The sequence below is a fragment of the Mangifera indica genome, chromosome 17, assembly GCF_011075055.1.
Source record: "Mangifera indica cultivar Alphonso chromosome 17, CATAS_Mindica_2.1, whole genome shotgun sequence".
NCBI classification, from domain to species: Eukaryota; Viridiplantae; Streptophyta; class Magnoliopsida; order Sapindales; family Anacardiaceae; genus Mangifera; species Mangifera indica.
Window position 1 is genome coordinate 669,191 of NC_058153.1, and position 138,321 is coordinate 807,511.

At 33.4% G+C, this 138,321-nt stretch overlaps 23 protein-coding genes, 1 long non-coding RNA gene, 1 other non-coding gene and 2 pseudogenes across 48 annotated transcripts in view; 10 read left to right on the forward strand and 17 right to left on the reverse strand.

Moving 5' to 3' along the window:
- Positions 1–3,839: 3,839 nt before the first annotated feature.
- Positions 3,840–5,559, forward strand: LOC123200729 (probable sarcosine oxidase). The gene is given in 2 exon segments (XM_044616079.1): positions 3,840–4,948; positions 4,951–5,559. Coding segments are annotated over 2 exon segments (1,320 nt in total). The 5' UTR covers positions 3,840–3,987; the 3' UTR covers positions 5,310–5,559.
- A 7,270-nt stretch (positions 5,560–12,829) lies between these two features.
- On the forward strand, positions 12,830–14,684 carry LOC123199918 (probable WRKY transcription factor 17). The gene is made up of 3 exons (XM_044614960.1): positions 12,830–13,635; positions 14,103–14,228; positions 14,333–14,684. The coding sequence occupies exons 1-3, from the start codon at positions 12,911–12,913 to the stop codon at positions 14,508–14,510; spliced, it is 1,029 nt and encodes a 342-aa protein (XP_044470895.1). The 5' UTR covers positions 12,830–12,910; the 3' UTR covers positions 14,511–14,684.
- Positions 14,685–16,105: 1,421 nt separating this feature from the next.
- Positions 16,106–19,476, forward strand: LOC123199987 (exocyst complex component EXO70A1-like). Its single transcript, XM_044615053.1, has one exon. It carries the CDS (start codon positions 16,741–16,743, stop codon positions 18,763–18,765), a length of 2,025 nt encoding a protein of 674 aa, XP_044470988.1. The 5' UTR covers positions 16,106–16,740; the 3' UTR covers positions 18,766–19,476.
- Positions 19,477–22,858: 3,382 nt separating this feature from the next.
- LOC123200120 lies at positions 22,859–24,147 on the forward strand. The gene is made up of 2 exons (XM_044615252.1): positions 22,859–23,467; positions 23,564–24,147. The coding sequence occupies exons 1-2, from the start codon at positions 23,151–23,153 to the stop codon at positions 23,919–23,921; spliced, it is 675 nt and encodes a 224-aa protein (XP_044471187.1). The 5' UTR covers positions 22,859–23,150; the 3' UTR covers positions 23,922–24,147.
- Positions 24,148–25,430: 1,283 nt separating this feature from the next.
- On the reverse strand, positions 25,431–31,138 carry LOC123200532 (coatomer subunit beta-1-like). Of its 2 annotated transcripts, XM_044615732.1 has the most exons (6): positions 30,982–31,138; positions 28,137–30,203; positions 27,172–27,681; positions 26,689–26,774; positions 25,709–25,914; positions 25,431–25,594 (listed from the first exon to the last, which is right to left on the reverse strand). In XM_044615732.1, exons 2-5 carry the CDS (start codon positions 30,183–30,185, stop codon positions 25,710–25,712), a joined length of 2,850 nt encoding a protein of 949 aa, XP_044471667.1. In that variant the 5' UTR covers positions 30,186–30,203; positions 30,982–31,138; the 3' UTR covers positions 25,431–25,594; position 25,709. The 2 variants fall into 2 exon arrangements, with proteins under 2 accessions (XP_044471667.1, XP_044471666.1); XM_044615731.1 differs by having other exon boundaries at positions 25,431–25,914.
- A 1,824-nt stretch (positions 31,139–32,962) lies between these two features.
- On the forward strand, positions 32,963–33,832 carry LOC123201180 (annotated as a pseudogene).
- Positions 33,833–34,912: 1,080 nt separating this feature from the next.
- On the reverse strand, positions 34,913–34,993 carry TRNAL-AAG. The gene has a single exon. It is a non-coding gene; the product is annotated as a tRNA-Leu (tRNA).
- A 1,358-nt stretch (positions 34,994–36,351) lies between these two features.
- On the forward strand, positions 36,352–40,880 carry LOC123200923. Of its 3 annotated transcripts, none has more exons than XM_044616309.1 (3): positions 36,352–36,680; positions 37,754–38,254; positions 40,752–40,880. In XM_044616309.1, exons 1-2 carry the CDS (start codon positions 36,484–36,486, stop codon positions 38,217–38,219), a joined length of 663 nt encoding a protein of 220 aa, XP_044472244.1. In that variant the 5' UTR covers positions 36,352–36,483; the 3' UTR covers positions 38,220–38,254; positions 40,752–40,880. The 3 variants fall into 3 exon arrangements, with proteins under 3 accessions (XP_044472244.1, XP_044472243.1, XP_044472242.1); XM_044616308.1 differs by lacking the exon at positions 40,752–40,880 and adding an exon at positions 38,472–39,829; XM_044616307.1 differs by lacking the exon at positions 40,752–40,880 and having other exon boundaries at positions 37,754–38,441.
- On the reverse strand, positions 40,049–42,968 carry LOC123200922 (nucleolin-like). Its single transcript, XM_044616306.1, has 2 exons — positions 42,535–42,968; positions 40,049–41,514 (listed from the first exon to the last, which is right to left on the reverse strand). The coding sequence occupies exon 2, from the start codon at positions 41,476–41,478 to the stop codon at positions 40,234–40,236; it is 1,245 nt and encodes a 414-aa protein (XP_044472241.1). The 5' UTR covers positions 41,479–41,514; positions 42,535–42,968; the 3' UTR covers positions 40,049–40,233.
- Positions 42,969–49,125: 6,157 nt separating this feature from the next.
- On the forward strand, positions 49,126–52,710 carry LOC123200808 (uncharacterized serine-rich protein C215.13-like). The gene is made up of 6 exons (XM_044616192.1): positions 49,126–49,267; positions 50,111–51,337; positions 51,550–51,600; positions 51,672–51,770; positions 51,918–52,082; positions 52,334–52,710. Exons 2-6 carry the CDS (start codon positions 50,135–50,137, stop codon positions 52,493–52,495), a joined length of 1,680 nt encoding a protein of 559 aa, XP_044472127.1. The 5' UTR covers positions 49,126–49,267; positions 50,111–50,134; the 3' UTR covers positions 52,496–52,710.
- Positions 52,711–54,674: 1,964 nt separating this feature from the next.
- On the reverse strand, positions 54,675–57,429 carry LOC123199950. The gene is made up of 2 exons (XM_044615005.1): positions 57,148–57,429; positions 54,675–56,914 (listed from the first exon to the last, which is right to left on the reverse strand). Exon 2 carries the CDS (start codon positions 56,420–56,422, stop codon positions 55,163–55,165), a length of 1,260 nt encoding a protein of 419 aa, XP_044470940.1. The 5' UTR covers positions 56,423–56,914; positions 57,148–57,429; the 3' UTR covers positions 54,675–55,162.
- An 887-nt stretch (positions 57,430–58,316) lies between these two features.
- On the forward strand, positions 58,317–62,528 carry LOC123200389. Of its 7 annotated transcripts, none has more exons than XR_006498539.1 (8): positions 58,322–58,549; positions 58,781–58,880; positions 59,032–59,129; positions 59,579–59,665; positions 60,264–60,443; positions 60,530–60,586; positions 61,556–61,725; positions 62,357–62,528. It is a non-coding gene; the product is annotated as an uncharacterized LOC123200389 (long non-coding RNA). The 7 variants fall into 7 exon arrangements; XR_006498537.1 differs by having other exon boundaries at positions 60,267–60,443; XR_006498541.1 differs by having other exon boundaries at positions 60,327–60,443.
- Positions 62,529–63,629: 1,101 nt separating this feature from the next.
- On the reverse strand, positions 63,630–69,879 carry LOC123200595 (plasma membrane ATPase). The gene is made up of 16 exons (XM_044615854.1): positions 69,776–69,879; positions 68,297–68,416; positions 67,936–68,172; positions 67,074–67,835; positions 66,872–66,994; positions 66,682–66,786; positions 66,457–66,601; positions 66,164–66,328; positions 65,583–65,821; positions 65,442–65,474; positions 65,260–65,341; positions 65,001–65,161; positions 64,709–64,882; positions 64,407–64,589; positions 64,061–64,242; positions 63,630–63,972 (listed from the first exon to the last, which is right to left on the reverse strand). The coding sequence occupies exons 1-16, from the start codon at positions 69,830–69,832 to the stop codon at positions 63,876–63,878; spliced, it is 2,865 nt and encodes a 954-aa protein (XP_044471789.1). The 5' UTR covers positions 69,833–69,879; the 3' UTR covers positions 63,630–63,875.
- An 11,069-nt stretch (positions 69,880–80,948) lies between these two features.
- LOC123200597 (COP9 signalosome complex subunit 5a-like) lies at positions 80,949–84,935 on the reverse strand. 2 transcript variants are annotated; one of them, XM_044615856.1, is made up of 6 exons: positions 84,423–84,929; positions 83,567–83,848; positions 83,319–83,466; positions 83,015–83,097; positions 81,587–81,664; positions 80,949–81,450 (listed from the first exon to the last, which is right to left on the reverse strand). In XM_044615856.1, exons 1-6 carry the CDS (start codon positions 84,840–84,842, stop codon positions 81,361–81,363), a joined length of 1,101 nt encoding a protein of 366 aa, XP_044471791.1. In that variant the 5' UTR covers positions 84,843–84,929; the 3' UTR covers positions 80,949–81,360. The 2 variants fall into 2 exon arrangements, with proteins under 2 accessions (XP_044471791.1, XP_044471792.1); XM_044615857.1 differs by lacking the exons at positions 80,949–81,450; positions 81,587–81,664 and adding an exon at positions 82,647–82,903 and having other exon boundaries at positions 84,423–84,935.
- A 553-nt stretch (positions 84,936–85,488) lies between these two features.
- LOC123200596 (protein KAKU4-like) lies at positions 85,489–91,079 on the reverse strand. The gene is made up of 13 exons (XM_044615855.1): positions 90,701–91,079; positions 90,401–90,462; positions 90,211–90,320; positions 89,899–90,014; positions 89,669–89,790; positions 88,698–88,877; positions 87,867–88,137; positions 87,623–87,702; positions 87,474–87,522; positions 87,130–87,193; positions 86,419–86,507; positions 86,140–86,233; positions 85,489–86,049 (listed from the first exon to the last, which is right to left on the reverse strand). The coding sequence occupies exons 1-13, from the start codon at positions 90,954–90,956 to the stop codon at positions 85,707–85,709; spliced, it is 1,836 nt and encodes a 611-aa protein (XP_044471790.1). The 5' UTR covers positions 90,957–91,079; the 3' UTR covers positions 85,489–85,706.
- Positions 91,080–93,439: 2,360 nt separating this feature from the next.
- On the reverse strand, positions 93,440–96,136 carry LOC123200598 (endoribonuclease YBEY, chloroplastic-like). Of its 4 annotated transcripts, none has more exons than XM_044615859.1 (7): positions 95,644–96,136; positions 95,285–95,536; positions 95,112–95,207; positions 94,629–94,803; positions 94,444–94,512; positions 94,260–94,360; positions 93,440–94,146 (listed from the first exon to the last, which is right to left on the reverse strand). In XM_044615859.1, exons 2-7 carry the CDS (start codon positions 95,501–95,503, stop codon positions 94,099–94,101), a joined length of 708 nt encoding a protein of 235 aa, XP_044471794.1. In that variant the 5' UTR covers positions 95,504–95,536; positions 95,644–96,136; the 3' UTR covers positions 93,440–94,098. The 4 variants fall into 4 exon arrangements, 3 of the variants coding, with proteins under 3 accessions (XP_044471794.1, XP_044471793.1, XP_044471795.1); XR_006498646.1 differs by having other exon boundaries at positions 94,100–94,146; positions 94,444–94,508; XM_044615858.1 differs by having other exon boundaries at positions 94,100–94,360.
- Positions 96,137–96,798: 662 nt separating this feature from the next.
- Positions 96,799–100,143, reverse strand: LOC123200599 (receptor-like protein kinase 5). Its single transcript, XM_044615862.1, has 2 exons — positions 97,478–100,143; positions 96,799–97,329 (listed from the first exon to the last, which is right to left on the reverse strand). The coding sequence occupies exons 1-2, from the start codon at positions 100,101–100,103 to the stop codon at positions 96,887–96,889; spliced, it is 3,069 nt and encodes a 1,022-aa protein (XP_044471797.1). The 5' UTR covers positions 100,104–100,143; the 3' UTR covers positions 96,799–96,886.
- A 4,184-nt stretch (positions 100,144–104,327) lies between these two features.
- Positions 104,328–109,355, reverse strand: LOC123200604 (annotated as a pseudogene).
- Positions 105,983–109,053, reverse strand: LOC123200837 (protein KAKU4-like). Its single transcript, XM_044616232.1, has 6 exons — positions 108,816–109,053; positions 108,523–108,584; positions 108,333–108,442; positions 108,023–108,138; positions 107,793–107,914; positions 105,983–106,276 (listed from the first exon to the last, which is right to left on the reverse strand). The coding sequence occupies exons 1-6, from the start codon at positions 109,051–109,053 to the stop codon at positions 105,983–105,985; spliced, it is 942 nt and encodes a 313-aa protein (XP_044472167.1).
- Positions 109,356–109,420: 65 nt separating the features above from the next.
- LOC123200838 (endoribonuclease YBEY, chloroplastic-like) lies at positions 109,421–112,209 on the reverse strand. The gene is made up of 7 exons (XM_044616233.1): positions 112,068–112,209; positions 110,944–111,005; positions 110,583–110,834; positions 110,410–110,505; positions 109,924–110,101; positions 109,582–109,682; positions 109,421–109,468 (listed from the first exon to the last, which is right to left on the reverse strand). The coding sequence occupies exons 1-7, from the start codon at positions 112,207–112,209 to the stop codon at positions 109,421–109,423; spliced, it is 879 nt and encodes a 292-aa protein (XP_044472168.1).
- A 778-nt stretch (positions 112,210–112,987) lies between these two features.
- LOC123200601 (receptor-like protein kinase 5) lies at positions 112,988–116,436 on the reverse strand. Its single transcript, XM_044615864.1, has 2 exons — positions 113,749–116,436; positions 112,988–113,600 (listed from the first exon to the last, which is right to left on the reverse strand). The coding sequence occupies exons 1-2, from the start codon at positions 116,372–116,374 to the stop codon at positions 113,158–113,160; spliced, it is 3,069 nt and encodes a 1,022-aa protein (XP_044471799.1). The 5' UTR covers positions 116,375–116,436; the 3' UTR covers positions 112,988–113,157.
- A 2,661-nt stretch (positions 116,437–119,097) lies between these two features.
- On the reverse strand, positions 119,098–123,858 carry LOC123200605 (mitochondrial import inner membrane translocase subunit TIM17-2-like). 11 transcript variants are annotated; one of them, XM_044615871.1, is made up of 11 exons: positions 123,504–123,858; positions 123,249–123,310; positions 123,059–123,168; positions 122,519–122,625; positions 121,867–121,916; positions 121,559–121,723; positions 120,712–120,982; positions 120,468–120,609; positions 120,311–120,359; positions 119,968–120,030; positions 119,098–119,782 (listed from the first exon to the last, which is right to left on the reverse strand). In XM_044615871.1, the coding sequence occupies exons 9-11, from the start codon at positions 120,324–120,326 to the stop codon at positions 119,124–119,126; spliced, it is 738 nt and encodes a 245-aa protein (XP_044471806.1). In that variant the 5' UTR covers positions 120,327–120,359; positions 120,468–120,609; positions 120,712–120,982; positions 121,559–121,723; positions 121,867–121,916; positions 122,519–122,625; positions 123,059–123,168; positions 123,249–123,310; positions 123,504–123,858; the 3' UTR covers positions 119,098–119,123. The 11 variants fall into 11 exon arrangements, with proteins under 11 accessions (XP_044471806.1, XP_044471805.1, XP_044471813.1 ...); XM_044615870.1 differs by having other exon boundaries at positions 122,519–122,630; XM_044615878.1 differs by having other exon boundaries at positions 120,468–120,547; positions 122,519–122,640.
- LOC123200840 (protein KAKU4-like) lies at positions 120,689–123,770 on the reverse strand. The gene is made up of 6 exons (XM_044616234.1): positions 123,533–123,770; positions 123,249–123,310; positions 123,059–123,168; positions 122,779–122,864; positions 122,519–122,640; positions 120,689–120,982 (listed from the first exon to the last, which is right to left on the reverse strand). The coding sequence occupies exons 1-6, from the start codon at positions 123,768–123,770 to the stop codon at positions 120,689–120,691; spliced, it is 912 nt and encodes a 303-aa protein (XP_044472169.1).
- A 3,139-nt stretch (positions 123,859–126,997) lies between the features above and the next one.
- Positions 126,998–128,140, forward strand: LOC123200603 (rust resistance kinase Lr10-like). The gene has a single exon (XM_044615866.1). The coding sequence runs from the start codon at positions 127,034–127,036 to the stop codon at positions 128,138–128,140; it is 1,107 nt and encodes a 368-aa protein (XP_044471801.1). The 5' UTR covers positions 126,998–127,033.
- Positions 128,141–129,197: 1,057 nt separating this feature from the next.
- Positions 129,198–129,908, reverse strand: LOC123200841 (cuticle collagen 34-like). Its single transcript, XM_044616235.1, has one exon. The coding sequence runs from the start codon at positions 129,906–129,908 to the stop codon at positions 129,198–129,200; it is 711 nt and encodes a 236-aa protein (XP_044472170.1).
- Positions 129,909–134,538: 4,630 nt separating this feature from the next.
- On the forward strand, positions 134,539–136,562 carry LOC123200607 (profilin-1-like). Its single transcript, XM_044615879.1, has 3 exons — positions 134,539–134,789; positions 135,513–135,650; positions 136,243–136,562. The coding sequence occupies exons 1-3, from the start codon at positions 134,667–134,669 to the stop codon at positions 136,375–136,377; spliced, it is 396 nt and encodes a 131-aa protein (XP_044471814.1). The 5' UTR covers positions 134,539–134,666; the 3' UTR covers positions 136,378–136,562.
- Positions 136,563–136,766: 204 nt separating this feature from the next.
- The window catches only part of LOC123200842 (endoribonuclease YBEY, chloroplastic-like), a 5,654-nt gene continuing 4,099 nt past the window's right edge, over positions 136,767–138,321 (reverse strand). Inside the window, exons 11-13 of the mRNA XM_044616236.1 lie at positions 138,217–138,267; positions 137,595–137,783; positions 136,767–137,155 (exon numbers count right to left, since the gene is read on the reverse strand). Coding sequence (XP_044472171.1) covers positions 136,988–137,155; positions 137,595–137,783; positions 138,217–138,267 — 408 coding nt within the window. The 3' untranslated portion in view covers positions 136,767–136,987. The remainder of the gene's footprint in view (positions 137,156–137,594; positions 137,784–138,216; positions 138,268–138,321) is intronic.

Here is a 138,321-nt window from a genome sequence, read left to right on the forward strand (position 1 = left end):
CCTGTGAAAAAAAAATCTTATTTCTATATCTTTTAAACACAATATAAATATATTAAATGAAAAATAAGTAAAATTAAAACCGATTAAAATATCACAAATATCAAATATTAACCACTTTAATATGCATAATAAAAACCTAAAAAAAATTTGAAAAACATAAAAAAATTTAAAACTATAAAAATATGTTAGTATTTTAAATAAATATATTGATATAAATGGACAGGGATAGAGACAGGAACATAGATGAGGACGGGGACAGGAAGGAACACATGTATTTTTATCCCTGATTACGAAAAATTTGTTCATCTTCATCTCATTCCCTATTTCTATCAAGAAATCTCTTCTTTGTTAGAGTTGGGGAGAATTAAGACTCCTAAATTCGAACAAAAATTATTATCTCTAATCAAAATTGAATTTGGTCTAATAGCATACATACCCATGTAACATTGATAGAGGTGTCATGTCGACGTCAAATAAGAGCTCACAAAGTATTAAGAGTAATATTATGTATACTTATAATAAATATCAAAGTGAAAATCAATTATGATATTTTTTTTCTAATTCAAATAATCTAATTATATATTAACACGTTATTATTGATGCGAATTAATCATAAGTGAAGAGGTATTAAATGCCAAAACAATCAGAATTTATTTATATCAGGAAGAGTATTCTTTTTTTCTCTCTCTTTATTATTTCACTATTAGGTTAGAGAAGAAGTAATGCAACAAGTTACACTAATTCAAAGGTCAATTTGATTATTTCTTAATAACTCGTATGACCCCGACAAGAAATTTCCAAGGGATATGATGGCCCGCATTAAATTCGGTCCGATAACAGCCCATGGCCGTGTGCAGCCCCAGCCAATACCCAGAAAAGCTTATCCCCAAATCTATTTTGCTCGCCATGACAATGCTAAAATGTTAAAATGTGCAGGTTGAGGAGCTACTAAGTGCGCATGACAATGCTACCAATCTCCATCGAAATGGCAAAAAGAAACAGGAGCTTCACCCATCCTCGAGTGATTAAAGGTTTAGGGTACAGTGAGATCCTATAGATGTAGAAGCATTACACAGACCCCGAATTCAGATGGGCCAATTTTAACTTGGAAGAACAGGCCGAGATGAGCTTAGTACCAAGGACTAACAATGAGAAAAATGTCACCGAGCTAAAGAAAGAGTTTCCACAACTGTTGTCCATTAAAGATTCGATTGTTTAGTATGTCTTTGAGCCTAAAAAGAAGACTTAGATGTTGTTGTTAAGTTCAAGGATTCTGTTAGCTGAATTTTCTTTCCATTTACCATAAGAATGAGAAACATTTTCAGCTCTTATCAGCCATAAATCAACTAAAATTGTTGTTTATCCTGGTGCTAAGGAGCTTTTATCATACAATCCCAAAAGATTCAATCACTTAATTTTTCAAGTAAAGGTAGATTCAAATTGAATCGAGCTCGAATAAAGGTTAGCTCGAGTTTGATTTGAAGCTAGAATGATTAGCTTGATTGATGAATGGTAACACCCAAGAAAAAGATAAAAAATCTTCAGAGAAGTTAAAAAAAAATTAATTAAAAAAAATAATCCTTCGAGAAAAAAAGTAATTATCGAAGAGATGAGTTTCAGTGTTGCAAGACCTCGACTTCAATGAATTTTGTTTATTCAAATCGAATATAGATTAGAGTTTAACTCGCTCAGTTGATGAACAATAATTAGAGAAGAAGACAATGAAACACTGTATAAAATGAATTGTCAAAAAATAAGTAGAACAAAAATTATTAAAGAATAATAAGAATAGTTGTTAATGAGACGAGCTTGAATGCAAAGACATCGACGAGACCTTATTCTTAAGTTGAGCTAGAACTTTAATTCTAATTCAATTCATTTAAATCAAACATAAAATTGAATCCGAACTGATTCTATTCAAATCCAGCTCTTCATGCTCTCATATAGCAAAAGCACAGCCACAAAACTTAAGAAGAAGCAAAAGCTCTCTTCTGTCTTAGTCATGCAAACTTACATGTTGCTGATATTCTAAGGGTGAAAAGAAACCATTAGCCAGCTTGAGGCTGAATGCCTGATAAGGGTACCCAGCTTGGATATTTTTACCTGAGAAAAGAAAGCTCTGATTAAAGAAAGAAGTAACATGCAAGTGGGTTAGCTGCTTCTTTCACTTGAATCAGCCAGGCACTAGGTCCAAGTGGAAGATGAGTCAGCAATTTGTTGGATGTATTTGTCATTCTCAGCTGCAGCATCTTCACCTCTGACAAGACTCCAAAGTATAGCTCAACTCGCGGACAATTTCCTCCAAGATTCGCCCTCATGCAGAATCTTCAAAACTATTCGAGGGCCACGTGAGAAGATTTTTCTGGCAACATAAGATAAGACGAGGTGACAGACACAATCAAATTAAGGCAGAAAGTCTTATTCGACCAAGATATAGTATAGTTTTAAATTTTTAGTTTCTTATTTTTTAAATTTTAAATATTTATTTATAATATTTTGTTTTAAATTTTATTTAAAGTTAAGAATAAAATTAATATTTATTAATTTTTTTTAAAATTGAAGTTATATTACATTTTATTTCCTAAGTTTAAAAAGTTTATAATTTCTTTCTAACTTAAAATTTGAAAAATGACAAATCTCTCTTAGATTTGTTCCCCTTTTCTCCAACCTTAATTTGCTATCTCTAATAGTTAGTCGTTGCCTATCAGTTGTCCTTCCTCCTCTTTTATCTCTCATTCCGATCACTTTTCTTTCTCTCTCTGACTGTCTTCAATTGAGACGACAACACATCGTCTTCATCTCTTATACGAAGAAAACAAGTCTTCATCTGAAAAACAAAGATGATGTGTTTTCTTCTTAGATGAAAACCGTTCGTCTTTATTTTAGTCAAAAAGGAAAGAGAGAGTGATCAAAAAGAGAGAAAAAACAGGAGAGAAAACGACTAACAAATTAACACTAAAGAGAAGAGAGACAAACTCTAAAGAGTATTTATTAATTTTTAAATTTTAAGTTAAAAGAAAATTATAAGTTTTTTTAAATTTAAGATGAAAATATAATAAAATTTTAAATTTTTTAGTAAATAATGTTTTTATTCATAATTTTAATTAAAAATTTTAATAAATATTTATTTGTAAATAAATATTTAAATTTTTAAAAATTAAATATTGAGAATTTGAAATTTTACCATATAGCTGATGCAATAAGTATTGCGGCCTCAAGTTAATGACGCAAATAGGACAAATAAAGTCATTAGAATCAGTCGCCCACAATCTTTAATATCCGTGTTTCACATGCATTATGCAGAAAGGCGCCGTCTTATAACATCACTTCAAAGGGATAAAAATGCATTGAAATTTTTAATATGAATTAAAGGTCACCAGCCACCACTCAAGGTGGATTAGACTCAATCGGGGTTAATGTTCGATTCCAGCTCAATAAGAATATAGACGCTTCTTAGCTTAAAAACTCATTTGAATTGCTAAAAAGGAGGAAACTTGATTATGAAGAAAAATCATTCAAATACCAAAAAAGAAACGTAAGAGAAAAAAAAAAAATACTAACAAAACAAACTTTAGCGCCATGATATCAACAAGATTATAGCTTAAATAAACCGAAACAGTAATTCAAATTCACACTAATTTAATTTAATCAAATCAATTTTAAGTTAAAATTTTAACTTGATAATTCAAATTGAAAAGGACTCCTTTATCTATTAAATAATGTTAACTTTCATATTAATAATATTATTCACGCTAGTGACACGGTTCAAACTTGAATCAATCCAAACTCTGAGTTGTATCCAATCCACCCTGATGTTACAAAGGCAACGAACGACACGTCACAGATTTAACACAGCCACTAAACTTTAATCGCCTACAGAACATTACAAAAGGAATTAAATTTGACAAGCAAAAGACAAAGCACTAAAGTACCAAGCCAACATGAAAATCCAGGCTCTCTCTCCTTGAAAAGCGACTTTCCCGTCACATGATCGACGTTCCAGAGCTTGGTGGTTGGCTGCTGAATAATATTTTTTCGAGCAATAGAGAGAGAGAGAGAGAGAAGGAGATGGAATCCTCCAAAGAATTCGACGTAATAGTTGTGGGTGGTGGCATCATGGGCAGCTCCACGGCCTATCAGCTGGCCAAGAGAGCTCAGAAAACACTACTTTTAGAGCAATTCGATTTCTTGCACCACCGTGGCTCGTCTCACGGCGAGTCAAGAACCATCCGTTCAACATACCCAGAAGATTACTACTTTCCTTTGGTAACCGAATCTTCTCAGTTATGGGAACAAGCCCAGTCCGAAATAGGCTACAAAGTCTATTTCAAAACCCAACAATTCGACATGGGTCCGTCGGAAAACAAGTCTCTCCGTTCAGTAATAGCTAGCTGTCAAAAAAATAATGTTCCACATCAAGTCCTTAACCGGCGCCAAGTCTCCGAGAAATTCTCCGGCCGGTTTGACATACCGGAGAACTGGGCTGGGCTGGTGACTGAGCTCGGTGGTGTGATAAAGCCCACAAAAGCAGTGTCCATGTTTCAAACACTAGCCATTAAAAACGGTGCAGTTCTTAGAGATAACATGGAGGTCAAAGCTATAGTAAAAGACAATGTGAAGGGCAGTGGAATTATCGTAATAATCAGCAATGGTGAGACATTCTGGGCGAAGAAATGTGTGATCACGGCGGGGGCTTGGCTGGGAAAGCTGGCGAAAAGGGTCAGTGGGGTGGATTTACCGATTCAACCATTGGAAACCTCCGTGTGTTATTGGAGGATTAAAGAAGGAAACGAGGAAGATTACGCCATTGGTGGAGGTTTTCCAACTTTTGCAAGTTATGGGAATCCATATATATATGGAACGCCTTCATTGGAGTATCCGGGACTGATTAAAGTGGCGGTGCATGGTGGGTATCCGTGTGATCCGGATAATAGGCCGTGGGGACCCGGGTTTCTTTGAGTCAGCTGAAGGAGTGGATAGAGGAGCGGTTTCAGGGTCGGGTCGATTCAAACGGGCCTGTTGCTACTCAATTGTGCATGTATTCGATGACCCCAGACGAGGATTTTGTGATTGATTTTTTGGGTGGGGAGGAGTTTGGGAAAGATGTGGTGGTGGGTGGTGGGTTTTCAGGCCATGGGTTCAAGATGGCCCCGGTTGTGGGAAAGATTTTGGCTGATCTTGTGCTTCATGGAGAGACAACAGGAGTCGAGCTAAAGCATTTTCGGATGGCAAGATTTAAGGAGAACGCTAATGGCAATGCTAAAGAATTTGAAGACCAAGTCAACTGCTGTGCTGCCAATCACCAGTAAAACATTTCATCAGTCTCCCTTTACCTGAAATAAAATTTCAAGTCCATGTTATTTTACTATGAATAACAGTATAGTATTACAATAATGTTGTTTACAAAACATTATTGTAATACAAACTGATATGATATAATATTAATGTAACATTGATGTGGTGGATGCTTTAGACCAAAGGTATCCCCACATCAATCTATATAATTTTTTTGTGCACAAGAATTGTGTATATAGCATTAATGATAATATATTCTCTTAATGTCCCACAGTTTATATTTATTATTATATATATTTTAAGTGCTTAATTTTCAGATTTTCTTCTTATTAAATCGAGTAACTTTATTGTTTCTTATGAAGATATTAATCTATTATTTGACGTTTAATAATGTAAAAAAGGCATAACATAGACATTTTTTTATGTTAAAAACCATATGTCATCATCTTGGTACTTTGACATAAATATTGTTTACTATGTCTTTCACACAACTTTTTTATTATGTTTTAATAATAAATAAAAAATTAATTCTGTCTAGATTTTATTTAATTTGGCATGTTTTATGAGTTTTATGAAAATAAATTTGGAAAAAAAGGTAAAGTTGAAAATAAAAAAGGGTTTAAAGTTATATAATTTCATATCAACCGAAAATTATCTCGATCATCTAATCTAGATTAAAACTAAAATTTGTATAATTAATTTTTAACAACATTAAAAGTTTAGTTCATTTCTTTGTGACAAAATAAAAGTTTAATCCATTTGGTAAAAAAATTGATAAATTTAATTCAGTTAAAAATAAGGTTTGATCATTTTAACAGAAAAGAAAAAATTTGAATTGCACCCACAGTGAAAATAATGTTGTAGTTGTGTATAAACCAACAAAATCTTTTCACTTTTAAGATCCCGTAACAAATGATTGTAATTATATACAACTTTTTTGGTTGGGTTTCTTTCTACTAAACAAATAATCAAAATCTATTTTGCTTGTTGAAATAACCAAGCAAATCTAAGATTTTATGAAATTAAAAATGGAAAATCGCAGTAGCCTGGTTTACCTGAATAATCGATTAATCTGAGCACAGCTAGAAGCAAAAAAACTGATCGTACAGAAAGCTGGACGCTCGTTTGTGGGCTAATCATGTTTAATGCACCAGCCTTCCTCATCTTGCCTTCAAACTGAACAGAGAACCTACATTTATCAATCAAGCAAGAGGTGCAATCATGCAAAGCTGAGAAGTGTATTTAAACACCATAACTTATGCATGTATCAATTATGCTCATATTTAAAGTTAGAGAATAAGATTTTAAGATTGTAAGTACAAGATTTGAAACTTTTAAAGATTTATTGATATTTTAGCCAAATTAAGCCGTGAGCTCGCAAACTCACTGAACTAACCAACAGCAAGCTCGAGCTTGACTTGACATTAAACAAGTTGATCTTGACTCTTGAACTGAGTTGCAAGCTGCTTGTGAGAGGCTCGGCTGGATTTACATCCCTATCCTCAGTAAAAGAAAATGTCATGCAGAACTGAGTTGCAAGATGCTATTACCATGCAAGAACAATGGAATCATATGATGCTATTACCATGCAAGAACAATGGAGTCATATGATGCCATTACCATGTAAAAAGAAAGAATCACTAACCAAAGTGGCTTGTAAAAAACAAAACTAGCTAGAAGTGCATGCAGTACAGTCCAATAGACTATAATACCAAGATGTAAGGCAGGTTGTTGCATGAGTGCCCGGTCACAAGAGACCGTGGAAGATTTCATTTATATACAAGATTGTTTTAGCCCAAACTATACAAGTTCTAAATCTATGAAAAAAGAAAAAGAAGAAGAAGAAAGAAAGGAAGAAAGGAAGAATAGAATAAAGCCCTACCGTAGGCCGTCTATCATGTCTGTTGCAGGTCATGTAAATCTTGGGAAAATTCTTGATGTGGTAAGTGACCTGAAACCAAGAACTGAGGAAAAGTGAAATTAGAACATATGAATAACGCGTCTACTGAATTCTATGGCATGAAGAACATGAATAAAAAGACATGTGTATTAGTGTACAATCAACTTTATCCTCGTCTTTGTCTTCTAACCTACCACTACTACCACCAGGATCAGTATCTATCACAATAGCAACTTGATCATTGTTGCTTGGTTTCCCCTTCAAAAACCGGTAAACCTACAATTCGTAAAGGCATTGCTCTGGCTTCCTTGACATCAACATTTTGAGTACTCTCCCCTTCATCATGGATTGAGGCATCTACGTTAACAACCCGCAATTCCTGTCAAAGTAATTCAACCTCATGAGCCAACAGTGCTCCAACAGTGTTTGATTCAGGTACAATAGCCAATGATGAAGGTTCACTGGCTACAACAGCAACTTCAGGATCATGTGAATTCTCAGTTGAATTTAAATCCAGAACTCTCAGATTTGCATCAACATGAGCCACATTTCCCCTTCAGGAGTTAAAGATCCAGTTGGTAAAGCAGCAGCAGAAGCCGAAGCTGCATCTACATCAGCTTCATGCTGCTCTGAGTTAATAGACTTCTTTGATGATTTTCCTTAGCCACTACTGCCCTTACCATCCTTCTTTTGACGAAATTGTTGAAGCTGACAACATGTAACTCTCAATTGAAACAAAAACATCCAATAAAAACTGTTCAGTCTATTTGGTAGCTAAGATATCTAAACTCAAGTGACAATTTACTTGTCCACTTTCACAAAATTAGGAGGGATCCTATACTCTAATGTCATGTATTTTCCAGTTAAACAGCTATAAACAAACAAGTTTTTCGCAACCTAAACAACGTCAGAATATGCAACATTTTCTCAGAAACCACACGGTAACACTAAAAAATAAGAACTAACTGATTCACGACCGGCAGCGAGCAGATGGTACGGTTCTTGTTCTTGTCCATCCAATCCACTCCGTTTTCACTCCCGCTTTAACTCAAAATCAAATTAACTCCACCGACAAGTCTCTTTCACCGTTTGATCCTCTCTCCCTTAATATTCTGCATAATCAATAACGAATCACTCCACACATTTTCTCAACAACAAAACAGCCAAAAAACTAAACCAGACTGATTAATAAACAAAGAAAGTATACCTCGCTTCGATTTGCGCCACTCTAACTCATGCGTCGAGACGATTAACAGTCCAAATATAAAATGAAAATTTATTTTCATTTCTGATTTGTTCTGTCTTTGATCTGACGCCGGCTTAGTTGTCTGTCGCTGGTCAAATGTCAATTTGTTGGCCAGAAAAACTTCAATTTTTTTGTCACTGTTGTTAGGTTTGTCTCACCGGTCACGTAACTGGCGTTTGGCGTTGCAGTAGCAGAACCGAACGACGTCGTTTATCGGTCCAGTGATCATAAACCCATAACAGAAAGCCTGGTTCTGGACTCTGGTTTAACCCTTCCTTATTGGGCTTCATTATAACTATTGATTTTGAGCTTAATTGGTTAGTCTGGACCTGGAAATTTTATTATAAATATATATTTTTTAATTTTGTCGATAATTAAATATAAATTCGTCTACAAACAGTACATGCACATAATAACACAAATAATATATTATAATGAAAAAAATATTAATGTATCAAAAGAAATATTACAATTACAATGAAAATAACAAAATTAAAAGTAAACGTGATGTAAATTGGATTGAGTTTGAGTCATTGTCTCACTTGGTTCAAGTTTAGTTTCTCGACTCGAGATTGACCTCTCATCGGCTTTTTGTAACACTCAAATATATCTTGTTAACGATTATTTTAATTCAAACAATTTTTTTAATGTTTTCTAATAATATTATTTACGAACAAAAAATATTATTGAATTAGTCTCAAATTAACTGCTAACTTGAATCAATTCAATTTAAATACACTTGATAATGAAATAAGATACTATCATTATGAAGATGATTAAGATAATGTTGTATTTGATAAATGTTATCTTAACAGATAATAATAAATAATGCGGAAGAAATATCAAAATATTTGAGGAATCTGGCGTGGCCAAAAATTATCTTCAGAAATATCGACTCAAATCCTCAAGCAAGATATTCCAACTACGCTTAGCGGCTACAAACTAAATAATAACATGGCAAAAGTAATCCAATAAATAATAACATTAGGGGAAGGTATCGATCAAATCGAGTTTAAATATCTTTAGATAATTTAAATTTAACTCAAATTCGTTGAGTTAAAGTTAAATATCATTCAAATTTGGTTTAGTTTCTAAATTTGACATTCGAAGCTTAATTTAAGTTTATAATTTGAATTAACAATGACATCATTATGGCAATTGATTGATCTGACTAATTTTGAATTTGAATTCAAATTTAATATAAATAATTTTGAATTAAATTAAACTAATTTTTGAAATTCTTTTAATTCATTTTGAATTTAATCCAACATCAACCTAACTTATTATAATAGGTGTGGACTTTTTGAACTCAAACATAACCTATCTTGAAATAGATGTGAATGGGTTGGCACTCAAGTTCTAATTGAAACATTAGATAATTTTAGTCTTATTTTTTTATTGTTTTTGACTTTTTTAAAAGTAGGGTAAATTATATTTCTTCAAACTAAAAAAAAAAGATATTCTTATTCCTCTATATATATATTTTTTTTACTCCTACCCGCTCTTGTACTTGTTTATTCCTTATACAAGGGATGCCATTTATTTATTTTTTTATCCCCTTAAGATATTCCCAAATTTAAAGTCAAATTTTTATGTAATAGTATTACAAATTTATGGTAAATAATTATTTTCTACATAAGATTTATTTAAAAATACTTTTTTTATCTCTAATTAATATAAAATCGAACGTGATTTATATTTTAATTGAGTCAAAACTGATTATATAATATTATTTTAATATATATTAATTAAAATAATATCGTTTTATTTTATTCAAATAAATAAATTCATGAGTTTAGTATATCGAATGTCTCCAAACTTGAACTTATATTTAAATTTGATATTACAAAATTCTTAAGTTTAAGTTTAAACTCAATTAATTAAAATTTGTTTTGAGTTCATTTAAGTAAAATGAATAATCAAACTCGAGCTTGAATCTCTTTCCTAAACTCTCAATGTTCATGAATCAAAGTGATAATATATTATGTATACAACTTTTTAGTGATATAATTAGATGTGTCAAATTAGGCCTAATCCATTTTTAATTATATATAAATCTTAATCTTAGAATCTCAAATCAAACACGGAAGCCAAATCTAAATAAAGATATGTATAAGATTAATTTGAATTTAAAATAGTTAATTAAAAATCATTGTAAAATTTTGTTTAACTTAAACTTAAATCGAATATTATAATTAAAACTCCAATTTAACTTAAATATAAATTTGATTTTTGGGTTGAATCTGAGTGGAGTTTGAATTGGCTTGAATTTAGTTTGATTGATTTGAATTTTGAATCAGCTCGGATTACATTCGACGTATATGAATAGGTGACTAATTAGCAAGATAATTATCATAATTAATTTCTTAAGATCTATTACTAATTACATTTGAAAATTTAATAAAACAAATAAATAAAGTAATACAATAAGCATTATTAATAAAGATTAAAATAACTTGGTCAATTTGATATGAAGTAAAACACAAATATAGAAGATCAAGTGAGTCGTGGAGGACTTGGTCAGTCAAGCACACGGTTTTTTTTTTTTTTTTAAATTCCAGCTCGTAGACATAATCTAATTATTTTTCTCATGTTTGTAAGAAAGAATTACTTTGGAAATTAAATATCTTCATTGAACTTGGAAAAATACTCACGAGAAAAGAACATGAACATGACATTAATTGAATCATTCAATTTGTGATTATTATTAATACAGAAAATTATGCCAACACACTCCAAATTGAGGAGAGTTGATTTAATTTTGATTTAAATTTATAATACTAGCTTAAGTTTGTATGATCGAATATGAATCTTAAAAAATTGCTTAATTTAATTTGATTTAATTTAAACTTGTTTTGATTGAATTTGAGTCAATCTTGAATTATGAAAGTCTATTTATTTTTAAAATTGAGTTAAACTCGAATTAGATAGAATCTGACTCAATTTAGTTAACAAGTCAGACAGATAATTACTCGAATTAAATAGAATCTGATTCAATAATATTATTTTATTAATTAACCTCAAACTTAAGCCCAAAATTAAGTCACAAATCTAATTCGTAAACTCGAGTCATTAACTTAGAATCAAATTTCAAACTTAAAAACTGAATCAAATTTAAATTACCCTTAATTTAAATATAATGAATACAAACAGTTTTATTTTTCATTCCATGTAAACTTAAGTAAAAAAGTGTTACAGTTTGGTGCGTATTTTCCCAATAAATTTCTTAATGACAGGATAAACAATATTTTCCAGCAGAGCCAGATCACAAATACGTAGTTTTAATGAAGAGTTTGACCGCTGCTGGAAAAGTTGGAGTCAAAATTTCAATCAAAGAAAGATACTTAAAAGTTTTCAAACATTAAAAGAAGTAAATGCAGCAGTGAACCCTCCAAGGTAAAACACAGCCGTTGGATTATAAAGAGAAATCTGACGGTCCAGTAAGAGTTACCAACAAGAGGAAGAAGAAAATTTTGGTCAACAGCTTCTGATTTAAAAATGTTGACGAGTGCACGTGTTCCCCACGTTTAAGTCAGCTTCCTTGAACTCGCAAAGAGGTTTTCGCAGATGAAAAACTTGTATTGGGGTTGCTCCAATTCTAAACAGTTAATCCAATTTAAATAAGAGTTTTTCTGGTTAAAAAAATCTCATATTTAATAAATTCACAAAAATTATAATAGAGTTACATAATACATAGCGACGATATGTATTAAATATTTAAACTATTTTTAACCGCCTCAGATTATTACAAATATTTAAATATATTTTATCTTTTATTATTAAATATTTTAATAAAAATATTTTTATATATAGTTATTAATATTTTATAATATATAATATATATTTTATATATAAAATATGATATGTATTATAAGATATATCAAATTAATATGATAATATATATATATATATATATATATATATTATAATATAAATTAATATTTTTTAAAAAATATAACATAGAAAAAATGTATTTACAAAATTTTTAATTATTAAATATTTATGATATTTTTAAAATAATAATAATACATTAATTAAAATTTATATTTTTTATTTTATTTTAACAAATATATTTTATATGATAATAATTTTAAAAAAAACTAAATTTTCAAGATGAATAGTATACACGATTTGACGAGGATGCACTTTCAATTCCGTCAATTACAGCGGTTACGAAAATTCAAAAGCATGAAGCTTCTTTTGACTCTTTTATTTTTAATTTCAATGAGAAGGACCCACCACCCACAATTTCTGATTTGTTTACATCAACCTTGAAAAGTTCAAATTCATCTCAGCCGTAGGATACATCTTCTGTTTTGACTCTGGACTTTTCTTTGTCACCCGGTCATCCGGTCACCTAATCGACTTTATAACTCCCACGTCTCTTGGTCGTTTCACTCTTACTCTCACGGGTTGAATGAATTTCTTGAGCTTCTTCTAAACCTTCTCTCTGTAAAAGCTTTGTTAGAATGGCGGTGGAGCTGATGGGCTTTCCGAGGAATATGGACGATCAGACGGCTATACAAGAAGCTGCAGCACAAGGACTCAAGAGCATGGAACACCTGATCCGTCTCATGTCTCATCATCAATCGTCGAATCACATGAACTGTACTGACCTTACCGATCTAACCGTTTCTAAGTTTAAAAAGGTTATTTCTCTCCTTAACAGAACCGGACACGCCCGTTTCCGACGTGGACCGATTCACTCTTCATCCTCTTCATCTTCCTCTGGAGCAGCAGCGCCAGCCTCTTTCTCTGTTCCTCACGCTCAACAAAACCTAACCCTAACTCCTACTCTGTTTACACCACCGGCAACCGCGGTTCCTTCTCCGGCTAGTTTTGTCCAGTCACAGCCGCAAAGTCTGACTCTCGACTTCACCAAACCTAGTTTGTTTAACACTAATGTTAAACCCACCGAACTCGAGTTTTCGAAAGAGAGCTTTTGCATGTCTTCGAACTCGTCGTTCATGTCCTCTGCTATTACCGGAGACGGCAGCGTTTCGAACGGGAAGCAGGGAGGTTCTTCGATCTTTTTGGCTCCGGCAGTTGCAACTGTTTCCGCCGGAAAACCACCGCTCTCATCACAGTCGTACAAAAAGAGACGCCACGATCATCTCGAGCACTCTGATGATCTCTCCGGAAAGTTCTCCGGATCTACCAACGGCAACGGAAAGTGCCACTGCTCTAAGAAAAGGTATGTGGTGTTCTTTCACTTTCAGTGTTTTTAAGCATAGATTTAGATATTTCGCTCACTTTTAACTGTTAACTCATGTCGATTCTGTCAACCATTTTAACTCGGAATTTTAAGGCGTTAGTAATTGCATAAAATCAACGGTGGGTTTAGAAAGTGATGCCCAGAGTTTAGTAGGAATCGGTCGAGTGAATCTCAGATTCGTTCTGAGTTGAATCGGCCGAGATTAGAGGTCAACGAGTTGGGTTAGCGAACAGTTACATGTTAATGAATAGGCCCCGCTTGACAAGGACAATAGACTCTATCAAAAAATTGTGAACTTTGACTGGTGACACTATATGCACACGGCACACAATAGTACTTACGGCGCACAAATCAAACAATTAATTTAAAAACACTAGTTAATGAATTAGATATTGGTTAACTATTTTAATTAAATAATCGGGATCTTTCTTTTTTTTCTTTCACAGAAAAAATCGGGTGAAGAAAACGATTCGAGTCCCAGCGATCAGTCCTAAGATCGCGGATATTCCACCGGATGAGTATTCTTGGAGAAAGTACGGTCAAAAGCCGATCAAGGGCTCTCCTTACCCACGGTATTTAGTCTACAACCTCATCTCTAACCGTTGATCTAACGAAGTGAAATCCACGTCAAGCGAGGAAAGACTGTTACTTAACGTGATTTTAATTTCTGTTACAGCGGTTACTACAAGTGCAGTACGATGAGAGGGTGTCCAGCGAGGAAACACGTGGAGAGGGCTCCAGATGATCCAACGATGCTAATTGTAACGTACGAGGGGGAGCACCGTCACGTTCAAACTGCGATGCAGGAGAACATTGTTCCAGCAGGTGTTGGGTTGGTCTTTGAGTCAACGTAAGAAAAACCAAAAAAATTAAGGGGAGGTAAGTGGGTGGATAAGAAACTTGACCTAGACTTGTAATATCGAAGTAGTTGAGGGGGTACCATGTAAATTTTCTTTTTTTAAAAGGAGAGCCAGCCTTCCTAGTGGTGTTTAAAATTAAAGCAGATAAAAAATTAATTAATTATTTAATTAATTGTCATTTGGTAAATGGATGATGTGTCACTTTGACTTTATTTCTAGTCAACTAAAACGGCTGGGTCCATGACCGAGCACCATGATTTCTAATCAAGGTCTGATTGTGATTGCATATTTTTCTGTGGTGTTGAACATTCAAGGGTGATGGATGAAACTTGAACCCATTATTATCATTTAAGGAGGGTAGATTTGGTAGTTAATGCAGTTATCTGCCACTATTTATGATTCAAAAATAATAATATTTCAAAACAAATCAACCTCTATATTCATAGCTAGAGTTGGATTGGATCATAGTAGTTTGAATTTAAGTTAAATTAAATTAAATTAAATTTGTTTCAAAGTATATCTTATTCGGGGTTAACCTTGTCAAAGTCAGCCCCATTCATAGCTTTGAGTAGTGGGATGTGGGTCACGGGGCAGACAGACGTTTATTTGATCAAAGATGAGATTCCTGTCCATCAAAAGAATTGAGTAGACTTTGAGTGTAATGGCAAAAGCTTCAACTTTGGACATGGTGAACCTTATAGGGAATTTGAGGCCACTTAAAAAGGATCAATTATAACGCCAAGAATCAATCCCAATTCCAATTTATGTTTCCAATTATGTGTAGCCAGTGATTTTGACCTCTAAGTTGTCCCAACTTGCAACCTTAAAAGCTTCATCATTGGATTCATGTTCTCTTCTTCAACATGATACAAGAGGCCCAAAGTCATCTATATCCTCTTTTAATGTCCCCAATCTAAATTACTCTTTAATGGTAGAAACCCACATTCATTTCAAGGTGACCGAATTAGTTGGTTGAATTTGTTCAACTAAATTCTAGCAATCACCCCACTATAAATCAATGTTTAAAGTTGAATTAATTATTAAAATAGACTGATCCCTTGTTGAATCAAGTGAATCATGATAGGTCTCAAATCATTTGTTAAGGTCAATTTAATCAAATTTTTATTTTAATGTCAGCATATATAATTTTACAATTGTATGAACTCAGTTAGAGTTTCAACAATTGGAAGGGAATGCACCATATTGCTAAACCATATTTCTATTAAGTTATAATAAATATCAATTTGAATATTAATGATGAAAGATTATTATGTAATTTTATAATTTTAAATTAAAAATAAAATATCATTTAATTATATAATAATATATAATTATTGATATTTAAATTAATACTTATTATTAGTATACCTTACATTTTCATGTAATTTGAATATTTGTTAAAATTTTCATAAAATTAATCAAATTGAAATGAAACTTTTTGTTATAGGAGTTCTACCCTATATCAGTAGGCCGTAATTCTATTTATTTAAATATTATTTAAATATTTATTTAATTTACCTTCAATTAGAGTAATGATCAGATCGTTCTAGGCCCACACGGAGTTCTCATCAGTCTGAAAACATTGCATGCTAAGTATTCCCAATGAAATTTGATTTGTTTTTTTAATTTGCATGGAAGCTAGGTGTAAAATAAAGATTTGTCCAAGTTTCTTACAAACAACAACTTAGTATTTACTCAAAATAAGAACAAATAATGTTGGCTGGTAAGACAGAGCAACACGATTCAGCCAAAACAAAAAGCTTCCTCCCTGAAGGGGAAAGACCCATATGCAGAAGAAGAAATAGCTTGGCAATGCTTTTACTGTCCTGCACTTTGACTGTATTGGATCCATTGGAAAAGGCCTTCTCTTTCTCTTTTTCACACTCTTATTTTTCTCATCTTTAGGGTTTATCCCTCTCTTTTCTCTCACTGAATCCGCTTATTCCACCGAATCTTCTCTTGCGGTTCAAGTTAGTATACTACTCAAAGACTAGAGTGAGTAGTTTAGTTTAGTTTTCTCTCGTTTTCTGGTTCTATAACAAAATAGACTATCCGGGTCTTGTTTGTTTGGTGGTTGTTGATCCTCTTTTGTTGGGTCGAAGTTTGGTGGTGGGTGAGAGGCTGAGAGCAAAATAGAGGAACAATGAAGTTTTCTTGTTATATGGGTCCTGGTTAGTTTTGCATTTTGCTGGCTTTGATTTTAAGTTCTGGGTTTCAGATTCAAATGGCGGATACTGGCATTGAGAAATTGTTCTCTGCGAGGAAGGCCTTGCAGCTAAGCTTAGAGAAATCAAAAGTCTTAGGGTTAGCTCTTGAAAAAGCAGGGCCAAGATTACATGAGATTAATCTAAGATTGCCCACTTTAGAGGCTGCTGTACGGCCCATTCGTGCTGACAAGGATGCGCTTGTTGCTGTTGGGGGCCACATTAACCGTGCTGTGGGTCCTGCTGCCGCTGTGCTTAAGGTTTTCGATGCAGTTCATGGGTTGGAGAAATCATTATTATCGGATCCTAGGAATGATCTTCCTGGCTATCTATCAGTGATGAAACGCCTCGAAGAGGCGTTGAGGTTTTTGGGTGATAATTGTGGATTGGCGATTCAGTGGTTGGAGGATATTGTCGAGTATTTGGAGGACAATCGAGTGGCTGACGAGAAGTACCTTTTGAGTTTGAAGAACTCCCTGATGGGTCTTAGGGAGTTGCAGAATGGTGAAGGAAGAGTTCGCCTTGATGGTGGGCTTTTAGATGCTTCATTGGATAAATTAGAAAGTGAATTCCGGCGGCTCTTGACTGAACATACTGAGCCTCTACCCATGTCATCACCTTCAGCACTAGGTGAACAAGCTTGCATTGCCCCATCACCTTTGCCAGTGACCGTTATTCAGAAGTTGCAAGCAATTCTTGGTAGGTTGATTGTGAATAATAGACTTGAAGAATGCATATCGATTTATGTAGATGTTCGTGGCTCAAATGTGAGAGCAAGTTTGCAGGCACTTAATTTGGACTATCTTGAGATATCTACTTCAGAATTTAGTGATGTACAGAGTATAGAGGGGTATATAGCACAGTGGGGAAGGCATTTGGAATTTGCGGTGAAGCATTTGTTTGAGGCCGAGTTCAAGCTTTGTAATGATGTGTTTGAGAGGATTGGATTAGATGTGTGGATGGGGTGCTTTGCAAAGATTGCTGCACAAGCAGGAATGCTTGCATTTCTTCAATTTGGGAAGACTGTTACTGAGAGTAAGAAAGATCCAATTAAGCTTTTGAAGTTACTGGATATCTTTGCATCTCTGAACAAGTTAAGATTGGATTTTAATCGACTCTTCGGTGGAGCAGCATGCGAGGAAATCCAAAACTTGACAAAGGATCTCATCAGGGGAGTGATTGATGGTGCGGCGGAGATTTTCTATGAACTTTTGGTTCAGGTGGAATTACAGAGACAAATCCCACCTCCTCCAGATGGGAGTGTTCCCAAATTGGTGAGCTTTGTCAGTGAATACTGTAATAAACTGCTTGGGGATGATTATAAGCCAATTCTGACTCAGGTCCTAGTGATTCACCGAAGTTGGAAGCATGAGAAGTTCCAAGAGAGGCTTCTTATTAATGAGGTTGTGAATGTGATAAAAGCTATTGAAGGGAATATAGAAGCATGGATAAAGGCTTATGAAGATACCACTTTATCCCTTTTTTTTGCTATGAATAACCATTGGTATTTGTACAAGCAGTTGAAGGGAACAAAGCTTGGCAATCTCTTGGGTGATTCTTGGTTAAGAGAACATGAACAATACAAGGACTATTATTCCACAATCTTCTTTAGAGATAGCTGGGGAAAGCTCCCAAATCATCTAAGCCGAGAAGGTCTGATTATGTTCTCAGGTGGGCGTGCAACTGCTCGTGATCTCGTGAAGAGAAGGCTAAAAGCATTCAATGAAGCTTTTGATGAGATGTACACGAAGCAGGCATATTGGATTATCTCAGAAAATGATCTGAGGGAGAAGACATGCCATCTTATTGTGCAGAGTATTGTGCCTATCTACAGAAGCTATATGCAGAATTATGGACCCTTGGTTGAGCAAGATGCAAATTCCAGCAAGTATGCAAAATATTCAATGCAGGATTTTGAGAGAATGCTGACATCCCTTTTTCAGCCAAAGCCTGATAGATATGGCAGTTTTAAAGGCAGGCCGCCTGGTGGAAAATTCAACAATAGTACGATGGATCTTCGTCGCACTGCTTCTGCAGTTATGTGATTCCCCATTGTTATTAATTCATCATGTATATACTGATTGCTGGGATTCTTCAACTATTTATTAACACCTCTCTTTTCTTGCATTTGGAGAACTTACTCCAAACATAGCCAACCTATTGCTGATGTTTCTCCATGAGATGAAATTCTGTTACTTGCCTCAAGCATAATAGGAGCCAAATAGACTCTCCAATGCCTGGATCTTTCTACAAAGCATATGGGATTTCAAGAGTGCCAGACATTGCCATGAATGAGTATATAGGCATATTGGATCGGGTTGCAGACTATAATACCTTTGAGATATACATTTTCCGTTTTCCATTCATAATTGATTCAGTTACTGGTTAGCCAGTAGTAGTAGATATCCTGTAATTTGTTGGATTCATGTAAATTTCTTTGATATAAAGTGTTTATCTAGAGGTCTAGCAGTAAATGAATTGTCTGCTCATCATTATTATAAACTACGCGTTAGGTCTGGTGCCTTACTGAAATGCTTGTTATCTGTGCTATTGGGCGGCTGCTTTTGTTGAGCTCTTAGCAAAAAGACTGAAGCAGGTGAAACATCAGATCCAATGGTTTTATTTTTGATATGTCATCAGTGGATTTAGAGTCCATATTCTCTTGTTTAGGCATATCCCAACTTTTGTTATTCAAGCTACCTCTCCAGACAAGCAAAAACTCTGTTGACAATAAAGTGTTGGCTTATTTCTGCTGTCTGTCTTCTAGTGCAATATTACTGTTCATCAATCAGTCTGTTCTTTCCAACATTTTCATTAATGCCTCTGTGGCTGTGGCCCAATTTGTTCTACTCTTACAAGCGCAAACTTGTGTCTGGGCCATTGAATAGTGGCAGAACGTAATTCTCTGTTTTAACTTCTTGTACTAGGGGTTTCAAATTGAACCTGTTTGGTTTGATTTGATTTAAACTAAAGTTGAGTTAAAGTTTTAATTTAATAGTTTTGTTCAGATTCAACACAAATCTCTCTTTGATGATATTATTTATCTCGTCATGACCCCATTCATTTCAACAACAATCTTCAACCAATTCGAATAATAGATTCAAACTGAGTTATCTCATCTTGAATCCACCCTGATTGGGGACTTTTCTTTTTTGATAATTCTTACTCTTCTTTCTGGTGTCACTAATTACCATTTGAGTTTGATCTTTATTTAGATTCAATTTGGTTCAAATACACCTTAGATTGAGACAAAAAAACTTCAGCATTGAATAAGTCAGTCCAATTTGAACACTTTTGCTGAGACTTGAGACAAGAGTTGGGCAATGACCTACCAGAAGCTTTGTACTATTATTAGTATTTGTAGAAAATGGACGCCAGAAAGTGTCAAAGTTTGAAATAAAGCTTTTCAAATAAAAGATGATAAGAGTTTAAAATGATCAAGTTGAAGGAAGGTCGTGCACATGCCAAATTCTTGATAAATCCGAAGAGAATGTTTTCTAGATTCAGTTTTAAATATTTAATTTTGTATTTAATTGATATGAAATAACATGTAAGAGGGCTGGATCAGCATATTGGTCTCAACCCAAGCATAATTTAGGCTCTCTTCCTATAACATGATTGACGAAGATATAACTTGCAAAATTGCAAATTGTGCCAAACTTACAGGTCATCTGGGTCTTGCCAAAACCCTGGGCTTGTGGGTCAAACAAATATATTTATTAAAAAAATTTTAAAAATTATAATTTGATAGACCAACTCACAAAAACACATAAATTAGTCTACTGAATGTATAATCGAAGAGCCCTTGGGTGTGTTGTGAGCCTTTCAAGCTTAATGAGTTGCCTCAGTATGGCCTATTGTCATCTTAAATATGATATTATATAATTTAATATTATTTTATTATTAATTTAAATTATTTAATTATATATTAACACATCATTATAAATACTTAACTATTTATTTAAAATCGAACACATATAGTTTCCGTTCCAATCCAAAAGATTTGTTTGGAATGAAAACAAACAACGTGGAACTCAGACATGTTGAAGTCAGTCTAGAGTAGGCTTTGATTTCACCCTTGCTTAAAATATAAGCATTTACACACAGTCGTACAATTACATGTCCGTGATGGTATCAGCGGGAACTGTCCAGTCAAAAACAGTGTTTTGATAATTCTTCATTAGAATTATTTATGAGTTGCCGAGAAACATGATAGAAATGTTGTGAAAAATGACGGCAAATCAACAAAACAATGTAAGAAATTGTGGTGGTTGGTTGGCTTATCCACTCAATTCTCAACAACTTGTGATAGAAGTCAATAATATCTTATTTGAACTAATTTTGTTTGCAAAAATAAATTCAATTTGATTTAATTTATTTAAATTTATTCAAATTAAATTTATTTATAATAAGAGAGTCAAATTTATTTTTAAAATCAAACTAAATTAAAATAAAAGAAAGATAAAAAAAAAAAAATTAGATAATAAGATCAAAATTATAGATTTAAAGAGTAATAGAATTATTTAAGATGTTAATAGAATTATTATTAAGAATAATGATAAAATTTATTATGGTAATATTATATGTATTTTTTTAATATACAAATAGATACATATATATATATATATATATATATATATATATATTATTAAAATTATTTAATCACATAATAAAATATATAAATATATTTTTATTTATATATTTGAAATAAATATATCTAATTTTATTGTTATTATTATTATAAATTTTCTGTCTCCCCTCCACCACCATAAATTATTATATTTCATATATATATATATATATATATATATATATATATATATATATATATATTAAGTATTGTAATCATAATAATAATTTAATATTGGCAAGTGGATCATCCATTTAGAATATTCGGGCTGTTGTGACCCACCCTTTCTTATTTACTTATTTTATATTTCAAGTGCTCATTGTTATATGCTGTTGTTGATGACCAGTCAAATTAATGGATTGGATTGGCTGATCCATTCAGCATTATTAATATTATTATTCATGGATTATCCTTATGAGCAAATTGGAGGAATTTATTCAAACAAAATATTATGATAATACTCAATTAGACAATATTACTTTTATATATATATAAAGGCATGAGATATATATTTGATAGCGGTGGATTTGAACCAAATTAGTTTATGTTAGGTTTCGTATTTAGTTTGAATAAGTTGAAATTGGACTGACACTTTAACTTTACAGTTTAACTCAAGTTCAAGAACTTATTAACAATTTTTCAATAAATCTTTTTTTTTTAGCCATTCTTTTCATTCTACTTCTTCGATAATTCATCATTTTTTTATATTATTGTTTATCATTTAAACAAGCTCAAACTTGAATCTAATCCTGGTACTAGAGATATGTACATCTATTTATATGATTTTAAAATGTGTAAAATATTGAAAAACACTTACATAGTTTTTGACCATTTTGATATTAAAAAGTGTCCCTTTTTCCATTGTTTAAAATTTGTCAACTATTGTTGAATTTGCTTTAGTTCTTGACAGATAGTTTAGTTATTGAGAAGATAATTTTTTATATATTTAATGTATTATATAAATCTCTCTTTTTTATTTAATTCTAAGATAATTTAACATATTATTGTGATATATATGTTTGAACTTACGTACATATATAACTTTTGTTGTTCACTTATTTAAAACAATGATTAATCATTTAAAAAAATCGTTAAAAAATAAGAAGATTTAATAACAAATTTTCAGACAAGAATATCAATATGGTTAAAGGGTTCGAATTAAAGTAATTAGTAATATGAACTTGAATAACGTAAATTAAATCGATCCGTAAACTTGCTACATCATTTACTAAATAGATGAATTGGCCGTTTTAAAAAATAAAAAAAAAATCTTTTAACATAAATATTTGATAATTTCGTATTGTCTCCCTCAACTTAGTGTATAAAAAAGGGGAAAATGTAAGAAAATACAGATGGACTAACCGTGGGTATTATCGTCATTTTTGCTGCCACGACTTGACGAACGTGTCAAACTAGTTTCTTGCCTGTTTGGCCGCCAATACATAACTATACGTATAAAAATACACGTATGCTTATGAGTCTGTATATATACAGTTTGCTGTGGTTAACAGAATCTCTCTCTCTCTCTCTTGCCATCTTCAAGTCATTAATTATTTTCAGTTCAATTCCTTAACCGGCACCCACCTTATCCTGATCCTACACTCACCCTCTCTCTTCTATTCTGTATGTGTTCTTCTTTGTCACGCCGTGTTTCTCTCCACAATACGAAGTCGTTTTCGGCCGTTTGATGAGAAGAAGAGATTCTCTGAGAGAGAACGACAGAAATAGACGACGAGGACGAAGGAGGAGGAGGAGAAGGAGAAGGATAGGGGAGAAAAGTGAGAAAGGGTTGTTAAAGTAATGGAAGTGCTGGTGGGCCCCACTTACAGCATGGAGGTGTCTGTGTCGTCACGGTCACCATCTCCGTCGTCGTGCTTCCGAGACCGAAGCGGTGTTGCTGCGGCGAAAGATAAGTCGATGTGTTTGTTCTTGAAGGAAGATCGTCATGAGACCAACGGAGAGAAACTCAGTTCCGGGTATGGGTCGGATGATTGTACGGATAGTTCGTCGTCGTCGATCGGGGATGCAGGTGACAGCGAAGACGAAAACGACGACGTTTCAAAGTTGAAAAAGCCGACGCTTTCTTTGGATTCATTAGAAGACTCTCTTCCGATAAAGTGAGTAGATACAATACAATACAATACAATACAAAATTCAAGGATTTGTAATATTTAAAATCAAAATAATTTTGTTCTTGTTTGTGATGAATTCAGGAGAGGATTATCGAATCACTATAATGGGAGATCGAAATCATTTGCGAATCTGTCAGATGTGAACTCAGTGAAAGATCTTGGGAAGGAAGCGAATCCAATTAACAAGAGAAGAAGATTGCTGATAGCGAACAAGTTATCCAGAAACAGTAGAAGATCGTCCTTTTACTCATGGCAGAACCCAATATCTATGCCTATTCTTCCTGCTCTTGAAGAAGAAGAAGACGAAGAAGACGAAGAAGATCATCATCATCATCCTCATCCTCATCAGCTTCAAAACTTGCCTTCTTTTAAACAACAAACAAAGGATGAAGAAGAAGAAGAAGAAAAAGAAGAAGAAGAAGAGAAGAATCCATGGTAGTATGTTTAGGTTAACCTTTTATTTTATTTAATATTGTCTGTCAAAAAATTAGAACTAAATTTTATAATGAATGTAAATAAATAATAAAAATGAAAAAAAAAAAAAAAACAATGAATGTTTCAAGCTCCAAGATATCATTAGTATAAGACTAGAGTTGCAATCTAATTAAGTTGTTTGTGATTTACTTTCAATTTTTAATAGTTTGATTTGATTATTGTTAAATCAAGTTTGAATGGTTTAAATTTTATATTTAAATTGAATTTGTTGGTTTACGAATTTATGATTTGGTTTGAATATAACAATAAAATTGTATTAAAAGTTAGTATGAGATTTTTTATTATTATTATTTTTTAAGATAAGTTTTGTTGAGTTTTAAGCTCGTATTTAAACTAAAACTTGAAACTAGATGAATTTTATTAGATAAAATGTAATATTATAAATATAAATGGTTAAATATTAAAAGATATAATATTCAATTGTATGTATTTAAAGTAAAATGAAAGAATCTTCTATTAAGGGAGAGGAAGGAAAAACAGGGCCAACTGCCAAATATAAGAGGACATATCATGAATAAACTTACCTTTTTTTTTATCTAATCCTTGGGAAGTCCAAATTTTCATCTCATGTGCGCATTCATGTCCTCCTCCCAAACCCATCTGTTTTTTTTTTTAATTTGTAATTTTCTGCCACGTGTATTGCATGCACCCTCAACATGCTTGCTCTTTCCCCACCAAGTATCTTTCCTTCCTTCTCTAACATTACCTTTTTCGTTTCTTTCTCATTCGGCTAATAAAAGTGCCAAGTTTTTAGGCAGGACTTTGATCTGATGTACAGATTATTAAGCAGAGGTTGGAATTTGAATTTAAAAATAATTTAATTTTAAATCGATTTAAATTCAAATATTCACAACGGGTCAGACAAGACTGACTTCCACGATTCCTATGATTTAATTTGATTGTTTATACAAATATAATATTCTATGATTTTGAGTATTTTGAAAGAATAGTATACCATTTTTATATATAATATAATATTATTATATGATTAAATAATTAAAAATAAAAATAAAATAATATCAAATCATATAATGATATATTATTAGTATTATTGAATTTTAAATTAGAGATAAAAAGAAACAATTAGATAAATAATATTATATGTATAAATAAATTATACAAACTTTTATATACAACCTAATATAATAACTTTTGATTGAGTGATTTTAAAGATAAAGAAAAAATAAACAATCACATCTCTACCCTAATCACAAATATACATCTCAATTTGTATATAAAAGTTTGTACAATTTAATTATATGTATAGTTTTATTCCAATTACATAATCTATGACATGTAAGTTTGTTTACTCTTGATATTACCCAGCATTTGTATATGTAATAATATTACCGTGTGTTTCCACAAAGCCAAACTCAGAAAAATTATTAACAGAGCTTAAACTCAACACTGTTGAAAAATAATAACAAAATCCCGTTTCAATAACGTAAACTCCTAGAGTAAAAATAATCAAATAAAATTTGAAAAAAGGGGCAAATTGTAATCATCGTACAGAACTTTCACTGTAACATATGGCTCAAATATTAACTCTCTTACTGGTTGCCTAAGTACAAAAGTGGAGAAATATGGGAAGGCCTTTCTGATTTTCAGGCAAAGCACCTGCATCAGTTCAACAAAAGGCAATATGAGAACATAAATCAACAAAACTTGCCTCTGAATACGGAAGGCAGTGATCAAGATGGATGAGTAGATCTGCAACAACGGCATGCTTACATCAACTGCCTCCCTTCTGCTTAAGCGTGATCTTATCCCCAAGACTAAGGGCAATGCCCTGGGTCTTGCTCCTTATCCTGATGTAGCCACTCAATTTGTTGTCAATCTGTTTCTCCACGCTAACATTTACCAATGCATCCTCGCCAAAAACGCTCTTAGCATACAAGTTCGCTGCCAGGAATCCACATTCACCATCCAGTGCAGATCTGCAATGCAAACGAGTCAAGTGGGAAAATGGCGTTAAATTACCTGTAATTGGGATTTCTCCATGAGGTAATATGAGAACATACAATTATGTGAGGATCATTTTCATGTTAAATCCTAACGGTTTCTGGTGATAACTTTGAAGCCAGGTGAAAAAACTAGCAAAGAACCGAATTATTATGTTGTGATTTAGTAAGTGCTTCTTAGTAGGAAAAAAAATCTCTTATAACTAGGAGTGGATTCGACCTGAATTGGCTTGACTTATTTGATCTCAAAACGAGCGACCATTGGTCAAGCTCAAAACGAGCAACCATAGGTCAAGCTGGAGCCACGGGTATGTGACATTATCAAATTCAAACTATTAGGGTCTTTGGCTAAATAGACTCGTGAGAGACTCATATATGCAAATAAAATGATATTATTTTGTACCGGTGTTATTTGAGTCAAAACAAAGTTGTTTTGCTCTAAGTTTATTGAGCTTAAACTTGTTTCATGTGGACTCAAGCTTATATCAACAGTACTAAGCCACAAGAGTCGAGTTCAAGCATCACCCACCATGTCGAGCTTGAACTCATGTCCTTCAAAAACACTTATCTTGAGTGTAGGTTCGAACTTGACTCCCCTTATGTAGAGCAGAGCTCTAGCAGACCCAAACTCAAGCTCAGTGTGGCTTAAATATACCCTTATAACTCAGATATTCTGACAGAAAAGGTGTTTTGTGTTATCAATCTACATCTGCGATATAGGACTGTGCCAACTTAAGAGACCAAACTTACGGTGCAGTGAGGCATTTCATGTTGGTTGACTTGATAATATGATCAAGAAACTCCTTCTCATCTTGAATCACCGTGTTAACAGCAACCTGCATTGCAGAAAACAAATGACAATTAAAGCAAAGGTAAGACACAGAAATAGTCGCTCAATCAGGAGAAAGCTTTCAGTAATGAAACATAAACTAATATAGTATAAGCAAGAAAAAAGGAGGCTGGCATAGTATCATTAACATAATTCAAACTAAACTATTGTAACAACAAATGCAGATAGCCATTTTGGACTTCATAAAACAAGGGCATATTATAATCTTGATTGAAACTAATCATCACAACAGCAAAAAGACCATAGCATGCAACAGAGCGCTAACATATGTTCTAACAGATGGACTGATAATATGAAATTAGGATTTAAATGTCAAATTAAAACCTTGGGTAAATAACAAAGAGCACAACAGCAATTGCATCAAAAGGACATGGCACACATACCTTGTTTTCCCATTCAAACTCTGCCCACATAGTCCTGAAAGCTGCATTTGTACAAACTGCAGGAGAGATATAATCCATGATGTCAATGTGAATGTCATTGAGGACAACGACTGTTCGTTCAAGCACATTGGAAGTTTCATAAACAATGTTCCCAAATATGACTCCAGTTTCAGTTGAGGACACCTTGATGTTGGCCTTTATTTGCTTGCTTGATTCAGGTGCTAATGTATAATTCTGTGGACGCTCAACAAGTTTAAGATCACCCATGGTTGCCAACTCCAGGCACAAATTCTGAAGGGTTTCCTTTGTGCGATTAATAACTGTAACGTCAAGGACAATATCATAGTGATGAACAGTCACATATGCCTCAGCATACACTGGGTCACTAAATCCAGTGAGTTGAAGAATGCGGTTAAGCTTATTTGCATCATCCCCATCCTTAATGAACTCTCCAGTTGCACGTTTTAGATCATCTTGTACCTCATCTTCCAACTCTAGCTGACTCATTCCCTAGAATTAAGATATAGTCATAAATTTTGAATTTGTACATTCATCCAAAGGATCACCCCAACAAAGGTAACAAGAAAACAATGTACCAGAATTTGAAAAATGTCAAATGATTGTCAGTAATAAAAAATAATATAAGGATATCAAGCATCAAGTTGGTATCATGTATTACCAAAAAAAAAAAATTGCTTATCAAATGCCCAAAGTCAAACAATATACCAGGAAAATGTTTTAACAAAAAAATCCTACCCTCTACTAAAACATGCCATACACGAGGGCATTTTCCAAGTAAAAAAAAAAAATCTGTGAAAAGGTAAGAAAGAATCATCAACATCTTTTAATAGCAAAGTGATGAAGAATTTTATGAACAAAAGGTTAGATCATACAAAATGAAATATTATCATCTTTATTCATTGCAATCCACATATTAAATAGACAGGGAGTGCAGAGATTCTTACCTTCCGGCTCTTTAGATGGTAGAAGTCAATAAGATCATCTGGTTGTGCATTAGAAACCTGAGCCTTTGCTTTTAGTTCCTCAGTTTCCCTTAATTGTTTCTCTGAAAGCATTTTCACAAAACTCTGACGGCAAGACTGCAACCATATCTTCCTGACTTCATCTCCAGTATTGCATAGCAATCTTATGCACAGGACAATCCTATCATGGGAATCATTATCGATTGGGTGTGGAAGGACCGAAGATTGTCCCAATTGCAGCATCGACACCATGATCAACAATGCCTGTGTAGATGCTTTATTAACTTCAACTTGAGATGACTGCACCTCCTCTAATCTCAGAATAAGCTTTGTCAATGTGCAAGCCACAACTGCCCCAAGGAAAAAGTCACCAGTGAGAAGAAGGGATCTTAAATTCCCAGAAGCCATTGTTCCCTGAACTATGGTAGGAGGGGAAAAAGCAGTTTCCGAGGCAGCACTCTGTGTAGCATAAGTTCCATCAGCAAGAATAGCTGGTCTTTTGGAAGAGACGGTAATCGAGTTTGCTTGTGGGGCCTTCTTTGCAGTGTTGTCAATATCTTCCCCTTCTTCAGAAATGGAAAAAAAGGGCAAGTCCCCAAGACACTGCTTAATGCTTGCTATGCCACTCTCAACTTCAGAAAGAGACTGGCAATACTCTCCAATGATCCAAAGAGCACAAGTGCAAACCCGTGCAGCTCGGATTTGGTAGAAGTTGTCCAATAGCCTGGTTATGATAGAGACCCGCAATTTAGGATTCATTTGAATTATTTCCCGAACAAAAACAATCACATCAATAGCTGAAGCAACATTGCTGTCTCCCAAGAAATCCATCAGCAGATGGACAACTGTGCTTGCGACATCAGGGAACTTAATAGCACAAGAATGGATGGCTTGAATGAGCATTTGCCTGTACTCACCATTTTTCTCAAGCTCTCCACCCTGGGTCTTTACGACTTCTTTCTTCAACACGAGAACCACTTCATTGATGTTTCGTGGAGTTATCAACTCAAGTACAATATCAAGTGTCTTTCTCCGAATATCAAGATTAGGACTGGAAAGCGCCCTAATCACATCCATGATAAGATCAACCATGATATCTCTGTGCAAAGACTTGAGCTCATTCAGTCGGTCAAGCACAATAAGCTTTACATTGTTGTCACTCTGTGAAAGAAGAAGTTGACAGTAGGTGTTAGCAGCAGCTCTGATAGCAGTGGGTGCAGATGACAAAGAGACAAGTGTCCCAGCACATTCGTATATAACTGCAGTTGAAGGGGCATTCAACAAAGATATAATGATCTTGATGTACTTCCCCTTCTCTCCCCGATTTGTTCTGCAAACTTTTCGAATCAACTCCAACACAACCATTTGAAGTGATTCACCCCATTCAGAAATCCTATCAACATGGGTCAAAAGGTAATTAATTGCTCGGTCCTGGTCACAGGTAAAGAGCATGAGGAATGCATTTCGCTTTGCTGATTGATCCTGCTCTGTTGAGAGAACCTTCTCAATCATTTCCGGTGCATCAACCAAAAGCTGCTCACCCTGTGGAAGCTTATAGATTGACATCACAGCTAATATAGCATTTCTCCTAATATATGGATGGCGATGTGCTAAATTTTGCAAAACTGAAGGAATCAATGGCTCAATTATCTCTGTCTCATTCAACCGGCAAAGAAACCTCAATGTAACCCCACGAATATACTCATTAGGGTGTTGAAGATTGTTCCTCAAGTTTTGGCATATCAAAATCATTTCTGGTAAGACCCTACCTTTAGTATCGGTTTTCTCAATGATCTCCAAATATAGAAGCAATAATTTTTGTATCGTGTGATCCTCAGAAGGCAACACATATCTAACTATTGTGATAAAAAGCTGAGGCAAGGTTTCTCCATTCAACAAAAGCATAATCGCCTTCTTCATGGCATCAACCTTTGCAGGCACATCATTGCCTTCAAGAGCCTCCTTAATTTCATTTGCGATTGCTGGTGTTCCTCTGTCAAAGTGAATGAGCAGAGTACAAGATTTCTCCATGTTGCCTTATCGTTTTTTCTGGCCATACACAACATATTAGAGCAATTCAAATGAAATAAAACATTCATAATTTGAAAATTAGACATGGTAACTAGAAGTTGAAGAGAAAATGATTGAAAACAGCACAACAACCAATATAAAAGTTTTTTCCACTTTCTATCATCTATCTAAATAAATCAGTGAATCCAGATAAACAAATTTAGGCGTAAACATCCATAAAATTAATCAGTCATCTATCTAGCAGCTAATAAACGGTATGAAAAAAATGCAGTCACAAATATCGGGCAAGCTGTGAGACTGTGTACGTGTCGTGCACAAGCATGCTTTACAAAGTGAAAAACGAACACCACACTACCGCAACATAAGCATTCAGATTTCTCATAAAACCTCTCTACATCTCTAAGTAATTTAAAATAATTTGTTAATCTCAGACTCGACATTTTTAACATTTAAAACCGCCAGCACAGCCAGATCAGATCTAAAATTTAAATTAACTCTATTAAAATTACAACAACGAGATCTCACTGAAAGTTACATGATCATCAAACACTGCAACTGAACCCTCTCAATTCACATAACGAGCCGATGTATAAAAACTATATCCAACAAATGGCGCACGGAAACGAAGGAAAATCAAATAAACTAGAGTGCAATAAGTGAAATTATTAACCATAAATAATAACAACAATAGATTCTACTAACTAGCAACATAAATCGAAAGAGAAAATTAAAGACCCTCCCTTCGATTGCCGAGAAAATGAACCATGCGATCTGCGAATCGAGAAGAAAAACGAACCTTAAGCGATAAGATTGCTGGAGAAGATAACGATTTGGCGAAATTGAGTCAACTCGAAGACAGGAGAGTGCAGTGACTAAATTTCAGATCGTGAGGAGGTTCATAATCTATTGGTTATTTTTTACAGAAATGAGTGTGAAAGAGCTAGCAGATCTGAAATCGGCTACTTAGTTTATGTTTGAGCCGACGGAGAAAGCCAAGAAGGGTAACTTTGTCATTTTAAGTTTTTACATTTTTATTTTGGTTGTTAATTCGCAAATTTATGTATATATTTTTCCCTTCCCTCAAGCTAAATATTTGAAATAAGTTTCATTTTAATTTGCTGAAACTCCTTTTTTATTTAAATTTGCATGTATGATATTAAGTAAATTACGATAAATAACTAGCCAGTAACAATATTTCTTAAAGCTGGCTCGGACGTTAACTTAGTGAGTGGATAATTCGGTTTAATCAATGATCACCAATTGAATTATATATTTAAAATAATTTTAAATTACTAATTATTATGTAATATAATATAAAAATATATTTAGTTTGACATATACTTTAAATTGATGGGTGAGATGTGGGATTCAAATCTTAAAAAATAAAAAATGTTATAGTTTTTTTATAAAATACAATAAATATAGATAATAATAATAATAATAATAATAATAAAACAAAATTTGATGTGGTTTTACTTGGTTAATCTTTAACTTGGATAGTTAAACCGTGGTATAATTTAGTTCAATAACTAAATTAGTTTTTCTAAAAATGGCTTTTGTTTTGTTTAACGGGTGATAACTCGATTGGCTAAATTGGTTAATTTATCTAATTTTTAAAATTATGATTAGTAATTACAATAATAATGACTAAATATATTTACTTTAATCATCCAAATGTAACAGTAACCCTCTTACCCATAAACAACGATAGAAACTCTGCAAGGTTGTACGTCTCTTCAAGGGAAATGCTATATTTTCCCACCAAATTAAGATTATATCGATAGTGTAATTATTTTGTTCCATATTAATTATAATATGAATACATTTTAAGAATCATATTTAAATTAGAAATACTTATATTTGATTATTTGAATACGATTCATATTTTTCATTTAATATTGAGTCCTATAAATACGAAAGACTAATAACGAGGAAAATACTTATTCACACACACACACACACACACATATATATATATATATATATATATATATATATATATGCACATATAGAAGAAGGATATTACACCTATTAATTATCCTCACATAAAGTAGGAAACTCTCATAGATCTTTGACTGGTCTTTTTAAGATCTTTATCTAATTTTGAATCCTTCTCACAATGTTTTATAGTATTTATGAGAATTAATAACATATTATGAGTTTTTAATTATTGGGTTAAACTATATTAAAATTTTTTTAATTTTTAATCAATCTGGTCAATGACAAACAAAATTTAACTGTGTTCTGGATTGAATGTGGCACTGGTTTCTAATTAAACTAGCTGCTTTGGTCCAGGCTCTAATATGGTGAATCAATACTTGGTTGCATACTTTTGTTAATTAAAAATTGGATAGAAGGTTTGGAAACCCTAGGGGGGAAACACAATTTTTGAAAACTTAGGTTGGGGATAAACTTTAATAAAGTTTAGGGGGGTAAAAAGAGATAAAATTTCAAGGGGTTAAAGTTCCGTTAATTTTTGAAAACTTAGGTTGGGTATTTGGTATTATCAAAGTTAATGAGGGAAAACTTGAGAATGCAACATACCTTGGGTGGGAAATAGTCTTTTGGCCATTAAAAGTCAAGTAATCTAGGATGAATTTGTTTTGAAAAGCTCGAATTTGGATTGAATCTATAATCAAGTTGGTGTGGAATAATATTATTGACAGAATACCTAAATCGTTGAATAAACAAATTAATCGATTTCAAATTTAAGTTATCAAGCTATTTAACGAATCATGAATTCGAATTGGGCTAACTTGAATCCAATCTACCCCTAAGCAAACCTTTCCTATCTTGCACATTCACTAACGTGATTTCCACCTTATATCTCCTCCAAACCATGACTTTATCACGTGCAACGATTCTCTTCAGCATCGAAACCGATAACTGCACTTCACTTGTATATATGTATCACCCACCTCACTACTGCAAAATCAGCCACATAATTTCTCTGTCTCTGCTGTCCTTCATGGCGATCAGACTTTCGGCAACTTTTCTCCTCTTCTGTTCAGTCATTTCAATCTCCTTCTCAGACTCAAGCCAAGAAACTTCACCTTGTTCAGCCAGACGTTTTCTCAGAGGCACCACTGGAAATAACACTATCCAACAGTTTCTAATACCTCACGACGTCGTGAGAACAGAGCTTGGTCTCCCTTCTCTGAAATGGAGCAAGAAGCTGGCGAGTTTCGCTTCTGGGTGGGCGAATAAACGCCGAGGGGACTGCAATTTGGTGCATTCGAAGAGCGATTATGGGGAGAATCTATTTTGGGGAAGTGGGAAAGATTGGAAAGCAGGTGATGCTGTTGAAGCATGGGCCGCAGAGAGAAGTTTTTACAATCATGAAACCAATACTTGTGCTGAAAGTAAAGATTGTCTGCACTATACGCAGGTGATTTGGAGGCAGAGCCTGAAGGTGGGCTGGGCTGCGCCCGAGCTGTGTGTAAAAGTGGCGATACGTTTATCACATGTAACTATGATCCCCAAGGCAATGTGGTAGGCCAAAAGCCCTTCTGATGTGAGAAAAATGAAACTTCTGATTTCATCACTACTATTATTATATATATGTATATTTATTCATACTAAAAAATGTGGCGTTTGTTATTTCTTTCCATGTTGTAATGATAATGGCTAGAATTATGACAAAGTGTTATCACAATTTATTATAAGTGTACAGAGAAATAAACATAAAGGAGTCAAGTGAACTTTAAAGTGAGTTACAAATGCACATATTCTTTTTAAGTAAAACCAATCATAAGGGGGTAAACAAAAATTTTTAATAGTTATGGGCTAATAGAAAGATACAAAACTTTTTGAAGTCATGAGCTAATATTAAAAAAATAGGATTGTTGCGAGCTCATAACTTTATTAGTAAAAGTAATCATAAGGGGGAAATAAAACTTTTTAAAAGTTATGGACTAGTATTAAAAAATAAGATTGTCGAGAGTGAGCTATAACTTACAAGTAGGGTTGGACTCGAACAAAATTGGCTTAAGTTTGAAAGTCGGCTTTGTTCTGTTTAAATTCGTTTACTTTGAATATGAATTGTATTCGAGTTAAAAAGTTTCACTCGTTTTAAAACTGAGTTAAACTCGTTTTAAAACTGTATTCGAGTTTGGTTTAGTTTTGAACTTAACTCGTGATTAGATTCGAATTATATTAAATAATTGTTAAATAATATCGTTTTGTCAATAAGTCACGAGGTCAAATCATGAATTTAAACCACATATCTGAATTATGAATTTGAATCATAAATTCTAGTCAAACTCGAATTGAACCATTTTTATTTGAATCGAATTCAAACCACCCTTAATGTTGGCTAGACAAATTCGAATTGAACTTTAGCAAAACTATTTTTTATTAAAGTTGAACTCGAGCCCAAAGGTGTTCGAACTCGGCTTAGTTCATATCCACCCCTACTTATAAGTGCACTTGATTAGTAAAAATAATTCAATAAAACAACGTGCACAAATTTATGTACAAACAATAACATGTCATTATGAGACAAAGTATTATTTTATTTTTAATTTAAAATATTCAGTCATATAATGATATGCTATTATTAATGTATAAAGTTATATACATTATTTATACATATAATACTGCTCAAAATAATTGTAGAGGGTAAACTTTGGGGTGAATTTTAAGTGCACAAGATTTTATTAGTAAAAATGATCATAAGGGGGTAAACAGAACTTTTTAATAGTTATGGGCTGATATAAAAAGTAAATTGTTGAGAGTGGGATTTGAACCCACGCCCTTTCGGACCAGAACCTTAATCTGGCGCCTTAGACCAACTCGGCCATCTCAACGTTTGTGTTGCAAAATTTCCACATTATTATATATTACTAGATATTGTACATGATTTGTTTTATTATTTATTTGCATAGCTTTAAAACTTTTAAAAGTGACAACAATATTTTTCGTTGACATTCTTTTATTTTGTTACTTCTTTTGATTCAGCGATCCAGTTGTGCCCATTATAGATGATTAGGAGAGCTGCATCGGACTGTTGTACCGTGAAGATTGCACTAAGGTGGTTCCATATCTGGTTAAATCTATTCTACAACTGCCTTAGTTCAAAAATTACTCTTTTTAGCGAAATAATTCAAGTTTCCTTGTCATGTTGTTGGCAGCTGAATGTCCCTCTTTCAGCCATGAAGAGAAGTCCACCTCCACCTCCCTGCATCGCCGCCACAACTTCCACCAGCCATGGCCCATGTTGTTGATCAAATATTGGAGAAGAGATACAAGATGGTTGCGGTTGTGAAACTCAAAGATGACACTAGTTATGATATGAGTTGGAGAGCAATTCGAGTTTTTTACTGTTAAACAATTGTCAAAACTTATAGTAAATAATGTTTTTAGATTTGAATTGAACATTAACTTGATTAAGAAAATAGTTAGTTAAGGAGATAGTCTGATCAACGATAAAATAAATAAATTTTAAAATATTATTCAATTAAATAAATTTATTATATGTAATTAGATATTTTAATTTAAAATTATTATACCTCAAAATTAGATATTCAAATTTTTTAATTGAACCTACCAATCTCATAAGAATTTAATCTTAACACAGGATTATACATCACATTCATTTCCGAGCTATTGATTAAAATAACTATTTTTTTTACCTTATATATATATATATATTATATATATATATATATATATATATATGTATGTATGTATACTCATCTTTTTTTTTTATTATACAAATGTAACTATTTTTTAAATTAATTTTATCTTTAAAAAGAAGAAAATTATAAGATTTAGGGTTGTTTGAATGGATTAGTTGACCGACCAAATACTTGACCAATTAATTCTTAAAAATAAATTGATTGATTAGATATTTCGTCTGACTAACCAATTAGCCAACCTTCATATCATCAAAATCATTAAAAAATTTTATATTTTTATTTTATTTTATCTCATATTTCAATATTAATTAAGTGAGTATGTGAGTTTTATTTTATGATTAAATGAATACAAAGTCTAAATATATTTTAATTATTTCATATTTTAGAGTATATATGTAAAACAAAAAGAGTGACTATATATATAAAAAATATATTTTAATTAATATCTTTAGTTTCTACTCAAAGTACAGTCTTATAATTATTTTATTTATCCGATTTTATAGAATTTTATCAAAAATAAATAAATATTTATTCATTCGAAGGGCGGGCGGCTGAAATAATCCTACCGCAGAGGCGAAACTCGAAAAGAACAAGAGGTTTATAAGAAAAGCACTGAAATCTATTCCCATCGTCTTCCGGAAGCCTAAAGAAGAAACGACATGGCATTTCGAGGGAAGGAGATGATGAAGAAAGTACTAAACAAGGTTGGAGAGAAAAACCTAGCTCCGGGAGTAAAACAGTCGCTTCAGAAATGCATTCCAGACAGCAAGATCGTTATGAACCGAGCCAAACGCGGTCTCTTCGCTGGAAAACACATTCGATTCGGCAATCGTGTCAGCGAAGATGGCGGCAACAAGTAAATTATTTCTCTAACTTTGCATAATATATATGTTTTACTAAATTTTTGAACTCGTAGTTAGTATACAGATTATATTTTATTTTTATTAATTATTTAAATGTTGTGATTTTTGTGATAACATAGAGCTTGGAGATTGTTAATGACGTTGTAATGTTTGATGATAGATTTGACGGATGTGATTCTCTTTGTTTAGGGTGGGGTGCTGAATTGAAGCTGATATTTTTAGGGATTGATGAAGGTAGTTCAATGAAAATGAGAAGGATTAATGTTTAGGAGTAAAAAATCTGGTTTAGTTTAAAACTTGGCATTTCCAAAAATGCAGAATGAGGTCTTAGTTTTGCTCTGAAAGTGAATGTTTTGTTGAAAGAAACTTAGAAGGATGTACACTATAATACTCTTAATTCTAAGCCATAGAATTCAAATCTCCTTAGGTCCTTCTAAGTTCTTGTAAATAAGCTAAGCAACCAGATGAATTAACTAAAAAATGGTTTAGTGTATATGAAGAGCTAGTGAAGATGTATTTGAAACTTGTCTTTGTACCATCACTTTATGAATGGTAGGGCTTCTGAGTTGGATGCTTGTACTTGAACAACTTTAGGTGTTATATAAAGTGTTGGCATTTTTTTAATTGTCGTAAAGGCAAGTACTTCTCTTTAGGGTTTCTGAAGATTTGGTTGTACTTAATTCTCTATATGCTTTTTCATCTGAGGTAAATGTGATTTGATTGAATTGCATACACTCAGGTTGACTGAGCTCAGTTATGATGATAAATTTGTATTGTGCTTGGGATGTTATGTTGCTATCTGTATTTGGGAATTATCTGGAGATATTAGTATCAATTAAATTTAAAAGGACTGTTGGGTTGTGGCACTAGTGTAGCACCATGTGTGTATTTTTTTGTTTCGCTTGTCTTTTAATACAATTTATAGGACAGAATTGAATATGGTATTGCAAAAACAATGATGTTTCGCTCTTTTTATGCTATGATATGAAATTTTATCATCTGCATTAAAATTCACAAAGAAGCAGAGTGTTGTTTTCAAAGATTTTACAAGTGATGTTGATGATAGGTCAAGGAGGTGCTGGAAGCCCAATGTCCAGGAGAAGCGGCTCTTTAGTTACATATTAGACCGCCACATTAGAGTCAAAGTCACTACTCATGCTCTCCGCTGCATAGACAAAGCAGGGGGCATTGATGAGTATCTGCTGAAGACTCCTTACCACAAGATGGATACAGAAATGGGCCTCTTCTGGAAGAGCAAGATAGAGAAGCTATATGAAGAGCTTGGGCAGATGGAGGTAGTTTTCTTTTCACCAGAAGATGAAGCCAAGTTTGAACAGGGCTTTAAAGACCTGAAACTTGCTGAGCGGGCAGCCAGGAGGGAAGTCAGAAGACAGATGTATGGAGGTTCAACCAAACAAACACAAATTGAGGAAAGAAGCACTGGTAGTCCAGTAACTGATGAGGAAGCCACAACCTCTGGTGAAGGAAGCCAACATCATGATGTTCATGAGCAGCTGGTTGCCAACTCCTGAGACTCAAGTTTGGATCTTCGCACCTTCTCTGGATGGTAAATTTTTTTGTAGTTGTTATTTAATTTTGCATTGTTATTTTTGTTCTATGCTTATTTTTAGAATTAACCTGATACTAGGCAGAAACATTTTGCCTTTGCTTACCAAAATTTGATGACTTGATTTGGTAGTTCATTCAACCTCGTCCTTAATAAATCAATCACTCTATTCATTAGGATTCTATCATGACAATGGTACTCCTTTTCTTCTTTTTAGTTTTGCTTATAGCTTTCTCTATGGGTAGATTCAATTCGAATTGAGTCAAACTCGAAGGAAAGATCAGTTTGAGCTAGTGAACAATAACATTGAAGAGGGTGAATAGTTGCCAGAAAAGAAGAAGAAGAGCTTTGGCTTTGCTTATCAAAATTTGATGCTTGATTTGGTAGTTTATTCAACTTCGTCCTTGATAAGTCAATCACTCTATTCATTAGGATTCTATCATGACAATAGTACTCCTTTTCTTCTTTTTAGTTTTGCTTATCGCTTTCTCTATTGGTAGATTCAATTCGAATTGAGTCAAACTCGAAGGAAAGATCAGTTTGAGCTAGTGAACAATAACATTGAAGAGAGAGAACAGTTGTCAGAAAAGAAGAAGAAGAGCTTTGGCTCGGTTCAATTTCATCCCTAACTTTCTTCCTCAAAAGGTTCTCTTTACTGATACTTAGTTGACTAGTACACATTTCTATTGGTATATAACACTTAACTGAACATCCAAACAAACCCTCTCTTTTACTCATCGGCTTAGAGCTGAAGTAAGCAAATGACTGTTTCACAGCCTGTCATTCTGTCACCCCACACACCATACTCTTCCATTAAACTACGTCGTAGCTAGCTCTCAGTTTAAAACACCATCATTTCTAATGCTCTTCCTGCTCAAGTCTTGTTTGAGAATTCTCAGCTTCAACCTTGAGCCATAACACCATATACCCTAAGCCTCGGTTCATTATCAAGAACAAATGGCTGGAAATCATAACTGGTTAACGTGTTCCAAGATGGCAGGGAAGAAGTTTAGCTTACTGAATCTTCTAAATGCAAGCAAACAGCACCTAGGTTAGATGGCTAGTCTTTTTTTTCGATCCATACTTATTGTTACATGAAGTATTAGGGATTTGCAATTGCAAAGAGTCCCAGGACATTGTCACGTGGTGTAACTATGAGGCTAAATTTGATTTTGATTAAATGTAATTTAGATTTCAAATTTAATGACTAAATAAACAAAATTATATAAATATTATTTTAATATTTATATCAACATTTAATTTGTTTGATTGGTCAAACTGAGTTTGACCCAAGCCCTGCTCTTGACCGGTTTAAGGTCTGGATTTTTGAAGCATTATAAAGATATGCCCAATTGGTGTTGATCCATGTATCTAATGGGGGAATGTGAGCTCTTAGATTCTCATTTGATTCTAAGAAGGCTTGTAAAATTATGTATAGTAACATATATAAAAAAATCTAACTTTTTTGTGTTGTATATAATGATATATTTTTTAATAATAATAATAAAAGTATAAAACAATAAAAAAATTTTAATTGTTATGTTATTGTCTTTGAAAATATCAGAAACCCCTTGTAAAATTCAAAAAAATTTCAGATACAATCTTACCACATCATCAATTTTCTAAAAAAATGTATAGATTTGTATTGATAATATGTATCGTATTGTATAATATGTTTATTTTACTGTATCATCTTTTGGTTTCTATAAGATATTAATAACCATACTCAAGTAAAAAAGAGCTCTTTCCAGACGATGAAGAGAAAATAAAAGAGAGATGGAGAAAGAGTTATAATAGAAGCAGGTTCAAAATAATTGTGTCTATAAATATGACCAGATAATTTACACACTTATTGCAATATACAGCAATTTCAACACACACTGATTACAAAGATGTTCAATACCTTAAAATTGTCCGCCACAAATCAGTTCTAAGAAAAATTCTGCACACACCAACTTCACAAATTAGTTTCAATTACTTCATTTTGGTGTTGATGCAGACTCGTAATCTATGACAGTCTGAAATGCTCCTACCAGGGCTTTCACTTTGTTCTTCCTCTTCTCAAGCAACCTACTTGCAGTCTCTTCAATCACATCATTGTATGCAGTTGGCGATTCCTTCTTCCTTTGCTCTTGCTCTTGCCTCTTTGAAGCAATGACCACATTTGCAGGCGCAATATTCTCTTGCTTTCCCTGTTCTACTTCTTGTTGATCTTGTTCTTCTTCTTCCTCGGTCTTACTCATCTCCACGGTTACTTCTTCTTCATTAGACGCTTGTTGATCTCCTTCAGTTGTTTTATTTTCGTTATCATCTTCCATTTTCTCATCTTCAACCTCAGTTTTAACCTCCTCAACAATAGTCTCTTCTGGGATAATCACACCGTTGCCTGTGCTTTCTTCTGATTCTTTCACATCTTCTTTTGATGTTTCTTGTTCAAGAACATTACCCACTTCATCTGATTTATCTTCTTCGTGCCTATCTTCTTCGATTTGGGAAGGTGTTGCAGGTTGAACCACATCTTCAGATTCTGAAACCGCAGAAATGTCACAAGACTTAAAAATCTTCTCATCATCCTCATCAACTGCAACATCTTCAACAGTTTCAGGTTCCCGTACATCAGATTGCACAGCCATCTCTCTCTCCACGGACTCATTATTTTCTTCTTCTTGTTCCTTGGTTTCATTTTCCAATGCTTGTGCTGTTGTTTCATGCCTACCACTGGCATCATCTTTTGAAGGAGACGTATGACTGTCCTTCTTGTTATTAGTACTTGAAGTTGCACTCTTCTTTGCGGTTCTTGAATGAAGCTGTGGAGATTTCACAGCAGCGGCACCTTTAGTGGTTTTTGCGGCTGAAGAGTTTGTTCCAGACAAATTATAAGAGGCAGATCGAAGTGTCGTTTTCTTCTCACGAAGCACTGGAGATTTGCTCTCCTGATGAGCTGGAGGGCCAAGTTCTCTCTGGGTTCGAGAAGAAGTGGAGGGAAGCTGCTTGATGTCGAAAGATCTTCTTCTGATAAACTTTTGATCTTGGCCATTGGTGTTGTTTTTCTTGACAAGCTTTACGGATTCACTGGAGGAAATTGTTGGCTTGAGATAATTCGGGTGGGGCTTCTCAGGCTTTTCTTTTTCTTTATCAATGGTGGGTTTGGAGGTAAAGGTGGGTTGCCTGCTACTTCTGCCTGTGCCTGATCTCTTCTCCTTCCCTTGAGTTGTTGTTGCCATGAATCCAAGATTAGAATTTTACAGAACGTAGTTAACCTGGAATTTGTTTCAAATTAATAAGAAACAAACACCTCTTTTAACTGGTATAAACAAACTGACATATCTAGATTTAGTTTTGATACATTTTATTCATCCTAGTTTCGACCAATAATGTTATATATAATTTGAAAAGTTTATTATATGTATTAAGTATAATTAGTGTGAAAAGGTTACACATAAATTTATGCTATATGTTCGGATTTCCCAAGGAACATGAAAAACAAGAAAGAGTTCTCTTATAACTTAGTGATCTAAAGTTATGTTTCTTTCTTTGCATTGTATGTGGAATTTACCATATGCATTCGGCTAGCTATATAAATAAATGCCAAAACTCTCTTGAACACAACACAAAAGGCAAATTCAAGTTGGTTCAAATAAGAGTTTACTTAAGTTTGACTCAAATTTAAAATAACCAATTCGAATTTGAAATTAAACAGACTTGAATGGTTAATTGTAACATCGGAAATTAGAAAAAGAGAAGGAAAAAAGCAAAGATGAACCCAGCTACAGTCAAGGAAGTCAGTTAACCTTCCTTGATTTTAAAATTTTTTAAAATTTAGCATTTAAATTTTCATTTGATCTTCTAGCTTTTTAGTTGGATTCTTTTAACTTTAAAAACTCTCAAATATAATTTTTAAAATTTCATTTATTCTCTTTTAATTTTATTATTCTTTTATTAATTCTTTAATATTTTAATTTTATTCAATCATCATCCTTTAATTACATTTTTGAGTCTGTTATTATTGGTGAACTCTCAAAATGAAGTTGAGTTTAAACTTCAGCTTGAATTCGATTAATTAGAGCTGAATATAGATTCAAGTTCGAATCAACTTTTCTGATCCACCCCTCCGAAACTAATATGCTTAACCTTTGGTCATTTTTTTCTAATGAACCCCATTCCAGTTCAACTATATATATATGAACGTAACGCAAGCACAGCAGAGTTGCGTAGGTATGAAAGCTAGAAAAGAAATATAAAGTAAATTACATGGAGGAAGTTGGGTTGAAGTTACGTACCTGATCGGGAAAAGACTTTCATGCGGTGATTGGTTCGAGAGAAAATGACAGAAATTTGACAGAAGAATGGTATAATAAGAAGGAAAGAAAGAAAGAAGAAGGAAAAACAGTCTAGATTTTGATAAAAGAAGCGTGAATTACGCTTAACTCAAGGCTGCACAATTTCGGTATAGATGGAGAGACAACAATGAACTAGAAACCCAATTTCTTCTCATCTTCATACAAGACAACCCTTGATATGCGGAGAAGAAGATAGCCATGGTTGACATTTTCAATATAATTCATCTTGCCATTTTTCAAATTTCTTTATTTTAGATTACTGCTTCAACACATCTTAATTTATTAATTAATAAGTATTAGTATTATAATTAATATATACAGGAGTGGATTTGATCAAACCAAAACCGAACTTACATAAAAGTAAGGTCAAGATCAGCTCAAATAAAAAAAGTTTAATTCAACATCAATTGTATTAGAAATTTTTCTAAGTAGGCTAATATTAATTTAGTTATAATTTTGTAAAACTGTGTAAATAAAAGTTTACAGATGGATTTAATCTGATCAATCAAAACTGTCTAATACAGTTCATGAGTTTTATGATTTGAGTGAACAATATTAATGTGTGTTTTGAGTTTATTGAACTTTTGATGAGGGATGAAATAACTTGTTATAATCCTTAAAAGGTAGTTTGAGTGATAAAAGATAAAATTATATGTATAAAAGAATATTGGTTTAAGTGTTCTTCGACAATATATCAAGATCAAACTCTTTACTTATATGAGTATAAGGTTAGTTTATCTTGTTCAATGTGATTGACTTGATCCCAATAAGTGATGACTTAGTCCGAATGAGATTTTTCGTTATAAAAAAAAAAACTTGTTATATTTTAGTTACATCCCCTATGTAAAACTTAACGTTGTATTTAAAAGTAAGATAGTTTTACACAATAAAAGTCTTTATGAGTAAGGTTTAAGGAGAAAAAGACTGAACATCATTTAAGCGAACTTAAAAAACTCAACGGATCTACAAATATAAGAACATGGGACAATCTAGTATTTTTATTAACCATAAATTTATTTAATTAATTATTCTATAATTTGTGCAATAATCTTACAACATTATTAGGTTCATGTAAATTTAATTAGACAATGAGTGGAATAAATCAAGACTTGAACTCAATTTGAAAATAATTTTATTTTAAATTTTATTTGAGTCAATCTAAAATTCAAATATCTGAATTGATTTAAACTCAAATTATTTTCATTATTTGGTTCGAGATAGAGTTCAAGCTCGATCAATTTGAACCAAACCAATAAATGTATGTGTTCTCTCTTTGTATATGTGTCCCTCTTACAAGATTTGCATTTTCATAAGAAGGCATGGTGAATATAATAATGTTTAGGCATTTTCCATAATCCATATTGCAATATTGATTAATATTTGCATTTTCCATGATGTATATATTAATATAATGTAATAATATACGCATTTTTTATATCTTATACTACGTGGGGAGTACTAAAACTAATGGTCAAATGTACATGTCAAATCTTTGTAAGTTTTAACCTATAGTTTTTTTTTTTTTAAATCTAAAAACTATATAATATAAATTATAATGTATCATTTGGAATATATCATCTACTACTACTAAGTTTAATATTTAAATATGTTAGCTTTCAATAATAATTTCGAAATTGTGTAAAGTGTTGGATATGCCTAGTATATTGATCAATTTGGTTAATATGAAATTCAATTTTGCTAATTTAAAATAATGGATAGGAAATAAAAAATAATAAAAATTAATCTAAAAGAGATTTAGCCGAATATATCACTTTTCATAAGAATATTTGATAAATTTATTAATATTTTAAAATTATGTCTTAATGTATGGGATCAATAATAAAATAATTATGAAATATAAGGAAAGGGTCAAGATTAATATTTGAGCAGGTGTCTAAGGGGAAATTCTTGAAACTTGAAGAGGGTCATCTCTTTGACGCCTTCTTCTGTCATAGACCACAAGGCATATATATTTAAGATAATAAAGGAAAAGAAACATGAATCTAAATGTTTTGGTTGAAGGATTTTTTTTTTTTTTAAATTTTGCCATTGTTAGGGTTTGAACCGAAATCGAGTACCTCCTCACATTTATATTTTGATTATAAGTAATGTTACGTGTATATATTTTAAGTATACAAAATATATACATAGATAATATATAATTATGTGATTATATATTATTTTATTTTTAATTCAACATCATTCAATCACATAATAATACATTATTTGTATACTCATTTTGTATAATTAAAGTGTATATATATATAATTTTATTCTTTGATTAAATGTAATTCGAATTATGTATTTCATAATTAAATTATTAAAATTAATTTAACTTGAAGCCACCTCTTAACGGGTTAAGGTTAGATTTGGGATTTAAAACATTGATTGAAAGGTAAAAAAATTGATTTTATATTTAGGGATAGATACCAATCGAATTGAGTCTAAATACCTCATAACTTGAGTTCAATTAAAAAAAAAGTAATTTGACTTAAATTTGATTTAAGTTTATCAAGTTAAAGTTAAAAATAGCTTAAATTTAATTTGTTTCTTAAGTTTAAAGTTTCAAACTTAATTTAAGTTTATTATTCAAATTTGTAAATTAAATTTATAACTTATTAATAAGATAATATAATTTTTGTTAATAGTAGATAAAATAATATTATTTTAACTATTATTTTATATTACTCATATAAAATTGCGAATCAAACGTGAACCGAAACAAGTTGCCGATTGAGGTCAGCCTCATTTATATTGAACAAGTCAGGTAATAGCCTTTCCACTTCCAAGCCAATAGAAGTTGAAATACCAAAGCAGGACACAGAAGTTACAAGTTGCTTCTAACACCACAAAGCAAAAAGCACTTTTTTCTCAAAAGCACTTTCATCTTCTTTGTTGGTTGGGATTTTTTGGCCAATGGACAAGTCCCCATCTTCCCCAACCCAACCAAACATCAACCACAATGTAGTCCAATTATTTCAATTTATAGTGGGTTAAGCCAACATCTGCATTAATTGATGCCCACGTCATTAATTATTGTAATTTACAAGTTAAATCATGTCTTTATTATAAGGCCGAATGGCTTACCTATCCATTTAAGTTTAAAACATTTAAAGTTATTTTTATCAATCAAACAGTATATTTATTATTTATTATTTCTTTCACATTTAACATAATATAAAAAATGCCAGTTATATCAAATATTTACCGAGAAAGTGATAAGGGAGATTAAGAGAAAGTGCACGATGAAGTAATAGTGTGCGATAATGATGATGCGAAAAGATGAAATGAACAATAACATAGAACAGATCTTGTGGAATGTGGTATGATGAAGTATAGTGTAGTGTTAGAAATGACAAATGTGCAGCGGTGCATTAGTGGTGAGCTAGTGAAAGAGGCGGAGTAACATAAGACATCAAAAATCCGATGAAAATAGCAAGCAATGATATTTAGGTTTGATCATAATTGAAAGAAAAATGATGCAAAAAATAGTATAAGAAAATAAAAATATAATATAATATTTTTACTTTTTTACGTAACTATTTCCATTAATAAAAATAAGTGATTAGTGCATAAATAGTCATTTGGCTTTTTAATAATAATTAAACTTCGAACCCTTTTCCTTTATCTCACTACCAAACAATAAGACGACAGCCAAAACACAAAATTACATCATAGGGCAATTTGGTCCTCTTCTATCCTAACAATAGTCAGACATGCAACCAAATTTTAGGTCATTTTCATTTTATTTTTTTAATTATATAGTTTTTATTTTATTAGTTATACAATAAGGTCGGTCTCTTCTGCTTACCATAATACTTGAGAAGGCTGGCCTTGGGCCATAATGCCTCTACTTTTATATGATTTGGTCCCCTCCATTAAGCTTTAATTTTGCCTAATTAAAATTAACTTTTTAGACTAAAAGATTATTTCCCACGCGAGGTTTGTTGAAACGATAAATTTTTATTTTTAAATTTTAAAATGTCTAATTTTCACTTATCATTTACTTCCGTTAAGTAAAAGGGTAGGAGAGTCATTTTGTATATTTTTTTGTATTTTTCCTTTTATATGTTTTCTTTTGTCTCATTCTTTTATTTTCCTTTATACCCTTATTTTTCTATTTTTTTAAAATGATTTGTATTTTCAATAAAAGGGTGAAACAATTGTTTCTAAGAAAATAAAAAAGAATTCCCTAAAGAAAATAATTGATGGGTAGAAATTTGGTTTTTTGAAACCTAAAGATGAAGACAAGCAGGATCATCAAACCTTGGGTGGGACATAGTCATTTGGCCAATTTTTTAATTACAAGCTTCCAACAACAAGGACTCTCCATAAAATAGCTTAATGGGATGACTTTGAGGCAAAAGCACTTCTCCAACAAAAGTGCTTTTTGAAAAACTTTAATACCCATTATTGTGTGCTTTTGTGACATCCCACAAATGTGCTCTATAATAAGTTCTGTCACAAAAGCATTTAATTTCAAAAGCACTTATATTCTCTTGAATAATTTTGAGCATATTTCTCTAATTTTAAAATAATTACAAACAATATTTTTTTAACTTAGAAGAGATTCTTTCTTCAAAATTATTAAATCTTTTTTGGTTTGGTTCTTTTGAATTGATTCTACTTAACTTTGATGTAATTTTCAAACTAATGGTAAGGCTAATCCATCTGAACAAGATCAAGTTCGAGATCAATTCAAATTTAAAAATTCTATTTTAAGATCGATGAGTTAAAATTTAAACTCGATTTCGAAAATAATTTAACTCTAAATTTGATTTGAGTTAACTTATTTTATTTAAATTCTAACTGTTTGAATCAAATCCAACTCTAATTACTGATGTTATTGAAAATGTCACCCCATCTTCAAATTAATCACACTATAAACAATAGTATTAATCATTAGATTTCACATGCCAACTTATGTTTTTTGTCTAAGTTTACCCTAATAGGATGTTAATTAATGACGAAACCTAGAATAAAATATTTTATTTTTTTAAAAAATAAATATTTATTTTTTCTCTTATTATATAAATCTTCATGAAATTTATGAAGGTATATATTTTTAATAATAAATTATATATTTTATAATTTTCTTGGAAAATACTCATTAAATACACTTACAAGAAAACTAAGTTAAAAAAATGATTAGTTACACATTGAACATACGATGTCTAAACATGTTGTTTATACATAGGTTAACTCAATTATGTGTAATAATCTCTCCATCTAAAAACAACGAGAATAATTTTAATTGCTTTTACAATATTTTCAATGTATAATTTATATTTTTTATTGTTACGATATCATATTCTATCTTTACATCTAACTTCACGGGATTGCATAATTGTCTGAAATCATTTTAAATATCTTTGTTCATTGTACAATAATTTAAACGTATTTTATTATTACCGTTTTCTCTACCAAAATAGAGATAAATTGTATTTCATACTGTAATTTTACCAAAATTTCATCAGAAAATTCAATACAAAACGGTTATTGTAGACTCCCAATTTCTAGTATTGCTTTTAAAATTTTTACTGTTTCTGAATCATTTGAAAAAAAAAAAACCATTAATTATATGTATTTTGTTGGTAACATTTTTATTATTAATATATATTAAATTATGTATACAAATATATAAATTGGTAAAAAAAATCTATTTGGATATATTTAGAAAAAATAAAAAAAAAACCAAACTACATAAATATTGGTTAATTCAAAAATTGAAAGCCGCCTTTATCAACCCACATCGCGTATAGAGCACGCGCTTGTAATTCATGTACTTAAAAAAAAAAAGAAATTAAATATATAATTAAAAAAGGTCAGGCGGCCAAGCTGTTGGATGTCGGCCAGTAGGCGGGCCCGTGAAAATCATTGAATCTGTACCGTCCAAATATTAATATAATCTAACAGCGTCGTGGGTCTTTGTCAGTCGTCAATCTTTGACTCTCCAAACCCAAATCAACGGTCAAAAATAAAAAATTTTCACTAGGACGGCACTGCCTTTGCTTGTATTCGGTGCACCTCTTTTCTCATCTCAATTTTTAAGGGAGTAAAATGCATTTTTTTTTTTTAATTGAGAACATCAACTTTGTTTAATTAAAGACACTTAATTTTTTATAATTTTATTGAAAATTTTACTTTAAAATACTAAACTATTACCAAATTATTATAAGAAAATATAATAATTTTTTTGTTAAAAATATTAATATGATTATTTTGATATGTCATAAGGTTAATTTAAGATTTTTGAATAATATAATTATCAATGTTATGCTTGTCTTGATTATTATTTGTAAATATGTAATTATTTTTTTACTATGTTAGAAATTAATTTTTTTTTTTTGGAGAGAATTGATCTTTTTAATTAAAAAAAATCATAAAATTCAGTTACTTTAATGGTAAAAAACCAAGTTTAATTAAACACATCCTTCTTGTTATGTCATGTAAAATCAAATTCTTAATTTTTTAAATTAATGATAATTAAGTAATATTTAGATTTAATTATTATAAATAATCAGACTCAGGCTCAGCTTACCATATCTGCAAGCTGCCTGCCCATGCCGTGTACCTTTCAAACACACGTTTTGGATTCTGATCTTCAGAAGTCCTTCTCACGTCAATAACCAAACACGTCTCTGAGAAGAGAAAGGCAAGGAAGAAGAGATAGGTGATTCAAGAATCTTGATATTGTTCATCCCTCGATAATCAGTTTCTGTTTTGGATTGTGTTGAACTGTTGATGTTTTTTATTTGAATTTATTTTTTTGAAGAAGAACGTAGTGGTTGTTGTTGAATAAATCTAGGTCTAGGGGATGGTTCAGCTTTTGAGAGGCCGTTAATCACGGAGAAAGAGTCTTTTTTTTTTACTTTAATTTCTAGGAAATAGAAAAAAGAAGGAACAATAGAAAGATTGTGTGGAGAATAATTGAAGCAAAGCTTTGGCCTTAATAAAAGAAGGGACCCTTTTTCTCGGGATCTAAATATTGCCCATTTGGCATTTGGGGTCCTCTTTGTTTCTTGTGTGTGTTCTTCAGAGTCTGAAAAATATGAAACTATTAACTATTATATGATTTTTATTTTTATTTTTATTTATCAATAATCCAGGTATTTATTTTATTTTTGTTATTAGATTCTCAACTGTTATCTGAATTTGTAACAGAATTTAAAATTATCTTTGTTGTTCAAGGTGTTAGAAAAAATATGCAAATTTTTGTTCTTGTGATTGAACTTTTTTATGTTTCAATGTTTAATGAACCGTTATAAATTTTGTCCAACTGTGGCGGATATGGATATAGCATCTGTAAGGTAGAACATCCTAGATTTAACCATGTGAGTTGTTGATGACATATTCTGGATTTACTGTGTTATTTATAACGTGATGGGACTGTTCTATAATTGTTGTGAGATGATCAATGAATTGTAATAGACTACTGTTGGTAGTGTTAATTAAAGTTTGAATTGATGCATAACATTGAGGAAGGATTTGATCGCCTGATTCTGTGTTGTTTCAGATATAAGGGATTGGTACTGGATACATGGATGGATGTTCTGGTAAAAGAGCTGTCGATGGGCTTGTTGTCACGAGAAAGGGTTCTGGTCTTGTTCCAAGAGATACTGTTAGTAATAGAGACCAAAATGCTCAATTTTGCAACAGAGTTGGTTGCAGTGGCCGGCTGAATTCCATGAAAGGCACTCAAATTGACTGCTCTGAAAAAGCTAAATATTCAAGGTCTTCATTTCGCCCTTCTTCTAGTGGCAAGGAAATAATTGGAGGCTCCTCAAGGACTTGTGCAGCAGTCAGCAATGCAAAAAAGTCCTCCACAAATCCCCCGAAAAAGGGGTCTCCCCAAATTGACACAGATTCATCTGAAACTAGTAGTGTTCAGGATGAGCCACCGGTTTCAGAACTCACACCTCTATCTGGAAAGATTCAAAGAGGGCTTCGCCCTGAATCTGAAGACACGAATTCTAGGGCTGTTATGACGACAGAAGAGGCAAGCTCGAATGCAGTATCAAACACAAGATCCCGGAGGAATTTCCGTCAGAGATCTGGATTGGGCAACCGAGATATTTCAGGTGGTTCCTCTGTGTCTTTGCCATCTAGGAGTACCTGTCAGACAGCAGCTGCTAACACAAGCAGGCATGGTTCTACAAATCTAAGGTGCAACTCTATTTCTGATGTTATCCCCTCCAGTAGTAGTAGTTCTTTATCACAGTCACGCATTAGTAAAAGGAAGGATATGGTTAAAAAGAGAAATTCAGAAGGTGAAAGTAGTTTATCCTCTAGAGGGAAGAAAACAACTGAATCATCGCCAGAAGTGCGGAATCACAGTAATAACCATGGTGTCTGCATTTCTGATTCAAGACGAGCCAGGAATTGGCCTCCTAACAGGGATAATGGTATTACATCTGTTAGGACACGGAGATCAACCAATGTTAACAACCGGGCAAGGCTCTCTAATCAAGGAAATGGAAATGTTTTAGCACCAAACGAGTCCCCTATTGGGTTTCCACAAGTGTCTGAATCTGATATATCTAGTGATTTAAATGTTCCTTCTTCATCTCCTCTGTTCCCTTTTGAAACTCCGTCAGGTTGCCGGGGTTCTTACAGTCGACCTGGCAGTAGCAGTGGAAGTTTACAAGGTTTTGTACCTGGTAGTCCCTCAGAAGTTGGCATTGCTCGCTCCTTAATCAGTCGTGATAACTTTGGGCACTACAACATAGATGGCATTGCAGAGGTATTAATATTTGCAGTATGAATGTTGTTTTAGATTTCTTTTGCATGTAAATTCTGGGAGTAAAAAGGATTGTTTCCATAGAGGTATTTGGTTTGTGTGATACTCTTTGAACAGTGTGGAATAGTCTTGTCCAAAGAGGCAAAAAATGAAACAGTAAAAATTTGTTAATGATGTAATTGTTTTAATATATGTGTTTTTATTATATCTTGCAGGTATTGTTGGCACTTGAGAGGATTGAACAAGATGAAGAATTATCTTATGAGGTAGTGAACTTTCAATTTTTTGGTTCCAGCAAACTGACTAGCAGTTTTAAATATTTCCTTTTGTCTTGCAGCAATTACTTGTTTTAGAGACCAATTTGCTCCTTAATGGCCTGAATTTTTACGACCAGCATAGAGACATGAGACTGGATATTGATGACATGTCGTATGAGGTTTGTTCTCTGTTATGATAATCTTGCAAGTCAATCAGGATTTTTGTCTTGCCTTTAGCTTTTGTATTTTAATTTTATACATATTAATAATATTCGATACTGTTTTTGGCTTTTCTTACATCATAGCTTTTCACTGGTACATTACAGGAGTTATTAGCTCTGGAAGAGAGAATGGGTACTGTGAGCACTGCATTAACGGAAGAAGCAATATCAAAATGCCTTACAACAAGCATTTATCACTCAAAAGCTCCAATGGATGCCATTATGAACTGCAGTGACAACACCGATGACGTTAAATGCTCTGTTTGTCAGGTCTGTTAAATGCATACTTAAAAGAGCTTGCTTTGTTTCAGTTGATAATTTGTAGATGGTGTTCTTTTAGTGATTTTAGCACCCGTTTTTTTAAAAGCATAATTAGAACTTAGTTTGCTGGAATGTGAACATAACATGTATACACTACCAGATCAGATTTAATTTTATGTCACCCATTTTGCACTGCATATTGAACTTTGTTTCCTTCACTGAATCAAATTTCTAAAACATGCATTGTTCGATCATCACAGGAAGAGTATTTTGCTGGAGATGAAGTGGGGAGGCTACATTGTCAGCATAGATATCATGTGGCTTGCATAGAGCAGTGGCTACGGCTGAAGAACTGGTGCCCTATTTGCAAGGTAGCAGCTGAACCCTTGCCGCGGTCTTCACAACAAGATTCAATTGTTTAAAATGATGCAGGAGACAGACTTCTTCTTTTGTTCATTTTGTAACAATTAAGGGAGTCCCTTCATCTTTAATCTTATCTTCTTTATGTACATAACAAGTGCCCCATTCATCTTCATCAAGTAATAAACCCAAAGAAGCTGATCTGCTGTGGGAATTCCATCTTCTCATTAAAAAAGTAAACTGTGAATGAAATTTTATACAAATTTCTGTTCTTTTATTGGTTTTTTCTCCTTTCGTTTAAATGTGATAAATATGTACTAGGGATCTAATCCAAATTGATTTGGCTCAAATAAGTTAATCTTTAGTTACAGCTTTAGTTTGGTTTTATATTGATTCATTTGTCCATTCAATTTTGATAATACAATTTACCTAGCTGATAGCCTTTTAGGGTTATTGTTTGTCAATTAGAATGGGATATTATGAATTTAAACTGAATTTAAGTTTGGTCTTGTATTCTATTTGACTTGAATCAAATTCATTCCAGTACAATATGTAGGTCCAAAAAATAAATGGGTTTGAAAGGACCATCAAAGGAAAAAGAAATACTTGGTGATTGCATTAGCACAGTAAGGGTCCATTACTCATGTTTCTTAAATAATAATAGATAAGGATAAAGTTAATTCTCAATTAATTTTTGGCATTGAAGAATGAAAAATACAATGACAAGGGACAGAAAAGTCCCATTGTCTAGATGTCTTCTTTCTATAATCCACAATTGCACTTTTTCTGTTTTTCCATTCCATTAGTAGATTTGCCTCCCACCAAACCAAAATCAACTGCCGCTGGTACCAATGAAGAAAAGTACACTGAAATTTAGAATAACAAGATGAAGAGACAATAGGGTTTTTAAAATGGTTTGGAAAATAAATCAAGTTCAAGAGTTTACGTCCACAAAGGTATTATTAAATGAGAAATAGAGAAAATGGCAATATTACAATATTAGGCATTGTAAGTGCTTATCGAGTGTTAAAAGTGCACTTTAACTTCTTTATCATTTTGAATTTATTATAATGGATTTAGGGTTAAATAAGTAAAATCTGGAATCATATAACTTATGGATAATGTTATAATTACGTGCTCGTGATATAGTAACGAGGTAATTATATTTTAATTATAATTATTAAAATTATGAAAAATAGTTTTATCATAACAAAAAACTATTATTTAAAGTTGGAGAAATAGGGAGAGTTTTGGTAGACATTGACTCTTTTATAGATGGCTAGATTTATGTCAAGTTAAATTCGAATTCATTTGAGCCCAAGCTCAAATTCAGACTTATTGAGCTCGTTGCAGTTAAATTCATACTCGATTTAAGTTTGATTTGACTCATTTTAAGCTCAAACTTTTAACTAATTCGTTATTAAAACAACGTCATTTTAATATATATTGATTAAAATAACGTTATTTTGTATTAAAATTTTTAACTCACGAGTTCGATCTTGCTCGAACTTATTTAAGACTCACTTATTTCGAACTTGTTTAAATCAAACTTAAGCTCAAACTCTGTTCGAATCCAGCGCTACTTTCACATCTGTTATTGAAGCAAGCTTAATATGCCCGATTATTGGGTTCAAATAAGACAAAGCAATCCAAAAAACTTGTTAAGTTTCCAGAACCCTCCTCTCCTCTGAGCATCAGAAACAATGTTAACAAGATTACCGCTTCCTCCTTATGACTGAGAAATGCTCCGATGAGGTTTGAATCCAGCCACTCTGCACCAGAAGGACTTCTTTTCTGGTAACAAGTATTTACGATAAACATATCATTATTGATTAAATAATTTTAAATTAAAAAAAATTAAAAATTAAACTATCCAATTACATGATAATACAACATTAATATCCGATTATTTCCATTTTTGTTAGTATTAAGAAGCTGCATAAGTTTGGATTCAGTGAATCAATTTTGATTTTCTCAACTAATGGTGTTATTTGTATCCTCCAGTATAGTTTTACTGTTACTGATCTTTTAGAGATAGCAAATTGAAATTAATAAATTAAGCACTGCAGAGCATCCAAGTAAAAGAACATTAGTCTCAGGAATAAGAATATATGTGCCACCTGATTTTCAAGCGTACATGGTGAACCATGGCTAGAGAATCCAACATCTCTGTCATATTTACTCATCATAGAATTTTCAGGTGTCATTAAGCTGAAACATTCAAAATAATAACACTGACAATTAAATGGATGTCAATTTGTTATTAATGTTGGAATTCCAATCAATTCTCAGATCCTAAATTACATACAGAGCAAACTGCAGCTCTAACTCGAGTGATTGATTATACCTTTCATCAAGCCACAAAACAGTATTCCTGCAAAACTTTCTTAGATTTCCTCCTCATTGGCTGTAATATACATGGGAAAGTCGAGATCTGTCGCAATGGCAGGAGACAGCCGACATCAATTTTAATCATACAATGGGCAGCCAAGGATGAGACTTGCTTGGTTGCCGTTGAATGAGATGCTGATGCATCTGGGATCTGCAGAACACAAGAATTCGTATCTTTCAAGGGGCCATGGCATAAAGCTGAAAGACGGCCAGCTGGTTCAGCCTGCAATATGTATGAACTGGGAGCTTCAAAGATTTTCACCAATAGTTACCATCTGAACCAGAACAGACTGACCCAACCATAATTATGGGACAAAAAAAACTCTTTCTATGCATTTTCATTCCTCGAAAGATTCCATGCAAATTTTGTCCAGCAGCAATGGCCAATCTTCTCCAAGTTGCTGTGGATTCAGCTCCATTGCAACCCTGAAATCAAGCAAAGATATCGAGCATTGTGGTCTTTGGTTCTGCATAATTTCCAGATGACGACTACTATTCTGAACATGGAAGTGATTACTAGGCCAAATCCCATTTATAACTCTGCCCTGAATCTGTTGCTTGTTGATGATATGCTTTCTTGGCTCATGTGCAGACCTTGATCCAACCAACTCCACACATGACTGGATCAACTTCTTCAGATACACATCTAACATGGTATTAAGAGTATTAGCACATTCCAGTGAAACAGTTCCAAGGCCCTGAGCTGCAGCAATCTGCTCCATACGTTTCCTAAGTGTCTCACTATCACACAAACCACAGCTGTCGTAATAGCTGACAAACTCACCAGTACTTTGTACAGGAATAGTTTTACGGGTCCCACCTACACTAGCTGAGCAAAATGGAATCCCAAGGGGAGCAACTAGAGGACTCCTAGAGAAAATCAATTGGTTAGCTTGCTCCACTTCTTCCCCATCTTCAAATAAACCAACTCCAGCTCGATCTTTACTTGGTATCCTTGGTCTTTCAGTGGCTCGAACTGATCTGTCCTTTTCATTATCAGGTTGCTCTGCAACTGCATGAAGATGGTGCACTGGTCTCTGATAATCACAAGGTGTTAAATCCCCATTTTCCAGATGAAGCTTACCACCACTATCTTCTGTACCTAATGACTGCTGAGAAACACATTCAACCTTTCCATTTGGTCCCAGCAAACTAGACCTATCCCTGACCTTCCGATCACGACCCTCGGATCTAACCTTTCGTGGGGACACTGGCAAAACTCCATTCGACCGTATAGGAGCACTTTGATTCTGACTTGGAGCAAGTGAGCCACTTGGTTCATGCCCATCTTCTCTACTGGGAGAACCTTTTATTCCTTGAGTTACAGATTTCGTAAGCTTTGTCTCATTAAATGGTGGCGGGGACTTAGCTTGACATGCATTTTTCAAGATTGCAAAAAGCAATTGATTATGCAGGGGAAGATTCTCCCTTCCAAGTAGGCGAAAGCAAATCTGATCAAACTGAATCTTATTTATTTTCTGATTCAAAAACCTATTCAAAGTATAAAAATACTTCTTTGACCTATCAACCCCAATCTTTTTCACTATCTGAGTTTTCAATTCAACCAAATCAATTCTAGAACTTTGTTGAGGTTGCATTTCTCAACGAACAGATTCATACACCTTCACAAAACTAAAAATCCCAAAAATAAACCCCACAGAATTCTTGTTATTCCTGCATCAGAAGAACCACAAATTCCTCCACCCCCATAGGCTCACATGGAAATCAAAATCTAAAACTCTGCATATCTTAAGAGATAGACTCAAAAAAAAAAAAAAAAAAAAAAAAAAAAAGAGATCCACCAAAATAATTTTAAAATCCCAGAAATCTCACTTCCAGAGCAAATTTCAGTTATTTCCGTTTCCAGACAACCCAAATTCACCCACCCAGCCACAATACAATGCAAACCCAAATCTCATCTTCGCAAGAAACCAAAACCCTAAAAGATCAATCTCACAGCACGAGTCATTCCAAACGCACGAAAACAAACCCAATTCATCCAAATACAGAATGAATCAAAACCCTAAGTTCAAATCACCAAAAACAACCACGACCTCCCACGAACTTCACGAACCGTAAAAGTATAAGCACTGCACCGATTAAATTAAAACCCTTTATTGTTTGCACGTATTTTAAAAGCTTGAAACTTCAAATTTCGAAATTTGAAGTCCAACAAAAGAGATCAGTAAGTTTGATATTTGAGTTTACAACAGAGTACGAATTAAAGAAGAAAATCAAATTACAAAGAAACTAAGCACAATGAAGACTGAAAACTAAGCTTAACAGTATATATTCAATGTTTACAGATTGATTGAAGCCTGACCTTAATGAACTTGACGCTCAATAAGTTGGGTTATGGTCCTTCGCGGCTTGAAAATTTTGGCTCTCTGCTCATCAAATTTATTTTTTTTTCAAATTTTTGAAAATTTGGACTGCATTTTCTATTGGGTATTGCGTTTTGAATTCAATTTGTGATTGAAGTTAGGACGGTTCTGATTGTGTAGCTCGATCACTGCTCTGCGCTCCTTGGCTTCTCTTCTTTCTCGGCAGCTCTCTCCCCTTCGTGTCTTTTTAGTGCAAACGTGTCCATTTCTTTTTAATTTTATATATTTCTATGTTTATTTACTAATTATATATATATATATATTTTATATTTTTGTTTTATATTTTACAGTTATTTTTACACAACCATGCGCACAAGTTGACTCTCTTTGTGTTTTCAAAATAAAACTAATTTATGATATTGTCCAAATCCCAATTTCCCATTCAATTTTATTGCTTGGGGAGATAGTAATAAAGTCGTTAAGACTAAAGCCGGGGTTGATCCTATCCAAAAGCTTTAATTAGTGAAGTTAGTATTACATAATTAAAATTTAAAAATTATATATATATAAAAAAAATTCGAGAGTCATTTTAAACATTTCGTAAGTTGAATCACGATGTAATATTATTTATATCGATTCAATCAGGAGTCAATTGGATTCAATGGTAATTACGAGTTTTAATTATCTATTAATATGAATTTTAATGTAGATTTGTTTAAAAGAATTTGATCCATGTAGCATAAAGAATGGATTCTTTGTTTTGTTCATTTCTTTATTTCTTTTCTTACTTTTACACCTTATTGAAATTTTGGTTATTTTGGTGTAATTAATTTTTTTAATACTAAAATTATATATATTTATAAAAGTATTATTTAAATATTAATAATAATTTATTATTATATTAATAAAAAAATAATAATAAATTGTATAATAATATATTATTATTATTAATACAATTAATATTTATTATTAATGTGGATAATAAATATCATGTTTTTCTTAATTATTATATTCACTATCTTTAATAAAAACACGTTATGTTGCAATTATCAGAAATTTATTATAATTTTATTTTGTATTAAAAAATATTTAAAAATGTATATATTATTTTATTGGTATTATTTTGTTTAATAAAATATGTTATTGTGTGATGAAAACTCGTATATTACTGTATTTTGCCTGTAAGCAAATGGAGAGCCACATTGAACAGTGGCTGAAGAAGCCAAAAAAGAACCCATTTTTAGGAGACAACTTTGCTCGCAAGGTTTTGTTTTTCAATTTCCCTAATTTTTGTTTTTCTAATTTTACTAGCATTTTTTTATTTTATTAAGCACGCCAATCTTAAGTCTGCGGCCACTGGAACTCTTTACTGTATGTTCATATCCAGTTATGGGAGCACAGGTGAACATTTCACTGCCTTCATTTCATTTCTTTGCAAACTTCAGTACTTATTTCTATTTGTTTGTCACTTTATATTATTTCAAATTAATATTCTTAATACCAGCATTTTATTTTGCTGCTGGGATTTTGAGTTAACTGTTAATATATGGACTTTGCATGATCAGAAACGTAGATTTTGTAGTTTGTTCATTATCATCTGTTAAACAGAATACTGGGTTTTTTACTTTGCAGAATTTTATGCGAGAGGATAATGTACGGTTGGAGACTTCGAGAGACAGATGTATTTCATATGAATTTCAACTTTTATCTCGTAATGCTATCTTTTAAGGATGTATGTATGCTTGCTATTTTTGAATATATTAAAGCTTTTATACTTGTCAGCAGTTTCGAATGTTTGCCTCTATTGCCAAGATTGTCATATGGCTATTTGCATGTTTGGTTATTATCAAGTGCTTTGAGTAATAACCTGTGCTGTTTATCAGGTTAATATGGAGGCTGACAGTAGGGCAATGCCAGTGGACGCAAATATCCCTGCAGATTCCCATTTTCAGGAAAGATTACTTATAAAATTGGCAATAAGGTAACATATCCTAGTAATTATAGATTTATATCACGCCCACTTGCTGAAAGAAGATATGGTTTTTTATTTTTGAGATTGGAAGTGTTCAAATGTTGGTACACAAGCAGAAACTAATGAAGCATTGCAAGAAATGAGAAGAGAAAGTATTATTTCAGGAATGTATTAGCAAAATATAGAGCAGTTTCATAAAATGTAACAGGGAGATTGAAATAGAAAGATCTGAATATGCACTTTTTTCTGCATGGCCGTAGTATTTAAACCAAGAGTGTAGATAAAACTTTCATTGTTAGACTGTTTGGCTACCGATGAGGAAAACTTAATTCTAACATCAGTAACACATTAACGTTTGGATGTAAATTTACCCATAAACAATCTCATTATATGATTTTACTAAATGGTTTTGAGTTGAGGTTGCATTGCTTGTTTGTCAGCTAATTTTGTGTTAACAGGTATTTTGTTGTTTGGAAGGGGCAAGAATAGGCATTCAATATGAGACATCTTTTGCAGCTATTCCTGAACCTGAATTATTTATTACTGTAAGTTATCTGGTTATCATGTTGGATGTCTCTGCAATTATAATTTTGTGCTTGTCGTCTCTATGAGTTATCTAGTTTTTGTGGTTATTACAGATGTTAGTAAACGTCTTTTAAGGATTGGCTTAATTGGTTCTTGGCCCCATTATAAAATTTTACCCTGCATACTTCTTTTAGCAAACCATTAATCACTTTTCACCAAAACTGGCTGCTTAACTTTTTTATATATTCCTGGGGAGGTCTTTTGTAATGGGTGCGCTGTGCACTGATATCTTAAGCTATTTTGCTGTCTTGGTGATAGAAGTTTCTATTTGATTTTAGTTTTTCAAGTTCCTGATGTATATCTCTTTCTTGCTGGGGTTTACAGAACAAAAGTTTTGTGGATTTCTTTCTTAAAAGGTTGACTAACCTTCCCTGGAAGAAACCTTTTTTTGCAATTTCATTTGAATGTTGATCTATGAGAATGACTCTTCTGTAAGAATTTATCAGTTGTTTCTGTCCTCTTTTCTGAGATGTAATACTCATGCATAGAGTTTCTGACCAGAAGGAAATTTTTATGATTAAAATTCTTTCTGGCTTTTAAAATAAGATGATCTTGTAGCAGGGATCATCCATTAGTTTAAGCTATAAGGAAACTGATTCTCTTTTGGTGATTTTGCTGGAGAACCTTGCAAGCTGTACCACTCTGTGCTGCAGAGCAAGTCCTTGAACACACAATTCCTTTCTTTCTACTGATACCAGAAACAGAAAATGATCTTCTTTCGTCCAATGCCATGTTAAGGTTGGTTGCCTGACTTTTACATTTTTGAGTTGATTTTACTGCTATATTTAACCTGTTCCAAATATTCTTCCATGGTTTACTTTCAGAGATTCATAAATCACATTGGAGAACTTCTACAGACATATGTGGATTGACAAGAACAGGTGTGGTGCTGGTATGCATAAACATTTTAAGTAATCTTTTGTTGCTACAGTGGTGCACTGCAATATTCATACACATTCATCTATTTTTTTGAACAACAGAAGATTGTTTGTGATATATATGATAAGGGAAGTAAAACATAAGCCATGAAATGTGTTGAAGATTGTGTGAACTTAACTGCCTGTTCAGTGTTGTGGTATTATGCATTCGATTGCATGAATTGTGGGAAAATTTTATGGTAAAAGAATGATGTTAAACAAGGAAGTTTGTACTTGGAATGTCGCATGTGTAAGTAATTAAGGTGATAGTTGGCAACATTCTAGTTGCATGCCTAATGCTAGTACTTAAGAAGGTGCACCACATTCGTTGCATATATTTGTTTAAGTAAAACTATATGCACAAATAAGTCTTATTAATTTATTCATACAAACTAAACGTGACAATATATGATTGAGTGATTTTGAAGTGAAAGAGAAAGTAATCATATTACCTAATCATACACTGACATATCAGTTTGTATAGATAAGTTAGTAAGATTTGTTTCTATATATATCATTACTCTATCTGTTTTGCACTATGTACATTCTTGTGTTTTGGTGATGAATTCAATAGATGTACATCCTTTATGCTTTCCATATCTCATGCAGGTGCGACTTTTTAAGGAATTGTAGATGATTCTAATCAATAGGTGTATTTTTGTGTATTTACTTATTCATCTTTCTGAAATGTTGTCTACGGTTTTCTGTTATTTTTTGATAGTCAAAAGTATAATTCCTAGCTGATGCTATTTGACTTGGTATGAATATTAAAGTATGATATGAATGACAACTCTTGTTGATGTCAAAACTTAAATGAGACATTAGCAATTCCTTGAACAATGGATGTGTGATTCTAATTGAGGAACATATAAGTTCTCTTTGAGGCTGAATACAGTTATGCTGCTGTCTTAACTGTGTCTTTGCTTTTTGCAGCAAGGTAATGGTGTCTCTTAGGTGCACTGATCTCATCTCTGTGCTTTCTAGTCAAGTCAGAGTCCTGGTATGGCCAACATCTCAAATCAAGAAAGTCGGTATAAGTTACCCCTCTCCTGCCAGCCTATCTTATGTAGAGGATGCAATAGGACCCTTGAGCTTACCAGAAGGTGAGTTGCCTTTTTTCAAGTTAAAAAGTTTTTTAATCTATCAAAGTTCAAAAATTCTAGTGTTGGATGATATTTTAGTGAGGTATTATAATTGTGGATCTGGACAATGTAGTTCATTTTTCCTGTTAAGTGAGGGGTGGGGTTGGCTATGAGATATTCTCAACTGTCAAATTTTTCTATGAAATACTGGTATTGTTTTGGAATCGCATCTCAGAAAAACACAGCTAAGATGCAAATCGAATGCAAAGGAGATCTAATTTGAGTAATAATACACGTACATGCATTTTTTATTAACTTATTCATACAAATTAATATAACAACATATGAGTGAGTGATTTTAAAGTAAAAGAAAAAATATCCAATCACATTTTATCATATTAGTTTGTATGCATAAGTTAATAAGAAATATTTGTACACGTGGTTTTATTCATCCAAATTTCTATTAGACTTAATATTAACGCCATTTTCAAGTTTAAGGAGACATATATTGGCACAAAACCAATTTATGACTTAAAGATGATTCTTTTCATGTTGGGTAGCAGCCTGCTTTTCTCTTAATATAACAGTCTTCAGTTTTCTAATTTCTCTACTGTTTTTCCCTGTCTTGTTTCTGGATTATCAACATTTGCAGAGATCGTATTGAATCTGCCCAGCAAGGAGGATAAAGTCATGTTTTTCAATATGATGACATAGTAATTGACATTTTTATTATTTTATTATTATTTTTTAAAATATGTGATATGAAAAATGAGATTTTCGATATACAATACAAGATACAATTTTGAGTGCCATGGTAATTAGTTGATGAGATTTTAACAATATTCGTTGCATCGCAATATGAAAGCACAGCTAATTATCACTGAAGTGTGGTTATTTGCCATGAACACACCAACCCAATCTTTTTCTCCAAACTTCATCTTTTCATAATGTTTGAATTATAAAAAAGGCATGGCATTTCATATTATTCAAGTTACCATCTTCCAACATATCTAGAATTTCTAATGTATGGTAATACATTGTTTAGGATATGAATTTTGGAAGCAAGATTTTAAAGATTAGACCAGATTGCAGGTAAAACAAAAACAGAAATCGTTTTAACAATTGGACTAGATTGGATCATGGTCTAATCACTAGAATAACCCTTTTTTGGCTCTAAAATTATTGGTGTTATGTCTTGCGTAGATTCAAACTAACTTATTTAATCTAAATTGTGATTTAAATTCGAACAATTTGGAGTGAATCCAACCTTGCGTTTAAAAGTAGATTATTGCTAAACCCATCACCCAATGGAGAAAGCTTTTAGAACATAGAATTATCATCATGGGTTATTAGACAAAATGAACTGCTATTTCACCAACAATCACTGTTGATTTAACAAAGCAAGGATCAGCCAAGAACAATTCAACTCATTATTTTCTAGAGGGAGAGTTCAATTTGAATCCAAAATGGTCAAACTCAAGATCAAACTAAGCTCATTCCATTAGTGAACAGTAAAGATAGATTAAAAACAAATATCACTCAAGAAAGAATATAACCAATGAGACGAGTTTTCATGTACCATGCTAGTAAAATATTGATTTTGAGATATTTTAAGTCAATCTCAAGATTTCATGCACTCAAAAGTCGATCTCGAGATTGATGCACTCAAACTAGAGCTCGAATTCACCAAACAACAGTCTAAGCCCAAGCTGGCTCAAACTGCATCCACCCTCTCATTAACTCCAAAGATTCAGGTAAAATACCATAAGATAGAAACACAAAGAAAGCAAATGGAGAGCAAATCAAGATGACCTTATAGAAGATATAATTGGAAAACCTTCTACACTTAAAACAGAGATAATTGAGCTTTTATAACAGAAATCATTGGTTAATCCTCTTCTGCACTTGATGAAAAAACTCAAGCATTCAAGTGATGTTATTTTGGGCTTTTATAAAAGAGATAACTGGTTCATCTTCTGCACTTCAAACAGAAGACAAAAGGTACTAAGAGAAGATCCAAGGTTACATCACTCCAAATTTTAGCAAAGAGGAAATATCAACTAATCTAGAAGTTATAAAAAAAATAAGTTTGTGCTTGACCCAGCATCTTCATCGTTATAAATTAAGAACTGAGCTTTTATGGCATAGAGACATCACTTGAGAGCTCATTTTTAGACTGTATAATGATGTTGACTTGTATCTATGTCGAGTCCTTTCAGCTTCACAACTGATTCAACATGCCCCTTCAGAGTATTCAATTCCCTTAGCCTGAAAAATGTACTCAAAATACGTCAAATTGGAAGAGAAAGAGATTGCAAATATAGAGTAATGGCTTCATAATGATAACTTTGCTTACCTGGCCACCTCAGCACGTCGCTTAGCTTGCTCGGCGATTTCTGAAAGTTCCCTGTAACTGCTCTTATCAGCGAAAAAGCTGGTTGTTTCTGGTGGTTGAAGGCCATGCAAAGTTCTCTGAGCAGCTGCCCATTGTGCTTCCCTCTCTTCTTTTCCGTAGTCTTTCTTTGTGGTGAAGGCAGTCTATCACAAGAGACAACACATGAGAATAAAGTCAAATTTTCGGATCCGGAAAGTTCAACTGGAGGTCAGACTGCAGAAAGGACTGGTTGAACTGTTTAGTCCAATCTGGGTTTCAAAACCATGCTTAAATTACTCAATCACCAAAAAAATTGGGAGTTGCTTACCTTGTTATCCAGGAGAGTGTTCCAAGCCTTGCCACTCAGAACATAACGGATTCCAAATTTGAGTAAATCAAGAGGGAAGTATGTCACCAGACTGTAAAGCCAGATCACACCAGCCCATCCCCAGCCACAACCCTGTATCCGTGCGAAGCCCCAGTTTGCATATACTGCTATGAATGTTGCTACCTGTTAATTAAGAGTAACAGAGGTAAATGATTATGAGTACGATATGCACTAACAATAGGCATAATTTTATGTATAAACGATGATGTCACTATGTAATTGAGTGTAGATGAACTCCTTACCAATTGTGCGATCACAAATGCTGTGACTAAGAGAAGTCCAGGGCGTTCAATAAAGGACCAACTGCGCGATCTTGTGACAAAAATAAGGGCCTGGCTAACAATACTGACTTGCAAGTATAAAGCTGCCATCATTTCATCCTCGTGATCTCTAATAGATCTCACGCCAAAACGATCCTGCATTATGGAAAAGGACAAACAACTAGAATCATAAGATTTTACAACAATTAATGAATTAAAGTTAATAATGTCATGAATTAATCTATTGTGCAAGAGATGGATAACATGCTCTTACCGGAAAGAAGTCAGTTTTCCTCATTAACCAAAAGAATATTACAGTCATGATTGCTAAATAAGTTCCAAGCACGATACCAGTAGCAAAAATCTCCTTCAATTTCCAGCTGTCTGGTTGAGGAGATGGCTTAACACGATCTTTTGAAATGGTCATGATTGTTCCTAGAGGTTGAAAAAATACATACAATCAGACTTCCAGTGGCTCCAAGTCATGAAATCTTGTGCATATTTACATAATGGTTTATTGAATAAAGTCTTACCATCATTAAGGATGGCAATAATCAGAACCATGAAGGGTGAAAAGTCAAACTTCCATATCAGTGCAATAAGCATAAAGCCAAGCTACAAATTTAATAATAATGGAGATTAAATGATTGTAATTAATGGCTAAAGCAGTTAAATAATAGCACAAACAAATATAGATTAGTTTTGGTTTGCTTACCACAATACGAATGGTAATTGAAACAGCATAAATCTGAGAGGAGAAAAAGAAATAAAGTAATATTAGGCACTCAATTGAATAAATTTCCATTTGAGAATTAGAAGAATAAGAGACGAAATAAAGATATCTTGTGGTACTAACAGTGTAGTTCTTCATCCTTTGGAAAATAGCCCTGCTGGTAAGCACTGCACTTATAATTACACTCAATCCAGGTTCAGTAAGAACAATGTCAGAAGCACTTCTTGCAGCATCTGTAGCATCAGCAACAGCAATACCGATATCTGCCTTCTTCAAAGCAGGTGCATCGTTTACACCATCTCCAGTCATGCCACAAATGTGTTTTCTCTCCTGCAGCCTCTTAACGATTTCATATTTGTGCTCTATCACATCATCAGCAAGAAGAAAAAGATTATAATAGAACTTAAAAGACACCTTTCAACAAATGCTTAGAAAGATAAAAAGTTACTGAATGTGTACATGGATGTGAAAACTTATTTGTCATATTTAGACATCATTGATATAAGAAAAAAAAACCAATGAACTTATCATGCAGCCTGTGGCCCATTCTAAATTTCTTAAATTACATTTGACATGCCTAGATTTAAGTCACACAACCCGTGAATAGTTCCATGGTATTATGTCCACAATGTTATCTACCATATTAACTAGAACTATGCATGGATGCAACGAAATTTATTAAAGAAAAAGGCTGCTAAATGCACCTGGAAACACTCCAGCAAATCCATCAGCCTTCTCAATTAACTCGTCCACAGGGAGGGCAGCAATGGAAGAATCCTTGTCTTGGCCAAGGAGGGCTGAAGAAGGGTACATATTTGTTCCCATTCCAAGCCTCCTGCCAGTTTCCTTGCCAATAGCGAGTTGGTCCCCTATTGACAATATACAAGTTTTAAGCAACAATCTATCAAATATGAATCTCATAATGTTGGAAATGATAAAAAAGTTGTCACTGATATAAAAAGAGAAATGCTGGACATAAAGTTAAAACATTCTTTACCTGTGATCATCTTAACATTGACACCAAGATTGAGAGCCCTTCTAATGGTTTCTGCACTGTCATGACGAGGAGGATCAAAAAGAGGCAATAAACCAACAAACTGCCATGGCGCCCCAGGACTCTCTTTTGTTTTCTCAGGAACTTCCTGTGAGTATTAATATATAATATTATTGACTATTTAATTAAGTTACGCATAGCACAAAATAAGAGTTCAAAGTTCAAGACCTGTCTAGCCACAGCCAAGGATCGAAGTCCACGATCAGCAAACTTATCGATCACTGCATGAACCTTTTTCTTAACATCATCCTTGCAATTGCATAGGGCTATGATCTAGCTTAAAAAAGGCACAAAACTTAGTGATGTACAAATATGATGTTCATGAGCTGTTAACAGTTGAATGAATAACAAATAATACCTGTTCGGGTGCCCCCTTACTAGCACGATGCCAATTTCCATCCGAATCAATGTAGGTGAGAGCAGTCCTCTTGTCAACAGGGTTGAACGGAAGGAAATGAACTTCTTTGATGCCAGCTCTTGCCTGTTAATCATAAATCATGTTACTCCATCAAACGCAAATTAATGCTGGAGGCAGAGAGAAAAAAGAACAAAGATTATACCTCTTTTGGATCTGCAAGCATCCCAACTATAGCAGCATCAATGGCATCCTGATTTTCAGTCCTTGAAGCTCTAGCAGCAAGAAGGATAACATGTTCCTTCTCCACACCCTTTGCAAACACTTCAATCAGGTTTCTGTCAACACTTAGCTTGTTAAGGGTCAGGGTACCAGTCTTGTCACTGCATAGAACATCCATGCCTGCCATTTCCTCAATGGCAGTCATTCTCTTAGTGATAGCACCCTGTTGAGATAGTCGGTGAGAACCTATAGCCATGGTGACAGACAGAACAGTTGGCATAGCAATTGGGATTCCTCCGATAAGGAGAACCAACAAATTGTCAATTCCTTGCCTATACTTGCGCTTCTGTACTGGGTACATGATTATGATTTCAATTATTATACCAATAGCAATTGAGCAAATGCAAAAATTCCCAATGGCAGTGAGAACCTGCTGGAAATGTCCGACCTGATTGGTACTGTCCACAAGATGTGCAGCTTTACCGAAAAAGGTGTGCACACCTGTGGCAATCACAACTGCCTCTATTTCACCTTGTTTACATGTTGAACCAGAGAATACTTCATCATATGGGTTCTTGGTGACAGGAAGAGATTCTCCTGTAAGAGCAGACTGATCAATCTTCAAAGGATCACCCTCAAGAAGACGAGCATCAGCAGGAACAATGTCTCCAAGTTTGATGCTAATGATATCTCCTGGAACCAAAACTGCAGCCTCCTGCTCACTCCAACGGCCATCTCTGAGAACCTATATTAAGTGACGAGAAAAACATCCAGTGAAGTTAGTAAAAACATTAGGGGAAAAGGTATAATTGTTGTTAAGATAATAAAAATTCTGTTAATGTCACCTTAGTCTTGGGAGCAAGATTTGCCATGAGGGCAGCTGCTGCATTACCCGCATTATTTTCTTCAATAAAACTGATTGTGGAGTTGATCACCAATAGGACAATGATACCAACAAAGTCCTGCCAATCTGGAGGCTTTCCACCACCATTAGCCAAGGCAATAGCCATTATAGCAGCAGATTCCATAACCCATGACAATGGGTTCCACATAAAACCCAAAAACTTGAGAATTTTGTTCTCCTGTTTACCAAACACGAAGGCTCAAATTTTAGTAGACTTAATCTTCCCGTACAGTTAATCCATCGATTTTGAATATTGTATTTATATTTTAAATATATTAAAATGTTCCTAAAAAGAAGGACACCTTTTTCTCCTCTAGTTTGTTGGGACCAAAAACGTTCAGCCGATTTTTTCCTTCCTCTTCGGTTAGTCCTTCTCTTGAACATTTCAGCTGCTCAAATACTTCCTCTATGGGTATTTTTTCCTGTTATATCAACAAGCACAGTTCAACTTTCCATAATCAAAGCTAATGGGAAGCATCAATTGGCAATTTTCAACAAAAATAAGATTTTCTTTGTACCAAACACTACATGGCTTACACTGTGATAAGTTTATATCAATATTTAAACAGAAAATTTTATTTTATTTATTTAAAAAAAGGGAGAATTTTTATCAAATGAGTTGTAACAAAACTATGATTTTCTTTATTAGCAAACGACTCGTATAAAAGCCCTGACAGTAAAATCAGCTAAAAGGGTTAGCTCATATGTGAAGAACAGACAAAAGAAAAGTCAAATACTTTTTTTGCCTTTTTTTTATCAGTCCGTCACCATGATTCTGATCTTGCTCAGTTATAAATTCAATCAAACAATAAATTAAACGTTTTTCTTTGAAACTCATCTGTTTGTGACTCTTTTCCCAAGTTAAATTTTTCAGGAAAGAGAATTTCATGCTCATAAACTATAAATTAATTGAAAAAAAAATGAAATGACCAGAATTGCAATGACAGAGGAATAAAGTACCACGGAAGTACTCCAAAACGTCACCAAATAGAATGAAAACGACACACGAGTACTTCAAATTTGTACACACAGGACTGACGACTTCATACATCTATCTGAAAACTTGAACCAGGCAGAAAAAAATTTATTTTAATATTTTTTTCAAAGGGTAGGCTGTTAAATTGAGGAAACAATTGTTTCACGGATAGGATTATAGGTGACATAGGAAAGTGAATACTTTGGTCTTACACCCGCCGATTCAGCGCGTGAAATACGAAAGGAAAGAGAATCAATGCTTTCATCGTCATCCCACTTGTAGCACGTGATTGGGTGCGTGTTATTCACAAAAAGGAATAGACGTGTAGCTACACAGTTCCTTTCGTAAGAGATGATAATATTTTAACGATTATCAAATCAAATAATGATTTATAGATTTAACAAAGTCAAAAATTCGCCGCATCAGGACCGTCCACGTACGAAATTCTTCCAAAAACGTTTCTACCTTCCATAAAATTACACCATCATAGGTGAAATAACATACACCAAAAACTCGCCACCGCCGTCGCAACGGCAGCAGCAGCAGAGGTCGATTTTCAACCAAAGTATCAGATAAATAAAACAGTTGTATAAAAATTCATTCAGTAACAAACAACGAATCAGAAACCAGTTTTAACCAGAACTTATCAATAAAATTATAAATCAATAACGTATGAACGTTCGGATCATTGATCGGTAAACATGCAAGTTATAAAACAAATCCGTATTTAAAAAAACAAACAAAATCGATCAGTTTCTTTCATTATTTTCTCGGAAACCAAACAGAAATATAAGAAGAAGAATACCAGATCAACGGACTCGTTCTTTATCTCTTCTAGACTGATGGCCTTACCGCCGCCCATGTTCGGAGCCCAGCGAGAGTTCACTGTACTGAAAAAACGAAATGCCCTTCACGCTTTATATAGAATAAATGTGGGCAGAAAGAATAATTATTTTTTTCCAAAAATTTTTTTAAAAAAAAGTAAGAAAATCTGTTCACACTGAATCGTTATAACAGCGGAAGAAAATATTATACAGTGGCTACGGACGTCTGCTAACGAGACGAAAGAGAAAAAAAGAGCGCAGTGCTTGAAGCGTGCCACTGAACTCGCAACTCTCCGTTTATATTTTCCTTCCGAGTTGAGGAGCTGTGGAGGACTAAGTTGTCACTTTATGCTTTTTTGATTCACCACGCCCGGGTTTCGTGTGTGAACCCACACGAGACGGTGCGCTTGACTTGTTTTGTTTGGACCGTTGGATTAGTGGTCAATGTAACGTGAACAAAAAACGTTGGGATGACGCAACAGAAAGGATCGTGATGTGTTTGACCTTATTTTATTTTCCATTGATTTTTTATTACAAAAAAAGGAATAAATCTTTTTTAGAAATTTTAATTAAATTACCATAAGATTTTATGAGTTACATAAATACCATTTTAGACGTTATCCATAATTTTGTTACTATATGATTGGTTGAACAATTTTAATTAATAATAAATTAATATTCAATTATATGATAATTTTAATATAAATTATAATTAATTATAAGTATATATAATATCACTCATTAAACCAACATCTCAAATAAAAATAAAATTGTTCAAACATAATTTTTCTTTGCGCCCCAACAAAAAATTCTTACTAAAAAAAAAATCATAGTAGAATCAATCTATTTCACATAAAAAATAATCAAATTAAAAAAAAAACTTTTTTTTGAGATCCATCGCCTCTCGATTTTCTTTGCAAAAACAAGTTTGAATATTCTAAGCTAATAAAAGATAAAATTTTTATTAACTTTCTGTTTTTTTCTCATTTTGATTAAGTCCACAAAAATCAACAAAAAAAAAAATCTTAAAATTAGGTATGTGGGATGGATTGTGTACATGGGAATCAAAATGTTTAAACTAATTATGATGTCTATCCCTAATATGTTGGTCATATCTGTATAATCTTTAAAGAGTTTTTCATTTACGTATTCTTTTGTTATTTTAATCATTTTAGTGTGACCAATATGTCTCATTTGTTAATTTTGGCTTTTGATGTATATTATGTCTTAGCATTGTTTTAAAATTCAAATCGGACTGATTAGTTTGATTAAAAACATGCTAAAAATTTAGTTTGAATCATATTTAAAACCCATTTAATTATCAAACTGAATTAACCTGAGGTTAAACACGATGAATTATGTCTAGTTGTAATTCAATCATTGAGTCAGACAAGTTCAACTGTTATGTTGACATGAACATGACTAAAACATGTTTCTAAATTTTAATTGTGTATATTAATGCCACCAATTTCCCCTGTAAAATTGCATCGATCAACCCACCAACTTAAGATGTTTCATTTGGGGTATGTACCCAGGTTTCTTCCAATTAACCTATTTTGGTAAGAAATATTTCATTTTTAATAATAAAAAATTATTCGAACTAAATGTAATATTACCATATATATATATATATAAATATAAATTTTTTTTATAATTGAAGATTTCGTCTATATTAGTTGGACGAATAAACTCAGACACAGTGATCAGACTTACAATCACTATATTAGGTAAGTCAATATTTCATAAATATGATAGAGATTCAAAAATATATTTTCTTCCTAGAAGTTCTAATATTTTATCAATTTTATTAATCTTTCAGGCCACTATAAAGATATATTAACTAAAAGATTAATGATTATAAACTAATAACATAGTTTGATAAATTGGTTGTAAAAATAATTATTGTATTTGATTTGTAGTAATAAAAAAATATTTATATATTATTTTATTTAAATATTTATAATATAATAAAAAAATTTAAGTAAGAATATAATTATAATATAATTAATATTATATTAGTAATTCTTAATATATATAATAAATATAATAATGAGAAGTAAAATTTTAATGAAACTCAAATTTCTTACTGAGAACAATAAATTGGAATTCTTTTCTAAGTGGTAAGACCAAACTCTACATGTGAATTTGACTTTTTCTTGAACGGCGACGTTTCAACTTCTATAGAAGACTAATTTACAATTATTTTTATATTTATGAAAATTAAAAATAAAAAGGTCTGAAAATTTAAAACCATTTTTATTTCGTGATCTTTTATGATTAAAATGGACGGAGCGTGTGACCCACAGAAGATAAAGGGAGCGTGGAGAAGGACGAAACAAATCCTAACAGAACTAAATGCATAGCGTTCAGCATGTCAATGTTGAGGAAATTAGGTTCTTAAGAAAGACACGTGTCGGTGAGAGGAAAGTATATTAATGTAAGTTTATCATTTTCCTTGACTTTAATATTTTTGTTATTACTTTTAGGTCTTGTTGAAAGTACATTTTCCTCATTACCGTACAAGTGTCTTTTTCTACCACATATATTTCTATTTTTCCATTTATTGTGTCATAAAAATTTATTTATTACTTAATTAATATAATGTTAAACATGGTTATCAAGTAAATAAATATAAAATTAATCAATTTTAATTATCACCGGCAGAAATATAATTAGTGATTAATAATTAATAATTAGAACAACTCAGCTCACGCACCTTCTAATAACGAAAACATTAAATATGATATCAGATTTGGAATCAAAATTGGGGAAGCTTTGTTGTCTCTTGAAAGATACAGAAGAACATAAATAGGAAATTATTTTAAATTTCCATATATAAATAGGAAGAGTAATATTATAAATACTTATTTTATATGTATAAATATGAGTAATATTATATGTATCTAATTTGGGTACTTAATTTATATATACAGTGATGTGTCATCATGTAATTAGATGATTTTAAAACATGTGTCATTATATGATAAAGAAACATTTAATCACATGATAACACCTCATCTGTGTACATAAATTATGTACCAAAAATGAATACACATAGTTTTATTGATATAAATATAAATATATTTATATGTTATTATATGATTAATTGTTATTTTATTCTTAATTTAAAATCACTCAATCACGTAATAATACATATAAGAGTATATAAAATATATATATATATAGATTTATTGAAATAGAAAGGTACTTATTATTGTAAATAAATTGATCTAATATTAAAATTTTTTTGGGTTTTTCTAGAAAGATCCATAATAATTAATTTTTTTAAATAAAAAGTAATATTACATATAGAAACATGTACTAATGGATAAGAAAAGTTATGTATTATCATATAATTTAATAATTTTGAATTAGATGTAAAATATACATTTAATTCATTTAATCATATAATGACATATTAATTTATTTTGTACTCATTAGTGTATATTGTATATAAAATTAGTATTATTCTTTGAAAAACTATAAATAGTTAAATATTTTAAATAAAAGAATATTATATGTATAAATAAGGGTATTAACAAGTATACAATAAACTAACGTATTATCATATGATTGTAATCTCATTTAAAATTACTCAATAACATGTTTATTACTTATTAGTATCATACGGTATAAAATATATATCATATGATACGATACAAATAAAAAATAAAACATATCTTAAAATGTATTCAAAATTAGTACGATATAACGAACGTATCATACAATACAATATGTATTATTAATATAAATCGATATACTTTTTTGAAAAAATGATATTGTAACAAGGTTACATTTGAGAAATTTCAAAAATTTATGTGTTGGTGATATCTCAAGATGATAACATGATAATCAAAATTTTTTTATTATTTTTAAAAAATGTATTATATAATATAATATATTATATAAAAAATTATATTTTTAATAGATAATACGAAATATAATTTGACTGTCATGCTTTAAAGATGATGAAATGTCAATTTCTTACACTTTGAGGATCGAAAGACGAAGCAAAACAGAAGAAGAGTTTTTGTGGGGATGAAAATCCTAAGGTTGGAGATTTTGAAAAGAACTAAAGAGGGTAAGAGCCATAGTTGACCCATCAATGTGGGTGCTGGGACCCGAATCCGAATTATCAAAGAAGAGAATTTTAATACAGTCTGGCGGGGTGGGCCACTCACCGTTGATCAAACAGCCAGTCCGTTTGACTTTTCTTTTTGACTTTTGTAAATGATCGATTGCATTATGGCCGTTGGATTTATTCGATCTAGTGAACGTGATCGTGACGGCACTGTAGGTAACTTGGAAAGACTTTTTAACTACAGACTCAAACGGGACCGGCAAATTTCTGATGATGTGACCTTGATGATTAGGATTTAGCGGCTGTGATTAAGCTACATTTTTTAGTGGGCCCTTGCCAATGTTATTATTTCTTCCCTGCAAGAGAGAATAATGTCACATGATGAAGATACATTTGCGTATTGGAAAGCAATACTTGTATGATTAATGGTTCATAATTCTGAGCACTATATTGGGATTAATTTTCAAATTTAGAGTCAATTTAAGGGTAATTTATAAATTTAATTAGGGCAATACTATGTTTACTCATTTTGGATATATAAATATATACACACTCATATATGTCATTATCTGATCTGTTATTGTTTTATTTTTAATTCAAAATCATCCAATCACATGATGACACATATAAATATGTATATATTTGTGTACCCAAAGTGAGTACACATAGTTTTATTGATTTAATTAATTGATAGGACAACGTTATGTATATTTAGTTTTGAGTATTTAATTATATATTTAAGTAATATATTATCATATGATTTAAATATTACTTTTTTCTTAATTTAAAATCATTCACTCATATGATAACATATCATCTGAATATCTATTTAGATACTCAACACTGAATACATATAGTTTTATTGTAATTGATAAAAAGAATTATGTATTTTGAATATTATTTTATGAATACATAACTTTTTACAAACTATTTAATCATATGATAACACATCATTATTAGTACTCAAATAAGTATTTTGATAATGATATATATAGTTTTATTGTTTCGATATTATCTTGATAACAATGGTAAATAGAATAGTGGGTGAATTTTGAACAATAATATTTTAGGCCAAAAGATTTATTTTCACCCAACATTTGGTGAAATCTCAAACTTTTATTCATTAATTTTCAAAATTCTAAATACCTACTTTTCTGTTAAAATTTATTATTAAGATTAAGATAAAAATGTTATTTATCTAAAAAAAAAAAATTATTAGATTTTCCCTTTTTTCTTAGTTTAAAAATATAACAATTTCTTCTCACATAAAGTTTAAAAAATGATAATTTATTTTTTAGGGTTTTTTTCGTCACCATTTTTGGCAAACTTTGTTATTGTTAGTGCGTTCTCTCTTCCTCCCAATCTTTCTTTCTCCCTCTTCGACCGTCTTCATTGGAGATCACCAAACATTGGGTGGGAATAGGTCTTTTAGGCAATATTTTATGTACAAATCTATCATCTTATTATAAAATTAAGTAATTTGGAATTATATTTCTTTGTGCCATTAATATTTACTATTTATATACATAAATTTATATCAGATATTATATTTATTACAATTGCCTATGAATGGCCGGTGGACTTTGAAAAATCGCAATAGAAAGAAGATGACATATATATTTCAATGAATAACTAAATAAGTAATTTATCACATTCAAAAGGGTTAATTTTTGAATAAAATTAGGGATAGATTCGATTTGAATTAAGCTTAAAGAAGACCTAGTTTGAGAGCGATTCAAATATAAAAAGACTTGCTCGAGATCGACTAAAGTTTGACAAATCACGGTTCCCACTAAGTTTGAGAAGTTGAGGTTTGGGTTTAAATCGAAAATAATTTTATTATAAATTTGATTCAAACTGACTCAAAAACAAATGTTTGGATCAACTTGTTTTATGAAAACTAGCCAAATCCTTGGGTTGAACTTAACTCATTTGGTTTGAACTTGAATTGAATATAACCCTAAATATGGTAAAACAATTTTTTTTTTTCAGAAATCTTGAATCTTTAAGTTACATGAGATGAGTTAGCAGAATTATTGGAGGATTGTTAAATAATTTTATATTGATTTTTTGAACCACAAAAAGGGAATATGTCTTGAATATGGTAGTCAAATCGTATACTACATCGTATATCAAAAATCTAATTTTTTGTATTATGTATTGTGTATTGTATACATCTTAAAAAATAATAAAAAATTTTAATTGCCACTGCAGGAATATATTAAACTTCTAAGTGTGGAGATCGAAAACTTATATTATACAAAAAATTGGTATTAGATATAAGATTTTAGTCTCCAACACCCTCTTTTAAGTGTAACCATCATAGGTCGTTAGATTGGTGCATTACCACTTAGTATCATAATTAAGTTAGATTGTTAGATCCGAATCACTTTAAGTTGTTAGACCTACCTATTTGGTTTTGGGCTTTAATATGTAAAAATATATTAAATATATAAGTGTGAAGATTAAAATTTATTTTACATAAAACTAGTTGATTTGTATTAAGGGCTAATATACTACTCTTATATACCACTTATATTGTATTTATTAGATGTGAGACTTTAGTCTCCAACAACTACTTCATCTTGGAAGATATCACAAAAATCTTTAAAAATTCTAAAACTTACATTTACACCCCTACCACATCATCAATTCTCTGAAAAAATATATCAATCCGTATCGATAATATATAATTTCTCATATGAGTATCTACTATATCATATAAAATTTTGATATATCATAAAATTTGTATCATTTTTATCTTATCACATTGATAATGGTTATCTTAAAGACAAAGGAAGGGACATGACCTTAGTGCAAAGCTCCCTAAATATTATATTCCCACTTACAACAAGCCAAGGCACTCCATATGGCAACACTTTTTTATTTTTTTAAATTTCAATATAAGAAGAAAATGGAAATGGCTATGATTTAGGTTCTCAAAACCCCACATGACCTATCTTTTCTCTCACTTCAAATTACAAATTAACCCACTTGAAGCAATGAATAATATTTTTCATGAGGATAAAATGACTTTTAATAGATATTAACACTGATGTATTATCATATAATTAAAAAAATTAATTATATTCTTTATATCTAATAATAGTGACACATTAACCATCAACACCTATCAATACTTATTTTGTCATTATGTAAAGTATCATTGGAAAAACGGAGAAGAATAATAACACTATAACAATGTGAAGAAAGTATAAAGTTGGGGGAAGAAAAGGGGAGGCAAAGAAAAGAGATGCCCATAAGGAATGTGAATAATTGTACTATTTTCTCCAAATTCATTGGCACCAAATGCTTTAGGGCTACGAAATTTAGTATTTAGGTTATAATGTTGTATTTGAATTGAAGGTTCTTAGGTTATAAGCAGGGAAGGTTTTTGCTTGTTGACCTTCTCAATGGTGCTTGTTTTTTTGTGGATGGAATTTGTCTTAGCTTTTTCAATGGCAATATTTTCACACAAACATGAATTTTCTTGCCCATCCGTTAATGTGAAGTAGACATGCATAATAACTTGCCCTACTGGTTACTCCATTTATTAGATTTTCATACTTCTTCTCTAGACCAAGACTAATAATAATAATACTAGTTATACAATTCAAATTTAATTAATGAAACACTTGATATAAATAGGGATGATGTAATGGATTTTTTCAATAGTCATATAAATTAAAAGTTAAAATTTAATTTTTTTTTTTACGAGGAATCTCACTTGAGGCAGATTGACCATTCCTTCGGGGTAGAGGTCGACTATCATATTGGTAAACCCTAAGAAAACTAGTCTAACAACTCATTGTTAAAGTCTTTTGCTTCAATACAATGATCATCCCTTTTGGGCAAAGCTCAACCACTAAGTGGTAAAGAAAAACTAGTTCAACAACTCATTGCTAGAGCATCCCATTTAAATACAGTGACCACCTATTTGGGGAGTTGTTCGACCACCAAGTTGATTGAATATCAGAAAGATCAATCTAATAAACTATCGATAGGATCTCTTACTTCAATTGGTACATATCAGAAAGTGCTAGTGTGTGTGATAAGTTTATTTGTGAGAGTATGAAGTTGAGTTTAAGTTCTTCTGTTAAACGCTTGAGAGTTCACATTATAACCAAATGTTAAAATCCAGGTTTTATATGCATGTTACATGGATTTTGGTATTTGATAGCGCAAGTCATCTATTAGTGCACATTATGAGTTGAATTTATCCATATATAAATGATCAAATTAGGCTGTCCATAAATTCTAAGATTTGACCTTGTAATAGTTCCAAACTTCCCTTGGGACCTCCATTTGTAAGTCATGCATATCTTTTCTTGGGCAAGATGTTGAGAGTGGTACAAAAGGAACACTAGTGGGTTGAATGAAACTAAGAAAGTCACATAAAATAACGTGTAAGAATTTGTAATATAGTTTGGTCAAAGGTTTTGTTTTTCAGGCCACATGTCTTTTTACCTTTGATTTTAAATCTTTTTTTTTTGACATTTCATGTGTCTTGTATTATTGTAGAAGAGGTGTCATGCAACATTTTGAATCAAATATTTGGGTTTATTGTCAATATATTATTTGATTTGGATATGTAGTATATCATTGTTTTGTTTTTAAATTTTATAACTCAAATCGTATTTTGACAGTTTATAAGTGTTTATATATTTAATTAATTTTTTATTATCATATCTAAATGATGAAATATTCATATATATATATATTTTTTATATATTTTATTGATATAAGATTTATTTAGTGATGTTACATGTGATATATTTGGAAGATAGTATATACTAAGCTCAAGAAAATTAGCATCACAAGAAATAAAGAAAGAAAGAAGAAGGAAAGGGAAGAAAAGATGAATATGGTGAGTGTTTGTGTGGTGGGGAGTTGGGTACCTGTGAAGTTGTCACAAGTTACTAAAAAAAGAGCAAGGTTCGTGAAGAGGACCATTTTAATTTTTCTTGTGAAAAATATCCCCTTTTTGTTATCTTATTGGGATTCTAATCTATCTTCTCTAACCTAATAAATGGTGGAGAGTGAGTGAACGAGAAAGAAAAGAGTCATGGAAGGTACGAGTCATCATTTTCATATGCAGGAAAGTCCACAGAAGAAGCACTAAAGATAAGAAAAAGTGGAGAGATTTGGTAAAGGCTTTTTGTATTTGGCCTTTCTATTTAGTGGTCATGGTGATGGTGATGCTGATGAGGAAGGCTCTTTCAGAGGTCCTCAACTGCACACTTCTGGCATCTAAAATCATTGTATTCTTGAAAGAAATGCTTTGTAATATAAATAATAATAATAAGCTCAAAAGATTATGGTCCACCTAAGGTTTGCTGAACTGATTTTGTCACCCTTTTAAGTTTCAATAAATTAGAGTTTCACTTAGTATTTACTTTCATTAATGAATTATATTAAGTGAATTGTATTTTTTTAAAAGAATGGGTGTCTATAAAAAAAAATCTCTAGAGGTTTTTGAAAATTTTAAAAAATATGGGATATTTTCAAATTTTTAAAATTTTAATATACCCTTTATCAGTTATAAAAAATGATAGTTTTATTTTTTTAAAAATTATATAAAATATAATATTTTAAAGTTAATTAGAGTTTTGATATTTTTAAAAGCCTAAATAATAAAATTTTAAATTAATAAATATATATTAATAATTTGATATTTATATTAAATATAAATGATTGTTTTGTAATTTTAATAAAAAGGTAAAATGATTATCTTTAGAAAAATTAAACATAATTTACTAATAAAAGTAAATAACGAATAAAATATTAATTTTTTAAAATTTAAAAGATAAAATTTTGTCATTTCATTAAATGTGAGGTGAAAAACAATCATTTAACCACAATTAATAATAATAATATTATTATTAAATACTCACAATCACAATAGTTTTGCATGTGAAAAATCAGTAATGCACCAAGTCCATGTTTTATCATCCATTCATCCTATTATTATTTACATTTAATTTTGAATATCTAATTAAATATTTAAATAATATATTATTATATAATTAAATAATTTTAAATTAAAAATAAAATAACTATAAATCACATATCATTTGAATATATCGGTACACTGGCTGGTTGTGTATTTGCTGCTAGCCTGGCTTCCTTTATGTCTATATTTTCTCATATTTTAATAATTATAATTAATAACTTTGTTGCTTTTGATATCAACCATCAATATCTTCATCTCTTTTTGGTTAAACAAGAAGGGTATGAATTATTAATTTGACTCATCTATCTATGCGTATGGAAGAGGCTACCTATCAACATCTCATCTAAATAGCCTCATCTCTACATAAATTTTTAATTTCCACCACTTGTGCACAGATTGTAACCAAAGACGGGATCATGGTAACTCTCTATCAAATGAAATGTGAAGTTAGATTGAATCTAATATAAATTAATTCAAATAAATTGATTTTGAATTGAAATTCAAATTTATTTATCTATTTAATAATATTATTAATCTTATTGATAATCATTTGATAATATTATATAATAATTTAAATTAATCTTAAATTTAACTCGGTTGAAATCAAATTCACCACATATTCCAAACTTCGGAGAAACCACACCCCCAAATCCAAGTCCCATTAAACGACTATCTTTGTTTCTATCCAGAGGGAATGACAGGTCAATGACTTCGTTCAAGACCATTAAATAATGGATGCTGGTGGAATTATCATTTACGTTTCTAGCATTTATGTTTGGGCAGATATGGCATCGGGCAAATCAACCCACCGGAAGAGATAGGCTCGAATTCATCAAAAATATTTATGAGCCGTAATGGGTCCATTTGAATAAATTTGACAACTCATGGGCAGAGCAACAGAGCATTGACAACTTTGAGAAACTCACAAAAGACCACCCATGCCATGTGCAAGCTTTTCACATCCACTCAAAATAAGGGTTGAATAGGGGTGGATTCAATCTAATACTAACTGAGCCCAATGGCAACTCAAACTTGGATCAAAATCAAAGTGTTTAGCTCTAACTTGTTTGAGTTAGAGAACAGTATCATTAGAGGGTAACTAAAGGTGAACAATATCATCTAAGATGCGAACAATGTCATCTTTGAGATAAACAGTATTATTGAATGATCAAATATGTTAATCTAGCTAGTTAGATTTGTAGCTTGAAATCTATTCAGTTCAGGCCAAGCTGTGGGTTCAAGCCAAGCCAACTTGGATAGAATCCATCCCTAGGGCTGAATTTGAACCTCCCTAATTATGATTAGCTTTTACAAATGCCAAAATATGCAAAAACCCAAAAATCCCAAATTACTCAACCATGAATGCCCAAAGGATTTACATCAGGGCAGAACTTCCGAAGCCTGGGATTTCATGTAATGTCTGATTTCTTTTAATGTAAATCCGGTCTGGCAGGTGAGGGAACCATAGAAGATAATGCATCCATTTCTAGCTGCAGCTGTGTTCGTGAAGCACTGCACTTAGGGGGAAAACCTCAGGTTTCAATCATCGGCTCAGGGCCAGATGGCTCTTTGCGAGACTTGTTGGATTGGTGTATGGAATTGAAAAGGATGTCTTTGATAACCTGACAAGATAAATGGGAAAAAAAAAACAGAAGAAAAATGATTACTGTAGAACAAACCTAAATTATGTTTGCTAAATTGTTCACTTCAAGTCTTTAATGACAAGGATGTCTTTAGAAAAAAGGGAATGGTTATTACCTGTGACATTAGACCATGGACCTGCTCCACAGTTATCTTGGCACTGTCACGGCTGATCTTTGCAAGTTGAGAATCTTCCTGCATATAAAAAAAATCCAGTAGGAAAGAGAAGAAAAGATTAGGCATCAACAATTTTTGTCCCATTTTGATCAAGTTTTATATCAAAATATAGTAATAATGCAACTAGTATCCGCTTTGTTCACATCACAGGTATCATAGAAATTACTTTTCTTTAACAAGCATAAAAATTCAGTCTTGTGTCTCGTTTATTATAAAGGCTTTAGGATCTTAGAAGGGTCATGTGACATGAATGGACTTCTACAGGTTTTGAATGGTTGGACTTTATTTGCAAATAGATGAGACTCTACTTTTACTACAGACCATTACAATAGCCTTTTAATCATTTAAGCTAGTCTCTTAAATTAGTTTAAATTACACTTCCGACCCAAAACCTTCTATAAATTCTGAGCTAAGAAATACATCTTTCTTTCATTTCAAGAACAATATTTTCTTTATCTTTGCACTATCTTCTTTCACTTGGTGGTTGAAATTCTCCAACTTATTTCCTAGACTAATTGCAAACTATATTTCACTTGTATGTGGCAAAAGTAGATTTTATAATTACAGGAGAAAAAGCCAGCTAACAAACAGAACATAGTTGGTCAACAAAAACACAGAAGAAATCATTATATATATAAATCATCTCAAAGCATTTCTTTACTTCAATTTCATTTTTTTTTTTCCTTGGCCGAACTTGAATACTAGACAAAATGAACTGAGAAGTTCAAACAATTAGTAAAATCAATATTTCCTACAAAGGGCAGCATCCAAATTTAATGGAAGCTTACACATTGAAACCATGAAAGCCACTTGAAGTGGAGATAAAGCCATATTCAAACATTACATGCATTTGATTACAAGTCTATAATGTCATCAGTCATCCATGAATGTGTCAGTACCAAACTCTTTCACTTTAATGTTTTACAGTTGTAGAGGGCTAGAGGCATACTTCAAAGATTCTAAACGCCTTAAATAAAAGGGTTATTTACTGGCCAATAAATTAAACAAAATAATAGGCTCCATGATATCTTTTGAGATTGTATATGATAATAAGGTGAAAAAACTGCTCCATTAGTAGAATAAACAGACATTTTGCATATCTTCAACTAAAAATTTTGACAGATTATATCAAGGTGGAAATTCATCTGAAAAAACACAGATGTTGAAGGACATAATGAGGCCAGAAAGGAGAAATATCAATTATTCTTTTGAAAATTCGCCACAGCAGCATAGTATCAACTAAATTTGATCAACTGTCTGAGAAAACAATGAACCAGATCAAATCCATAGTACCCTATGTCTAAGGCTAAAATACCTGTACTTCTAAATCAAACAAGACTATTATATAAATAGAAATAAGACACTTACCTCCTTCCTTCTTTGAGGGGGTGCTATCAAGGGCCCGTAACGAGAGTGAGACAATTGATTCTCAGCTTGCTCTAGCTTTTCAGCTGGAAGATGCCAAGGAAATTAAATCATCTCAACAAAAACCAAGAGAAAAAAACATTCAGTTTATCTTACATGAAAGCAAGATAATATATGAGGTAATATACACTTATCCACTCATGCAAATTAATTTCCTCTGTGCAATAATTTCTAATCATGACAAGTGACATTAAAATTATAAGAAAAATAATAAAGTTACTTACATCACAATGACTAGAATGATTACCTAAATCAGAAATTTGTCCTGCAACATAGTCTCCATTACCAAGCAAAGGAGAAGAGGAAAGAGTATTCACCCAATACATGTTCCACAGCAGATCCAAAAGGTGGCAGTCAAGAGATGACTTGAAATAAGTAATATCCAATGCATAATACTGTCCAAATACATGATAAATATACACACAGTGAGCTAACAATTAAAAAGAAAACCAAAAAAAAATCCCAGAAGCAAGAAACCATGAGCACTATAATAACCTGTTTACAGTGCACACCAAAGTCTTCAATCTTATTGAGAGGAATGGTTTGATACTCAGAGACAGGATCATCTGGAGGTTTGTATCCTTCTGGGTATGTCCTGAATGCACCAATCTCAACTTTCCCAGCAGAAACAGTCCTTGTTGGATCAATCACAACAGCCAAGAACGGCTCCTGATATTGCTGATTTAACATTTGGGTTGAAACATCAATACCAGAAAGCCAACATCCATAGCCAGGGTGAGAATGGTACCACCCAACAACATTCTCCAGCCGTCCTGCCTAAACATACAGCAGACCATTCTCTGTAAGAAAAATCTCACAGATAAAACATTTAAAAAAAATTAATCACAAAAAATCACAACACTTGATAACTTTGCCATCATGGTCAAACAATCTCTCAAACAGATGTTTCACACATAAAACAGCTTAACTGAACCGAGATAAACTACCAATAGCTACAAACATATAACTACAATGGCACAATTAAAAAATTACACATCTCAACCATGCACACATAGACGATAGTAGCTTATAATAGGATTTTAAAAAAATCAAAAGAAAAGTGACATGCTTCACAAATAAAGCAGCTCAATTAATCAGAAAAATGATGCCAATATTTACGAACACAAAATGACAATGGAACAGGGTTGCTTGCAACATCTGTATATTATTCTTCATACAAATTGTCAGAAAAACTTGAAATTACACCTGACATGCATAATTTAAGCATATTGAAAAGTTACACACAGTCACTGGTAGCTAAACTTAGGGTTTTAGAAATTTAAAAATTAAAAAAAGAAAAAGAAAAAGAAAAAGAAAAAAGAAAAAGAAAAAAGAAAAAAGAAAAAGAGACCTGTTTGTTAGTTTGGGAATAATCAACCATATACTCATAAGCATCGGCCTGGGCGTTAACCCTAGTTTCGGTGCCTTCAACGGGCAAAGCAAAAGCGTCCATAACAATGATGGCATCGCCGTCGGTTTTGCCTTGCATAAGGCCCATGACTTCGATGGTGCCACCAGATCGCGCGTGAACCACCATCTTGAGTAGAGCGAGTGCGGAAACCTTAACGCGCTTGAAGTAGTGAGGGTCATTGACCCATGGCTTCTCGAGCTGGAACGTGGCTTGCGCCGCTTCGTCGTAGTAGAAAATTGCATCGGAAGATGATGACTTGTCACTTGAACTTGTTGGTGGTGTCTCCATGGAAACTATGTTGTTCTCAAGTTCCCATGTCTTTTGCGCTATTCGCGCTGAGGAAGACGAGAACGATTCCATTAATCAAAATTTGGATCCTGAGCTTTCTGATGAAATGGTACAGCCCGACGCCTCTGTTCTCCGTTTTCATGAATATTCAAACTACCGTAACGACATCGTTTTACTGGAAACGGATAATAAGTTCCACTAAGATTTAAAAAAATAATAATAATAATAATTGCCCTTTTTAATAATTAACATTTACAAGTCGAATTAAAAAAATATTTCATATTTGGTTTTGGAAATTAGACTAATCAAGGAGCCAATCTACAAGTCAATCAGTTTGACTGTCCAGATAAATTGGTAAAACTAATATCAGATAGTTAAAATTTTAAAATTATCATTATAACTTCATGGTAACATCTTCACAACAGTTAACCCAATTTGATTTGTTGATTGAATATTAATTTAATGTAAATCATCCGATTCAACTTCAAATCAATTTAATATGATAACTATGATATATTTTAACCATAACTTGCACCAAACTAATCACCCGTTCCCAGTTGGACGAAATGGTCTAATTTGTTCGATCCGTATTTTAAAACAATGTCTTTTGAGGATACGACGACTGAAAAATAAGACTTCTGATGGATAGACGGTAAATTATAAGTAGCACTTTTGGCTTACAACTACAAATATTTCACCATGATATCAAAACCCAAGAGACTTGAAAACCACTTTCTAGCCTAGAAATTTAAGATGTATAACTCTTGAATAGTAAATACAATCAAAGGAAAAAGGAAAAGAAGGAATCCTAACTTAGAATTAAACCCATACAGAGTACAGATTTACCAACTTCACTACAACTTACAAATGCCTATTTGTGGCAATCATCTTTTTCCTCTGCACTATTTTACAGTAAGTTTAAAAAAATACAATTTATCATTGTTTACCCCGACCCCTACCGCCTCTATTGTATCTCGTTAGTTTCTTTGCCGGTTGCTTCTCCCTGACACTGCTTGTCTTGCCTGCTACACTGCGCTTTGAACTCCTATTCGGCTCTCGTGATAACTCTTCACTTGGCATGCTAGAACTGTTTTGAGAGGCAGTGTTAGAGCTATCAATGTCACGTGTAATTGGTACTTCAACCGAAGATTCGCTCAAAAATTCACAGATCTCCCCTCTGGGAACACTTGGAATGACTTTGTCGTGGCCTGAACCAGCTGGATTCTGTTTTGCATCAGACACCAGGTTGTTTTGTATACTATCTTGTCCAGCAGACAAACTGAAGAAGAGGATAACAGGTTTATAAAAATTAAAGTTCCACAATTTGACATTGGAAATGGGCAAGTAGTGGGTGTTAGCAGCCATTTACCAAGATCCTGGAGGGAAACCATCAGGAGTAATCAAGCCACCTTTTCCAGCAGTCTCTTTTGACGCTGAACAGTTGTGGTCATGTAATTCCGTATCTGAAATTGCATTCAGGGGCAAGAAGAGCTTTAAGCCCTAAACTGACAAAAAAACCAGAATAACAACCAGACCCCACATTACCCCTTAACCCCAACATATTATTACAATGGAAAACTGTTAGTACTTCAGCAAAAATCAATAAATGATCCATGCAAATTAAAACAGGTGGGTTTTGAAATCTTACCTTGAGCAGTTCCACTTACTTTGGAGTCACACAATTGTTTAGTCCCATTTGTCTCCTTAATGCCATGAAGATTGGCAGCATCAGCATCACTAAGACATATGCAGAGACACAAAATTACAGAAGAGAAATGACAATTACCCTTGCCAAGCACTAGACTGTAGATATGCAAGATTAATTTCAAAACCTCTAAATATAACTAGAATACTTTAAGCTATGCCTTTTGGTTCATCAATAGACACTAGAGAAATTAAGTTTAAGAAGTGAAGTGTTCTATTACTGTACTTGATTAGTATCTTTGATTTTCTTTTTTTTTTTGGGTTATTCAATACATACGTATTCCATGAACAAATTTGTAACGAGCTCATCAGACATGTACAGAGAATATTTAAAAGAATGATAAAATCTAACTCAGATACTTGCAGAAAGTATCCATGCCAAGTAGCATGCAATTTTGCAACCTTCTCAAAATAATTGGTAAGTTGGACGCAAAATACAGCCTTTTCTAGGAGGTAGGGATGGCTGAGGAGTGGGCTGTTCAGCAGTCTGAATTAAAACAAAAATAGAATCCAAGTACTGGTCTTAAATAAAATAAAAATGTATCAAGAAACTTACAAGCAAGCTCATGAAACACAAAACAGGAGAAAAGGAAAGTTGAAATGACAAAAGTTTTCATAATGATACTGCTAAATATGGGGGGAAATAAAAATCAACCTTTGTTGTACAGTCTTGAACTCTTCCGGTGGTTGAAGTCTTTGTTCAGAGCTTGGTCTCCCTTCTGTGCAAACAAATAAACAAAATTAGGCAGATTTTGTTAGTGCAGAAAAATAATGGAAGAAAAGAATTAGCCCAAATAAAAATGCATGTAAATATATTCTAGGTTTCATTCACATATAGAATATCTATTTCGATTGTTCCTACACAGAACTCCTTTTCCCCATAAAACTCAGCCATTAGGTAACAGACGATTATATCAACCATTTTACACAATCTATCCCGTAATATGGTGGATTATGTGAGAAATAGGGCCCAGATTTGAGAAAATTTACAAGATGCACCTCTAGTTTCCTCCATGGTTTGGACATCCTCCAAGACCTCTGTGTGAAGCTGAAGAAAAATGTTAAGACATCAGATTACTCAAATTTTATCATATTTAACAAGATAATAATAAAACAAAAGCATAAGAAATGGCATTTTCCCCAGTTACCTTGTTTTGTTCAGAAATAAAACTAGCTCGATTTGGTGACAAAGGTTCATTTTGCAATCCTTCTTGAGTCATCTGTGAAACTGAAGGGGCAAAAATTGAGGTTTCATGACTTAGATTATCCACATTATAATTTCTCTAGATTCTGAGAAATAAAACAAGCTCAAAATCAGGCAATTTACCCTGCTATTGTTGACAAAAATCTATAAATACAAAGTTTACAATCAAACTGGGAAATAGATCACACCTGGTAAGCCATATGAAGTAGTTACTCCTGTAACCAAGTTTAACGATGCATCTACTGATTTTGTAGAGGTCAGTACCTTGTCTCTCATAGTAGCTCCTACCTCCTTAGCCACTATGGACTTCACAGCACTTCTATTCTCTGAAGTGAGTGCAGACAAATCAATTTTTGATGATGGTAGAGTCCTTAGCATATCTTCTGTTGCTTTGGATCTCACTTTTCGTAACTCCTCAGAGATATTCCATGAACCAGAGGCAGGAGAATCCCTTTTAAACTGCATTTATTTTCAGAACAATAAAAAATAAAAATAGTCAGTATGTAGAAAGGAAAAAAACTCAAATCAGAGGAAAAAAAAAAAAGACTAACAAATAATACCAGATAGCTTGGCTAAGTCAAAAGACTTCAATTATTCATTTATTTATCTTTATTCTCTTTTAGGTATTAATTTCAATTCTGAAATGGTGATTACCAATAATTCAGTATTTCCACACATATGTAACTTAAAAATACCACAGTAGCCTGTCGTAGTACCCTAGCCCAACATCATTTCAACAAATTCAGGAAGTAGTTGACAGGTTTGATAATATGACCAGCTTTTTTAAAAATTTCATTAACCCTAGGATTTATTAGTTAATTCCAAATTTCCAATGGTTTTAACCTCTTCCTAGCATCCTGAAATTCACTTTCATGGATTCTGTAATTGAGATATATGCACACCAATTTAATATAATGCCAAAACTTTCTATACAACTTATAAGCCAACTTCATTTACGAGAATCATTTTTTTAGCAACAAACTCAACAACTGTTCATTTAAAAAAAAAAAAAAGATAACCTTGGATGACAAAGATGAGAAACCAATTGAGTGTGGTGATTCGCCGTTGAAAAGCTGTATCCTAGTTGGTGATGGTAATTGGAATTCCGTAAGGTTCCCAGATGGAGAAGTCCATAGTGGACGTGTTCGCATATATGATTTGGCTACATCAACTGGAGAACCTGGTTCACTATCAGAGCCCTGCAATGGGAAGTCAATTTAGATATGCAAATGGCATTACAATTACATCCGTAATCTTTAATCTCAACTGTTATTAATTCTGCGTTATCTAGAGTAAGTAAGGCAGTGATGTTTCCATCAGTATTCAAACAAATATACCATAACACAAAAGCTACACAAGGATTTCATTGGTCAGTGAAAATACAATCTTCATCTACATTCCCTTAAAGGAAAATAGAAAATTAAAAAATACTAACACATATTAATGAAAAAACATATATTTTAAGTTTTTTTTTTCTGTAGACCAAAAAATAAAAACTTTTGGGCAATTTCATAGCAGGGAAGTCAAAAACATTTCATATATCAAAATCAAAATCAATTGGAAGAGGCCCTATAACTAATAAATCAAACTATTTCCCTCATGTCATTAAAATGATATAATACCCATACATACATACACGCACATATATGTGTAGTCATTCTGTCCTGCAACCTTTCACATGTTTCAAAATCCACTCTACTTAGGCATGTCAGTTAGTAGGAGTTGTAATTTTTTGTCTTTTAGTAAACTCACATTCACATTTATGAAAAAGGCAATGTTTCACACTCCTATTAATTCTTCCATATGAGAGTTAACTTATGCATTATGAGTTTATGCCTAATGTTCAAGTTCATGCCTCAGCATTCTCAGATATATATAAAATTGGTGAGCTAACATGAAACAAAATTATATTAATCTAGACTCTGAATAGAAATGATCGAAAGAAAGTATAAGGTCCACCACAAAGATACTATAGTCATCAGTTACGAACATGAGGCAACATAGCAGAGTTCAAGATGCAGGTTCCAAGTTCCAAATCTGACTTTGAATTTGAATCCAATTTCTTCTCCTCTAACCACTTTTTTGCCTCCGATACAGCTGCACTGCATAGATCTGGCATGTCGACATGTGAAATATAATTACAGCAGCAATCAATTTCCATATTTGACAACTCAGTTTCTTAAATTTCTTGTATTTGCAGTGTTTGTAAGAAAGCAATACCATTGTCAGCTTTTCTATTAGAGAGTTCACTAAATCTTCCATACTCTCCATCTCCATAAATGGGGCTATCTACAACTCTTGACTTAATAATACTTGTCAGTCTATTGAACTCTTCCCTGGTTAAACATCAACAACATACATGACTTGGAGTCAAACCATTTTAAAGAGACACAATGATAAGAAAATAGTACATAGAACCTTTCACAGAGTAATACACTCAAATATGTTAAAACAAAAGGCATAAGAGTGGTATTAAAGGAAAAAACAATCACGGAAAAAAAAAAAAGGAGAAAGCTGCAAATTGGCAATTACCTTGAAAATGTCACCTGCATGATAAGCCGTTCTATTAGATACTTCGTTTCACTCTTCTCCACAATAGATTGCGTTTCACTCGGCTGCTGATTGACTTCTAGAGCCCGTTTCTAGCATAAAGACATATATCAAAATCACAATTCTAGAGAAAAGCTGAACCCTATAGTAATTATCACAAGACCTCACTTACCTTTTTGATTGAGTCAGTTATCTGAGGAGACATTTCATTATCAATATGATCACTGTCATCCTCTGAAAACATAAACAATCACGAAATTAGACACGTTTAATTCGACGTTACATTCTACTTCACTGAAGCAGAAAATGCACAATATCTCAATCTAAAGCTTATTTATAAAAAAAAAAAAAAAAAATTGATTCGCAGCAAAATTTAACTTCTCATTTCTACTTTAAATAGCATGAGATCTCTCCGCTCGTTAAAATAACCTTCACAAGCGTACTTTAAGTAGAAATGAAGCTGAATTGGAACCTGAAGAGGAGGAAGATGAAGAAGCGGAGGATTCGCCGGTGAAGACGGAGGAAAGGATTCTTCCAGCACCGGTGGCAATCAAGCGAGTAGGCGAGTAAATAAATTTGGAGAGCCAATTAGGGTTTTGAGGTGTCAGATTCGGGGATAATGCTGGGCGGTCGTACGGAGTCTTGTTAGCAGCACTTTGCCTGGTGCGGACCATTTTGCGTCCGGATCGGGGCTCTGTGAGTCTCCTGGGTCTGGAAATGCTGGCCATCGTGCTCGTGCCTGCGTGGTGGTCCGTTGGAGACTGAGCGAGTGAAAGTGAAATCAACTTAACGGACTCGGTCTCTTTGATCCTTTTGGGTTAGTCCCCATGGGCAAAGGCGGTTAAGAAAAAATTGACGTGTCACAATTTTAAATTGGTCGGAAACTGTAACAATACTCCAATCCAAACTATTGTCTTCAGTATTAAATAATTATTAATTTGCATTATTTCAAAGAAACGTTGATGTATAAATATATAAAATTTATTTAAATAGTATTATATATATAAATAATATGTATAAATTATAATAATAATATATTTTTATATAATTAAATAATTTTAAATTAAAAATAAAATAATATTTAATTATATAATAATATTATCAATAAAATGATTTATATTATTAATAAGATATATAATATTATTAAAAATGATTCAGATCATACTTGAACTGAGTTGCTGATGCAAAGCTCCAGCGTCTAATTGTGCCCACTTCTGCCATGAACTGGTCTTCAGCTCTATTGTCTACACTCCACCTAAGAACCTTTACAGCAATCCTAGCTCCATTTGGAAACTGACCCTTGTAGACTGCACTAAAACTGCCAGAAGCAAACTTAGCTGCTGTGCTGTGAATCTAACAGGCTTCTCCGTCGCCATTTCTTGGAGGAAGTTCTGTCGGAGCCGTAACCCAAACTTGAACCGTCAGGTCAGTCAGCTCAGACTCAAATACATGCTTGACTCAAATGATCCAAATTTAAGTTAGAGTTTCAACTCGATGGTCCAGTACAATTTCATTATATGCAGATGTTCACATCTCAAAATAACTGAGAGATTTTGTGGAAATCATGTCTAATATTCGTCGATTAAGCTGAAAAGTTCAAAAAAAAATGATCCCAAAATTTGTCAGTTCTTTCTACCATGTCATTCCCTGCTAATAACGACAGAACAAATTGTTAAAAACAATTCAAAGATAGGAAACATCCAAATGGCTATACTGTCTACTTGCTTGATAAAGCCTCCGTAAATTTGCCCCTTTCTCTCTAGGAGATTATAGATAACACCTGGAAAGAACAATAGATTTAAGTTCAATCGAGCATAATAAGAGTCAATTCAAACATACCTTGAATTTAGAATAAACAATTTGAGTTTAAATTTGATTTGATCGATTGATAAACAATGATATCAATGAAAAAAATGGTAAGTCATTAGAGAAAAAGAGCTCTAGTGTGATAACACTAGAGAGCTCTCAAACTCAAATTAAGCTAAATTTTTAGAAATTTAGTTTGTTTGATCAAAGCATGACTTTGGGTAAAGCTTATTCAACTTCAAATCTACTCTAGCATTCCATCCTTGCGCTGCATAAGCCAAAAGGAATTTGTGAGTAAATTAGTTTAACTGACAAAAACTAGTTTAGATAGAACCGTAATTTACTTAAACGTTATTTCAAATTTATTTAAAGTAAATTTAAGTTTAGTCGCTCTCGTTATTTTTAAAACTAAATTAAACACACAACTTATATAGATAATTTTACTTAAATTATATTAAATAATTATAAAAAAATATTAAATAAGTTATAAATTTAAATTTATAAATCAAATCAAATTCAAATTATCCAAATCTTTAATTTGTGAATTTCATTTGTTTTGAGCTGGACTCCAACCCGGTTAACAGGTACAAAATGTTTCACCTTTCCCAAGTAAAATGACTGTAAAATCCTCACTGTTATTAATGGCCACACGCCACTCTTGTTCTGCACGATAAATCCAATTGAGCTGATCTTGCATATCCAGTTCTCTGTCTCTGTCATTGAGATCTTTAACGTTATCAGCTGATCTTTGCATGGCTAATGCATGATTGAAAAGCTAATTTTGCCGGAGAAGGTTCCATTGATTTTGGCCTTACAAAGCTTCATGCATGAAGTTAAATTGAAGCCTAGCAATTTGTAATTATTTTACCAAGAAAGACTCCTTTTAACAGGATGTCACTGATTTATTACCCTCCGCCGCCATGGACTACTGCAACTCTGCCAACTACACAGACTCAGACGGAAAGCACCACGACAACGATAATCAAGTGTAAGTTTTTGATAAAGATTTGCTTAATTTTTGCGTAAACAAATTTTAATTAGCTATAATTCAACCATTACTCTTTTGTCTGCGTAAACAGGTGTAAGTAGACCATGAATTGGCCTTCAACCACAGCTGATCTAGCCAACTGATACCCCGATGTTTTTCCGAGAAAAAAATTAATGGCATTCGGCAATGCATTGGAAGGCAACTACTGTCTTATTGTCCCTAAACTTTTGCCTCTTTCTTGAGCAAAACTCAAAATCTCACTCTTTGTCAAGATCATTACTATTTTTAATCATATTTGTTGATTAATTTTTTGAAAATTTTAAGTATTTAATAGGATATTAATGATACGATGTTAATTGCAGATGTAGGAGGCAGCCTTGTACTAATTGCAATAATTATAGTAATAGTGATTGTTGTCTGTTACAAATGTGCAAAGAAGGCCAGCAAAATAGTTAGTCCAAGATTTCAGAACACTAGCTCTTAAAGCACCACCACCACCAATTCGAATACCACCAATTACACCACCACTGCTGCTGCTGCCGCCGCCGCAGCCAAAAAACAGGCCCATCCAGCAGCCTAAAGAAAGGGCTCATGTACCGAAGGCCACTGCTACGCCTATGGAGAAGTTCATCCAAAAAATAGAAAGTGAGAAGCCTGTCAGATACACCGTTGAGGACCATATACCATGTCATTCAGAATCAGAGCTGATTTTTAATGGTTTAGTCAACATTCTTCTAACTGTTTTATACTGATTTTGAGTCAGTATAGAAGTTAATATTATATCTTTGTCTACAGCAATAAAAATTGGCTGGTTTGTTAATCTCTTGGCTGTTTAGATCTCAAATATTGCTGTCAGCGTATGTGAGAACTGCTGGTCAAGTTGAAAGAGGTTAATAAGCAAAGTTTGAATTAAGATAATGGTTATTGGAGTTTCACTATTAATCAAGTCTTAGGAGGGTGCCAAAGATCAAACACAAGGCACTTTTATTTAAGATGGAGAGAGTTGGGACATTCGACCTGTAGCTTGTAAATTCGAACTTCATCTCCTATGTTAAGTTGATTTCTTTGTAATGCCTCTATGTTAAGTCGGCCTTCTTCAAAACATTTATCACAGCTGGACGAGTCTGTTTTAGAAACAACATCCAAATAAATTTCTATAGCATAAACATATACTTCTAAAATGATCTCTTAATGGTCCCCGCAAGAAATAAACAAATACATTTTCATCTGCGCTTACTTTTCCAGTGGCTATCACCACCTTTACACCCCTTGACAATGCCTCCTTCAATGCTTTAGCATTTGTAAATGAAATTTGACTTTTACTGTTCAAAAATGTACCTTGCATTTGAATAGAGAATAAATCATTACAAATTTTAGGAAAAATGAAGAAGGTTTCGAAGACAATGTAGGTGCAATCTTACCATCCATATCGCAGAAGATATAACTGAACTTTGGTTTATAGAATCGGAGACTTCCTTCTTTCTTCCTGTCTTTTCACACTTTATATGTCAGATTAGCTCACTGCCAATATATATGTGGCTATTACACATTCAATATGAATAAAGTCAGTATGCATCAAATGAGAAGATCCATGGGATATAATTACCATCCGACTGCTCGATATGAAGATTTGCATTAGTTTCAGAATCATATGCACTCTGTATCAATCCTTTTCCCTTCCACCCAAGACTCTTCAAAAGAGATTCTTCCTCCTCCATTTCTGCTTCGGCCTCCCGACTAATCTCATGATCAAAACCCAAAAGATGTAACAGCCCATGAACCTGCAAATGTTAGAGCGATTAAGAAACCCACTTTATACATTGCCTACCACACACAAGTATTATTCTTGAAAAGACAAAAAAATAAAAAAAAACATTATTGATCTACTTGAACATGCCCACTACTTAATTCCATTTGAATCTTCACAGCTATGGAATATCTCAGACCAAGAGATACGATTCCTCAAAAATCAAGCAATTATGTATATCCACTGTCTATGAGGTATAAACTACATGCATACAGAGACAAGTGAATAAAGCAAGAAACTGAAAATGTAGAAGCTACCGATTAAAACAATTTTTAAACCAACCATGAGGATGCGTATTTCATCAAGAAGTGAATGCCCTCTTTCCTCAGCTTGTCTTGCAGCCGTTTCAACTGAAATTACAATGTCACCTAACATGAGCTACAAAGGAAGAAAAGTAAATCAGGTCAGAAAGTTGCCACCCAAACTAAAGCTTAACGAATAGAAAGAAATCTTACAACTGGAAGTTCTAGTTCAGGAACATGCTGTGACATGGAGAGAACATCAGTAGAATGGTCCTCGTCCCTCCATTCTTTGTTAAGCTTACGAATAAAATCATCATTACAAAGGAGTATAGACAAGTCAATACTTTCGAAACCACCCAAGTCTTTTATAGAAGTGTCTATTGTTTTGTACTTTGAATCATTCAAACCATTAAAGGCCGACTTCATCGACATCGGCGCATTCAGTCGAAGCAGTTCTGCTACATTCTGTAACAGATCATATCATTAATTAAATTCAACATTTTGCACGCCAAATGTTTGTAGAAAAGCAATACGAATAATACAGATGAAAAAATAAACAAATAAATAAATACCGAGATTTCAGGGTCATCAGGCAGCTCGTTTTCAATGCAAATGCTAACGTCCAGCTCCAACTCTTTTTCTTTACTCTTGGTGGCGCGTCTCTTCACTTTCCGGTACTGTCTCTTTCGGTGCAGATCTTGACAGATGGTTTAAATAGCTTCTCATCTTTACCGGTACAAAGCGCGTGGAATTTCCGCCCGAAGACGGAGGAATTGGAGAAAGATGGGGAGGGAAAAGGCTTAGTGTTGTGAGGAAAGAGAGAAATGGTTGAAGAAGAGAGAAGGAAAGGCTTGGTGATAGCGAAACGCGCCATGGGAGGAGTGGCGGAGGGAGGGAGCAAGCGGAGGAAAGGAGAGACGCGAGGGAGCATGTCTGTTGAAACGAGAGATGCTGTTGAGGGCGGTAATACCGGCTGTGACATTCAACAGGGAGAGTTTAAGCTTTGGAGCCTCGTAATTTGGGCTTAGATTAGTGGTAAAATCATAATTATGAAGTCCAGAAGCCAGTAAATAATTGTTCAAGGTAACTGATGGGTCCTCCACTAGGGTTGGATTTTCTTGATTCTGTCAAGTCAAGAAGCTTGGCTTCGCTGTCCGGTGAGATCAAGAGAAGTTGTCGGGGCTCTTGATTGTGCAATAACCTACACATGTCATCATAACTAATTGACAGTGCACACCATCGCCACCTATACGAGTTTTAGACACGAACAATTGTCTTCCAATCCAACTTCTTGGGTTGTGATCCACACCCTCAATTTTAGAAGTAGTTGCGGTGTTGCTCTTGCAATATTTGCTTAGAGAGGGGAGTCAACGCTAATCATCGTTGCACATGTATTAATCGTCTAAAACACTAATTGCAATTGTTAAAATTTTATCATTTTTTTCTCTTTTTTTTTTTTCATCAGAAACAGTTGCTGAATTAATTATTCTTGTATGGTATTTACCCATGCTAGTTTGCAAAACATGGCAAGAAGCAATTGCTGAAAATTTCAGTTGTCGAGAAGAATGTAAAAAACACAATGAAATCACATATTTCCAATTCCTTTTGTTGCATCTTTGGGATCTGGCATGCTTAAATATATGCTATTCAGGTTTAAATTCTATATGAGCTTGCTGCATCACCAATTTATTGACTCATCTATGTACAAAGTACAATACAACTGAAGTCATTAACAAGAAATATATATATATAGAACACAAACTGGAAGCCATAACAGGACTCATTCTAAAGCAACATTCAAAATCTTATGGCAATTTATACAAGACTCTCATTTCCTTCGCCATCTGTTACCTTCTTACTGCGCTTGTAACCGTAAAGATAGTTAGCAGTGCTAAGAAGAGGAGCAGTATCAACCTCCCTTTCTGTCTTTCTCCCTCGAGAAATTTCCGTAGGATCACAGCGACGAAGAATCTTCAAAACGTCTTTCATCGAAGGCCTATCGTTTGGTGAGTTGCTTGTACATCTAAGTCCAAGTTTGCATACGGTGGTCATTTGTTTCAGGCAATCTGCTTCATTTATCTCTGGGTCAAAAACCTCCTCGATAGGCTTTTCTTCTGCATAATGTCTCCATGCCCATTCTGCAAGGTTTGAATACTCATCTCCTTTGTTAGGTTCTTTTCCTGTCACCAACTCCAGGAGGACAACTCCAAAGCTGTAAATATCAATCTTCTCATTCACTTTTTTTGTGTAAGCATACTCTGCAATGAAATCAAAGAATTGTGTTAAAAGCTGATGTTACATGAAAATTTGGTCAACTATCAAGATATTATCTGTTTTAGACATACAGGTAAAGTAGTCCAGTCTAGATTTGTCCAGGCATGTTATTAGTTTGTGAATTATTCTTACCTGGAGCAATATAACCAAAAGAGCCAGCAACTGCAGACATTGTGCGAGGCTCTCCTTGCTTAGCCAACATCTTAGCAAGTCCAAAATCTGCAATTTTTGCTTTGAATTCAGAGTCCAACAAAATATTGCTAGACTTTACATCTCGGTGAATAATTTGTGGAGAGCAGTCGTGGTGCATATAGCATAGACCTTGTGCAGCTCCAATGGCAATCTGCAGTCTTCTTGGCCAATCCAGAACAACATGATGGACCGAATTCGTCCCTGATGATATGGAACTTCTCTTTGATGCATGAAGCCATCTATCCAGGCTTTGGTTTTCCATGTACTCATACACAAGAAGCTTTTTATTTTCACTTGAAATACAGCACCACAACTTAACTATATTTGAATGCCTAATTCTGCCCAATATTTCAATTTCAGCAATAAACTGTTTTTCCAACTTTTCATCCAGTGTTCTGTTGTTCCAGATCCTTTTAACAGCGACAAATTCACCCGAATGGTTAATGGAAATCCTGTACACCTCTCCTGAGCCCCCACTTCCAATCAGATTACTTTCTGTCAAATTTGACAAAATGTTTGCTTCTGTGAAATCCAGTCTATGGAATGCGGTGAGCTCCGATGTTGCTGGATCTTGCTTTCTCTTTTTATATGGGTAGTATCTGACCACAAAAAAACCCAATAAAATAGCAACCAAGAGAACACAGACTGCCAGAGTTAAAGCCACAGCTAGGTATTTGCGCGAAATTTTGCCGGAGTCCCGGAGTTTGGTGTTACAACTTGGAAAATTTAGAACTGGAGTATCAACACAAAGATTGGAGTTGTTTAAGAAACTGTCTTCATATGCAAGGTTATTGAGCTCCTGGGGAATCATCCCTGAGAGTTTGTTGGAGGACAGGTTTAGAAGGGCAAGCCTCAACTTACCCAATTCAGGTGGGATTCCACCTGAAAATTGGTTGCCTGATAGATCTAAATAAAGCAAGTCAGGCAAAGATCCCAATGCTGCAGGAATTTTACCTGAAAGTTCGTTTCTGGAAAGATTTAAAGCAGTAAGTGTCTGCCAGGAGATTATATGGGAAGGCAGTATGCTTGAAAGTTGATTACCATCAAGCAGTAGAGTAGTAAGCTGAGGAAGACTAGTCAGCTCAACCGGAATTTTGCCTGAGAAGAGATTGTTGCTTGCCTTAAAAACAACCATATTTTTCCAGGAAGCAACGCCAGCAGGAATTTGACCTGAAAATCTGTTGTTACCGATTTCCAATCTTGTCAAGTTCCATGCCAACTCGCTCGGTAATTCACCCGAAAAAGCATTGTTGTTCAGTATCAAGCTTGACAGATTGAAAGTTGTCCAAATGCCCGGAGGAAGCTCACTGGAGAACTGGTTGTCATAAAGCTGGACTGTCCGCAAAGTGCTGCAATTTCCAAGCGACTGTGGCACCTCTCCACTAAGATTGTTAGAGAAAGCAACAACTCCTGTCAAAACACCTGCAGCACATAAATTTTGAGGCAGTTGACCACTGAATTGATTAGAAGACACCTCAAAAGCTTCAAGCTTTGAATGAAGGCCTAGTTCTGGTGGCAATACTCCACTCAAATTGTTTTTAAATACACGAAAACCTGCCAGTGAAGGCATTAGGCCTATACTTGCCGGCAACTGCCCAGAAAACTGATTTGAAAAGAGATTAAACAGGCGCAAATACTGCAACTTCCCAAAGTCTTCTGGTATGGAACCGGTCAAATTATTCTTAGAAAGATCAAGCTCAACCAAATTTCGACCTTCAAACGAATTTGGCAGCTCCCCAGATAGTTTATTACTGAAGAGATACAAGGATGTTAAGTTCTTCAACGAAAACAACCCACCAGGAATAGGACCCGTCAGACTGTTCACGGACAAAGACAGGATTTCAAGACTCGTGAGATTGGTGAGAGACTCCGGGATTTCGCCCATCAAGTTTGCAGCAGCAATCCACAAAGTCTTCAACTTCTTTAACTTTCCGAATTCGACTGGAATACTTGCAGGCACAAACTTTTCATTATACGCCATATCCAGAACTTCTAGATTGGATAAGTCTCCGATTTCTTTCGGAAACGTGCCATTGAACTGATTTTGATAAAGATACAGCGTCCGCAACTCCGACAAGCGGCCTATACTGGAAGGAATATCGCCGGAAAAGTTGTTGGCCCCAACATTGATGTATCTGAGAGACGAAAGTCGGTCGATATTGCTCGGTATCGGACCCACGAAGAAATTCTGAGACAGGTCCAGGATCTGTAGCCTCGTGCAGTTCAGGATATCGGGAAACGCTCCGGGGATGTTGTTGTAGGAAACGTCCAGGGAGGTTAAGTTTTTCAGGTTGCATATTGTTGGTGGGATTTTTTCGGTGATAGTTTTGTTCTTGAGCGAAACTCCGGTGACCGAGTTATCGGTGCAGTTGATACCCGGCCAGTGACACGGTGATGACGTGGTGTTCCAGGAAGTAAGAGATGGTGGATTGCCCAGTTGTTGTTTCAGGTTGAGGAGGACGGTTTGTTCTTCTGTGTTTGGAATTTGTGAAATTACTTGGAAGGGTACAGAGATTAGAAGGAGAGTGAGTAGTAGCACTGGAGATGGGAAGGGTAATTTAGGCATTTTAGATAGTTCCAGCCCGTTTCTTCGGTTGAGTTTTTGCGGGGACTAGTGCGAGCTGGATATGAAATTTAGTTAGCGGAAGAGAGTGAGCGGGCTTATAATAATGTTGGTTTTGGGAAATCAAAATGGGGCCAGAAATGAATAGAATTACAGGATTGTCACTTATGAATATTCAAGTTTGGTGTTGTCATCCCAGTCAAAAACAGAGTAATTGATTCACTTTAATGTTTTGAATGCCGCGTGGATAGGGTAATGGGTCCTATCGGATTGGAATAGGAGAAATTTGATGTGACTTATCATGTTACAAGATCAACGGAGGAATCCTGTAAGTTATATCGATTTACACTTATGAGAATATTCAAGACAAGCAAATCTACTATTTTACATATATATATATATATATATATATATATATATTTAAAGTTTTTATTTATTTTTTTGGATCATCTTAAAACGATCCTTCAATTAGTTATCAGAACTTTTGACACAATTTACAAAATTTATGAGCTTAGCACGGTAATTTATGAGTTGTATCAAAAAATTCGTATTATATATGATAAGATATTAACGACTATGGATCATATAAATAAAATTATATATTTTTTAATAAATAATAATTTATATATTAATAATAATATATATTATATAATTGAATGAGATTATATTTTTAATTAAAAATTACTTGAAAAAATGTCATTGCTATACAAATTAATATTCTTACATTGGAATAAAAGCCAAAATCAAGTGGCTGGTTTCTTGCTGTCGAAAGCATGAATTCCAAAATCAATTAGCTGGTTTCTTACTTTCTAGAGACAATTACCAACGGTCTCAGTGACAGGGGTAATTTTGTAATTTTAGATTATGTAAGGTCTTTTTCTGGCACCGCTGTGGCAACTAACTATTTTTTTAATAGAGTAAATAACAATTCCACCCAAGGTTGGGTTGATAGTCTAAATCGAAACTAAGATGCGATTATAATATTATAAATAAATTTTATATCAATAAAATATGAGAGAAATATTAAGTTTTTATGTATACCTTCATTATTTATATATACTTAAATATGATCAATTGCATAATATGTGAAGTTTTAAATTGTTCAAACATGTTTTACTTTATAAAAACTAGAAGTGAAATAATGATAGACTGTATATATAAAATAGATTATATTTTAACAATAAGTCAAGAATATTTAGACGGATTTTATAGTGATTTAGCAAGATTGCACTTTTGTGGGTGCTATTCAATGTCAATATATTTTTTTCAATTTTGGAAAAGTGAAATGACATTTATGTCCTTTTACCAATAGTATTTTTCTAACAAAGTTGGGTTTGGGGTGGGTTTTTATAGTTTAAAAGTCAATGAGTTGGAACAAAATATCGTCAAAGCTTGGGTGGGAAATAGTCATTTGCTCTTTGATAAATTATTAACTTATCCTATATGAAAAATGACAGTCAAAGGATTAATATAAATCAAAAGTATTTGGCATGGTAACGGCGAAGTTTGTTAGGAGAATATTGACCATGTAGAATAGCCATATGATCCTAACCTCGGTCAAACCGTGAAAGTGGACTGTCCTTTTATGTTTGAATTATATGTCACTGCATTAATTAAACTAAATATTAAATTAAATACTAATAATAATATATACCATGGCTTTGTTTTTATAGATTACAAAGAGCATTGACATTGTGTGAAGGGTTCAATTACAAAAGGTTACCAAAGTTTTCCTGGTTCAAGGAATCAGTTGTAAAAAAGGAACTAGAAATCGTATCATATTAATTTTGATTCACTAAAAATAAGGATATGTCTACCAAAGTAGATTCTATTTCAATATCTTCTCGTATTTTTCTTTATGATGAATTAATTTGCTAATATATTATTATTTTTTTACTCATATAAAAAAATAATGTGTTTATATATATTATGAATATCATTCTTAGACTAAGCTTTTTCAGTGTTTTTATTTTTAACCGAAATTATAAAACGACTTAATACTTGTAATTTCATTTACGAGAACAAATTATGTTAACATCTTTCAACAAATAAACAAAAATTCATTTATAATATTACAAATCAATTCTTAAAAGAACTCTCAAAACTAAATTTTTATTGATAATTTGATTAATTAATGATTGAATAAAAATTACAAAAATTAATGCTTTTTAAATAGTCTTTCTCTTTTAACTAGATTACAATAAAATGAATCTTAATTAATTCAAAATTCTTTAAAAAAAAAAAATTGGACTTAATGCAGTGAGATATAATATTATTAAATTATATGTCACTGCATTAATTAAACTAAATATTAAATTAAATACTAATAATAATATATTATGTTTGAATTTATGTTTGAATGAATGAGACAATGCTTTGTTTGTACCAAGAATATTAATACAAGTCATTTTTTAATATTATATTATGCATTGCTTACTTCACGTGTTGCCATTTCGTCAAGCTATATACTCACATGGAGCTGGGGCAGGAAGTTATCATAGGTAGTCCTGGCAGCTTGTCATGAACCGACGGTTTTAGTTCGAAACTATTGATTCACGGTTTGAAAAAATAAATATCTTGAATCAAAATCGTAATAGAATGATTTATAATCGATTCAGAACCGATGGTTCCGCTTCATAACCCCGATTCAGAACTGACAGTTTCAGTTCATGACCCTGATTCGAAATCGATATTGAACCGTTAATTATAATACATGATCTTGATTTAATTTTTAAATTATTAATTACAATAATTGAAAATTAAAAGAAAGATTTGGACTTAATTTTTCAATTAAGCTTCCTACGTATCTTCTTAGGGTTTAAAAGAATCAAAGTCTCCGTTATCTTGACTATTATTTCTCATCATCGAACTATTCATAGTTAAATCAAACGATTCTTCATTGAAGTCCATTTTTATATCTTGTTGGCGTATTTCGACTCTTGAACTATCCACTTTTATATAATAAATAAATTTAATTATATAAATAAATTATATGATTAATTATGAAAGATAATAATAAATAATAAATAAAATTAATTATAGGAATAAATTTTATAATTAATTATGAATTGTATAATAAAAATTGAAATTGAAATTAATAAAAAATAAAGAAAGAATTTAATTAAATTTGAGAGAATTTAATTGAAAGATTGAGAGAATATTTAAAATTGAAAGGATGAAAATGAGAGTAAATGAGAGAGTTTGAAGGATTTAATGTAGGAGAATTAAGAGATTGAATGGATATATATAGAAAAATTTTAAAAAAGGGCGGGGGGTTAAAGAAATATAGAATTTTTGCAAGGAAGTTTTTTAAAAGTGTAGGGGACCAACCGTCCCTGCAAAGATTTTGAGGGAACTGTTGATTTTTTTTTTTTAAATTTAAAAAAATAAAAAAAATTCAAAAATAAAATAAAATTACCGGTTTATAAGATGTAAACCACTGGTTCATAAACCGGAGTGAACCGACAGTTTTACAGTTTAAAATTATATAAACTAAGACCGAACCATCAAAATCCAGTTTCAATTTTGGTTCAATCCAATTCTGGTTCTAGTTATATTCAAGCCGATTTTGGTCCGATTCACAGGCCAAACCGGCCTGTGGCCAAAAATTGGCGCACCGAAATTTTTGTGTGAAACTTGTTTATGTTCTAGTGTTGGGAAACTCAAATAATATATATATATATATATATATATATATATATATATATATATATATATATATATATATATATATATATATATATATATGAAAATATACATGTTTCCCGGGGGGGCCTATCTTTTCTAATTCACATGTGTGGAAAGGTTTTTCAATTTTAAATGATCATACCAGTCAAGTAGATCTTGGAAGGTGAAGAAAAATGGGTAAAAGTACACCTAACCATTGCAACTTGAAGGCCTTCCAGGTTTGGAGAGTTCCTTGCTCAACCCTTGAATGGAGCTACATGCTAAACCTATAGGTGGATTTGATTCAATCTGAATTGAGCTGAATCTAGGCTAGCACAAGTTCGGATCAAAGACACAAAGTTCAACATAATTTCTTAAATCGAGCTTGAATAAGTGGTTTTTATTTCAAACTCAAGCTCGACCCTACAACTCCTGATTTCTTCAAGTTCAAGCTTTACATAAACTCTAGTGAATCAAGCTCAAACCAATGATACTTAGTGCGACTCAATTGCAACCCTAGCTATATGCAATTAACATACACACACACATTCAAAGTGCAACTGAAAAGAATGGAGAAACGCATAGTGCTGTGATAGAGGTAATCACATGTCTAGTAACATCAGGCCTTGGCTCGGCTTAAAATCTGTTTATGAATTCTCATAAAACCGCAATAACTGCAAGTTGCATATGGATGATGATAATACAACACATTGAAATGGTAGAAAGGCTGATTAATAAGCATAGTTACAGAACAATAACAACTAACCGTCCACTTGTACTCAAGTGATGGCACCGGAGGAGCATTAAAGCTCTCCAAGACCCCTGCCTTACTTCCAGTACACTTTGCTGATTCCTCCTTCTTACCACCGAAAAGCCCTCCAAACCAAGAAGGGGAAGATGGCGATAGACTCTCAACCATTGAAGGGGCTTGACCTGGCAATTGCCCATTGGATATCCAGGTACACCAGCCATGTTTGCAATTAGCTCTTCCATGATGGGGATGTTCTGTGGAGCACTCAGAACCTTATTTAACATGATCCCAGCTCCTTCAATCAAAGCAAGTAAAACCCCACCAAAAATTGCTGATCTGGAAGCAGCACCGAAGCCCTGACGGATTGAAAGAAACCCTCCAGTGGCAGCACCAGCTATGATTGAGTTCCATGGATCCTCTTTCTGCCGAACATAGACCATTGTGCAGTCAAAAGTGGAGAAGAGGCCACCCCACACAGCAAAACTACCACCAACACGAGGTGCATTCATGCGCACAGCTTGAGTGCCTCCAATTAAACGCGCTCCAGAAGGAGAGTTATATATGCCTTGAAGAAAATAGAATCAAGAAACTTACAAAAATAGAATCCAAGTATTGGTCTTGAAAAAAACAAAAATGTATCAAGAAACTTACAAGCAAGCTCATGAAACACAAAACAGGAGAAAAGGAAAATTGAAATGAAAAAAATTTTCATAATGATACTGCTAAATATGGGGGGAAATAAAAATCAACCTTTGTTGTACAGTATTGAACTCTTCCGGTGGTTGAAGTCTTTGTTCAGAGCTTGGTCTCCCTGCTGTGCAAACAAATAAACAAAATTAGGCAGATTTTGTTAGTGCAGAAAAATAATGGAAGAAAAGAATTAGCCCAAATAAAAATGCATGTAAATATATTCTAGGTTTCATTCACATATAGAATATCTATTTCGATTGTTCCTACACAGAACTCCTTTTCCCCATAAAACTCAGCCATTAGGTAACAGACGATTATATCTACCATTTTACGCAATCTATCCCATAATATGGTGGATTATGCGAGTAATAGAGCCCAGATTTGAGAAAATTTACAAGATGCACCTCTAGTTTCCTCCATGGTTTGGACATCCTCCAAGACCTTTGTGTGAAGCTGAAGAAAAATGTTAAGACATCAGGTTACTCAAATTTTATCATATGTTAACAAGATAATAACAAAACAAAAGCGTAAGAAATGGCATTTTCCCCAGTTACCTTGTTTTGTTCAGAAATAAAACTGGCTCGATTTGATGACAGAGGTTCATTTTGCAATTCGTCTTGAGTCATCTGTGAGAATAAAGGGGCAAAAATTGAGGTTTCATGTCTTAGATTATCCACATTATAATTTCTCTAGATTCTGAGAAATAAAACAAGTTCAAAATCAGGCAATTTACCCTGCTATTGTTGACAAAAATCTATAAATACCAAGTTTACAATCAAACTGGGAAACAGATCACACCTGGTAAGCCATATGAAGTAGTTACTCCTGTAACCAAGTTTAACGATGCATCTACTGATATTGTAGAGTTCAGTACTTTGTCACTCATTGTAGCTTCTACCTCCTCAGCCACTATGGACTTCACAGCACTCCTATTCTCTGAAGTGAGTGCAGACAAATCAATTTTTGATGATGGTAGAGTCCTTAGCATCTCTTCTGTTGCTTTGGATCTCACTTTTCGTAACTCCTCAGATATATTCCATGAACCAGAGGCAGGAGAATCCCTTTTAAACTGCATTTATTTTCAGAACAATAAAAAATAAAAATAGTCAGCATGTAGAAAAGGAAAAAAACTCAAATCAGAGAAAAAAAAGACTAACAAATAATACAAGATAGCTTGGCTAAGTCAAAAGACTTCAATTATTCATTTATTTATCTTTATTCTTTTTTAGGTATTAATTTCAATTCTGAAATGGTGATTACCAACAATTCAGTATTTTCTGCACGTATGTAACTTAAAAATACTACAGTAGCCGGTCGTAATACCCTAGCCCAACATCATTTCAACAAATTCAGGAAGTAGTTGACAGGTTTGATAATATGACCAGCTTTTTTAAAAATTTCATTCACCCTAGGATTTATCAGTTAATAAATTCAAACCTTTTAAGTTTGTTCCAAATTTCCAATGATTTTAACCTTTAATGAATTCTGTAATTGAGATATATGCCCACCAATTTAATATAATGCCAAAACTTTCTATACAACTTATAAGCCAACTTCATTTACGAGAATCATTTTTTTAGCAACAAGCTCAACTGTTCATTAAAAAAACAAAAACAAAGATAACCTTGGATGACAAAGATGAGAAACCAACTGAATGTGGTGTTTTGCCGTTGAAAAGCTGTATCCTAGTTGGTGATGGTAATTGGAATTCCATAAGGTTCCCAGATGGAGAAGTCCATAGTGGACATGTTCATATATCAACTGGAGAACCTGCTTCAGTATCAGAGCCCTGCAATGGGAAATCAATTTAGATATGCAAATGGCATTACAATTACATCCGTAATCTTTAATCTCAACTGTTATTAATTCTGCGTTATCTATAGTAAGTGAGGCAGTGATGTTTCCACCAGTATTCAAACAAATATACCATAACACAAAAGCTACAGAAGGATTTCATTGGCCAGTGAAAATACAATCTTCATCTGCATTCCCGAAAAGGAAAACAGAAAATTAAAAAAATACTAACACATATTAATGAAAAAAACACATATCTTAAGTTTTTTTTTTTCTGCAGCCCAAAAAATAAAAACTTTTGGGCAATTTCATAGCAGGGAAGTCAAAAGCATTTCATATATCAAAATCAAAATCAATTGGAAGAGGCCCTATAACTAATAAACCAAACTATTTCCCTCATGAAATTAAAATGATATAATACCCATACATACATACACGCACATATATGTTAGTCATTCCGTCCTGCAACCTTTCACATGTTTCAAAATCCACTCTACTTAGGCATGTCAATTAGTAGGAGTTTGCAATTTTTTGTCTTTTAGTAAACTCACATTCACATTTATGAAAAAGGCAATGTTTCACACACTCCTATTAATTCTTCCATATGAGAGTTAACTTATGCATTATGAGTTTATGCCTAATGTTCGAGTTCATGCCTCAGCATTCTCAGATATATATAAAATTGGTGAGCTAACATAAAATAAAATTATATTAATCTAGAGTCTGAATAGAAGTGATTGAAAGAAAGTATAAGGTCCACCACAAAGATACTATAGTCATCAGTTACGAACATGAGGCAACATAGCAGAGTTCAAGATGCAGGTTCCAAGTTCCAAATCTGACTTTGAATTTGAACCCAATTTCTTCTCCTCTAACCACTTTTTTGCCTCCGAAACAGCTGCACTGCATAGATCTGGCATGTCAACATATGAAATATAATTACAGCAGCAATCAATTTCCATATTTGACAACTCAGTTTTTTAAATGTCTTGCATTTGAAGTGTTTGTAAGAAAGCAATACCATTGTCAGCTTTTTTATTAGAGAGTTCACTAAATCTTCCATCCTCTCCATCTCCATAAATGGGGCTATCTACAACTCTTGACTTAATAGTACTCGTCAGTCTATTGAACTCTTCCCTGGTTAAACATTAACACCATATATGACTTGGAGTCAAACCATTTTAAAGAGACACAAAGATAAGAAAATAGCACATAGAAACTTTCACAGAGTAATACACTCAAGTATGTTAAAATAAAAGGCATAAGAGTAGTATTAAAGGAAGAAACAATCACGGAAAAAAAATAAGAGAAAGCTGCAAATTGGCAATTACCTTGAAAATGTCACCTGCATGACAAGCCGTTCTATTAGATACTTCGTTTCACTCTTCTCCACAATAGACGGCGTTTCACTCGGCTGCTGATTAACTTCTAGAGCCCGTTTCTAGCATAACCACATATATCAAAATCACAATTCTAGAGAAAAGCTGAACCCTATAGTAATTATCACAAGACCTCACTTACCTTTTTGATTGAGTCAATTATCTGAGGAGACATTTCATTATCAATAAGATCACCGTCATCCTCTGAAAACATAAACAATCACGAAATTAGACACGTTTAATTCGACGTTACATTCTACTTCACTGAAGCAGAAAATCCACAATATCTCAATTTAAAGCATATTTATAAAAAGAAAAATTGAGTCGCAGCAAAATTTAATTTCTCATTTCTACTTTAAATAGCACGAGATCTCTCCGCTCGTTAAAATAACCTTCACAAACGTACTTAAGGTAGAAATCAAGCTGAATTGGAACCCGAAGAGGAGGAAGATGAAGAAGCAGAAGATTCGCCGGTGAAGACAGCACCGGTGGCAATCAAGCGAGTAGGCGAGTAAATAAATTTGGAGAGCCAATTAGGGTCTTGGGGTGTCAGATTCGGGGATAATGCTGGGCGGTCGCACGGAGTCTTGTTAGCAGCACTTTGCCTGGTGCGGACCATTTGGCCTCCGGATCGGGGCTCCGTGAGTCTCCTGGATCTGGCAATGCTGGCCATCGTGCTCGTGCCTGCGTGGAGGTCCGTTAGAGGCTGAGCGAGTGAATGTGAAACCAACTAAACAGACTCGGTCTCTTTGTCTACAGCAATAAAAATTGGTTGGTTTGTTAATCTCTTGGCTGTTTAGATCTCAAATATTGCTGTCAGCGTATGTGAGAACTGCTGGTCAAGTTGAAAGTGGTCCATAAGCAAAGTTTGAATTAAGATAATGGTTATTGGAGTTTCACTATTAATTAAGTCTTAGGAGGGTGTCAAAGATCAAACACAAGGCACTTTTATTTAAGATGGCGAGAGTTGGGACATTCGACCTGTAGCTTGTAAATTCGAACTTCATCTCCTATGTTAAGTTGATTTCTTTGTAATGCCTCTATGTTAAGTCGGCCTTCTTCAAAACATTTATCATAGCTGGACGAGTCTGTTTTAGAAACAACATCCAAATAAATTTCTATAGCGTAAACATATACTTCTAAAATGATCTCTTAATGGTCCCCGCAAGAAATAAGCAAATATATTTTCATCTGCGCTTACTTTTCCAGTGGCTATCACCACCTTTACACCCCTTGACAATGCCTCCTTCAATGCTTTAGCATTTGTAAATGAAATTTGACTTTTACTGTTCAAAAATGTACCTTGCATTTGAATAGAGAATAAATCATTACAAATTTTAGGAAAAATGAAGAAGGTTTCGAAGACAATGTAGGTGCAATCTTACCATCCATATCGCAGAATCGGAGACTTCCTTCTTTCTTCCTGTCTTTTCACACTTCATATGTCAGATTAGCTCACTGCCAATGTATATGTGGCTATTACACATTCAATATGAATAAAGTCAGTATGCATCAAATGAGAAGATCCATGGGATATAATTACCATCCGACTGCTCGATATGAAGATTTGCATTAGTTTCAGAATCATATGCACTCTGTATCAATCCTTTTCCCTTCCACCCAAGACTCTTCAAAAGAGATTCTTCCTCCTCCTCCATTTCTGCTTCGGCCTGCTCACTAATCTCATGATCAAAACCCAAAAGATGTAACAGCCCATGAACCTGCAAATGTTAGAGCAATTAAGAAACCCACTTTATACATTGCCTACCACACACAAGTATTATTCTTGAAAAGACAAAAAAAAAAAAAAAAACATTATGGATCTACTTGAACTTGCCCATTACTTAATTCCATTTGATTCTTCACAGCTATGGAATATCTCAGACCAAGAGATACGATTCCTCAAAAATCAAGCAATTATGTATATCCACCGTCTATGAGGTATAAACTACATGCATACAGAGACAAGTGACTAAAGCAAGAAACTGAAAATGTAGAAGCTACCGATTAAAACAATTTTTAAACCAACCATGAGGATGCGTATTTCATCAAGAAGTGAATGCCCTCTTTCCTCAGCTTGTCTTGCAGCCGTTTCAACTGAAATTACAATGTCACCTAACATGAGCTACAAAGGAAGAAAAGTAAATCAGGTCAGAAAGTTGCCACCCAAACTAAAGCTTAACGAATAGAAAGAAATCTTACAACTGGAAGTTCTAGTTCAGGAACATGCTGTGACATGGAGAGAACATCAGTAGAATAGTCCTCGTCCCTCCATTCTTTGTTAAGCTTACGAATAAAATCATCATTACAAAGGAGTATAGACAACTCAATACCTTCGAAACCACCCAAGTCTTTTATAGAAGTGTCTCTTGTTTTGTACTTTGAATCATTCAAACCATTAAAGGCCGACTTCATCAACATCGGCGCATTCAGTCGAAGCAGTTCTGCTACATTCTGTAACAGATCATATATCATTAATTAAATTCAACATTTTGCACGCCAAAGGTTTGTAGAAAAGCAATACAAATAATACAGATGAAAAAATAAACAAATAAATAAATACCGAGATTTCAGGGTAGACCTGGCCACAGGCCGGTTTGGCCTGTGAACCGGACCGAAACCGGCCTGCATAAAACCGGAACCAGAACCGAAACCGTGGTTCTATGGTTGGTTTCGGTTCACATAAATTGAAACCGTAAAATCGTCGGTTCACACCGGTTTATGAACCGACGGTTTACTGTATTGAACAAAAAAAATTTGAATTTTTTTTTAAATTTTTTTTGAATTTTTTAAAAAAAGCCAACGGTTCCCTGCGCAGAGAACCGTTGGCTTGAAAGGAAAATTGCAGGGGACGTCCCCTGCAATTTTCAGAGAAATTATATGGGACTTCCCCTATAATTTATTTGAATCTCTATTCACCCCTCCTATTTTTAATTTTTTTTAAAAAAGTTTTTTTTCTATATATACCTCTTCAAATTCTATTCTCTCAAATTTCAATCTCTCCACTCTTTCACTCAATCCTTCAAACTCTCATTTGCATTCTTTAAACTCTTAATACTCTCTCAATCTTTCAATTCAATCAAATTTTCTTCAATTTAATTAAATTCTTTCTTAATTTTTTATTAATTTCAATTTCAATTTTTTTTATACAATTCATAATTAATTATAGAATTTATTTCTATAATTAATTTTATTTATTATTATTTTATTATCTTTTATAATTAATCATATAATTTATTTATATAATTAATTTTATTTATTATAATTAAGTCCAAACCTTTCTTTTAATTTTCAATTATCGTAATTAATAATTTAAAAATTAAATCAAGATTATGTATTAGAATTGACTGTTCAATATCGGTTTCAAATCGAAACCGTCGGTTTCGAACCGGGGCCATGAACCGGAATCGACGGTGCCGAACCGTGGACGAACCGTCTTGTTACGGTTTCAGTTCAGGGTTCTTATATTTTCGAATCGTGAATCGATAGTTTCGAATCGAAACCAACGGGTCATGAACCGTGGCCGGGTCTATTTCAGGGTCCTGAGCCAGCTCGTTTTCAATGCAAATACTAACGTCCAGCTCCAACTCTTTTTCTTTACTCTTGGTGGCGCGTCTCTTCACTTTCCGGTACTCTCTCTTTCGGTGCAGATCTTGACAGATGGTTTAAATAGCTTCTCATCTTTACCAGTACAAAGCGCGTGGAATTTCCGCCCGAAGACGGAGGAATTGGAGAAAGATGGGGAGGGAAAAGGCTTAGTGTTGTGAGGAAAGAGAGAAATGGTTGAAGAAGAGAGAAGGAAAGGCTTGGTGATAGCGAAACGCGCCATGGGAGGAGTGGTGGAGGGAGAGAGCGAGCGGAGGAAAGGAGAGACGCGAGGGAGCATGTCTGTTGAAACGAGAAATGTTGTTGAGGGTGGTAATACCGGCTGTGACATTCAACAGGGAGAGTTTAAGCTTTGGAGCCTCGTAATTTGGGCTTAGATTAGTGGTAAAATCATAATTATGAAGTCCAGAAGCCAGTAAATAATTGTTCAAGGTAACTGATGGGTCCTCCACTAGGGTTGGATTTTCTTGATTCTGTCAAGTCAAGAAGCTTGGCTTCGCTGTCCGGTGAGATCAAGAGAAGTTGTCGGGGCTCTTGATTGTGCAATAACCTACACATATGTCATCATAACTACTTGATAGTGCACATCATCGCCACCTATACGAGCCTTAGACACGAACAATTGTCTTCCAATCTAACTTCTTGGGTTGTGATCCACACCCTCAATTTTAGAAGTAGTTGTGGTGTTGCTCTTGCAACGTCTGCTTAGAGAGGGGAGTCAACGCTAATCATCGTTGCACATGTATTAATCGTCTAAAACACTAATTGCAATTGTTAAAATTTTATCATTTTTTTCGTTTTTTTTTTTCATCAGAAACAGTTGCTGAATTAATTGTTCTTTTATGGTATTTACCCATGCTAGTTTGCAAAACATGGCAAGAAGCCACTGCTGAAAATTTCAGTTGTCGAGAAGAATGTAAAAAACACAATGAAATCACATATTTCCAATTCCTTTTGTTGCATCTTTGGGATCTGGCATGCTTAAATATATGCTATTCAGGTTTAAATTTTATATGAGCTTGCTGCATCACCAATTTATTGACTCATCTATGGACAAAAATACAGTGAAGTACAATACAACTGAAGTCATTAAGAAGAAATATACATAGAACACAGACTGGAAGCCATAACAGGACTCATTCTAAAGCAGCATTCAAAATCTTATGGCAATTTATACAAGACTCTCATTTCCTTCGCCATTGGTTACCTTCTTACTGCGCTTGTAACCGTAAAGATAGTTAGCACTGCCAAGAAGAGGAGCAGTATCAACCTTCCTTTCTGTATTTCTCCCTCGAGAATTCTCCGTAGGATCACAGCGACGAAGAATATTCAAAATTTTTTTCATCGAAGGCCTGCGGCTTGGAAAAGTGTCTGTACAGATAAGTCCAAGCTTATATACGGTGGTCATTTGTTCCAGGCAACCTGCTTCATTTATCTCTGGGTCAAAAACCTCCTCGATAGGCCTTTTTTCCGTTAACTGTCTCATTGCCCATTGTGCAAGGTTTGAATACTCATCTCCTTTGTTGGGTTCTTTTCCTGTCACCAACTCGAGGAGGACAACTCCAAAGCTGTAAATATCAACCTTCTCATTCACTTTTGTTGTGTAAGCATACTCTGCAATGAAATTAAATAATTGCGTTAAAAGCTGATGTTACATGAAAACTCGGTCACTCATCAAGATATTGTCTATTTTAGACATACAGTTTAACCAGTTTAGTCTAGATTTGTCTAAACGTGTTATTGGTTTGTAAATGATTCTTACCTGGAGCAAGATAACCAAAAGAGCCAGCAACTGCAGACATCGTGTGAGGCTCTCCTTGCTTAGCCAACATCTTAGCCAGTCCAAAATCTGCAATTTTTGCTTTGAATTCAGAGTCTAACAAGATATTACTAGACTTTATGTCTCGGTGAATAATCTGTGGAGAGCAGTCGTGGTGCATATAGCATAGACCTTGTGCAGCTCCAATGGCAATCTGCAGTCTTTTTGGCCAATCCAGAACAACATGATGGACCGAATTCGTCCCTGATGATATGGAACTTCTCTTTGATGCATGAAGCCATCTATCCAGGCTTTGGTTTTCCATGTACTCATACACAAGAAGCTTATTATTCTCACTTGAAATACAGCACCTCAACTTAACTATATTTGAATGCCTAATTTTGCCCAATATTTCAATTTCAGCAATGAACTCTTTTTCCAACTTTTCATCTGGTTTTCTGTTGTTCCAGATCCTTTTAACAGCGACAAATTCACTCGAACCATTAATGGAAATCCGGTACACCTGTCCAGATCTCCCACTTCCAATCAGATTACTTTCTGTCAAATTTGGCAAAATGTTAGTTTCTGTGAAATCCAGTCTATGGAATGAGGTGAGCTCCGATGTTGCTGGATCTTGCTTTCGCTTTTTATATTGGTAGTATCTGACCACAAAAAAACCCAATAAAATAGCAACCAAGAGAACAAAGACTGCCAGAGTTAAAGCCACAGCTAGGTATTTGCGCGAAATTTTGCCGGAGTCCCGGAGTTTGGTGTTACAACTTGGAAAATTTAGAACTGGAGTATCAACACAAAGATTGGAGTTGTTTAAGAAACTGTCTTCATATGCAAGGTTATTGAGCTCCTGGGGGATCATCCCTGAGAGTTTGTTGGAGGACAGGTTTAGAAGGGTAAGCCTCAACTTACCCAATTCAGGTGGGATTCCACCTGAAAATTGGTTCCCTGATAGATCTAAATAAAGCAAGTCAGGCAAAGATCCCAATGCTGCAGGAATTTTACCTGAAAGTTCGTTTCTGGAAAGATTTAAAGCAGTAAGTGTCTGCCAGGAGATTATATGGGAAGGCAGTATGCTTGAAAGTTGATTACCATCAAGCAGTAGAGTAGTAAGCTGAGAAAGACTAGTCAGCTCAACCGGAATTTCGCCTGAGAAGAGATTGTTGCTTGCCTTAAAAACAACCATATTTTTCCAGGAAGCAACGCCAGCAGGAATTTGACCTGAAAATCTGTTGTTACTGATTTCCAATCTTGTCAAGTTCCATGCCAACTCGCTCGGTAATTCACCCGAAAAAGCATTGTTGTTCAGTATCAAGCTTGACAGATTGAAAGTTGTCCAAATGCCCGGAGGAAGCTCACTGGAGAACTGGTTGTCATAAAGCTGGACTGTCCGCAAAGTGCTGCAATTTCCAAGCGACTCTGGCACCTCTCCACTAAGATTGTTAGAGAAAGCAACAACTCCTGTCAAAACACCTGCAGCACATAAATTTTTAGGCAGTTGACCACTGAATTGATTAGAAGACACCTCAAATGCTTGAAGCTTTGAATGAAGGCCTAGTTCTGGTGGCAAGACTCCACTCAGATTGTTCTCAAATACACGAAAACCTGTCAGTGAAGGCATTAGGCCTATACTTGCAGGCAACTGCCCAGAAAACTGATTTGAAAAAAGATTAAACAGTTGCAAATACTGCAACTTCCCAAAGTCTTCTGGTATGGAACCGGTCAAATTATTCATAGAAAGATCAAGCTCAACCAAATTTCGACCTTCAAACGAATTTGGCAGCTCCCCAGATAGTTTATTACTGAAGAGATACAAGAATGTTAAGTTCTTCAACGAAAACAACCCACCAGGAATAGGACCCGTCAGACTGTTTGCGGACAAAGACAGGGTTTCAAGACTCGTGAGATTGGTGAGAGACTCCGGGATTTCTACCATCAAGTTTGCAGCAGCAATCCACAAAGTCTTCAACTTCTTTAACTTCCCGAATTCGACTGGAATACTTGCAGGCACAAACTTTTCATTATACGCCATATCCAGAACTTCTAGATTGGATAAGTCTCCGATTTCTTTCGGAAACGTGCCATTGAACTGATTTTGATAAAGATACAGCGTCTGCAACTCCGACAAGCGGCCTATACTGGAAGGAATATCGCCGGAAAAGTTGTTGGCCCCAACATTGATGTATCTGAGAGCCGAAAGTCGGTCGATATTGCTCGGTATCGGACCCACGAAGAAATTCTGAGACAGATCCAGGATCTGTAGCCTCGTGCAGTTCAGGATATCGGGAAACGCTCCGGGGATGTTGTTGTAGGAAACGTCCAGGGAGGTTAAGTTTTTCAGGTTGCATATTGTTGGTGGGATTTCTTCGGTGATAGTTTTGTTCTTGAGCGAAACTCCGGTGACCGAGTTATCGGTGCAGTTGATACCCGGCCAGTCACACGGTGATGACGTGGTGTTCCAGGAAGTAAGAGATGGTGGATTGCCCAGTTGTTGCTTGAGGTTGAGGAGGACGGCTTGTTCTTCTGTGTTCGGAATTTGAGAAATTACTTGGAAGGGTACAGAGATTAGAAGGAGAGTGAGTAGTAGCACTGGAGATGGAAAGGGTAATTTAGGCATTTTAGATAGTTCCAGCCCGTTTCTTCGGTTGAGTTTTTGCCGGGACCTACTGGGAGCTGGATATGAAATTTAGTTAGCGGAAGAGAGTGAGCGGGCTTATAATAATGTAGGTTTTGGGAAATCAAAATGGGGCTAGAAATGAATAGAATTACAGGATTGTCAGTTATGAAGGATCAAATTTGGTGTTGTCATCCCAGTCAAAACAAAGTAATTGATTCACTCCAATTTTTTGTATGCCGCATTAATAGGGTAGTGGGTCCAATCGGATTGTACTACGACAAATTTTATGTGATTCATTTTGTATTCGGACGACCATTTTATATTATAGTTTGTTAATTGACTAACCATCTTATAAGTTATATCCTTTAGGATACGTGGACCCACCATTATATATATTTTATTTTTTATTTTAAATTTTTTTTTATAATTTATGTGAGGACATCCCAGAGGTTAGCTCTTAAGGTTCTGTATACGGACTGCAAAACCTATGATCTTGGCACAATAATGAGAGTCTTATTAAAATTTAATATATATTTTAATTATAAAATACTAATAACTATATATTATATAAATAAAATTATATATATTTATAATAAATATTAATTTATATATTATATAATTAAATATTATTTTTTAATTTAAAATTATATAATTATACGGTGAAATAATATCATTTGAATATAAATTAATATTCAAACGTTTTCTTACAATGGAATAAATGTCAAAAACAAGCGGCTGGTTTCCTACTAGCTAGAGACAATTAGCAACAGTATGGGACTCTCATGGTCAGTGACGGGTAGTTTTGTAATTTTAAAGTATGAATGGGCTTTTTCTGGCACCACAACGGCAACTAACTATTTTTTAATAGAATAAATTAAAAGTTTCCACCCAAGGTTTGGGGAACCAACATGTCAACCCTTAAACTCTGCACTTCGTTTTCTTACCCAAAACCTATCTCTGTAAATGAGAAAAGGTCTTGATACAACATCCAAAAAGTAAATTACTATATGCTCTTAACTAATTTATTTTTTAAATTGTCATGTTATCCATTATCTCACAATCAAGATGTAATCTTGATGGATCATATCATATTCCACTTGGAAAAGTTTGGGTTGATAGTCTAAATCAGAACTAAGATGCGATTATAATATCGTAAATAAATCTTACATTACTAAAATATGAGAGAAATGTTAAGATTGTATGTATACATTCATTATTTATATATACTTAAATATGATCAATTATATAGTATGTGAATTTAAAAGTTGTTTAAACATGTTTTACTTTGTAAAAACTAGAAATGAAACAATGATAGATTGTATATATAAAGTAGAATATATTTTAATAGTAAATCAAGAATATTTAGACGGATTTTATAGTGATTTAGCAAGATTGCACTTTTGTGGATGCGATTCAATGTCAATATATTTTTTTCAATTTTGGAAAAGTGAAATGACATTTATGTCCTTTTACCAATAGTATTTTTCCAACAAAGTTGGGTTTTGGGTGGGTTTTTATAGTTTAAAAGTCAATGAGTTGGAACAAAATGTCGTCAAAGCTTGGGTGGGTGCTCTTTGATAAATGATTAACTTATCCTATATGAAAAATGACAGTCTATTAATCAAAAGTATTTGGCATGGTAACGGCGAAGTTTGTTAGGAGAATATTGACCATGTAGAATAGCCATATGATCCTAATCTCGGTCAAACCTTGAAAGTGGACTGTCCTTTTATATTTGAATTATATGTCACTGCATTAATTAAACTAAATATTAAATTAAATACTAATAATAATATATACCATGGTTTGATCATTAATTCATAATGAGTCCATTTGTACATGAATCAACCAATCGTCTAATCCATTGGCTCCGTCGACTTTTGGAATATAGCATTGATGCTTGACTTCTAGAATAAATGAGACACTGCCTTGTTTGCACCAAGAATATTAATACAAGTCATTTTTTAATATTATATTATGCATTGCTTACTTTACGTGTTGCCATTTCGTTAAGCTATTTACTCACATGGAGCTGGGGCAGGAAGTTATCATGGGACCACGGGGGTAACTGGCCCATCTAAACTTTCGTGTGAAACTTATTTATGTTCTAGTACTGGGAAACTCAAATAATCAATATATATATATATATATATATATATATATATATATATATGAAAATATACATGTTTCCCGAGGGGGCCTATCTTTTCTAATTCACATGTGTGGAAAGGTTTTTCAATTTTAAATGATTATACCAGTCAAGTAGATCTTGGAAGGTGAAGAAAAATGGGTACAAATACATCTAACCATTGCAACTTTAAGGCCTTCTGGGTTTGGAGAGTTCCTTGCTCAACCCTTGAATGGAGCTACATGCTAAACCTATAGGTGGATTTGATTCAATCTGAATTGAGCTGAATCTAGGCTAGCACAAGTTCGGATCAAAGACACAAAGTTCAACGTAATTTCTTGAATCAAGCTTGAATAAGTGGTTTTTATCTCAAACTCAAGCTCGATCCTACAACTCCTAATTTCTTCAAGTTCAAGCTTTACATAAACTCCAGCGAATCGAGCTCAAACCAATGATACTTAGTGCGACTCAATTGCAACCCTAGCTATATGCAATCAACACACACACACACATTCAAAGTGCAATTGAAAAGAATGGAGAAACGCATAGTGCAGCGATAGAGGTAATCACATGCCTAGTAACATCAGGCCTTGGCTCGGCTTAAAATCTGTTCATGAATTCTCATAAACCGCAATAACTGCAAGTTGCATATGGATGATGATAATACAACACATTGAAATGGTAGAAAGGCTTATTAATAAGCATAGTTACAGAACAATAACAACTAACCGTACGCTTATACTCAAATGATGGCACCGGAGGAGCATTAAAGCTCTCCAAGACCTCTGCCTTACTTCCAGTACACTTTGCTGATTCCTCCTTCTTACCACCGAAAAGCCCTCCAAACCAAGAAGAGGAAGATGGCGATGGACTCTCAACCATTGACGGGGCTTGACCTGGCAGTTGCCCCATTGGATATCCAGGTACACCAGCCATGTTTGCAATTAGCTCTTCCATGATGGGGATGTTCTGTGGTGCACTCAGAACCTTATTTAACATGATCCCAGCTCCTTCAATCAAAGCAAGTAAAACCCCACCAAAAATTGCTGATCTGGAAGCAGCACCGAAGCCCTGACGCATTGAAAGAAACCCTCCAGTGGCAGCACCAGCTATGATTGAGTTCCATGGATCCTCTTTCTGCCGAACATAGACCATTGTGCAGTCAAAAGTGGAGAAGAGGCCACCCCACACAGCAAAACTACCACCAACACGAGGTGCATTCATGCGTACAGCTTGAGTGCCTCCAATTAAACGCGCTCCAGAAGGAGAGTTATATATGCCTTGAAGAAAATAGAATCAAGAAACTTACAAAAATAGAATCCAAGTATTGGTCTTGAAAAAAACAAAAATGTATCAAGAAACTTACAAGCAAGCTCATGAAACACAAAACAGGAGAAAAGGAAAATTGAAATGACAAAAATTTTCATAATGATACTGCAAAATATGGGGGGAAATAAAAATCAACCTTGTTGTACAGTATTGAACTCTTCCGGTGGTTGAAGTCTTTGTTCAGAGCTTGGTCTCCCTTCTGTGCAAACAAATAAACAAAATTAGGCAGATTTTGTTAGTGCAGAAAAATAATGGAAGAAAAGAATTAGCCCAAATAAAAATGCATGTAAATATATTCTAGGTTTCATTCACATATAGAATATCTATTTCGATTGTTCCTACACGGAACTCCTTTTCCCCATAAAACTCAGCCATTAGGTAACAGACGATTATATCTACCACTTTACACAATCTATCCCATAATATGGTGGATTATGCGAGTAATAGAGCCCAGATTTGAGAAAATTTACAAGATGCACCTCTAGTTTCCTCCATGATTTGGACATCCTCCAAGACCTCTGTGTGAAGCTGAAGAAAAATGTTAAGACATCAGGTTACTCAAATTTTATCATATGTTAACAAGATAATAACAAAACAAAAGCGTAAGAAATGGCATTTTCCATTTTCCCCAGTTACCTTGTTTTGTTCAGAAATAAAACTAGCTCAATTTGATGACAAAGGTTCATTTTGCAATTCGTCTTGAGTCATCCGTGAAACTGAAGGGGCAAAAATTGCGGTTTCATGTCTTAGATTATCCACATTATAATTTCTCTAGATTCTGAGAAATAAAACAAGTTCAAAATCAGGCAATTTACCTTGCTATTGTTGACAAAAATCTATAAATACCAAGTTCACAATCAAACTGGGAAGCAGATCACACCTGGTAAGCCACATGAAGTAGTTACTCCTGTAACCAAGTTTAATGATGCATCTACTGATTTTGTAGAGTTCAGTACTTTGTCACTCATAGTAGCTTCTACCTCCTCAGCCACTATGGACTTCACAGCACTCCTATTCTCTGAAGTGAGTGCAGACAAATCAATTTTTGATGATGGTAGAGTCCTTAGCATCTCTTCTGTTGCTTTGGATCTCACTTTTCGTAACTCCTCAGATATATTCCATGAACCAGAGGCAGGAGAATCCCTTTTAAACTGCATTTATTTTCAGAACAATAAAAAATAAAAATAGTCAGCATGTAGAAAAGGAAAAAAACTCAAATCAGAGAAAAAAATACTAACAAATAATACCAGATAGCTTGGCTAAGTCAAAAGACTTCAATTATTCATTTATTTATCTTTATTCTTTTTTAGGTATTAATTTCAATTCTGAAATGGTGATTACCAACAATTCAGTATTTTCTGCACATATGTAACTTAAAAATACTACAGTAGCCTGTCGTAGTACCCTAGCCCAACATCATTTCAACAAATTCAGGAAGTAGTTAACAGGTTTGATGATATGACCAGCTTTTTTAAAAATTTCATTCACCCTAGGATTTATCAGTTAATAAATTTAAACCTTTTAAGTTTGTTCCAAATTTCCAATGATTTTAACCTCTTCCTAGCATCCTGAAATTCACTTTAATGAATTCTGTAATTGAGATATATGCCCACCAATTTAATATAATGCCAAACTTTCTATACAACTTATAAGCCAACTTCATTTACAAGAATCATTTTTTAGCAACAAACTCAACTGTTCATTAAAAAAACAAAAACAAAGATAACCTTGAATGACAAAGATGAGAAACCAACTGAATGTGGTGTTTTGCCGTTGAAAAGCTGTATCCTAGTTGGTGATGGTAATTGGAATTCCGTAAGGTTCCCAGATGGAGAAGTCCATAGTGGACATGTTCATATATCAACTGGAGAACCTGCTTCAGTATCAGAGCCCTGCAATGGGAAATCAATTTAGATATGCAAATGGCATTACAATTACATCCGTAATCTTTAATCTCAACTGTTATTAATTCTGCATTATCTAGAGTAAGTGAGGCAGTGATGTTTCCACCAGTATTCAAACAAATATACCATACCACAAAAGCTACACAAGGATTTCATTGGCCAGTGAAAATACAATCTTCATCTGCATTCCCAAAAAGGAAAACAGAAAATTAAAAAAATACTAACACATATTAATGAAAAAAACACATATCTTAAGTTTTTTTTTTTCTGCAGACCAAAAAATAAAAACTTTTGGGCAATTTCATAGCAGGGAAGTCAAAAGCATTTCATATATCAAATCAAAATCAATTGGAAGATGCCCTATAACTAATAAACCAAACCATTTCCCTCATGTCATTAAAATTATATAATACCCATACATACATACACGCACATATATGTTAGTCATTCTGTCCTGCAACCTTTCACATGTTTCAAAATCCACTCTACTTAGGCATGTCAGTTAGTAGGAGTTTGTAATTTTTTGTCTTTTAGTAAACTCACATTCACATTTATGAAAAAGGCAATGTTTCACACACTCCTATTAATTCTTCCATATGAGAGTTAACTTCTGCATTATGAGTTTATGCCTAATGTTCAAGTTCATGCCTCAGCATTCTCAGATATATATAAAATTGGTGAGCTAACATAAAATAAAATTATATTAATCTAGAGTCTAAATAGAAGTGATTGAAAGAAAGTATAAGGTCCACCACAAAGATACTATAGTCATCAGTTACGAACATGAGGCAACATAGCAGAGTTCAAGATGCAGGTTCCAAGTTCCAAATCTGACTTTGAATTTGAACCCAATTTCTTCTCCTCTAACCACTTTTTTGCCTCCGAAACAGCTGCACTGCATAGATCTGGCATGTCAACATGTGAAATATAATTACAGCAGCAATCAATTTCCATATTTGACAACTCAGTTTTTTAAATTTCTTGCATTTGAAGTGTTTGTAAGAAAGCAATAACATTGTCAGCTTTTCTATTAGAGAGTTCACTAAATCTTCCATCCTCTCCATCTCCATAAATGGGGCTATCTACAACTCTTGACTTAATAGTACTCGTCAGTCTATTGAACTCTTCCCTGGTTAAACATTAACACCATATATGACTTGGAGTCAAACCATTTTAAAGAGACACAATGATAAGAAAATAGCACATAGAAACTTTCACAGAGCAATAGACTCAAATATGTTAAAGTAAAAGGCATAAGAGTAGTATTAAAGGAAAAAACAATCACGGAAAAAAAATAGGAGAAAGCTGCAAATTGGCAATTACCTTGAAAATGTCACCTGCATGATAAGCCGTTCTATTAGATACTTCGTTTCACTCTTCTCCACAATAGATGGCGTTTCACTCGACTGCTGATTAACTTCTAGAGCCCGTTTCTAGCATAACCACATATATCAAAATCACAATTCTAGAGAAAAGCTGAACCCTATAGTAATTACCACAAGACCTCACTTACCTTTTTGATTGAGTCAGTTATCTGAGGAGACATTTCATTATCAATCTGATCACTGTAATCCTCTGAAAACATAAACAATCACGAAATTAGACACGTTTAATTCGACGTTACATTCTACTTCGAAAATCCACAATATCTCAATCTAAAGCTTATTTATAAAAAGAAAAATTGATTCGCAGCAAAATTTAATTTCTCATTTCTACCTTAAATAGCATGAGATCTCTCAGCTCGTTAAAATAACCTTCACAAACGTACTTTAGGTAGAAATCAAGCTGAATTGGAACCCGAAGAGGAGGAAGATGAAGAAGCAGAGGATTCGCCGGTGAAGACAGCACCGGTGGCAATCAAGCGAGTAGGCAAGTAAATAAATTTGGAGAGCCAATTAGGGTTTTGGGGTGTCAGATTCGGGGATAATGCTGGGCGGTCGCACGGAGTCTTGTTAGCAGCACTTTGCCTGGTGCGGACCATTTGGCCTCCGGATCGGGGCTCCGTGAGTCTCCTGGGTCTGGCAATGCTGGCCATCGTGCTCGTGCCTGCGTGGAGGTCCGTTAGAGGCTGAGCGAGTGAATGTGAAACCAACTAAACAGACTCGGTCTCCTTGATCCGTTTGGATTAGTCCCAATGGGTAAAGGCGGTTAAGAAAAAATTGACGTGTCACAATTTTAAATTGGTCGGAAACTGTAACAATGCGCCAATCTAAATTACTGTCTTTAGTATTAAATAATTATTAATTTGCATTATTTCAAAGAAATGTTGATTGATGTGGATACATATAAAATTTATTTAAATAATATTATATACATAAAACATATATATAAATAATAATATGTTTTTATATAATTAAATAATTTTAAATTAAAAATAAAATAATATTTAATTATATAGTAATATTATTAATTCGAATCGAGTTGCTGATGTCAAGCTACAGCTTCTAATTGTGCCCACTTCTTCTGCCATGAACTGGTCTTCAGCTCTATTGTCCACACTCCACCTAAGAACCTTTACAGCAATCCTGGCTCCATTTGGAAACTGACCCTTGTAGACTGCACTAAAACTGCCAGAAGCAAACTTAGCTGCTGTGCTGTGAATCTAACAGGCTTCTCCATCGCCATGTCTTGGAGGAAATTCTGTCGGAGCAGTAACCCAAACATGAACCGTCAGGTCAGTCGGCTCAGACTCAAATACATGTTTGACTCAAATGATCCAAATATAATTTAGAGTTTCAACTCGATGGTCCAGTACAATTTCATTATATGCAGATGTTCACATCTCAAAATAACTGAGGGATTTTGTGGAAATCATGTCTAATATTCGTCGATTAAGCTGAAAAGTTAAAAAAATGATCCCAAAATTTGTCAGTTCTTTCCACCATGTCATTCCCTGCTAATAACGACAGAACAAATTGTTAAAAACAATTCAAAGATAGGAAACATCCAAATGGCTGTACTGTCTACTTGCTTAATAAAGCCTCTGTAAATTTGCCCTTTTCTCTCTAGGAAATTATAGATAACACCTGGAAAGGCCAATGGATTTGAGTTCAATTGAGCATAATAAGAGTCAATTCAAACCTAACGCGTCTTTGTCCTTGACGAAGACAAGGTCTTCATCGGCGATGAAGACTCCTCGTTGATGAACAGTCTTTGTCATCGATGAAGACCTCATCTTCGTCTCTGGACGAAGAAGATTCGTTTTCGTCTAGACGAAGACGACTCGTCGTCGTCCTTGACGATCATGCCCAGGATAATCGTCAGAAGGAGGCCGCACCAGAGAGAAAGAGGCGTCGCTTGGAGATCATCGGAGAGAAAGAAACGACGCTGGAAAACTAACTCTGAAAAATTGAAAATCCTAAGGGGAAAAATGTTGTTTTTTAAAACTTGGGTTAGGAAAAATATTAGTTTTTAAAATTTTAGGGGCGAAAATGAGATAATTTTTTTAGGGGTTAGAGTTCCGTTAATTTTAACGGCCCATAGATGGATAAATGAGATTTTCAAAGTTAATAGAAAGAAACTTGAAAAAACAGCGTACTTTGGATAGGAAATAATACTTTGGCCTAAAAAAATGATCTAACTTTAAATCAATTTAAACGATTTGTTTACGAGAACAATTTCAAAATTTTTTTGGCATTAATGTTTACACCTTGGATAAAACCCATCTAAGTCAGTGAATTTTTTGGCTTAGTAGTTTAACGCATGTCAATGTCAAAGAAGGTAATTAATTATCAAAGTTCTTTGCAGATTCCGTAGCGTATTATCAATGGAGTTTCTGTGAATTGCCACAACTATTAAATAGTGACAATTATATCCCATCCTTCTGCTGCATAAGCCAAAATTTCCTAGTTGTGAATGTGAAACGGAAGGAATTTGTGAGCCAATTAGTTAAAAGTGACAGACTAGTTTGAATAGAATTGTAATATGCTCGAACATTATTTATGGTAAGAGTTCTAAAACAATAATATGTTAGTGTCTCAAGTTTTATCCGGACCAAACTAGCATGATTTGAATCATTTAGGTTAAAGTCAAGTAAGAATGGTTAATTCATTTTCAAACCCGAGTCAAACTCAAGTTAGAAGAAGTTTAGTTAGGTTTAGCTTGTACATCGGGTGGATGATTCAGTTTGATTTAAACTTAACTTAATTTGAATAATGTACCACAACAATTTACTTACATGATAACACGTAAACTATATTATCTAATTATGAATGAAAAATATTAAAATATAGTTTTATTGTATCTAGTTATTTTCTACTAGACTTGATCACTTTGAAATGTTCGTAAAATCCTTGGAAGTCCCACCATTTGAAGACACATTCTCGTTGTTAATCTCAGGGAGCTGTACCAATCTAGCTTTCTTGAGAGGTTAAGTGGTTAATTACTATTAATTAATCCATTTCAGTGTTGTCATGGCCGCACACCAATTTTGTTCTGCACGATAAATCCAATTCAATCTTTCTTACCTCTCCAATTCGCTTCATCTCTGTTATTGAGATCTTCACCGTCATCAGCCACTGGCAGATCAGCACGACATGAGCTTTGTCTGCAGAGGTCACCAGTCTGATCTTTGCATGGCTACTGCCTGCATGAAAAGTTAATTTTGCCTGAGAAGGTGCCACTGATTTTGGTCTTGTAAAGCTTTAGGAGTGAAGTTGAAGCCTGGCAATTTGTTGTCAATTCTTTGAACGTTTCATTCTTAACAGATTTTATCAGGAAAGCTAGCCTGCTTTTAACAGGATGTCACTGAATTATTACCCTCCGCCATGGACTACTGCAACTCTACCAACTATACCAAATATACAGAATGCCACGCAAAGCGCCACCACAATGATCATCATCTGTAAGTTTTTTTAATAAAGATTTGCTCAATTTTCGCTTAAAACACATTTCATGCAATTAATTTTGAGTATTCAATTGGATATTAATGTAATTGACTAATCACATTTTGAACATCTTAATACTAAATTGGATAGCTCAGAAAAAAAAAAAAAAAACTAAATTGGATATTCAAATCTGGTTTAATGATTTGGAACGATGTTAATTGCAGATGTAGCATGCAGCTTTGTAGTGACTATAGCAATTATAGTAATAGTGATTGTTGTCTATTACAAATGTGCAAAAACGGCCAGCAAAATGATTGTCCAAGATTTCAGACCACTGGCTTTTACAGCACTACCGCCACCAATTCTATCACCACCAATTACACCGCCGCCGCCACGGTCGCCGCTGCCAAAAAGCAAGCCCATCCAGCAACCCAAAGAAAGGGCTAATGTACCCGAGGCTGCTGCTACGCCCATGGAGAAGTTCATCCAAAAAATAGAAAGTGAGAAGCCAGTCAGATACACCGTAGAGGACCTGAAGAAATTTACAGAAAATCACAAAACCAGGCTAGGTGCTGGAGGTTTCGGGGAAGTCTACATGGGAAAGTTTCCAAATGGAGTAAGAATTGCAGTAAAGTTTTTCAAAAAGAGAGTAGACAAGAGAGACGAAGAGCAGTTTATGGCAGAAGTGGGCACAATTGGAAGAACTTACCATATAAATCTCGTCAGGCTTTTTGGATTCTGCCATGACAGAAACATGAGCGCACTTGTGTATGAATACATGGCAAAAGGATCCCTTGACAAGTACTTGTTCAGAGAAAGTAAAGCAAAAGCCATCAAATGGGAGAAGCTTCATGAAATCGCAGTGGGCACAGCAAAAGGCTTAGCATATTTGCATGAGGAATGCCAGAAAAGAATCATTCATTATGACATAAAGCCTGAAAATATTCTCCTCGATGAAAACTTCATCCCCAAAGTGGGAGATTTCGGGCTTGCAAAGCTGTGCAACAGAGAGAGCACTCATGTAACACTGGCAGAGAAATTGTGGGGAACTCGTGGCTACTCAGCACCAGAAATCTACTACAAGAATCATCCAGTAACATACAAATGCGATGTGTATAGCTTTGGGATGGTGCTGTTTGAGATCATTAGCAGGAGAAGGAATACAATTGTTCATTCTTCTCGGGACAGCATTGATTTTTTTCCTCAACGTGTATGGGAGGAATATGAGAAAGGTAAACTGGGTTCAATGGCGTTGGCCTGTGGGATTGAAAGGAGACAGCAGGAGAAAGTAGAGAGGATGTGTATGGTGGCATTGTGGTGTGTGCAAGACTTGCCTGAGGCGAGGCCACAGATGAGCGATGTGGTGAAGATATTGGAGGGAGGAATGGAGATTTTGCCACCTGCAGAAAAACCATTTCAATATTTGTTCCCAGCTGCAAGGACGGCTGTGCTTAATCCAATACCAGAGAGTAGTAGCGATGGAGGCACAAGGGAAGAAAGTCAGCCTCGCCGGTACAAGGAGCGCACCACTCCGATCATGGCCAAGTATGAAATAGAGATGGCTACTTCCCAACAATAAATCAACCAGTATTTTAAATATTTAATTAGGTAATCAGATAATGTATGATCCTTCTATCTTTAATTTAAAATTCAAATAATTCTACTAATATAGAATGCACATAATTTTATTGCTGCATTGCCTATTATTGAAAAGCTTACCTTTTTTTAATCTTTGTATTCATGATAAAAACTTATTAAGGATTGGCCAAATCTCATCAATCTTACAAATAAGCTGAGAAGGATTCAAGTAATTAACTTGGAGATTTTCCATGAAGGCATCCGTTATCTTGTTCAATAATATTTCATGTGTTAATATAATGGGCACTAACAACTACCTTGTTATAATTTGATTAGTGATTATAAATTAGAAATCGAGAAAACTATTAAATCACCTTCACATATCAATATGAATGCTCGTTAATATTCATTTTGTTAAATAATATTATATGCATTTATAATGAGTATCAAATTAAGTACTGAAGATAATGTGTTACTATGTGATTCCGTGTTATCGTTTAATCACATAATGACATATTATTATTGATTATATACTTTTATCTTTTTTTAAGAATAACTTAGCATGACTCCAGAGTACCTAATCATCGATAATAGCTAGAAGCCTTGCTAATATTTTAAAAAAACCTTAGGGAAGTTTAAGATAATAACCCTAAATTAATTTTCAAAAGTGAATCCATAGTGTTTCATTAATGTTGAACATGATAAAAGAATTTTGATAATGAGAAAATGTATTTAGCCTTATATTTATTTAGCAGCTCAGATTATTAAGCTTGCAATGTTTAATTTTGTAATATCTTTCTAAGAACTTCCCGCTTGTATTAAGTGTTTCTCTCATATCGTTAACTTTTATATTACCAAAATAATTAGAACTTGCGTCATGAGGCTGGAATTTTTTTTTTTTTTTTAATTTTATTTATGGATCATAGTATAATATGATAAAATATGTGGTAAATTTTATTTCATATGGTAGCAATGAATTATAAAGAGGATCAAGTACCCCAACTATTGCTTTCTCAATATAGATAAGACTTTATTGATACAATTATTTGAATATGACATCAGTTGTGGAAAAGATGAGGTCCATCTGGCGGTCCTGGGTTGTGGATAGGATCAGGTCCTCCTGGTGTCTTTCTCTTTATCTGAAATGGGGTGTGGATAGGATCAGGTCCACCTGGCACTCCCGGGTTGTGGATAGGATTAGGTCCACTTGGCACTCTATGGTTGGGGATAGGATCAGGTCTTCCTAGTGTCTTTTTCTTTATTTGAAACTGGGTGTGGATAGGATTAGGTCCACCTGGCACTCCCGGGTTGTGGATAGGATCAGGTCCTCCTGGTGTCTTTCTCTTTATTTGAAATTGGGTGTGGATAGGATCAGGTCCACCTGGCACTCCCGGGTTGTGGATAGGATCAGGTCCTCCTGGTGTCATTCTCTTTATCTGAAACGGGGTACGGATAGGACCAGGTCCACCTGGCACTCCTGGGTTATGGATAGGATCAGGTCCTCCTAGTGTCTTTCTCTTTATCTGAAACGAGGTACGGATAGGATCAGGTCCACCTGGCACTCCCGGGTTATGGATAGGATCAGGTCCTCCTGGTGTCTTTCTCTTTATTTGAACCGGGTTGCAAAATGAGTCTTGAAGATTAATAAGACCACCACCATCTATTAAAACCTTTTGACACTCTTCATGGCCTTTTGACTCCGAATTTAAGATATGTACTAGGAAGACGATGAAAGAGAAGAACAATGACAAGTTTGTTCTACGAGTCATGATTTCTAAATTTCAAATTTGAGTTTTCATAACCAGTGTGCATAAGGTATTTATGCACAAAATTTTGAACCCAAAAAAGAAAAAATTGTAAAATATATGGAAGCATTTGATTAAGGTAATGAAAAATTATCAAAAATAGAAATTATCTTACTAAATATAAATTATTGTTATTATATCTGATAAAAATCAATAAATTAAATAATTGTTATATTTGGTTTAATGTAATCAAATTATTATCGATATTATTATCATATTTTAATTGGTAATAAAACATTACTATAATTTTTTATTACTTAACAAATCAAATCAAATAATGTTAGTAATAAAAATCAAACATTTTTTTAGTTTTGACTCTTCAAATAAAATCTTATTACTAGTGTGAAAGTTTGTACTAACAAGAAGAAGTAAGGATGGATATGAATCGAATCGAGCCTAAACACCTCTTAACTCTAGTTCGGTTTGAATAAAAAATAGTTTAGCTCAAGTTTGTTAGCTAATATTAAAAGTGATTCGAGTTTGATTTGAATTTATAGGATATTAATTAAAATAGACAGGAAAGTTTTCACATAAATCTTTTTAGGCAAACCTTGAATGATTTTAATTTTCTAAGTAAATTTAATTTTGTTTTTAATAATACCATTTTCTGCTAATTATGCCAGATTCGGTATAGTTTTTTTTGACAACCTTTCTTTTTGATGCATACTCTATGTTTGGTAAGTTATAATCCAAATATTCAAAAATTTATTAAAAAACAGATTAATTTTTGGTGTAATATAAATCGGAATGAAAAAATAAATATAAGTGCGAAGAATAGGTACGAGTGCGAGCGGATGCAGGTGCAGATGCACGAAGAGTAATACATGTGCAATGCTAAAATAATATAATATAATAAATATAAGAGTGATATATATATATATATATATATATATATATATATATATATATATATATATATATATATATATATATATATATATAATATTGTATTATATTATATTATTTTTGCACCGCACACGCATTCTTTACGCACTCGTACTCGCACCCACACACGCCTACTAGCATGCGCACTCATTCTTCGCGTTTATGTTCATTTTTTCATTTTAATCTGTATTATACCATAAATTGATCTATTTTTGAATAAGTTTTTAAATCTTTGAATTATAACTTACCAAATATAGAATATGCTCCAAAATGAAAGGATGTTGAAAAAAATATATTGAATTTGACATAATTGCAGAGAGGGGTATTATTGAAAACAAGATTAAATTTGTTTAGAATAATAAAATCACTCAAAATTTGTCTAAAAAGGTTTAGGCAGAAACTTTAGTGTCTATTTTAATTAATATCTCTGAATTTATAATTTAAATTCATGACTCAAATATGTGGTTCAAAATTATAGTTTGAATTTATAACTCATTGACAAAACGACATTGTTTAACAATTACTTAATATAATTCGAATCAAACCACTAGCCAAGTTTGAACTGAATTGATTCATTTGTCTAGTTTATGAGCCAAACTGAGTCGAACTCTTTCAAATTCAAATTTAGCTCAATTTTAAAACGAGTCAAACTTTTTAACTCAAACTTGATTTAAATTGAACTAAACAAATTCGAATCAAATCAAATCAATTTTCGAGCCTAAGTCAACTCAATTCAGGTTCAACACTAACAACAAGTACATTGAATTTGAATAGATTTAAGTATAAAAATGCGAGAAAACATAATAGAAAAGGTAAAGAGTTTATTACCAATGATAATGTATGAGTTAATATAAGAATAATATCATCTATCTTAGGTATTAAAAAATTACCTAATCTTATTTTTTTACAATTATATCATTTTATTATTTTTTAAGACAACAATATCGTTATAGTATGTTAATTTTTTTATTAAATCAAATTAGACACAATAATTATTTATATTTATTAATTTTTATCAAATATAATAATAATAACCTAAATTACATTGGAATACTCTAAAATGACAAAAATAAAAAAACAGACCTGAATTTCAAAAACTAAATATTGAAATAGCTTAGAATGACAAAAACTAAAAAATCAATCTAAAATTTGAAAATTACATTGAAAAACGACACTAAAAAGCATAAAAATCAAGAAACAAACCTAAAATTTGAAAACTACACATCAAAGAACTTTAAAACAAGAAAAACAAATATAAAATTCAAAAACTAAATGTTAAAATAACTTAGAATGACAAAAATAAAAAAATCGATTTGAAATTAAAAAATACAACAAAAAAAGGCATAGAAAGCCAAAAAATCAAGAAATAGACATAAAATTCGAAAATTATAAATCGAAAACTCTAAAATAGGAAAAATAGACATGAAATTCGAAAAACTACACGTCAACCAACCTTAGAAGTGAAAAAATCAATTTACCCCAATATATATTTTCTAATCTCTCACAGGTCTTATATTTTTTCTTTGTCTCTTATTTAATTTTTTCATCTCCCATAGATTCTATAGTTTCAAAAAATTAATTTTCCCCCACCCTCTGAATTCTCCTAGGTTCCTGGAGCACCCCTCGGGTTTACTATTTAAAATACCCCCTCCCACGTGGTGTCATTCCATCCCAATGGAGATTTTATACACCCCAGGGTGGATCTTCGACCAAACTAAGCCATTTTCCGATTAAAAATTGTCAATTAAATATCAAATTTCAACAAAAATCAAATTTATATATCCTATAACACAATAATCTTCAAAAAATTCAACTAAAAGAAACAAAAATCAACATATTTTATGCATTGTTCAAAACCAAAACTCTAAATAGTCAATGCTCAAAATCTTCATCAAATCGGAATAATTTTAACATTAAAAATATTCAAACAAGAGTAGGGATGCTGTACTAACTTTTTTTGTTATTTTCTTCACCGAAAATCATGAAAAATGTCGAAAAAATTCCAAAGAAGTGGAATGGATGCTGAACCTATGGGAGACTAAGGTTTTCCTCTGAATTTTAACAGTGAATTTGGGGAAAAAATGGCAAGGGATATGAAAATTTTTTTGTTTATATATAAGAGTATTTTGCTTATTACAGTTGAATAGGGTATTTTTGCTTAATCTTTAACTTTTGGGGCAATTTTTTAGGCCCCTATTGTTTCGAGTAATTTATTTAATTTTTCTTTTTTTTTATAATAAAACTGTATCTGAACCAAACGCACTCTTAAAGGAATTTGGTTCCAGTAATTTTTATTATATTAAAATAAAAAAGATTATTTAAAAGATTATTTGATATAAATTAGTTAAAATATTAATTTAATTGAATACGCTTAAAAATTATTAAGTATAAATTAGTGTTATGTTCGGTCAAACTGACATATTTTTGTGTTAAAATATTTATTTTATATATTTTCTAAAATAATTTTTATGTTTATAATATATTAAATTTTTTCATATTATCAAACTACAAAATTCATTAATTAAATTATTTTTTTAAATATCCTTTATGATAGGAAAATAACAATATTCTTGTTATATTATTAAATTATAATTTAACTTAATTTGATAAATTACCGGGACAGTTACAAAGGCCCCCTTCCCTTCAATAATATTTTAGGATTTTCCTGATGTAGTTGAGTTCATGGCCTCTATTACTTATGGATAATCTATCATCTTTTATTTTGTTTTTTTAACAAGAAGCACTCTTCGAGCTAGATATTTTGAAAGGAGTTGTGTCGACGACCATATTGAACATATTAAAATATAAATCCAATGATTCATCTTATCATTATTATATCAGATAAATTAAAATTTGATACAAAAAACTCTAAAAAAAATCAATAGTTGTTATTGTATTTGTACAAAAAAATAAAATAAAATATGTTATAAAGAATTAATTATTCGGTTGAATATTTGGAAGTCAAAAAAATGGTTAATTTGAAATCAAATTTTGAAATACATGGTTATTAGATTTTGAATATTGATGTACTTCTTTTTTATTTCAACAATTCATGTTAAGTATGAATGGAGGAAAAACCTATGAATATGCTAGCTATTGGAAAAGACTTTGTGGTAATCAATATAGGCCCTCACCACCAATCAATGCATAGGATTATTCGTCTCATAGGATAACGTTTACATCCTTTATATTATCACAATTATTGGCATAAAGTTATGCTGATGCTTAATCTTCAAATACCATAATTGTTTCTTCTCTACCCGCGGGCGTTCTACCTCCAGGCAGCATTGCACCATCGAACTTTCGTTCATTGCGGATAATTCCCTATTACTGTCTTACGTAAGAGTCTAAGTTGTGCCTTAATCTTAGTGTGGTTGATCATCTTCTCGAGTCAACTACTAATCATCACCTTGGTAAGTTATTGTCAGGTCTTATATCCAAGACCTTCTCCTTACAAATCCCAAACAAGCACACTCAAATGACCCTCGGGGTCTGTCGTCTCATTCTGCCAGCATGACTCCGCGTATTCTTCCTCTGTGAACAGAACATACAAGTCAGTCCACTAGAAATCAACTGGCAGTAAATGGTACATTATTCAATATTTACCTCACTAGGAAAATCGAATCAATATAGAAACGTCAAAAGAAGAAAAATAATGAAAAAGGTCCCACAGGATACAGAAAACAGTCCACGGTGGAGAAAAGTTGTTGTTTTATCAGGCTTTGGTTTCACGCGACCCACCTTCTCCTTCCCTATGTATCTCCAGTCTACTTCCTCCAAGTTCACATTTGAAACTTGAACAAAACAAAAACCAAGAGAAAAAGAAAACCCAGAAAGATGTCGTGGCAGACCTATGTAGATGACCACTTGATGTGCGAGATAGACGGCCTGCACCTCACTGCTGCAGCTATCATCGGCCAAGACGGTACCGTTTGGGCCCAGAGCGCTAACTTCCCTCAGGTTGGTTCTTTTTCTTGTCTCTCTACTTGTACTTTGCCCAGATCTTAACTTATACTTGTGCTCTTTTGTTAAAACCGATGACTTTGTGATTATCTAATTTTGTGATAAATGATGGGTTTCTCGAATGAGTTCTTAATTGATTTTGATGTAAAACATGCTGACCTTTTTTGTTCCAGAGTTTCTTATTTTTATATTTATGTTTATGTTTACTGTATCTATCAGCTGGATTAGTGCTGTTGTTGCAGGGCTTACATTTCTTATGATCCTGATATGTGTAGCTCTAAATCCAGTGAACCCTTTGTTGATTTATGATACTACTGTTGTGTCTATCATATTTTCTTATAGGCTCAGCATCTCTGGCTTATGAAGAAAACTGGTCTTTAACTGATGTTAACCACTTAACTGGTTTAATTATGTGTAACCATATATCTTCTTCTGTACTTCGCTTTTTGCTAATCTTTGCCTTTAAGAGTGTGAATTCAGGCAACATTTATTTGTGTGTCTTTGCATTTTAGCCTCTGGCCTATGTGTACGCGTTGTTGAGTTGTTACATTCAGATGTAAGGAAGGCTAGCTTTTATCTTTTGTTGTGTGCTATTCTGGTGACGTAATTATATGTAGGTGAATTCATGTTCTAATTCCTACTGATGGATATTGACTTTATTGTTATTTTGCTTCTGAGTTTTTAGTATTGCCTGAAACTTGTTCCTTTTTGGTGTTGCAGTTAAAGCCTGAGGAGATAACAGGCATTATGAATGACTTTGCTGAACCTGGAACTCTTGCGCCTACTGGCTTATTCCTTGGTGGTGTGAAATATATGGTGATCCAAGGAGAACCAGGAGCCGTTATACGGGGAAAGAAGGTGATAGATTGGCTTTGTGTTCTTTCATACATAATAACAAAATCACTGAATGCACATCCTATGTCATGTCATTAAACCAGTTGAATGAGTCTAACCTAAAGCCATAGTTCAGAGCTTTTTATTTCATAAAGTATTGCCATATTCCATGTCATTCAGAATCAGAGCTGATTTTTAATGGTTTAGTCAACATTCTTCTAATTGTTTTATACTGATTTTGAGTCAGTATAGAAGTTAATATTATATCTTTGTCTACAGCAATAAAAATTGGCTGGTTTGTTAATCTCTTAGCTGTTTAGATCTCAAATATTGCTGTCAGCGTATGTGAGAACTGCTGGTCAAGTTGAAAGTGGTCAATAAGCAAAGTTTGAATTAAGATAATGGTTAGTGGAGTTTCACTATTAATTAAGTCTTAGGAGGGTGCCAAAGATCAAACACAAGGCACTTTTATTTAAGATGGAGAGAGATGGGACATTCGACCTGTAGCTTGTAAATTCGAACTTCATCTCCTATGTTAAGTTGGTTTCTTTGTAATGCCTCTATTTTCTTGTTCCTTGTTTATAAATTGATCTAAGAATTGTGACGGATATTTCAGGGTTCTGGTGGTGTTACTGTCAAGAAGACCAATCAGGCCTTGATTATTGGTATATATGATGAGCCTCTGACTCCTGGTCAGTGCAACATTATTGTCGAAAGGCTGGGTGATTATCTAATTGACCAAGGTCTGTAATCGCTTAATCGCTTAAGCATTTTATTGATACTGGAGAATTAAGTGTGAGAGTCAAGTGTCATGATGGTACTTAAGAAATTGAGAGACATGGTTGCTCTTCAAATCTGTACCCTTATTTTCTCAAGACTTGTGATTTGAATTGTGTTGATTTTGTGATGTGAGTAAAAGTGTTTTTGTTAGACCAATATGTTTGTTGTTTCTCATTTCATTTTTGTTATAAGAGCCAATTTCTATCTACCAACTTGTGGGAGTAGCAGTCCGGATAGGTTTGATTGTGCATATTTACCCTTTTAAGTACATTAAGTACTATTATTTCCAACATGATCAATGAGCTATGGAGTTTATGTATCACACCGCTGCGATATCACATTTTTGCCAAAAGAATAATCTTCTATGAATTTTCTTCTCTGTTAGCGGAAGAAAAACAATCAATCAGCAACTCGAATATGTAGTGTCATTCTGTAAACACAGAACCACATAAAAATCTAAAATCACCGCGATCTAGTCATTGACAGAAAGACCAAGTCTCGGTGATCTAATAATCGATAAAGACTTGAGTCAAATTTTCTGGGTTGTATCACCCTTCGTCTAATTAAGTCGTAAGCCAACCTCAGAAGGCATACCGATAAATGGCATCGGCTACACCGTCTTCATCGTTGCTAGCACCAATTACATTAGCAACAGCTTTTGCCTTCTCAGATCCATTACTGAGAGCAACACCCAGTGAAGCCAGTTCAAGCATCTCGTTATCATTCTCACCATCACCAATTGCCATTATCTGAAAAAGATCAACAGAGATGAAATTAATATTTCAGTCAAAGTTGGGCCACCTAAGCATCATTATAAATTCAATAAGTTCAATATTCAAGAAACGAAACAAAATATTAGTTAATAAATGTATGATGGACGATCCTTTATCAATTGGTTATAACCATGCCAAAACTTTCTGATTCGAATACTTAAAATCAGGTGGCGATCAATTTTTTCCTATATTGGAGAACTAGAAGATAATATTATCGAGCAATGTCAGCAGGATTAATTAGCTCAATTTCAGGTAAAGCTATATCAAACTAGTGCAGAAACATATAACCATTTTAAGGGTGCTACTCTAAAAAGGCATCCTGATCGAATTGTTGTTTGTTTGTTTTGAATCAAATAAAAAGCAGAAACACAACAATAAAACATGGAGACCTGCCAGCGATTGTATCAGCCCATACCTCCTTTGCAGAGACACTCAAATGATCAAGCAGCAACCTTACCCCACTTCCCTTTGAGGTCCCAGGGGGTACAATTTCAAGCATGTCTGGAACGGCTTGAACAACATTGGCACGCTCCCTAGCAGCTTCTGACCAGTACGGTCTTATGGTAGAAGATACTCCCTCGGCAGTGTCTAAAAAGATTAGCTTCTGCAAATTCAAAAGAAATGCCATGTTGAAAGCCAACATCAGAAGGAAAGATTGCACATTAACTTGAGCGACTTGCATTGTACAAGCACACACATCAGAGAAACAGAATATATGCCAATATTTGATCTAATAACAAATAAAATAAGAAAATGCAGGAGACTTTCCATTTGTGATGCATAAGAAATTAGTAATCTATGGAGCACTTGGCAAAAGATTACACTTAAATTATAAGATTGATATCATTATAACTCTCAATAAAAGTCACCAAAAAAAAAAAATACGCGACATAGAGGTCAGAGCTATTTCCCAAACACTTAAATGTGACCAGTATACTTCTTTTCCACTATGGCGTGCTTAAATTAAAATAATATAATAACAACTGAGAATTCTTGCAGTCAACTTTTCTATTTGTTTTCTCAATGTGATCTTATACCTGTATGTCAGCAGCAGCCAAGAGATGTTCAATGGAAGGCATGATCTCGGCCTGTAAAAATTTTTCATGCAAAGTTATTAGATAAGAAGAAAGAATTATCATATG

Bases quoted from the DNA above. Each gene is read 5' to 3' on its own strand.
- LOC123200598 (XM_044615858.1), bottom strand. From the start codon at position 95,503: ATGTCGATGAAGTCGGCCTTTAATGGTTTGAATGATTCAAAGTACAAA. The intron at 95,208-95,284 runs GTAAGATTTCTT...CTTCCTTTGTAG, and splicing joins CTGAACTAGAACTTCCAGTT to CTCATGTTAGGTGACATTGT. The intron at 94,361-94,443 runs GTAAGATTGCAC...TTCAAATGCAAG, and splicing joins TATCTTCTGCGATATGGATG to GTACATTTTTGAACAGTAAA.
- LOC123200922 (XM_044616306.1), bottom strand. From the start codon at position 41,478: ATGGCAACAACAACTCAAGGGAAGGAGAAGAGATCAGGCACAGGCAGA.
- LOC123199950 (XM_044615005.1), bottom strand. From the start codon at position 56,422: ATGCAACCTCAACAAAGTTCTAGAATTGATTTGGTTGAATTGAAAACT.
- LOC123199987 (XM_044615053.1), top strand. From the start codon at position 16,741: ATGGCGGATACTGGCATTGAGAAATTGTTCTCTGCGAGGAAGGCCTTG.
- LOC123200532 (XM_044615732.1), bottom strand. From the start codon at position 30,185: ATGGAGAAATCTTGTACTCTGCTCATTCACTTTGACAGAGGAACACCA. The intron at 26,775-27,171 runs GTATGTGTGCCA...TCTGCAATGCAG, and splicing joins AGTTTGAATGGGAAAACAAG to GTTGCTGTTAACACGGTGAT. The intron at 25,915-26,688 runs GTAAGTTTGGTC...TTTGCATTGCAG, and splicing joins ATGAAATGCCTCACTGCACC to ATCTGCACTGGATGGTGAAT.
- LOC123200596 (XM_044615855.1), bottom strand. From the start codon at position 90,956: ATGGCCAGCATTTCCAGACCCAGGAGACTCACAGAGCCCCGATCCGGA. The intron at 90,321-90,400 runs GTAAGTGAGGTC...TCTTTATGCTAG, and splicing joins TAACTGACTCAATCAAAAAG to AAACGGGCTCTAGAAGTCAA. The intron at 88,138-88,697 runs GTTATCTTTTTT...AAATAAATGCAG, and splicing joins TCTCATCTTTGTCATCCAAG to TTTAAAAGGGATTCTCCTGC.
- LOC123200923 (XM_044616309.1), top strand. From the start codon at position 36,484: ATGGCATTTCGAGGGAAGGAGATGATGAAGAAAGTACTAAACAAGGTT. The intron at 36,681-37,753 runs GTAAATTATTTC...TGTTGATGATAG, and splicing joins AGCGAAGATGGCGGCAACAA to GTCAAGGAGGTGCTGGAAGC.
- LOC123200601 (XM_044615864.1), bottom strand. From the start codon at position 116,374: ATGCCTAAATTACCCTTTCCATCTCCAGTGCTACTACTCACTCTCCTT. The intron at 113,601-113,748 runs GTAAGAATCATT...ATTTCATTGCAG, and splicing joins TTTTGGTTATCTTGCTCCAG to AGTATGCTTACACAACAAAA.
- LOC123200841 (XM_044616235.1), bottom strand. From the start codon at position 129,908: ATGACTCGTAGAACAAACTTGTCATTGTTCTTCTCTTTCATCGTCTTC.
- LOC123200840 (XM_044616234.1), bottom strand. From the start codon at position 123,770: ATGGCCAGCATTGCCAGACCCAGGAGACTCACGGAGCCCCGATCCGGA. The intron at 122,641-122,778 runs GTGAACTCTCTA...TTGACATGCCAG, and splicing joins TGGAGAGGATGGAAGATTTA to ATCTATGCAGTGCAGCTGTT. The intron at 120,983-122,518 runs GTTCGTAACTGA...AAATAAATGCAG, and splicing joins ACTCTGCTATGTTGCCTCAT to TTTAAAAGGGATTCTCCTGC.
- LOC123200597 (XM_044615856.1), bottom strand. From the start codon at position 84,842: ATGGAATCGTTCTCGTCTTCCTCAGCGCGAATAGCGCAAAAGACATGG. The intron at 83,849-84,422 runs GTCTCTTTTTCT...CTGTATGTTTAG, and splicing joins ATTCCCAAACTAACAAACAG to GCAGGACGGCTGGAGAATGT. The intron at 83,467-83,566 runs GTTATTATAGTG...GTATTTGGACAG, and splicing joins TTGGTGTGCACTGTAAACAG to TATTATGCATTGGATATTAC.
- LOC123200838 (XM_044616233.1), bottom strand. From the start codon at position 112,209: ATGGCGCGTTTCGCTATCACCAAGCCTTTCCTTCTCTCTTCTTCAACC. The intron at 110,506-110,582 runs GTAAGATTTCTT...CTTCCTTTGTAG, and splicing joins CTGAACTAGAACTTCCAGTT to CTCATGTTAGGTGACATTGT. The intron at 109,683-109,923 runs GTAATTATATCC...TTCAAATGCAAG, and splicing joins TCATATCGAGCAGTCGGATG to GTACATTTTTGAACAGTAAA.
- LOC123199918 (XM_044614960.1), top strand. From the start codon at position 12,911: ATGGCGGTGGAGCTGATGGGCTTTCCGAGGAATATGGACGATCAGACG. The intron at 13,636-14,102 runs GTATGTGGTGTT...TTTCTTTCACAG, and splicing joins TGCCACTGCTCTAAGAAAAG to AAAAAATCGGGTGAAGAAAA. The intron at 14,229-14,332 runs GTATTTAGTCTA...TTTCTGTTACAG, and splicing joins AAGGGCTCTCCTTACCCACG to CGGTTACTACAAGTGCAGTA.
- LOC123200120 (XM_044615252.1), top strand. From the start codon at position 23,151: ATGGAAGTGCTGGTGGGCCCCACTTACAGCATGGAGGTGTCTGTGTCG. The intron at 23,468-23,563 runs GTGAGTAGATAC...TGATGAATTCAG, and splicing joins GAAGACTCTCTTCCGATAAA to GAGAGGATTATCGAATCACT.
- LOC123200607 (XM_044615879.1), top strand. From the start codon at position 134,667: ATGTCGTGGCAGACCTATGTAGATGACCACTTGATGTGCGAGATAGAC. The intron at 134,790-135,512 runs GTTGGTTCTTTT...TTGGTGTTGCAG, and splicing joins AGAGCGCTAACTTCCCTCAG to TTAAAGCCTGAGGAGATAAC. The intron at 135,651-136,242 runs GTGATAGATTGG...CGGATATTTCAG, and splicing joins CCGTTATACGGGGAAAGAAG to GGTTCTGGTGGTGTTACTGT.
- LOC123200837 (XM_044616232.1), bottom strand. From the start codon at position 109,053: ATGGCCAGCATTGCCAGATCCAGGAGACTCACGGAGCCCCGATCCGGA. The intron at 108,443-108,522 runs GTAAGTGAGGTC...TGGTTATGCTAG, and splicing joins TAATTGACTCAATCAAAAAG to AAACGGGCTCTAGAAGTTAA. The intron at 106,277-107,792 runs GTTCGTAACTGA...AAATAAATGCAG, and splicing joins ACTCTGCTATGTTGCCTCAT to TTTAAAAGGGATTCTCCTGC.
- LOC123200808 (XM_044616192.1), top strand. From the start codon at position 50,135: ATGGATGGATGTTCTGGTAAAAGAGCTGTCGATGGGCTTGTTGTCACG. The intron at 51,338-51,549 runs GTATTAATATTT...TATATCTTGCAG, and splicing joins ACATAGATGGCATTGCAGAG to GTATTGTTGGCACTTGAGAG. The intron at 51,601-51,671 runs GTAGTGAACTTT...TTTGTCTTGCAG, and splicing joins ATGAAGAATTATCTTATGAG to CAATTACTTGTTTTAGAGAC.
- LOC123200605 (XM_044615876.1), bottom strand. The intron at 119,783-119,967 runs GTTGATTTTTAT...ATTTTCTTCAAG, and splicing joins GTTCAATACTGTACAACAAG to GCATATATAACTCTCCTTCT.
- LOC123200599 (XM_044615862.1), bottom strand. From the start codon at position 100,103: ATGCCTAAATTACCCTTCCCATCTCCAGTGCTACTACTCACTCTCCTT. The intron at 97,330-97,477 runs GTAAGAATAATT...ATTTCATTGCAG, and splicing joins TTTTGGTTATATTGCTCCAG to AGTATGCTTACACAAAAAAA.
- LOC123200595 (XM_044615854.1), bottom strand. From the start codon at position 69,832: ATGGGCGGCGGTAAGGCCATCAGTCTAGAAGAGATAAAGAACGAGTCC. The intron at 64,883-65,000 runs GTAAGAGCATGT...TCCATAATGCAG, and splicing joins GGAAAACTGACTTCTTTCCG to GATCGTTTTGGCGTGAGATC. The intron at 64,243-64,406 runs GTAAGCAACTCC...CTCTTGTGATAG, and splicing joins ACACTCTCCTGGATAACAAG to ACTGCCTTCACCACAAAGAA.
- LOC123200603 (XM_044615866.1), top strand. From the start codon at position 127,034: ATGGAGAAGTTCATCCAAAAAATAGAAAGTGAGAAGCCAGTCAGATAC.